The sequence below is a fragment of the Tachyglossus aculeatus genome, chromosome 4, assembly GCF_015852505.1.
Source record: "Tachyglossus aculeatus isolate mTacAcu1 chromosome 4, mTacAcu1.pri, whole genome shotgun sequence".
NCBI lineage: Eukaryota > Metazoa > Chordata > Mammalia > Monotremata > Tachyglossidae > Tachyglossus > Tachyglossus aculeatus.
In genome coordinates, this window is record NC_052069.1 from 135,983,649 (window position 1) to 136,127,827 (window position 144,179).

Here is a 144,179-nt window from a genome sequence, read left to right on the forward strand (position 1 = left end):
CTGGGGCGGGTAAGGTCCGCGGGCCAATGGGCGGGCTCGGGGGCTTGGCCAATGAGCTGGGGCGGGGTTGGCCCGCGGGCCAATGGGTGGGCTCGGGGGCGTGGACCATTGAGCTGGGGAGGGGCGGGTCCGCGGGCCAATGGGCGGGCTGGGGGGCGTGGACCAATGAGCTGGGGCGGGGTCGGCCCGCGGGCCAATGGGCGGGCTCGGGGGCGCGGACCAATGCTTTGGGGCGGGCCCGGGGGTGGGCCAATGGGCTGTGGCGGGGCGGGGGGCGTGCCCGAGTCTGGACCAATGGGCTGGGGTGGGTGCGGGTCCGCGGGCCAATAGGAGGTCGCCCTTCCGTCCGTCCGTCCGCCCGCCCGCCCGCCCGTCTGCTCGCCCGCTCGGCTCAGAGATGGTCCTGGGCCTCCTCCTCCTGGCGCTGCCCGCCCTGCTCGGGACGCACGACAGGCTGGCCCAAGGTGAGACCGAATCCCCACACCGCTGGGGGACACACCCGCAGACGGATCCGGAGAGACAGAGACAGACAGCGGAGATGGGGGAGAGATCCGGAGACTGGAGAGAGATCCGGAGACAGAGACAGACAGAGAGACCGGGGGAGACACCCCGATGGAGACGGACGCGGAGACTGGGGGGAGACACCCAGAGAGGGAGAGACAGAGACGGGGGCAGAGGCACAGCGGAGATGGGGGAGACATCCGGAGGGGGGGAGAGAGAGAGACAGTGGTGATGGGGAGACACCCCGATGGAGACAGAGACTGGGGGAGACACCCCGAGACAGAGAGACTGGGGGAGAAGTGTGACAGTGGAGATTGGGGAGAGAAACAGAGACTGAAGAGAGACAAAGACTGGGAGAGACACCCCGATGGAGACAGAGACGGAGACTGGGGGAGACACCCAGAGAGGGACAGAGACAGAGACTGGGGGAGAGATCCAGAGGGGGAGAGACAGACAGAGACTGGGGGAGACACCCCGATGGAGACAGGCACAGAGACTGAGGGAGAGACAGACGGAGCCGGGGGAGAGATCCCGAGAGATCCCGAGACAGAGACACTGGGGGCGAGAGAGAGACAGTGGAGATGGGGGAGAGACCCAGAGACTGGAGAGAGATCCGGAGACGGGGACAGAGACTGGGGGATACGCCCAGAGACAGAGACTGGGGGAGAGACACGGTGGAGTTGGGGGAGACATGCAGAGGGGGAGAGACAGACAGAGACTGGGGGAGAGAGAAACAGTGGAGATGGGGGAGAGACCCGGAGACAGAGACAGAGAGGCTGGGGGAGAGAGAGACCGTGGAGATCGGGGGGAGATCCAGAGGAGAGAGACAGTGGAGATGGGGGAGAGATCCAGAGGGAGAGAGACAGAGACTGGGGGAGACCCCAATGGACACAGAGACTGGGCGAGAGACCCAGAAAGGGACAGAGACAGAGACTGGGGGAGAGACACGGTGGAGATGGGGGAGAGACCCAGAGGGGGAGAGACAGAGACTGGGGGAGAGATCCCGAGACAGAGAGACTGGGGGAGAGAGAGAGACAGTGGAGATGGGGGAGAGAGACAGAGACAGAGAGACTGGGGGAGACACCCCGATGGAGAGACCCAGAGAGACCCAGAGACTGAGGGAGAGAGAGATTTCAAGAGATACAGAGACTCGGGGAGAGATAGAGATTGCCAGAGGCCCAGAGATTGCGAGACCCACAGAGACTGGGGGAGAGACCCAGGCTGCAGGCGAGAGACATAAATTGAGAGTGTGACCTAGATGGTGACATTCATTCAATCGTATTTACCGAGCGCTTACTGTGTGCAGAGCAATGTACTAAGCGCTTGGGAAGTACAAGTCGGCATATAGAGACAGTCCCTACCCAACAGTGGGCTCACAGAGATGCAGAGACTGAGAGGGAGAAGCAGAGATCGAGGGAATGACCCAGATGGAGAGATACAGAGCCTGGGGGAGACACCCAAGGTGTGAGAGACACACAGAGACCGGAGCGGAGGGGAGACCCAAGGCGTGAGAGACACACAGAGATCAGAGGAGAGACCCGGGTTGTGAGAGATGCCGAGACTGGAGGAGAGACCCAGGCCGTGAGAGGCGCAGAGACAGGAGGAGAGACACAGGCCGGGAGAGACAGAGACTGGAGGAGAGACCCAGAGTGTGAGAGAGATGCAGAGACTGGAGGAGCGATGCAGAGATGCTCAATAAATACGATTGAATGAATGAATGAGAGATGCAGAGACTGAAGGAGAGACACAGGCTGTGAGAGATGCAGAGACTGGAGGAGAGACACAGGGTGTGAGAGAGACACAGAGACTGGAGGAGAGACCCAGGCTGTTAGAGAGACACAGAGACTGGAGGAGAGGCACAGGTTGTGAGAGATGCAGAGACTGGAGGAGAGACACAGGGTGTGAGAGAGATGCAGAGACTGGAGGAGAGACACAGGTTTGTGAGAGAGACACAGAGACTGGAGGAGAGACCCAGGGCATGAGAGATGCAGAGACTGGAGGAGAGACCCAGGCCGTGAGAGAGATGCAGAGACTGGAGGAGAGACCCAAAGACTGGAGGAGAGACCCAGGGCGTGAGAGACACAGAGACTGGGAGAGACACAGGTTGTGAGACAGACACAGAGATTGGAGGAGAGATGCAGGTTGTGAGAGACACAGAGACTGGAGGAGAGATGCAGGTTGTGAGAGACACAGAGACTGGAGGAGACACAAAGAGACTGGAGGAGAGCCCCAGGCCGTGAGAGGAAAGACACAGAGACTGGAAGAGACAGGTTGTGAGAGATGCAGAGACTGAAGAAGAGACACGGGTTGTGAGAGATGCAGAGACTGGAGGAGAGACCCAGGGTGTGAGAGAGACGCAGAGACTGGAGGAGAGACCCAGGCCGGGAGAGAGATGCAGAGGCCGTGAGTTAGAGATGTGGGGGGTATTTTCTCTCTTCAGGGCTCATGATGATGATGAGGAGGAGGAGGAGGAGGAGGAGGAAAAAGCGCTCAGTAAATACAACCGACTGGACGGGATGCCCGTGTCCTCTCCACGGTTCCCGGCAGGCCCCCCCGAGGGGTAACCTGCCCCCCCAAATCTGGAGAGAGACCTGCATCCTCCCTCCCCTGGATGCGGACAGCGGGGCTCAGTGGCAAGAGCCCGGGCTTGGGACTCACAGGTTGTGGGTTCTAATGCCGCCTCCGCCGCTCGGCAGCTGGGTGACTTTGGGCGAGTCGCTTCACTTCCCTGGGCCTCAGTTACCGCATCTGTCAAATGGGGATGAAGACTGCGAGCCCCCCCCCCCCCTCCGTGGGACAACCCGATCACCTTGTAACCTCCCCGGTGCTTAGAACCGTGCTTTGCACATAGTAGGCGCTTAATAAATGCCATTATGATGATGATGATTAAGTGACGGGGGCGTCTGCCAGCCCGGGATCTGAGATTTGGCTTTTTGTTCTTCTTCTTCCTCCTCTTCCTCCCTCTTATCCCGGCCCCCTTCCCTGCCAGGCCTGCGGATCCATGAATATTTGTACTTCCAAGTGCTGAGCCCCGGAGACATCCGCTACATCTTCAGCGCCACTCCGGCCAGGGATTTCGGGGGTGTCTTTGTGAGTCGGGGTTGGCGGGGGCGTGCGGGATTCGGGACCGGCGTGGCTCAGTGAAAAGAGCCCGGGCTTTGGAGTCAGAGGTCACGGGTTCAAATCCCCACTCCGCCACTTGTCAGCTGGGTGACCTTGGCCGAGTCACTTCACTCCTCTGGGCCTCAGTTCCCTCATCTGTCAAATGGGGATGAAGACTGTGAGCCCCCTGGAGGACAACCTGATCGCCTTGTAACCTCCCTGGTGCTTAGAATAGTGCTTGGCACATAGTAATCGCCTAATAAATGCCATCATCATCATCATCATCATCATCATTATTATTATTATCATCCCCAGCATCACTGGCCCTTCGTCCATTCAGTAGAACAGTGCTTTGCACATAGTAAGCGCTGAATAAATGCCGTCATTATTATTATTATTATCCCCAGCATCACTGGCCCTTCATTCGTTCGGTAGAACAGTGCTTTGCACATAGTAAGCACTTAATAAATGCCATTATTATTATTATCCCCAGCATCACTGGCCCTTCGTCCATTCAGTGGAACAGTGTTTTGCACATAGTAAGCACTTAATAAATGCCACCATTATTATTATTATTATTGTTCCTATTATTATCCCCAGCATCACTGGCCCTTCGTCCATTAGGTAGAACAGTGCTTTGCACATAGTAAGCGCTTAATAAATGACATCATCATCATCATTATTATTATCATTATTATTATTATTATCCCCAGCATCACTGGCCCTTTGTCCATTCGGTAGAACAGTGCTTTGCACATAGTAAGCGCTTAATAAATGCCATCACCATCATCATTATTATTATGATTATTATTATTATCCCCAGCATCACTGGCCCTTCGTCCATTCAGTGGAACAGTGCTTTGCACATAGTAAGCACTTAATAAATGCCATTATTATTATTGTTATTATTATTATCCCCAGCATCACTGGCCCTTCATCCATTCGGTAGAACAGTGCTTTGCAAATAGTAAGCGCTTAATAAATGCCATCATCATCATCATCATCATTATTATTATTATTATCCCAAGTCTACCCCAGCGCATAGTACAGTGCCCGGCACATAGTACGCACTTATCAAATACCCTAATCTACCCCAGCGCATAGTACAGTGCCCAGCACATAGTAAGTGCTTATCAAATCATCATTATTATTATTATTATTATCCCAAGTCTACCCCAGCGCATAGTACAGTGCCCGGCACATAGTACGCACTTATCAAATACCCTAATCTACCCCAGCGCATAGTACAGTGCCCAGCACATAGTAAGTGCTTATCAAATACCATAATCTACCCCAGCGCATAGTACAGTGCCCAGCACGTAGTGAACATTTAACAAATATAATAATCTACCCCAGCACATAGTACAGTGCCCGGCACATAGTAAGTGCTTATCAAATACCATAATCTACCCCAGCGCATAGTACAGTGCCCGGCACATAGTGAACACTTAAATATAATAATCTACCCCAGCACATAGTACAGTGCCTGGCACATAGTAAGCACTTAACAAATATAATAACCTACCCCAGCATTTAGTACAGTGTCCGGGACATTGTAAGCACTTAACAAATATAATAACCTACCCCAGCACCTAGTACAGTGTCTGGCACATAGTAAGTGCTTATCAAATATCATAATTTACCCCAGCATTTAGCACAGTGCCCGGCACATAGTAAGCACTTATCAAATACCATAATCTACCCCAGCACATAGTACGGTGCCCGGCACATAGTAAGCACTTAACAAATATAATAACCTACCCTAGCACTTAGTACAGTGTCCGGCACATAGTAAGCGCTTATCAAATACCATAATTTACCCCAGTGCATAGCACAGTTCCCGGCTTATAGTAAGCACTTATCAAATACCATAATCTACCCCAGCACGTAGTACGGTGCCCGGCACACGGGGAGCACTTAACAAATATAATAATCTACCCCAACACTTAGTACAGTGCCCGGCATATAGTGAGTGCTTATCAAGTATCATAATCTACCTCAGCGCATAGTACAGTGCCCGGCACAGAGTAAGCGCTTATCAAACACCATAATTTACCCCAGCGCATAGCACAGTGCCCGGCACATAGTAAGCACTTATCAAATACCATAATCTACCCCAGCGCATAGTACAGTGCCTGGCACATAGTAAGCACTTAACAAATATCATAATTATAATCTACCCCAGCGCTTAGTACAGTGCCCGGCCCATAGCAAGCGCTTCACAAACACCAGAACTATACTTATCGCCTGTCCCCAGCGCTTAGCACAAAGTAAGCGCTTCCCAAATGCCACCCTGGTCATTATCCATTCATTCATTCCATCGTGTGCAGAGCACTGTACTGAGCGCTTGGGAGGTCCAAGTCGGCGACATCTAGAGACGGGCCCGAGCCGGTGGCGGGCTCCCGGTCTAGGAGGGGGAGACGGACGACCGAATGAAGCGTATTAACAAAATAAAGTGAATGGACTAAATGTGGACGGATAAAATAAATAAAATAATTATGATTATTCCTCCCCTGCCCGCCCGCCGCAGAATACCCGCTATGAGCAGATCTACTTGGTGCCCGCCGACCCGCCCGAGGCCTGCGGGGAGCTCAGCAACGGCGTCTTCATCCAGGACCAGATCGCGCTGGTGGAGCGGGGGTGAGCGCCGGGGGTCGAGGGTCAGGGGTCAGGGGTCATTCGTTCATTCAGCCGTATTTATTGAGCGCTTACTGTGTGCAGAGCGCTGTACTAAGCGCTTGGGAAGTCCAAGTGGGCAGCATCAAGAGACGGGCCCTACCCGACAGCGGGCTCACAGTCGAGAAGGGGGAAACGGACGGCAAAACAAAACACATTCACAAAATAAAATAAATAGAATAGTAAATATGTACAAGTAAAATAGTCATTCATTCAATCGTTCATTCATTCAATCGTATTTATTGAGTGCAGAGCACCGTCTCTAGATGTTGCCGACTTGGACTTCCCAAGCGCTTAGTACAGTGCTCTGCACACAGTAAGCGCTCAATAAATACAACTGAATGAATGAATGAATTTATTATATTTTGTTAATATGTTTTGTTTTGTTGTCGGTCTCCCCCTTCTCGTCTGTGAGCCCACTGTTGGGTAGGGACCTTCTCTAGATGTTGTTGACTTGGACTTCCCAAGTGCTCAGTACAGTGCCCTGCACACAGTAAACACTCAATAAATACGATTGAATGAACAAATGAATTTACTGTGTTTTGTTTTGTCGTCCGTCTCCCCCTTCTCGACTGTGAGCCCACTGTTGGGTAGGGACCGTCTCTATATGTTGCCAACTTGGACTTCCCAAGCGCTCAGTACAGTGCTCTGCACACAGTAAGCGCTCAATAAATACGGTTGAATGAATGAATGAATAACAGATAATCAGGTTGTCCCCCATGGGGCTCCCGATCTTCATCCCCATTTTCAAGATGAGGTCACTGAGGCCCAGAGAAGTGAAGTGACTTATCCAGGGTCACACAGCAGACCAGTGGCAGAGCCAGGATTAGAACCCGCAACCTCTGACTCCCAAGCCCGGACTCCACTAAGCCACGCTGCTTCTATTACCTCGGCACTTAGTACAGTGCTTGGGCACATAGTAGGTGCTTAACAAGTACTACCCCGGCACTTAGAACAGTGCTTGGGCACATAGTAGGCGCTTAACAAATAGAATCATTATTATTATTATTACCCCGGCACTTAGAACAGTGCTTGGGCACATAGTAAGCACTTAACAAATACTATCATTATTATTATTACCCTGGCATTTAGAACAGTGCTTGGGCACAAAGTGAGCACTTAACAAATACTATTATTATTATTATTATTACCCTGGCGCTTCGAACAGTGCTGGGTACAAAGTAAGCGCTTAATAAATACTATCATTACTATTATTACCCCGATGCTCAGAACAGTGCTTGGGCACATAGGAAGCGCTTAACAAATACTATCATTATTACTATTACCACGGCGCTTAGAACAGTGCTTGGGCACATAGTAAGTGCTTAACAAATACTATCATTATTATTATTAGCCCGGCGCTTAGAACAGTGCTGGGTACAAAGTAAGCACTTAACAAATACTATCATTATTACTATTACGCCGGTTCTTAAAACAGTGCTTAGGCACATAATAAGCGCTTAACAAATACTATTTTATTATTATCACAATGCTTAGAACAGTGCTTGGGAACAAAGTAAGCACTTAACAAATACTATCATTATTATTATTACCCCGGCGCTTAGAACAGAGCTGGGTACAAAGTAAGCACTTAACAAATACTATCATTATTATTATTATTACGCCAGTGCTTAGAACAGTGCTTGGGCACATAATAAGCACTTAACAAATACTATTTTTTTTATTATTATCACAGTGCTTAGAACAGTGCTTGGGCACAAAGTAAGCGCTTAACAAATACTATCATTATTATCATTACCCCGGCACTTAGAACCGTGCTTGGGCACATAGTAAGCACTTAACAAATACTATCATTATTATTATTACCCCAGCGCTTCGAACAGTGCTGGGTACAAAGTAAGCACTTAACAAATACTATCATTACTATTATTACCCTGGTGCTTAGAACAGTGCTTGGGCACATAGGAAGCGCTTAACAAATACTATCATTCTTATTATTATTATTACGCCGGTGCTTAGAGCAGTGCTTGGGCACATAGGAAGCGCTTAACAAATACTATCATTATTATTATTATTATTATTATTGTTATTACCACGGTGCTTAGAACAGTGCTTGGGCATTATTATTATTATTATTATTATTATTACCACAGTGCTTAGAACAGTGCTTGGGCACATAGTAAGCGCTTAACAAATACTATCATTATTATCATTACCCCGCAAATACTATCATTATTATTATTATTATTATTACCCCGGCGCTTAGAACAGTGCTTGGGCACATAGTAAGCGCTTAACAAATACTATCATGACTATTATTAACCCGGCGCTTAGAACAGTGCTGGGTACAAAGTAAGCACTTAACAAACACTATCATTATTATTATTTACGCCGGTGCTTAGAACAGTGCTTGGGCACTTAACAAATAATAAGCACTTAACAAATACTATCATTATTATTATTACCCTGGCACTTAGTACAGTGCTTGGACACATAGTAAGCACTTAACAAACACTATCATTATTATTATTTACGCCGGTGCTTAGAACAGTGCTTGGGCACTTAACAAATAATAAGCACTTAACAAATACTATCATTATTATTATTACCCTGGCACTTAGTACAGTGCTTGGACACATAGTAAGCACTTAACAAATACTATCATTATTATCATTACTCTAGCCTTAGTACAGTGCTGGGCACAAAGGAAGCGCTTAACAAATACTATCATTATTATTATTACCCTGGCACTTAGTACAGTGCTTGGGCACACAGGAAGCGCTTAACAAATACCATCATTATTATTATTACTCCGGCCTTAGTACAGTGCTGGGCACAAAGGAAACGCTTAACAAATACCATCATTATTATCATCCTGGCGCTCAGTACGGTGCTTGGGTACATAGTGGCGCTCAACAGATACTATCATTATTATTACCCCGGCCTTAGTACAGTATTGGGCACATAGTAAGCGCTTAACAACTACTATCATTATCGTTATAATCCCGGCGCTTAGTACAGTGCTGGGCACCAAGTAGGTGCTTCCCACGTACAGTTATTGCTCCTAAGGAAGGGGGAGCGGAGGGGGCAATGTCCCCAGCCTCCCGTCCCCCTCCTCTTTCTCTCTCTCTGTCTCCCCCGCCCCCCGCCCGGCACTGTAGAGGATGCTCCTTCCTCCTGAAGACCCGGGTGGTGCAGGAACACGGCGGCCGGGCTGTGATAATCGCCGACAACGCTTACGACAACGACAGCTTCTACGTGGAGATGATCCAGGACAGCTCCCGCCGCACCGCTGACATCCCGGCCCTGTTCCTCCTGGGGAGAGACGGGTAGGCGCCGCCCCCGCGCCCCCTCGAACTCGCTTCCCAACCCAGCCGGAAAGACTCACCTGCGGGCAGGCCACTCCTCTACCCGGTTGGTGGTTTTTCCTATAGTGTAGACCCCCCCACCCAGCGACGAGGGGCCGATTCCGGCGTCCCGGCGGGTGGCCGGCATCTTCCGTAGCTCGGAAGCAGGCACCTAAAAGCAGCGTGGCCCAGTGGAAAGAGCCCGGGCTTTGGAGTCGGAGGTCATGGGTTCAAATCCCGGCTCCGCCACTTGTCAGCTGGGTGACTTTGGACAAGTCACTTCACTTCCCTGGCCTCAGTTCCCTCATCTGGAAAATGGGGATGAAAACCGTGAGCCCTGCTGTGGGACAACCTGATCACTTTGTAACCACCCCAGCGCTTAGAACGCTGCTTTGCACCTAGTAAGCGCTTAATAAACGCCATCATCATTATTATTCTATTGAAGTGAGATGGGGGTCTCCAGTTACCCGAGCTGGCCGGTTCGGTTGTCCTAGCCGTCGAGGGGTGGCGGCCCCTTTCAGTCATCCATTCATTGAATCGTATTTGAGCGCTTACTGTGTGCAGAGCACCGTACTAAGCGCTTGGGAAGTACAAGTTGGCCCCTCCGACAGGTACATGATCCGCCGCTCCCTGGAGCGCCACGGCCTGCCGTGGGCCGTCATCTCCATCCCCGTCAACGTGACCAGCATCCCCGCCTACGAACGACTTCAGCCGCCCTGGACCTTCTGGTAGCCGGCAGGCACGTTGGCATCCGCCTGTGCTGTGCGACGCCTGGTACATCCCACCCTGGCCGGCGTGGAGCCCCCCGCGACCTTCCCGAAGTGACCGGGGGGCTTCGGGCCCACCACCATCTGGCTCCTTGGCCGTAGGGGAGGCCCACCCCTCTTCCCGCCCTCCCGCCTGGCGAGGGTCTCCGCCACCTGGGTCCTCTCAAGACGGCTTCTTTCCTGGGACCGAGGCCCTCGGGCGGGAAGACGGCATCGGGAATTCCCGGCTTCGTGAGGGGAGGACGGAAGGCCGTCGGTGGAGTTGCCCTCTTTCTCTAGGCCCATCCTACTCCGGAGACGTGTCTTCCAGCCCGTTGCGGCTTCGGGCAAGGGGCCGGACCCCAAATTCTCAGTCTTCCCCAAAGCCCCGACTCCGGGGGTTCATGCCGGGCACTGTCTCGACGCCTCCCGAGCAGGGATTTGGGTAATAAAGCGGAGTTCGGCGACGGGGTGGCGTTGGCCTCTTGTGTGGATTCAGGGGTCTGCCCTCCCTCCTTCCCCTCTCCTTGGGAGCCTCTGCTACGAGAGGGAGAGGCGAGTGGAGGCCCACCCGTTCCGCTCGTAGCCCGGGTGGCGAGTGACCAGTCCAGACTCCTTGCCCAGGCCGGGCGGCAGAGAGGCTGGAGACTCTGGTTGACCGCGCTTCCTGATTTTTCCCAAGAAGACCATCAGGATCCGCCGCCGGAGCCATCGCAGGTGGACGGCGGGGCGTTCTGGGAGAGGCACGACCTCGGAGACGACTCCAGGGCCTGCCTCCCTCCTGCCCTCAAGCAGAGAAGCAGCGTGGCCTAACGGTTAGAGCCCGGGCTGGAAAACCTGCTGTGTGACCTTGGACAAGTCGCTTCAATCAATCAATCGTATTTATTGAGCGCTTACTGTGTGCAGAGCACTGTACTAAGCGCTTGGGAAGTACAAGTCGGGCCTCATCTGTAAAGTGGGGATTGAGCCCAAGCCCCGTGTGGGACAGGGACCGTGCCCAGCTCGATTTGCTCGTCTCCATCGCAGCACTTAGAATGGTGCCTGGCACATAGGAAGCGCTCAATAAATACCACCGTTATTACTATTTGGGAGGGGCATCTGCAGACCCTGCCCCTCAGTTGGGGGGCCGGAGGGTGGGGTGCCCCTTGCCCTGGGGCGAGCAGTCTGACAGGTCGAGAAGAGGAGCAAAAGTATCGCGGCCTAGTGGAAATAATGACAGCATTTGTTAAGTGCTTACTATGGGCGAAGCACTATTCTAAGCGCTGGGGTGGGGGGATAATAATAATAATAATGATGATGATGATGGCATTTGTTAAGCGCTTAACTATGTGCAAAGCACTGTTCTAAGCACTGGGGGGGATACAGTGTGATCAGTTTGTCCCACGTGGGGCTCACAGTCTTAATCCCCATTTTTACAGATGAGGGAACTGAGGCTCAGAGAAGTTAACTGACTTGCCCAAGGTCACACAGCAGACTTGTGGTGGAGTCAGGATTCGAACCCAGGACCTTTGACTCCAAAGCGCGGGCTCTTTCCACTGAGCCACACTGCTTCTCAAGTTGATGAGGTTGTCCCACGTGGACATTTTACAGGTGAGGTGAGCGAGGCTCAGAGAAGTGAGGCGACTTGCCCGAGGTCACACGGCAGACACGTGGCGGACCTGGGTTCGAATGCCAGCTCCGCCACGTGACCGCGGACGAGTCACTTCTCCGTGCCTCAGTCACTTCATCGGCTGAATCCGGGTCCCAGCGCCAGCCCTCCGTCTCCTTCCCGTCCGCCCCTCGCGCCGTCTTCCGCGCCCCCAGACTCACCGGGAAAGGAGGCGTCGGCTTCCTTCTCCCGCACCGTCCCACTTCTCCCGTCCCTTTCCTTCCCTTCTTCCTCAGCCTGTATCATCCGCCTCTCCGGACCCTAGTAACGGTCATCTACCACCCTCCGGGTCCCAGCGCCAACTTCCTGAACCGTTCCGACCCCTTCCTCGCATCCCTTCCCCATGCCCGCTTTGATCCTCGGTACCCACCGAGATGCTCCCGGTGACCCTTCCGCTGCCCGCCTTCTATCACTCCTCAATAATAACAATGGTATTTGTTAAGCACTTACTACGTGCAAAGCACCGGGGGAGATGCGAGGTGATGAGGTTGTCCCACGCGGGGGCTCACAGTCTTCATCCCCATTTTCCAGATGAGGGAACTGAGGCCCAGAGAAGTCACACGGCTGACAAGTGGCAGAGCCGGGATTTGAACCCATGACCTCTGACGCCAAAGCCTGCGCTCTTTCCACTGGGCCCCGCCGCTTCTCTAAGCCCTCAACCCCGCCAACCTCCTGCGCCACCCCACCTCGCCCACTCACCAACATGGGCACCCGCGCGATCTCATCCCCTCTAACCACTGCACAATCGCTACCCTCATCAACTCCGAAATCCCTTGCCTCCTGTCCCACACGGCTCCTAAATCCGTGCCGTTCCCCGACAGAGACGCCCGACCTCCGGCCCCCCATCCGGTTTTCACGCCCCGCTGGGCCTCCACCCCCAAACTACCCACCCTCAATGACCAGACGGACGGTCCCAACGCCACCCGCTCTACCAAACTCGACTCACTCGCCCCTCCATCCCTTCGGCCATCTCGTACCCACAGCCCCAGATCGCCCGCGCAGTCTGCCTCCTTTGCTCGTACGAGGCCAACTGTCCGCTTCAAGCGTGCTTCAACCGTTCCTCTACCCTTACTGACCCCCATGCCCATCGTCCTCACCATTTGTCCCTCCTCACGCCCCCCAACCTCCCCTCTCCCTTGCCCCCAGTGTGCTGGCCACCTACTGCGGTAAGAAAATGGACACCATCGGGTGTGCGCTCCCTAAAATCTCCCCTGCCTCTCCTCAATCCCTTCCCTTCCTCCCATCCTTCCCGGCAGAATCTCTAGAAATCCGCCCCCTCCACCTGGGCATCTCACCCCATTCCTTCACCCCTTATCAAAACTGGCCCCTTCCCTTCTTCCCGACATCTTCAACCGTTGGCTTCTTTTCTGCTGCTTTCAAACACGCCCATGTCTCCCCTATCCTAAAAAAAAATCCCTCCCCACACCTCACGGATCGCTCCAGTGATCGCCCCATCTCCCTTCCTCTCCGAGCCGTCTCCACCCGCCATCTCGGATTCCTCTCCAACTCTCTCCTTGCCCCCCTCCCACCTGGCTCCAGTCCTCTTCACTCCCAGAATGATTCCCAAATCTCCCCCTCCATCCCTGCTCTCTCTCCCTCTCTCCAGCCTTCAAGACATCTCCACTTGAATGTCCTCTGTCACCTCCTGTCCAAACCAGAGCTCCTCGCCTTCCCACACAAACCCCGTCCCGCCCCCGACTTTCCCATCACCGTAGACGGTCCCGTCCCACGAGCCCGTAACCTTGGCGTTATCCCCGACTCCTCTCTGTCATTCATTCGTTCCACTGTATTCATGGAACACTACCGTGTGCAGGGCACTGTACTAAGCGCTCGGACGGTACGGTTCGGCAACAGAGGCGATCCCTACCCAACAATGGGCTCGACCCGTCACCGAATCCTGTAGGTCCCACCTTCACCACGCCGCTACTAAAATCCTCCATTTCCTCTCCATCATTCATCCATTCAGTCGTATTTATTGAGCGCTTACTGTGTGCAGCATCCAAACCGCTACCACGTTAATACAATCACTCATCCTCTCCCGCCTGGATGAGTGCATCGGCCTCCTTGCCGGCCTCCCGGCCATTTCCCGCTCCAGCCCAGACTTCACTCTGCTGCCGGGATCATTTTTCCACAAAAACGTTCAGGACAGGTCACCCCGCTCCTCAAAAAACTCCATCCATCCACCCCGGCATCAAACAAAAACTCCTCCCCACTGGCTTTAAAGCGGTCCATCACCTCTCCTTTCTCCGGCCCACATGCTTTCCTCCTCTTAACGCCGACCTTCTCGCTGGCCTTTGATCTCGTCTATTTTGTGGCCGACCTCTCATTCATTCAATCGTATTTATTGAGCGCTTACTGTGTGCGGAGCACTGGACTAAGCGCTTGGGAAGTCCAAGTTGGCAACATAGAGAGACGGTCCCTACCCAACAGTGGGCTCATTCATTCATTCATTCATTCAATCGTATTTATTGAGCCCTTACTGTGTGCAGAGCACTGTACTAAGCGCTTGGGAAGTCCAAGTGGGCAACCTCTTGCCGGGAACGCCCTCCCCTCCTCAAATCCCACAGAAAATTCCTCTTCCCCCCTTCAAGGCCCCATCTCCTCCAAGAGGCTTTCCCAGACTAAGCCCCCCATTTCCTCACCTCCCACCCCCTTTCATTCATTCATTCAATCGTATTTATCAATTAATCAACCAATCAGTTGTATTTACTGAGTGCCTACTGTGTGCACAGCACTATACTAAGCGCTTGGGAAGTCCAAGTTGGCAACTATAGAGACGATCCCTACCCAACAGTGGGCTCACAGTCTAGAAGGGGGAACCCGATTTGCTTGTAATGATAATAATAATGTTGGTATTTATTAAGCGCTTACTATGCCAAGCACTGTTCTAAGCGCTGTGGAGGTTACAAGGTGATCAGGTTGTCCCATGGTACAGCGCTTGGCACATAGTAAGCGCTTAACGAATATAATAATAATGATGGTATTTGTTAAGCGTTTACTATATGCAAAGCACTGTTCTAAGTGCTGGGGGCATGCAACATGATCAGGTTGTCCCACGTGGGGCTCGCAGTCTTAATCCCATTTTACAGATGAGAGAACTGAGGCACAGAGAAGTGACTCGCCCAAAGTCCCACAGCTGACAACCGGCGGAGCTGGGATTCAAACCCGCGGCTTCTGACTCCAAAGCCCGGGCTCTTTCCACTGAGCCACGCTGCTTCTCTCAACGAATGCCATCGTGATTTCTTCCTCTAGACTGCGGGCTCGTTGTGGGCGGGGACTGTCACTTTTTATTGCTGTACGGCCCTTTCCCCGGCACTTAGTACAGTGCTCTGCATGCAGAAAGCGCCCAACTTGCACTTCCCAAGCACTTAGTACAGTGCTCTGCACACAGTAAGCGCTCAATAAATATGACTGAATGACCACTGGCGTAGTTCAGTTGTTTAGAAACAACGACGCCACCCCGTCCCTACCTCAAAGGGCAAGGAGAAGCAGCGAGGCCTAGTAGGGCCCGGGCTTGGGAGTCCGAAGGACCTGGGTTCTAATCCCGCTCCGCCACTCATCTGCTGTGTGCCCCTGGGCAAGTCACTTCACCTCTCTGGGCCTGTTACCTGTAAAACGGAGATGATAGTGGTATTTGTTAAGCACTTACTACATGCAAAGCACTGTTCTAAACGCTGGGGGGGATACAAGGTGAGAGTGAGAGCCCCACGTGGGACACGGACTGCGTCCGACTCCATTTGCTCCAACGCTTCTTACCTTGCCCAGACCACAGTAAGCGCTCAACAGATACCGTCGACAGAATTATTCTCTGCCCCCCTCTTGTCTGCCGTGTGACCTTGGGCAAGTCACTTCACTTCTCTGGGCCTCAGTTCCCTCATCTGTAAAATGGGGATTGAGGCTGTGGGTCCCAGGTGGGACAGGGACCTGATCATCTCGTTCATTCATTCATTCTTATTGAGCGCTTACTGTGTGCAGAGCACTGTACTAAGTGCTTGGGAAGTCCAAGTTGGCAACATCTAGAGACGGTCCCTACCCAACAGTGGGCTCACGGTCTAGAAGGGGGAGACAGACAACGAAACATATTAGCAAAATAAAATAGAGTAGACGCTTAAGAAACACCAGAATTATTACCAATAGTGGTAGTAATAATAATAATCATGGTATGTGTTAAGCACTACGCGCCGAACGCCGCTCTCAAGCACTGGTTAAGATAATTGGGTTGTCTAGGTCGTAAATCCCCGTTTTACAGAGGGGGAAACTGAGGCTCGGAGAGGTGAAGTGACTTCATTCAATAGTGTTTATTGAGTGCTTACTGTGTGCAGAGCACTGTACTAAGCGCTTGGGAAGTACAAGTTGGCAAGGTCACCCAGCAGACATGGGGCGGAGCCGGGATTGGAACCCACGTCCTCAGACTCCCGAGTTCTGTGGCTGTGAGCCCACTGTTGGGTAGGGACCGTCTCTCTACGTTGCCAACTTGTACTTCCCAAGCGCTTAGTACAGTGCTCTGCACACAGTAAGTGCTCAATAAATATGATTGAATGAATGTGTTGGGTAGGGACTGTCTCTATATGTTGCCAACTTGTACTTCCCAAGCGCTTAGTACAGTGCTCTGCACACAGTAAGTGCTCAATAAATATGATTGAATGAATGTGCTGGGTAAGGACCGTCTCTGCTGCCAACTTGGACTTCTCAAGCGCTTAGTCCAGTGCTCTGCACACAGTAAGCGCTCAATAAATATGATTGATTGATTGATTGATTGATCTCGTCACTAGGCCGCCTTGCTTCCATGCCTGGCGCGTAGAAAGTGCTTAATAAATAGTGTAAAAAAAAACCGCCAACGCAGCCCCGTCCTTCCTTGGGGACAAAGTCAATCTCCGGGAAAACGTTCCTGTGCCCACGGATGCTTTATTGAGGATGCTTGGGCGGGCAGACAGCTTCACTCGTGGGGGCGGGAGGAGACGGGCAGCAGAGACGGGGTTCGGGAATATTGGCTTCGGGGTGGGGAGGGAGAGGATGGGGGCTGAAGGAACGGGTGGCTGGGCTACCTTTGGTCCCTGGGGCCGGGCAAACGGGCAACTGTTGGCTGCCGGGAAAGTGTCCGACCGGGGATGGGCCTGAAGTGCCCGATGCCCGCCCCGCGCTCCGGCCGAGGTCTCGAGGGGAAGACCTCGGCAGGCCGGAGAGGCTTGGATGCTCCCCCGTATACTCTCCCTGCCCGGGACGTTGGCACGCGACTAGGCGTGGTGCCCACCCTCGGCCCGGCCGGGATGCCGTGGGATCATCGGCGCCTCGCGGGCGGGCATCTCGTCTATCGACCCTGTGGTTCTTGCCCCCCTCTCCCCTCCCTTTCTTTCGTTCAGAGGGGACAGCCCGGGCCCGCCCCCGAACTCTGTGCCCGCAGGATGGTGTCCGTGGGAAGCTAGAGACGGGCGGGGTTGGGCTGTCCGGCCGCTTTCTGAGGTCCCACCGCCCCACACCGTGGCGTCGCCCCCCGTGCCCCAAACCGGGCCTCGGGGAGGGACCCCCGCCTCAAACGTCGGTCATCTCGTCCTCCAGCTCCGTGCCCCCCTGCCCCTCCAGCTCCTCCTCCTCCTCCTCGTCGTCCTCCTCCTCCTCTTCCTCGGAGGTCACGCTGGGCTCCTCCGCCTCCGCCACGCATTTGGGGCACGAGCAGACGAAGAGGTAGTTTTCCCTGGGGGAGCGGGGCGGAGTGGGCAGGGGGGCGGAGATCCCGGCCCCTTCCCCCCCTGCCCGGCCCCCTCTCCTGGGGCGGACGCCCCCTTACCGGAGGATCTTGTGGCGGCTGTGGCGGCTCCGACCGCGTTGGCAGCAGTCTAAGTAGCTGATGCAGATTTCCTGGGGGGCACAGGGGCGATCGATCCCGCTTACTTCCCGGGAAGCCCTCCTCCCCACCCCCGTGGCCACCAGCCCGGGCCCGGGAGACGGAAGGTCAGGGGTTCTCATCCCAGCTCCGCCGTGTGACGTTTTTATTATTATTTATTAATTTATTCGTATTTATTGAGGACTTACTGCGTGCAGAGCACTGTACTAAGCGCTTGGGGAGTACAAGCTGGCAACATAGAGAGATGGTCCCTACCCAACAGCGGGCTCGCAGTCGAGGCCTCGGCTCCCCCCCATCCGTAAAATGGGGATTGGGATTGCGAGCCCCAAGGGGGACAGGAGATGGCGTCATTCATTCATTCACTCATTCATTCAATCGTATTTATTGAGTGCTTACTGTGTGCAGAGCACTGTACTAAGCGCTCGGGAAGTACAAGCTGGCAACATATAGAGACGGTCCCTACTCAACAGCGGGCTCACTGTCGAGGCCTCGGCTCCCCCCAATCCATAAAACGGGGATTGGGATTGCGAGCCCCAACAGGGACGGGAGACGGCATCATTCAATCGTATTTATTGAGCGCTTACTGCGTGCAGAGCACTGTATTAAGCGCTTGGGGAGTACAAGCTGGCAACGTAGAGAGACGGTCCTTACCCAACAGCAGGCTCACAGTCTAGGCCTCGGCTACCCCCCAAATCTGTAAATCGGGGATTGGGATTGCGAGCCCCAAGGGGGACGGGAGACGGTGTCATTCATTCATTCATTCAGTTGTATTTATTGAGCGCTTACTGTGTGCAGAGCACTGTACTAAGCGCTTGGGGAGTCCAAGCTGGCAACATATAGAGACGGTCCCTACCCAACAGCGGGCTCACAGTCAAGGCCTGGGCTCCCCCCAATCTGTAAAACGGGGATTGGGATTGCGAGCCCCAAGGGGGATGGGAGACGGCGTCATTCATTCATTCATTCATTCATTCAATCGTATTTATTGAGCGCTTACTGCATGCAGAGCACTGTACTAAGCGCTTGGGAAGTAAGAGACGGTCCCTACCCAACAGTGGGCTCACAGTTGAGGCCTTGGCTCCCCCCAATCCGTAAAACGGGGATTGGGATTGAGAGCCTCAAGGGGGACAGGAGATGGCGTCATTCATTCATTCATTCATTCAATCGTATTTATTGAGCACTTACTGCGTGCAGAGCACTGTACTAAGTGCTTGGGAAGTACAAGCTGGCAACATATACAGACGGTCTTACCCAACAGCGGGCTCACAGTCGAGGCCTCGGCTCCTTCCCATCCGTAAAACAGGGATTGGGATTGCGAGCCCCACGGGGGACGGGAGACGGCCTCATTCAATCGTATTTATTGAGCGCTAATTGCGTGCAGAGCACTGTACTAAGCACTTGGAAAGTCCAAGCTGGCAACATATAGAGATGGTCCCTACCCAACAGCAGGCTCACAGTCGAGGCCTCGGCTTCCCCGCAGTACGTAAAACGGGGATTGGGATTGCGAGCCCCACGGGGGACGGGAGACGGCGTCCAGCCCGATCTGTGGGTATTCACCCCAGCGGCTGGTACGGAGCCTGGCACGTAATAAGCGTTTAACCAACACCCCGATTACTACTTGAGAGAAGCGGCGTAGCTCAGTGGAAAGGAGCCCGGGCTTGGGAGTCAGAGGTCATGGGTTCTAATCCCAGTTCCGCCACTAATCAGCTGGGTGACTTTGGGCAAGTCACTTCACTTCTCTGAGACAGCGTGGCTCAGTGGAAAGAGCCCGGGTCATGGGTTCAAATCCCAGCTCCGCCAACTGTCAGCTGTGTGACTCTGGGCAAGTCACTTCACTTCTCTGGGCCTCAGTGACCTCATCTGGAAAATGGGGATTAAAGTTGTGAGCCCCCCGTGGGACAACTTGATCACCCTGTAACCTCCCCAGCGTTTAGAACAGCGCTTAAGTACTATTATTATTATTATTATTATTATTATTATTGTTATTATTATTCTCTAAGCCTCAGTTACCTCATCTGGAAAATGGGGATGAAGTCTGTGAGCCCCGCATGGGAAGATGTGATTACCTTGTGTCTCCCCAGGTGCTTAGAACGGTGCTCGGCACATAGTAAGCGCTTAATCGATACCAAAATAATGATAATTATTATTATTACAATAATAATTATAATTGGGAGTCACAAGGTTTGCTGCCATTTGTCTGCTGCGCAGCGTTAGGGCACGAGCCTGGGAGTCACAAGGTTTGCTGCCATTTGTCTGCTGCATGGGGTTAGGGCAGGGGCCTGGGAGTCACAAGGTTTGCTGCCATTTGTCTGCTGCATAGGGTTAGGGCACGGGCCTGGGAGTCACAAGGTTTGCTGCCATTTGTCTGCTGCATGGGGTTAGGGCACGGGCCTGGGAGTCACAAGGTTTGCTGCCATTTGTCTGCTGCATGGGGTTAGGGCACGGGCCTGGGAGTCACAAGGTTTGCTGCCATTTGTCTGCTGCATGGGGTTAGGGCACGGGCCTGGGAGTCACAAGGTTTGCTGCCATTTGTCTGCTGAATAGGGTTAGGGCACGGGCCTGGGAGTCACAAGGTTTGCTGCCATTTGTCTGCTGCATAGGGTAAGGGCACAGGCCTGGGAGTCCCAAGGTTTGCTGCCATTTCCCCTTTTAGACTGTGAGCCCACTGTTGGGTAGGGACTGTCTCTATATGTTGCCAACTTGTACTTCGGAAGCGCTTAGTACAGTGCTCTGCACACAGTAAGCGCTCAATGAATACGATTGATAATGAAGCCATCTGTCTGCTGCATGGGGTTAGGGCAGGGGCCTGGGAGTCACAAGGTTTGCTGCCGTTTCTCTGCTGCATAGGGTTAGGGCACGGGCCTGGGAGTCCCAAGGTTTGCTGCCATTTCCCCTTTTAGACTGTGAGCCCACTGTTAGGTAGGGACTGTCTCTATATGTCGCCAACTTGTACTTCCCAAGAGCTTAGTACAGTGCTCTGCACACAGTAAGCGCTCAACAAATACGATTGACAATGATGCCATTTGTCCGCTGCATGGGGTTAGGGCACGGGCCTGGGAGTCACAAGGTTTGCTGCCATTTGTCTGCTGCACAGGGTTAGGGCACGGGCCTGGGAGTCACAAGGTTTGCTGCCGTTTGTCTGCTGCATAGGGTTAGGGCACGGACCTGGGAGTCCCAAGGTTTGCTGCCATTTCCCCTTTTAGACTGTGAGCCCACTGCTGGGTAGGGACTGTCTCTATATGTTGCCAACTTGTACTTCCCAAGCGCTTAGTACAGTGCTCTGCACACAGTAAGCACTCAATGAATACGATTGATAATGATGCCATTTGTCTGCTGCATAGGTTTAGGGCAGGGGCCTGGGAGTCACAAGGTTTGCTGCCGTTTGTCTGCTGCATAGGGTTAGGGCACAGGCCTGGGAGTCACAAGGTTTGCTGCCATTTCCCCTTTTAGACTGTGAGCCCACTGTTGGGTAAGGACTGTCTCTATATATTGCCAACTTGTACTTTACAAGCGCTTAGTACAGTGCTCTGCACAGTAAGCTCTCAATAAATATGATTGATAATGATGCCATTTGTCTGCTGCATGGGGTTAGGGCACGGGACTGGGAGTCACAAGGTGTGCTGCCATTTGTCTGCTGCACTGGGTAAGGGCACGGGCCTGGGAGTCACAAGGTTTGCTGCCATTTGTCTGCTGCATAGGGATAGGGCACGGGCCTGGGAGTCCCAAGGTTTGCTGCCATTTCCCCTTTTAGACTGCGAGCCCACTGTGGGGTAGGGACTGTCTCTATATGTTGCCAACTTGTACTTCCCAAGCGCTTAGTACAGTGCTCTGCACACAGTAAGCGCTCAATAAATATGATTGATAATGACTCCATTTGTCTGCTGCATGGGGTTACGGCAGGGGCCTGGGAGTCACAAGGTTTGCTGCCATTTGTCTGCTGCACAGGGTTAGGGAACAGGCCTGGGAGTCCCAAGGTTTGCTGCCATTTCCCATTTTAGACTGTGAGCCCACTGTTGGGTAGGGACTGTCTCTATATGTTGCCAACTTGTACTTTTTAAGTGCTTAGTACAGTGCTCTGCACACAGTAAGCGCTCAATACGATTGATAATGATGCCATTTGTCTGCTGCATGTGGTTAGGGCACGGGCCTGGGAGTCACAAGGTTTGCTGCCATTTCCCCTTTTAGACTGTGAGCCCACTGTTGGGTAGGGACTGTCTCTACATGTTGCCAACTTGTACTCTCCAAGCGCTTAGTACAGTGCTCTGCACACAGTAAGCGCTCAAGAAATACGATTGATAATGATGCCATTTGTCTGCTGCATGGGGTTAGGGCACAGGCCTGGGAGTCACAAGGTTTGCTGCCATTTGTCTGCTGCATAGGGTTAGGGCAGGGGCCTGGGAGTCACAAGCTTTGCTGCCGTTTGTCTGCTGCATAGGATTAGGGCACGGGCCTGGGAGTCACAAGGTTTGCTGCCATTTCCCCTTTTAGACTGTGAGCCCACTGTTGGGTAGGGACTGTCTCTATATGTTGCCAACTTGTACTTCCCAAGCGCTTAGTACAGTGCTCTGCACAGTAAGCGCTCAATAAATATGATTGATAATGATGCCATTTGTCTGCTCAAGGGCTTAGGGCACGGGCCTGGGAGTCACAAGGTTTGCTGCCATTTGTCTGCTGCATAGGGTTAGGGCACGGGCCTGGGAGTCACAAGGTTTGCTGTCGTTTGTCTGCTGCATAGGGTTAGGGTACGGGCCTGGGAGTCGCAAGGTTTGCTGCCATTTCCTCTTTTAGATTGTGAGCCCACTGTTGGGTAGGGACTGTCCCTATATGTTGGCAACTTATACTTCCCAAGTGCTTAGTACAGTGCTCTGCACACAGTAAGCACTCAATAAATACGATTGATAATGATGCCATTTGTCTGCTGAATGGGGTTAGGGCACGGGCCTGGGAGTCACAAGGTTTGCTGCCATTTGTCTGCTGCATAGGGTTAGGGCACGGGCATGGGAGTCACAAGGTTTGCTGCCATTTGTCTGCTGCATAGGGTTAGGGCACGGGCCTGGGAGTCACAAGGTTTGCTGCCATTTGTCTACTGCATAGGGATAGGGCACGGGCCTGGGAGTCCCAAGGTTTCCTGCCATTTCCCCTTTTAGACTGTGAGCCCACTGTGGGGTAGGGACTGTCTCTATATGTTGCCAACTTGTACTTTCCAAGCGCTTACTACAGTGCTCTGCACACAGTAAGCGCTCAATAAATACGATTGATAATGATGCCATTTGTCTGCTGCATGGGGTTAGGGCACGGGCCTGGGAGTCACAAGGTTTGCTGCCATTTCCCCTTTCAGACTGTGAGCCCGCTGTTGGGTAGGGACTGTCTCTATATGTTGCCAACTTGTACTTCCCAAGCACTTAGTACAGTGCTCTGCACACAGTAAGCGCTCAATAAATACGATTGATAATGATGCCATTTGTCTGCTGCATGGGGTTAGGGCACGGGCCTGGGAGTCACAAGGTTTGCTGCCATTTGTCTGCTGCATGGGATTAGGGTAGGGGCCTGGGAGTCACAAGGTTTGCTGCCATTTCGCCTTTTAGACTATGAGCCCACTGTTGGGTAGGGACTGTCTCTATATGTTGCCAACTTGTACTTTCCAAGCGCTTAGTACAGTGCTCTGCAGACAGTAAGTGCTCAATAAATACGATTGATAATGATTCCATTTGTCTGCTGCATGGGGTTAGGGCAGGGGCCTGGGAGTCACAAGGTTTGCTGCCATTTGTCTGCTGCATAGGGTTAGGGCAGGGGCCTGGGAGTCACAAGGTTTGCTGCCATTTCCCGTTTTAGACTGTGAGCCCACTGTTGGGTAGGGACTGTCTCTATATGTTGCCAACTTGTACTTTCCAAGCGCTTAGTACAGTGCTCTGCACACAGTAAGTGCTCAGTAAATACAATTGATTGATAATACGACTGAATGAATAAATGAATGAACCACCAAGCTTCTTCCGGGACCGCCAAGTCTCCCGAGCGCTTAGTGCAGTGTTCTGCACACAGTAAGCTCTCAATAAATACGATTGGATGAATGAATGAATGAACCACCAAGCTTCTTCCGGGACCGCCCAGTCTCCCGAGCGCTTAGTCCAGTGCTCTGCACACAGTAAGCGCTCAATAAATACGATTGGATGAATGAATGAATGAACTACCAAGCTTCTTCCGCGACCGCTGAGTCTCCTGAGCGCTTAGTCCAGTGCTCTGCACACAGTAAGCGCTCAATAAATACCATTGAATGAAATGAATGAACCACCAAGCTTCTTTCGGGACCGCCGAGTCTCCAAGCGCTTAGTTCAGTGCTCTGCGCACAGTAAGCGCTCAATAAACACGACTGAATGAATGAATGAACGAACCACCAAGCGTCTTCCGGGACCGCCGAATCTCACGAGCGCTTAGTCCAGTGCTCTGCACACAGTAAGTGCTCAATAAATACAATTGGATGAATGAATGAATGACCACCCCCCGACATCCACACGGACGGGGGCTTTGTGTCCACTCCGTCTCCCCTCCTAGGTCGGGGGGCTCCCCGATGAATAATACTAATTGTTAAGCGCTTACTAGGTCGGGGGGCTCCCCGATGAATAATACTAATCGTTAAGCGCTTACTAGGTCGGAGGGCTCCCCGATGAATAATACTAATCGTTAAGCGCTTACTAGGTCGGGGGGCTCCCCGACGAATATTACTAATTGTTAAGCTCTTACTACGTCGGGGGGCTCCCCGACGAATAATACTAATTGTTAAGCGCTTACTAGGTCGGAGGGCTCCCCGACGAATAATACTAATCGTTAAGCGCTTACTAGGTCGGGGGGCTCCCTGATGAATAATACTAATTGTTAAGCGCTTACTACGTACCGGGCGCCGTACTAAGCGCACCCACCTAAATCGGACGGGACACAGTCCCAGTCCGCCCAGGGCTCACGGACACAACCCCCGTTTTACAGATGAGGCAACCGAGGTACAGAGAATCGAGCTGCCCCAGCAGACAGGTGGCGGAGTGGCGGAATTAGAACCCGTGACCTTCTGACTCCGCAAATCCGGCCTCGTGACCGCCATCTCGCTCACCTCTCCCGCCTCGATGTCCTCCACCGCGGTCAAGTGCAGGAGAGAGTTGTTGTCCGGGAAGGAGGCCTCCGCATTGGGGATGCAGCTGTGGTTACCTGGGAGGGGAGAGTAGACAGTGTGTGTGATAAATATAATAATAATAATAATAATGGCATTTATTAAGCGTTTACTACGTGCAAAGCACTGTTCTAAGCACCGGGGAGGTTACAAGGTGATCAGGTTGGCCCGCGGGGGGCTCAGAGTCTTCATCCCCATTTTACAGATGAGGGAACTGAGGCCCAGAGAAGTGAAGTGACTTGCCCAAGGTCACACAGCTGACAAGTGGCGGAGGCAGGAGTAGAACCCATAATAATAATAATAATAATGGCATTTATTAAGCGCCTACTACGTGCAAAGCACTGTTCTAAACGCTGGGGAGGTTAAAAGGTGATCAGATTGTCCCACGGGGGCCTCACACTCTTCATCCCCATTTTCCAGATGAGGGAACTGAGGCCCAGAGAAGTGAAGTGACTTGCCCAAAGTCACACAGCTGACAAGTGGCAGAGTTGGGATACAAGGCGATGAGGTTGTCCCACGGGGGGCTCACACTCTTCATCCCCATTTTCCAGATGAGGGAACTGAGGCCCAGAGAAGTGAAGTGACTTTCCCAAAGTCACATAGCTGGGCAATTGGCAGAGCCGGGATTTGAACCCATGACCTCGGACTCCAAAGCCCGGGCTTCTTCCGCTGAGCCACGCTGGGATGTGCCGAATGGGGGGGAAGGGGACGGGGCCCCCTGCCCCCAGCCCGCTACTCACAGCAGCTCTGGAGCATGTACAGACCCGACCCCTCGCAGTTCAGAAACTCGCCCGTCTCTGCAACACAACGGGGAAATCATCAAAAGAATCATGATGGTATTTGTGAAGTGCTTACTATGTGCGCGGCGGGGGGAGGGGGGGATACAAGCAAATTGGGTTGGACACAGTCTCCATCCCCATTTCATTCATTCAATTGTATTTATTGAGCGCTCACTGTGTGCACAGCACTGGACTAAGCGTTTGGGAAGTACAAGTCGGCGACATATGGAGGCGGTCCCTACCCAACACTGAGGCCCAGAGAAGTGTTTCCTCATCCACCCCCGCCATCACCTCCTTCCCCTCCCCACAGCACCTGTATATATATATATATTTATATATATATATATATATATATATATATATATATATATATATATACACACACACACACACACATATATATAGAATAAATATGTGCAAGTAAAATAGAGTAATAAATAATAGAGTAATAAATATGTACAGACATAAAAATATATATGTTTGTACATATTTATTACTCTATTTTACTTGTACATATTTATTCTATTTTATTTTGTTAATAATAATAATGATGGGATTTCTTAAGCGCTTACTATGTGCAAAGCACTGTTCTAAGCGCTGGGGAGGTTACAAGGTGATCTGCTTGTCCCACAGGGGGGGCTCACAGTTTTCATCCCCATTTTACAGATGAGGGAACTGAGGCCCAGAGAAGTGAAGTGACTTGCCCAAAGTCACACAGCTGACAATTGGTGGAACCGGGATTTGAACCCATGACCTCTGTGTATATATGTTTGTACATATTTAGTTTATTTGTACATATTTATTCTATTTATTTTATTTTGTTAATATGTTTTGTTTTGTTGTCTGTCTCCCCAATCTAGACTGTGAGCCCGCTGTTGGGTAGGGACCGTCTCCGTATGTTGCCGACTTGTACTTCCCAAGTGCTTAGTACAGTGCTCTGCACACAGTAAGCGCTCAATAAATACAACTGAATGAATGAATGTTTTGTTTTGTTGTCTGTCTCCCCCTTCTTGACTGTGAGCCCACTGTTGGGTAGGGACCGTCTCTAGATGTTGCCAACTTGGACTTCCCAAGCGCTTAGTCCAGTGCTCTGCACACAGTCAGCGCTCAATAAATACGATTGAATGAATGAATGAATATCCATTACTCTATTTATTTATTTTGCTTGTACATATTTATTCTGTTTATTTTATTTGGTTAATAGTTGTTTTGTGCTCTGTCTCCCCCTTCTAGCCTGTGAGCCCGCTGTTGGGTCAGGACCGTCTATATGTTGCCAAGTGCTTCGTCCAGTGCTCTGCACACGGTCAGCACTCAATAAATACGATTGAATGAATGAATGAATATTCATTACTCTATTTATTTATTTTACTTGTACATATTTATTCTGTTTATTTTATTTGGTTAATAGTTGTTTTGTTGTCTGTCTCCCCCTTCTAGCCTGTGAGCCCGCTGTTGGGTCGGGACCGTCTCTAGATGTTGCCAAGCGCTTAGTCCAGTGCTCTGCACACAGTCAGCGCTCAATTAATACGACTGAATGACTAAATACGACTGACTGAACGACTGGACGAAGAGGGACTCGCCCAAGGTCACCCCGCAGAGCCGCGATTAGAACCCACGCCCTTCTGACTCCGAGGCCCACACGGGGCCCACGGACTCCGTCCCCGTTTGCCGGGCGAGGCCTCGGGACGCTCACTGTGTGCAGAGCGCTGCGCCGGCCGGGGCGGCCCCCCCCAGCGTCTCTCCGCCCCTCACCTCTCTCGATGTCCTTGTAGAGCTGGTCGATGAAAGCGTCCAGCTGCTGCCGGTCCTGGGCTTGCAGCTCCAGAGCGTCGCAGCCTTGAACCCACTGACTCAGGGAGCTGCAGGATAATAATTCTTTCAATCGTACTGATTGAGCGCTTACTGTGTGCGCAGCACTGGACTAAGCGCTTGGGAAGTCCCAGTCGGCAACAGATAGAGACGGTCCCTCCCCAACGGCGGGCTCATAGTCGAGAAGGGGGAGACAGAGAACAAAACAAATTAACAACATAATTAGAATATGCACAAATAAACAAAATAATTAGAATAAACATGCACAAAATAAATAAATAAATAGAATAATAAATAAATAATTAAAGTAAATATGTGCAAATAAAATAGAGTAATAAATACGTACAAACATATAGACAGGTGCTGTGGGTGGTATTTGTTAGGCGCCTACTGTGTGCCAAGCACTGTTCTAAACACTGGGGGACATACAAGGTCCTCCGGTTCACTCATTCATTCAATAAAATCGTATTTATTGAGCGCTAACTGTGTGCAGAGCACTGTACTAAGCGCTTGGGAAGTACAAGTTGGTAACATCTAGAGACGGTCCCCACCCAACGGCGGGCTCACAGTCGAGAAGGGGGAGACAGAGAACAAAACAAATTAACAAAATAATTAGAATAAATATGTACAAAATAAATAAATAGAGTAATAAATAAATAATTAGAATAAATATGTACAAATAAAATAAATAGAGTAATAAATACGTACAAACATATATACATATATACAGGTGCCATGGGTGGTATTTGTTAGGTGCCTACTGTGTGCCAAGCACTGTTCTAAACGCTGGGGAAGATACAAGGTCCTCCGGTTCATTCATTCATTCATTCAATCAATCGTATTTATTGAGCGCTTACTGTGTGCAGAGCACTGTACTAAGCGCTTGGGAAGTACAAGTTGGCAACATGTAGAGACGGTCCCTACCCAACGGTGAGCTCACAGTCGAGAAGGGGGAGATAGAGAACAAAACAAATTAACAAAATAATTAGAATAAATATGTACAAATAAAATAGAATAATAAATAAATAAATAGAATAAATATCTACAAATAAAATAGAGTAATAAATATGCACAAACATATATACATATATACAGGTGCTGTGGGTGGTATTTGTTAGGCGCCTACTGTGTGCCAAGCACTGTTCTAAGCGCTGAGGGAGATACAAGGTCCTCTGGTTCATTCGTTCATTCATTCAATCGTATTTATTGAGCGCTGACTGTGTGCAGAGCACTGTACTGAGCGCTTGGGAAGTCCAAGTTGGCAACATAGAGAGACGGTCCCTACCCAACAGCAGGCTCACAGTTGAGAAGGGGGAGACAGACAACAAAACAAATTAACAAAGTAAAATAATTAGAGTAAATATGTACAAATAAAATAGAGTAATAAATACGTACAAACAAATATACAGGTGCTGTGGGTGGTATTTGTTAGGCGCCTACTGTGTGCCAAGCACCGTTCTAAGCGCTGGGGGAGATACAAGGTCCTCCGGTTGCCCCCCATGGGGCTGGAAGTCTTCATCTCCAGTTTCCAGATGAGGCCCAGAGAAGTGACTTCCAATAGTAATAATAAGAATAATGGCATTCATTAAGCGCTTACTATGTGCAAAGCACTGTTCTATGCGCTGGGGAGGTTACAAGGTGATCAGGTTGTCCCACGGGGGGCTCACGGTCTTCACCCCCATTAGACAGATGAGGGAACTGAGGCCCAGAGAAGTTAAGTGACTTGCCCAAAGTCACATAGCTGACAATTGGCGGAGCTGGGATTTGAACCCATGACCTCCGATTCCGAAGCCGGGCTCTTACAGCTGAGCGACGCTGCTGCTCAGAAATCGGGGCGCAGGGACGTTACCGGGGGAGACGAGGGCGTGCCCACGTTCCCATCCCCGCCCCGGGAAGGGAGGCCGCCTCCGGCTTGGCCCCCCCTCGTCTGACCTGGATCCCTCCTGCTGGACTTCGGGCCCGTCGCCCTCGCTCACCTCGTCCCGATTCCTTGCCCGTTGGTGCCCACCAGGGCGAACAGAGAGCGAAATCCGTCGGGGGTGAACCACTGCAGCAGGGGACAAGGGAGAAAAGCGGGGAGGACCCCCCCCTCAGTCCCGTCCGCACGGCCCTCTGCCTCACCCTATTTATTGGGCGCTTCCCGGGTGCGGGGTGCTAGACTGAACGCTTGGGAGAAGCCCCCCCGCATCACGTCCATATGTGTCACTTGTTTATTTAGATTGCCGCCTGCCTCCCCCTCCTCAATAGACTGCAAGCTTGGTGTGGGCAGGGAATCATCATCATCATCATCATCAATTGTATTTATTGAGCGCTTACTGTGTGCAGAGCACTGTACTAAGCGCTTGGGAAGTACAAGTTGGCAACATCTAAAGACAGTCCCTACCCAACAGCCGGCTCACAGTCTAGAAGGGGGAGACGGGGAACAAAACAAAACATATTAACAAAATGAAATAGAATAGATATGTACAAGTAAAATAGAGTAAAAAATACGTACAAATATATACATATATAGTATATATACTATATACTCTGCTCTGCATGCATATATACAGTGCTCTGCACGCAGTAAGCGCTCAGTAATTACGATGGAACAAATGAGAGCCCAGAGGAACGATATACTGGACACATTCCCCGCCCACGGTGAGCTTACGGTTTAGAGGGGGAGATGGATGGTAATATTCATTCATTCAATCGTATTTATTGAGTGCTTACTGTGTGAAGAGCACTGTACTGAGCGCTTGGGAAGTCCAAGATGGCAACATATGGAAACGGTCCCTACCCAACAGTGGGCTCACGGTCAAGAAGGGGGCAGACAACAAAACAAAACATGTGGACAGGTGTCAAAACCATCAGAAGAAATAAACTGAGTCCCCTCCCCCACGCCTTACCTCCTTCCCCTCCCCACAGCACCTGGATATATGGATATACATATTTATTACTCTATTTATGTATTTATTTTACTTGTCCATATTTATTCTATTTATTTTATTTTGTTACTATGTTTTGTTTTGTTGTCTGTCTCCCCCTTCTAGACTGTGAGCCCGCTGCTGGGTAGGGCCCATCTCTAGATGTTGCCAACTTGGACTTCCCAAGCGCTTAGTACAGTGCTCTGCACACAGTAAGTGCTCAATATATGTTTGTACAGATTTAGTACTTTAATTTGGACATATTTATTGAATTTATTTTATTTTGTTAGTATGTCTTGTTTTACTGTCTGTCTCCCCCTTCTAGACCGTGAGCCCGCTGCTGGGTAGGGACCGTCTCTAGATGTTGCCAACTTGGACTTCCCAAGCGCTTACTACAGTGCTCTGTACACAGTAAGCGCTCGATATACGTTTGTACAGATTTAGTACTCTATTTTATTTGTACACATTTATTCAATTTATTTTGTTAGTATGTCTTGTTTTGCTGTCCATCTCCCCCTTCTAGACTGTGAGCCCGCTGTTGGGTAGGGACCATCTCTAGATGTTGCCAACTTGGACTCCCCAAGCGCTTACTACAGTGCTCTGCACACAGTAAGTGCTCAATATATGTTTGTACAGATTTAGTACTCTAATTTATTTGTACATATTTATTCAATTTATTTTATTTTGTTAGTATGTCTTGTTTTGCTGTCTGTCTCCCCCTTCTAGACTGTGAGCCCACTGCTGGGTAGGGACCGTCTCTAGATGTTGCCAACTTGGACTTCCCAAGCACTTAGTCTAGTGCTCTGCACACAGTAAGCGCTCAATATATGTTTGTACAGATTTAGTACTCTATTTTATTTGTACATATTTATTCAATTTATTTTATTTTGTTAGTATGTCTTGTTTTGCTGTCTGTCTCCCTCTTCTGGACTGTGAGCCCGTTGTTGGGTAGGGACCGTTTCTATATGTTGCCAACTTGGACTTCCCAAGCTCTTAGTACAGTGCTCTGCACACAGTCAGCGCTCAATATATGTTAGTACAGATGTAATACTCTATTTATTTTATTTGTACATATTTATTCTATTTATTTTATTTTGTTAATATGTTATGTTTTGTTTTGTTGTCCACCTCCCCCTTCTAGACTGTGAGCCTGCTGCTGGGTAGGGCCCGTCTCTAGATGTTGCCAACTTGGACTTCCCAAGCGCTTATTACAGTGCTCTGCACACAGTAAGCGCTCAATATATGTTTGTACAGATTTAGTACTCTATTTATTATATTTGTACATACTTTTTCAATTTATTTTGTTAGTATGTCTTCTTTTGCTGCCTGCCTCCCCCTTCTAGACTGTGAGCCCGCTGCTGGGTAGGGCCTGTCTCTAGATGTTGCCAACTTGGACATCCCAAGCACTTAGTACAGTGCTCTGCACACAGTAAGTGCTCAATATATGTTTGTACAGATTTAGTACTCTACTGTATTTGTACATATTTATTCAATTTATTTTGTTAGGATGTCTTGTTTTGCTGTCCGTCTCCCCCTTCTAGACCGTGAGTCCGCTGTTGGGTAGGGACCATCTCTAGATGTTGCCAACTTGGACTTCCCAAGCGCTTACTACAGTGCTCTGCACACAGTAAGTGCTCAATATATGTTTGTACAGATTTAGTACTCTATTTTATTTGTACATATTTATTCAATTTATTTTATTTTGTTAGTATGTCCTGTTTTGCTGTCCGTCTCCCCCTTCTAGACCGTGAGCCCGCTGTTGGGTAGGGCATGTCTCTAGATGTTGCCAACTTGGACTTCCCAAGCGCTCACTACAGTGCTTTGCACACAGTAAGTGCTCAATATATGTTTGTACAGATTTAGTACTCTATTTTATTTGTACATATTTATTCAATTTATTTTATTTTGTTAGTATGTCCTGTTTTGCTGTCTGTCTCCCCCCTCCAGACCGTGAGCCCGCTGTTGGGTAGGGACCGTCTCTAGATGTTGCCAACTTGGACTTCCCAAGCACTTACTACAGTGCTCTGCACACAGTAAGTGCTCAATATATGTATGTACAGATTTAGTACTCTATTTTATTTGTACATATTTATTCAATTTATTTTGTTAGTATGTCTTGTTTTGCTGTCTGTCTCCCCCTTCTAGACCGTAAGCCCGCTGTTGGGTAGGGCCCATCTCTAGATGTTGCCAACTTGGACTTCCCAAGCACTTAGTCCAGTGCTCTGCACAGTAAGCGCTCAATAAATATGATTGAATGAGTGAATGAATGAATGAATGATGAATATCAAGTGCGTCCCGCCCCGCCCCCAGCCCCCGGAAACGGTCCCAGCCCCCCGAAACCGGCCAGGGTAGAGATGCGGGGGCGATGGGGCGACTCACCCTGCTGAGCTGTTCCTCGTACAGGGCCTCAGTGAAAAGCCGGCGCAGAAGCTCCAGTTGCCCCTGGGACAGCAGAGAGTAAGAACGAGAACGTTATCTGCTAAGCGCTTACTCCGTGGCTCGGTGGAAAGAGCCCAGGCTTGGGAGTCCGAGGTCCTGGGTTCAAATCCCGGCTCCACCAACTGTCAGCTCTGTGACTGTGGGCAAGCCGCTTAACTTCTCTGTGCCTCAGTTCCCTCATCTGGAAAATGGGGATGAAGACTGTGAGCCCCATGTGGGACAACCTGATCACCTTATATCCCCCCATTCATTCATTCATTCAATTGTATTTACTGAGCGCTTACTGTGTGCAGAGCACTGTACTAAGTGCTTGGGAAGTCCAAGTTGGCAACATCTAGAGACGGTCCCTACCCAACAGCGGGCTCACAGTCTAGAAGGGGGAGACAGACAACAAAACAAAACATAGTAACAAAATAAATAAATAGAATAAATATGTACAAGTAAAATAAATAGAGTAATAAATACGTACAAACATATTTACATATATACAGGTGCTGCGGGGAAGGGAAAGAAGTAAGAGCTTAGAACAGTGCTTGGCACATAATAACAATAATAATAATAATAATGGCATTTGTTAAGTGCTTACTATGCGCGAAGCACTGTTCTAAGTGCTTGGCACTTGGTTAAGCACATAATAAGTGCTTAACCAATACCAATATTATTATGATGATGATTATTATTATCAATAATAATAAGCGAGACAGGGCCTGTGACCCACGTGGCTCTACCCTAGAGCTTAAAACAGTGTTTGACCCATAGTGAGCGCTTAACAAATACCACATATATACATATATATGTATATAATAATACTGATAGCATTCATTAAGCACTTAATATGTGCATAGCACTGTATATATTGTGTATGTATGTATGTATGTATATATATATGTGTATATGTACATATATATACTTCAGTTCCCTCATCTGTAAAATGGGGATGAAGACTGTGAGTCCCGCGTGGGACAACGTGATCATCTTGTATCCGCCCCCCTCCAGTGCTTAGAACAGTGCTTGGCACATAGTAAGTGCTTAACAAATGCCATCATCATTTTCATCATTGTTATTATATAATATTATAGGTACATATGTATATGTGGAAGACCCATTCCCATGGCACATCTGCCAAGCTAGATCTCTTCCTCCCTTCAAAGCCCTACTGAGCTCACCTCCTCCAGGAGGCCTTTCCAGACTGAGCCCCCCCTTTCCTCTCCTCCTCCTCTCCGTTGCCATCCTCCCCACCTTACCTCCTTCCCCTCCCCACAGCACCTGTATATATGTTTGTATGGATTTATTACTCTATTTATTTATTTTACTTGTACATATTTATTCTACTTATTTTATTTTGTTATTATGTCTTGTTTTGTTGTCCATCTCCCCTTTCTAGATTGTGAGCCTGCTGTTGGGTAGGGACCGTCTCTATCTGTTGCCAACTTGGACTTCCCAAGCGCTTAGTACAGTGCTCTGCACACAGTAAGCGCTCAATAAATATGGGTGAATGAATGAATGTGTGCATGTATATATATTATTATATGTCTAGGTGTATACGTACATATGTGTGTGTATATATATTTATATACACACACGCAGATATACATATGTATACATACATATAATAATATATAATAATATAATAATAATAATATAATATTATTATATGTATATAATATATATTATATAATATAATAATATATATTATATATAGACTGTGAGCCTGTTGTTGGGTAGGGACCATCTCTATATGCTGCCAACTTGTACTCCCCGAGCGTTTAGTATAGTGCTCTGCACACATTAAGTGCTCAATAAATACGATTGAATGAATGAATACACACATATACATACATATAATACACACACGTATACACACATATATTATTTTTATCATTATATAGTATATTATATATCAATGCATTATATCGTATAATGCAATTATATACAAAATATATAATTATAACATATGATAATGCATAGTTACATGATATATTAATGTACTATATGTATTATAGTATATATTATAGCATATAATTATATATGATATATTAATATATTATATTGTGTATTATATATTATATGTATATGTGTGTGTATGCATATACATATATATACATTCATACACACATATATGTATGTGTGTGTGTATGTATATATATATATATATATATATGTATGTGTGTGTAGACAGATAGATAGATAGATAGATAGATAGATAGATAGATAGATAAGATGATAGATAGATAGACCATGAGCCCACTGTTGGTTAGGGACCGTCCCTATATGTTGCCAACTTGTGCTTCCCAAGTGCTTAGCACAGTGCTCTGCACACAGTAAGCGCTCAATACAATTGAATGAATGAATAAAAAAGGGAAAACATGGTGGTAGGGCCCACTTGCCCTCACCTTGAACTTGTCACCCAGGAGTTTATGCACGATCTCCTCCTCTTCGTTGGCCGTCTTGCTGCAGAACTGGGAGAAGAGTCTGATCCAGCGCTCCTTGTCCTTGGCCTAGAGGGAGGGAAAGGGGTGAGCCGGGAAAACCACGCTGTGATAGACGGCTACCGCAGGTTCGGTGACCACCCGCCTACCGGGCCCACGGGTTCGGACTTGGGAAACGCCAACCATCCTTCGCCCCATCCGCCCGCCGGCCTGGCTGTGCCGGTTTCCATCCTGCCCCCTCTCTCCGCGGGCGTCTCCCCTTCCGCGGCCTGGGGCGGGGGGAAACCGAGGCCCGGCTCCGCCCCGTGTCTGCTTGGGCAGAGTCACTTCCCTTCTCGGTTCCCTCATCTGGAAAACGGGGAGAGGAATCGGGTTCGCTTCCATCTGCCCCGGCGCTTAGAACGCATAGTGAGCGCTTGACAAGTGCTGTCGTCATTATTATTAATAATAATAATAATAACGATGAATCGCCTCTGCACTGGTCGATCGGGTTCGCTTCCATCTACCCCAGTGCTTAGAACGCATAGTGAGCGCTTGACAAATGTAGTCATCATTAATAATAATAATAATGATGGATCGCCGCTGTACTGGTCGATCAGGTTCACTTCCATCTACTCCAGCGCTTAGAACGCATAGTGAGTGCTTGACAAATGCTGTCATCATCATCATCATTATTATTATTATTATTATTATTATTATTATTATTATTATTATTAATAATAATAATAATAATAATAACTATGGATCACCTTTGCACTGGGCGATCGGGTTCGCTTCCATCTACCCCAGCGCTTAGAATGCGTAGTGAGTGCTTGACAAGTGCTGTCGTCATTATTAATAATAATAATAATAGTAACGATGGATCACCTCTGCACTGGTCGATCGGGTTTGCTTCCATCTACCCCAGTGCTTAGAATGCGTAGTAAGCGCTTGACAAATGCTGTCATCATTATTATTAATAATAATAATAATGATGGATCGCCTCTGCACTGGTTGATCGGGTTCGCTTCCATCTACCCCAGCGCTTAGAACGCATAGTGAGAGCTTGACAAGTGCTGTCATCATTATTATTATTATTAATAATAATAATAATAATAAATTGCTTCTGCTGTGGTCGATCGGGTTCGCTTCCATCTACCCCAGCGCTTAGAATGCGTAGTGAGCTTTTGACAAATGCTGTCATCATTATTAATAATAACAATAATAATAACGATGGATCGCCTCTGCACTGGTCGATTGGGCTCGCTTCCATCTACCCCAGCATTTAGAACGCGTAGTGAGTGCTTGATAAATGCTGTCATTATTATTATTATTATTATATTAATAATAATAATAATAATAATAATAATGATAATAATAATAATAATAATGGATCGCCTCTGCACTGGTCCATCGGGTTTGCTTCTATCTACCCAGCGCTTAGAATGCATAGTGAGCGCTTGACAAATGCTGCCATCATTAATAATAATAATTATAATAATAATAATAACGATGGATCACCTCTGCACTGGTCGATCATTGGGCGCTCACCTGTTTGACGGTGGCCACCATCCTGGCCATCAGCATGATGCTGGCCGTCTCCGGGGGGTAGTGGATATTCCTGGTAGGAAGACAAATGCGGAGACGGGAGATTTGTTCCCCGCCCCTCTGTTGGTCCATCTCAAGACTTCAGTAGCCCGGGCCTGGGAGCCAGAAGGTCTTGGGTTCTAATCCTGGCTCTGCCCCTTCTCTGCTGGGGGACCTCAGGCCAGTCACTTTGCTTCTCTGGGCCTCAGTTTCCCCATCTCTGGGGGGAGACTGTGAGACACACGGGGGACGGGGACCGCGTCCAACCCTGTTTGCTTCGATCCACCCCAGTGCTCAGTACTGTGCCTGGCACAGAGTGAGCGCTTAACAAATACCATCATCATTATTATTATTATTCATTCATTCATTCATTCAATCGTATTTATTGAGCGCTTCCTGTGTGCACAGCACTGTACTAAGCGCTTGGGAAATACAAGTCGGCAACATATAGAGACGGTCCCTACCCAACAACGGGCTCACAGTCATCTAGAATTATTATTATTATTGGGATGGGGAGAGAGAATAAATAGAGTAATAAATCTGTACAAATATATATACAGGTGCTGTGGGGAGGGGAAGGAGGTGGGGAGGGGGAGAAGGGGGACAAGAAGGGGGGGGCTCAGTGTGGGAAGGCCTCCTGGAGGACGTGAGCTCTCAGTAGGGCCTTGAAGGGAGGAAGAGAGCTAGCTTGGCGGATGTGCGGAGGGAGGGAATTCCGGGCCAGGGGGAGGACGTGGGCCGGGGTTCAACGGCAGGACGGGCGAGAATGAGGCCCGGTGAGGAGGTGAGCAGCGGCAGAGGAGCTGAGGGTGAGGGCTGGGCTGGAGAAGGAAAGAAGGGAGGTGAGGTAGGAGGGGGCAACGTGACTCAGTGCTTTAGGGGTTTCTGTTTAATGCAGCTGGACGGGAAACTATTGGAGGTTCTTGAAAAGTGGAGAAGCGCAGATTGAACGGTTTTGTAGAAAAACGATCTGGGCAGCAGAGTGCGTGGGCAGAAACAGGAGGCAGGGAGGCCAGAAAGGAGGTTGATGCAGTAATCAAGGCAGTGTAGGATAAGTGCTTGGATCAGTGGGGCTGCAGTTTGAATGGAGAGGAAGGAGTGTCAGGATCCTCACTAAGTTTCCAGTTTCTCCCCTCTCCAGATGATACATCACTCTGCTGCCCAGATGATTTTTCTAAAACCGACTGGCCACTTCTCAAAAACTTCCATTGGTTTGGGGGCATTCCTTTCGATAACAAGTAGAAACTCCTGACCATTGGCTTTAAAGCACTCAATCAGCTTTCTTTTCTTTTCTCCTTTCCTTCCCTCCCTCTCTCTCTCTCTCCCATCCACTCCATTCTCCCACTACACCCCAATTGGCAGTCTTCACTCTTCTCAAGCTAACCTACTCTAAGTGCCTTACTCATGTATCTCCTGCTGCACACTTCTTGCCCAGGCCTTCCCTGAAGCAAAGGACTTTGTCCCCTGTCAGTCAATAGTATATATTGGGCACTTACTGTATGCAAAGCACTGTACTAAGCACTTGAGAGAGTACAATATAACAATAGACAAATTCCCTGCCCACAGTGAGCTTCATGTCTGAAAAATGACAACTCTCACCAGCTTAAAAAGCCCTTCTGAAATCACATTTCCCTACTCAAGCCTTCTCTGTAAGCTCACCTGGACTGTAAACTTGTTCTGAGCAGGGAGCATATCTGCTAATTCTGTTGAACTGTACTCTCCCAAGTACTTAGTACAGTGCTGTGCATATAGTAAGTGCTCAATAAATAGCATTGATTGATTGATTAATCTTTACTATCCTCATATTACATTACCAAATTTTACTAAACTCTTCTATGCCACTGGCGTATTTAAATTCCCACAACCCCCAAAGCATTTCCTTACACAACTTGTACAATCATCAGTAACTACTCAGCGCTTATTGTGAGCAGAGCACTGTACTAAGCGCTTGAGAGAGTACAATCTTAAACATTCTACTTTATCTGCCATGTAACTGTCTGTTGCACCAGCTAGTCTAAAAACCCCTTGGGGAGCAGGGATTGTAATTTCTAAATCTTTTTGCTCTCCCAAGCACTTAGTAGACTGCTCTGCACATAGTAGTGATTCAACTGATAGTATTTTTATGGTATTTGTTCAGCTCTTACTATGTGCCAGGCATATCGTACTGATTAGTTGGCTGATTTGAGCAAAGGGAGAATGGGCTAAGGTCAATCACTCAACAATAAGAGATATTTATTGAGCACTTACTGTGTGCACAGCACTGAACTAAGCACTTTCAAAGTTTCAATATAACAGTTATCAGGAACGTGCCCTGCCCACAGGGAGCTTACTATCTATCTAGAGAGGCGCTTACTATTTTATTAGCCAGGGCTGTCCCGGGCTGCCAGGGCAAATTTCAGGAAGGGGTCTTACTTATCCAGCAAAATAAAAATTAAGAAAAGGACTGGAACTGATAAATTCTAATAGTTAAAAGAACCTCAGTTATTTCTGTTTTGAAGTCCATAAGCCAGAGATTAATTTATCTCTCCAATTCCATTGCACCCTCCACTGTCAGCAGGCACAGAGGCATGCAGGTGCTAACGTTTATCTTTTGTTTCTCAATTCAGTCCCTTTCCATTTTAGATCCCTGGATCGTCTTCTAGGCTCCGTCTACATCCACTCTTTTGGAGAACTCATTCACTTCCACGGCTTCAACTACCATCTCTGTGTAGATGATTCCCAAATCTACATCTCCATTCCTGACCTCTTTCTTTCTGCAGCCTCACATTTCCTCCTGCCTCTGTAGGACATCTCTACATGGATATTCCATCAATGCATCAAACTTAAACAGAGCTCCTCATTTTCCCACCATAACCCTCTCCTCCCCTTGACTTTCCCAGCACTGTAGACAGCACCTCCAAACTCCCTGTCTCATAAGCCCATAACCTTGGCATTATCCTGGACTCACCTCTATCATTCAACCCACACATTCAACCTTCACATCACCACTAAAATCCCACCCTTTTCTCTCCATCCAAACCGATACGTTAATCCAAGACCTTTTCCTATCCCACCCTGATTACTGCATCAACTTTCTTGCTGATCTCCCTGCCTCCTTTCTCTCCTTACTCCAATCCATACTTCATTCCATTGCCTGGATCATTTTTCTACACAAAAGGTTCAGTCCCTGTTTCCACACTCCTCAAGGACCTCCAGTGATTCACCCACCCAGCTTTGCACCAAACAGAAACCCTTTACCATGGAGTTTAAAAAGCACAATCGCCTTGCACCTCCTACTTTATCGCTGATTTCCTACTACACCTTCTAGACTGTAAGCCCGTTGGTTGGTTGGGATTGTCTCTGTTGCTGAACTGTACTTTCCAAGCACCTAGTAAAGTGCTCGGAACACAGTAAGCACTCAATAAATACGACTGAATGGATGAATCCCAGACCCCATGATTCACTTCTCTAATGGTAACCTACTCACTGTAGCATGATCTTGTCTCTATCTCCCCACCAGCACCTTAGCCACATCCTGTCTGTGGCCTGGAATTGCCCTCCCTCTTCATATCCGACAGACAATCACTATTCCCACCTTCAAAGCATTACTGAACGCACATCTTCTCCAAAAGGCCTTCCCCAACTAAGCCCTCGTCTCTTCTTCATCCCACTCCCTTCTGGGTCCCCCTTCGACTTGGATCTGTATTCTTTAGTCAACCATTCCCCCAGCCCCAAGGTACTTATGTACACCTACCCTTCATTTACTCATCTGTATTCAGTGTCTCTCTCCCCGTCGAGACTGTCAGCTGGTTCTGGGCAGGGAACTTGTCCACCAACTTTAAGGTGTACTCTCCAAAGCGCCTGGTACAGTGCTCCGCACACAGAAGGCACTCACTCAGTAGGATTGATCCCTCAACTAGTCAAAAGGCAGACCCACTGTAGCCTTGCTCTCTTTCTCCCAAGTCCCACCTCCCATTCTTCACCACTGGTTAGATTACAGTAGGTGCTGGCTACGACAGCTCTGAAGATTTCTGAAAATTTCACCTTGCTTTGATCAAGAAACCCTTCTCTTCATTTCCTTTCTCTTCTGTGTACACTGACACTTTGGGGAAACTGCACGGCCAGGACCAATTTCACTTCATCTCATCGTGTAGTAGATCAGGTACAGGCCTGGGAGTCACAAAGCCATGGGTTCAAATCCTGACTCTGCTGGGTGACCATGGATACGTTATTGAACTGCTCTGTGCCTCAGTTACCTCATCTGTAAAAAGAGGGGATGAAGAATTGAGCCCACTGTGGGACAGGGACTGTGTCCGACTGTATTAACTTCTTCCTACCCCAGTGCTTAGAATGGGGCTTGGCACGTAGTAAGTGCTTAACAAGTACCATAACTCTTATTATGTGATTCTACCTCAACTGCCGGTATTTTGGAGGTGAGGATGCAGACGAATACACACACACACACACACACACACACACACACACACACACGCACACACGCACGAACCCCACCCCACCCCACCGACCCCAAAGGTAGCAGCATTACTGACTTACGAAGCCAAGTTTGCCCCAGTCAACAGCAATGGCAGTCGCCCATGGGGAATTTTTTTATGTGTGCTTTTATGATACGCTCACTATGTGCCAGACGCTGTGCTAAGCGCTGGGGTGGATACAAGCTAATCAGGTTGGACACAGTCCCTGTCCCCCACGGGGCTCACCGTCTTCATCCCCATTTCCCGGAGGAGAGAACTGAGGCCCAGAGAAGTGAAGTGACTCGTCTGAGGTCACCCAGCAGTCAAGGGTTGGAATCGGGATTGGAACCCAGGTCTTTCTGACTCCCAGGCCCGGGCTCTAATAATAATGATGGTATTTGTTAAATGCCTACTATGTGCCAAGCACTGTTCTAAGCACTGGGGTAGATACAAAGTAATCAGGTTGTCTCAAGTGGGGCTCACAGTCTTAATCCTCATTTTAACGGATGAGGTAACTGAGGAGCAGGGAAGTGAAATGACTTGCCCGAAGCCACACAGCTGACAAGTGGAGGAGTCGGGATAACAACCCACGACCTCTGATTCCCAAACCCATGTTTGTTCCACTGAGCCACGGGCTCTAGCCACTGGGCAGCGCTGCTTTTGACAGACGGGACACCCCCCCCACCCCCCCGCCCCCCCCCACCCCCGAGGGCCGCAGTGATCACAGCCGGGGCCGCAGCGCCGGCCCTGAGGTCGGGGGCCTCAGTAGCCACCACAGTCTTCCCTGTCAAGGTCGGCAGGCCCCATCAGGCTTCCCGCTGGGCCTGTCCACCTTGTGGAATGTTGTTCTTTCCCAAGCGCTTAGTGCAGTGCCTTGCAAACAGTAGGTGGTCAAGAGTACTCTTGACTGATTCCCATCCAGATGGCAAAGTTCCAGACAAATCAGCTGGAGCAACACAAAATCTACAGGAAAATGAATTCAAAGCTAAATCCAAGAGGCGTAATCAAAGTAAAGCATGGACCACTTAAAAAGAACCCTGCCTGTCCCATGAAGACCTAACCGGAAGAGAAATACTGCTGCAGACGTGGGTAAAAAAAATAAAAATAAAAATCAATAGCTATTTGAAAGCTAATTTCTAGAGAGAATAAACATCTAAACGACAACATGATTTCATTATTCATGAGAATTTCTTCAAGCAACAGCTTGCGTAGACAGTGGAGAAGCAGCTTGGCCTAGTGGCTAGAGCCCGGGCCTGGGAGTCAGGAGGACCTGGGTTCTAATCCCAGCTCCGCCTCTTGTCTGCTGTGTGACCTTGGGCAAGTCGCTTCGCTTCTCTGGGCCTCAGTTCCCGCATCTGTTAAATGGGGATTAAGACTGTGAACCCCACGCGGGACAGAGACTGCGTCCAACCTGATTATCTTCCAGCTACCCTAGGGCTTTGAACAGTGCTCGACACATAGTCAATGCTTGACAAAGACCACCGTCATCATCGAAACAAAGTGAGACGTAAGTCCGATATGACGAAAGAGAACGTGGGCCACAATTCCACCTCATTTTTCCAGCTGGTCAGCGGGAAATGAACCGCTGTGGCCTCATGAAGACAGAGGACCCCGTAGCTGCCTTCTCTCCCACACTCAGAGCGACCTTCAGGCGCTAAGCAAGTAGAACCGTCACCTCAGAAAGTTCCCGCAGACAGGCCCCGGGGCACCTTTTACAGCGATGGCACCGCCCGGCACTACTTAAGGATGGCGACCACCGGGTCCTAATCCAAGACGGTGGCCTACTAGCCCTATTTGAAGATGGCGGCAGGACGGAAAGCCCCCATTTGTGAGGAGTAAGTCGGGGTCCCAGAGCCAAGCTACATCAGATGATCGGTTGAAGGGGGGCTAAAGGGGGTGAGAGGGCGGTTAATAATAATGAGAATAATAATGATGGTATTTGTTAAGCGCTTACTATGTGCAAAACACTGTTCTAAGCACTGGGGTTGATACAAGGCAATGAATGAGGTTGTCCCACATGGGGCTCACAGTCTAAGTCCCCATTTTTCAGATGAGGTAACTGAGGCAGCACTCAATAAATACGATTGAATGAATGAATGAATGAATGAATGAATGAAGTGACTTGCCCTAAATCACACAGCTGATAAGTGGCAGAACCAGGATTAGAACCCATGACCTCTGACTCCCAAGCCCTGGCTCTTTCCATAGAGAAGCAGCGTGGCTCAGTGGAAAGAGCCCAGGCTTTGGGGTCAGAGGTCATGGGTTCGAATCCCCGTTCTGCCAACTCTCACCCGTGTGACTTTGGGCAGGTCACTTCACTTCTCTGTGCCTCAGTTCCCTCATCTGTAAAATGGGAATGCAGTCTGTGAGCCCCACGTGGGACAACCTGATCACCTTGTAACCTCCCCGGTGCTTAGAGCAGTGCTTTGCATATAGTAAGCAGTTAATAAATGCCATTATTATTATTACTGAGCCACACTCTGCACTCTGTTTCTCAACAATCAATCAATCAATCAATCATATTTATTGAGCGCTTACTGTGTGCAGAGCACTGTACAACTGCGAAGCCCGCGTCCTACCTCTGGCCTGGAATGCCCTCCCTCCACATATCCACCAAACTAGCTGTCTTAATCCCTTCAAAGCCCTCCTGAGAGCTCACCATCTCCAGGAGGCCTTCCCAGACTGAGCCACCTCCTTTCCTCTGCTCCTCCTCCCCATTGCCCCCTCCCCACAGCACTTGTGTATATTTGTAGGTATTTATTACTCTATTTTATTCATGATTGTGCATACATCTATAATTCTATTTATTCTGAAGGTATTGACACCTGTCTACTTGTTTTGTTTTGTTGTCTTTATCCCCCTTCTAGACCGTGAGCCTGTTGCTGCTTCTCATACTCAGGAGCTACAGTAGACTGTACGCTCCTCCACTCTTCCTCAGGAAGCGCTCAATAAGTACGACTGAATGAAGAATGGGGTTTACGGGCACTTAGTACAGTTCTCTGCACACAGGAAGTGCTCAATAAGTACTACTGAATGAAGAATGGGGTTTACGGGCACATAGTACAGTGCTCTGCATACGGGAAGCGCTCAATAAGTACAACAATGAAGAATGGGGTTTACAGGCGCTTAGCACAGTGTTCTGCACAAAGGAAGCGCTCAATTACTACGACTGAATGAAGAATGGGGTTTACGGGCGCTTGGTACAGTGGCTACATTTTCATGCCTCCTAAAGACGATTTCTGACTTTGTCATTGGCAGACATTGACTTAAAACGTTTGTCTGTGGGGTGTGATGAAACCAATCCAATAATCTGCTTTTAATGCCCAACTCCTCCTCTAAACTCCTTGAAGGCAGGGGTCACATCTACCAACTCTGTTGTAGTATACCCTCCCAAGCGTTCTGTACAGGGCTCTGCACAAAGCAAGCAAGCGCTCAGTACATACCAGAGATCAATCGATAACCATCGATAGATAAGCAGTATGGCATAGGGGTAGAGCACGGGCCTCGGAGTCAGTAGGTTTGCTGCCATTTGCCTGCTATACAGGGATAGAGCAAGGGCCTGGGACTCAGAAGCTTTGCTGCTACTTGTCTGCTGCATAGGGATAGAGCACGGGGCCTGGGAGTCAGGTAGCCATCTAGTCTCGGCTTGCTACCGCTTCAGCAGAACCCTTTAATTTTTGCCTCCTGACAGCTTCTGCTTAGTTACTCGGTTTTATGAAGAATAATTGGATCTGGCACCTGCATTATTGGGGAACACCCAGCTCCTCAATTTTACTCACTTTTTGCCCGCTACAAATCCGCCATACACCCCCTGGCCTGGAATGCCCCCCCCTCCCCCCCAACATCCGCCAAGCTACCTCTCTTCCTCCCTTCAAGGCCCTACTGAGAGTTCACGGCCTCCAGGGGGCCTTCCCAGACTGAGCCCCCTCCTTCCTCTCCCCCTCATCCCCCCTGCCTTACATCCTTCCCTTCCCCACAGCACCTGTATATATGTATATATGTTTGTACGTATTTATTACTCTATTTATTTATTTATTTATTTATTTATTTATTTATTTTTCTTGTGCATATCTATTCTATTTATTTTATTTTGTTAATATGTTTTCTTTTGTTCTCTGTCAGCCCCTTCTAAACTGTTAGCCCACTGTTAGGTAGGGACCGTCTCTAAGTGTTGCCAACTTGTACTTCCCAAGCGCTGAGTACAGTGCTCTGCACACAGTAAGCGCTCAATAAATACGATTGATTGCTCTGCACACAGGAAGCGCTCAATAAAAGTAGGACTGAATGAAGAATAGGGTTTACGGGTGCTTAGTACAGTGCTCTGCACAAAGTTAGCGCTCAATAAGAACGACTGAATGAAGAATGGGGTTTACGGGTGCTTAGTACAGTGGCTACATCTTCACGCCTCCTAAAGATGGTTTTTACTTTGTCATTGGCAGGCATTTACTTAAAACGTTTGTCTGTGGGGTGTGATGAAACCAATCCAATAATCTGCTGTTAACGCCCAACTCCTCCTCTAAACTCCTTGTGGGCAGGGGTCACATCTACCAACTCTGTTGCAGTGTACCCTCCGGAGCGTTTTGTACGGGGCTCTCCACAAAACAAGCGAGCGCTCAGTACATACCAGCGATCAATCGATAACCATCGATAGATAAGCAGTATGGCATAGGGACAGGGCACGGGCCTGGGAGTCAGAAGGTTTGCTGCCACTGGCCTACCGCATAGGGATAGAGCACGGGCCTGGGAGTCAGAAGCTTTGCTGCCATTTGTCTGCTGCACAGGGATAGAGCACGGGCCTGGGAGTCAGGTAGCCATCTAGTCTTGGCTTGCTACCGCTTCAGCAGAACCCTTTAATTTTTGCCTCATGACGGCTTCTGCTTAGTTACTCGGTTTTATGAAGAAAAATGGGATCTGGCACCTGCAGTATTGGGGAACATCCAGCTCCTCAATTTTACTCACTTTTGGCCCACTACACATCCGCCATACACCCCCTGGCCTGGAAGGCCAACCCCCCCGACATCCGCCAAGCTAGCTCTCTTCCTCCCTTCAAGGCCCTACTGAGAGCTCACCTCCTCCAGGAGGCCTTCCCAGACTGAGTCCCCTCCTTCCTCTCCCCCTTCTCCCCCTCTCCATCCCTCCCGCCTTACCTCCATCCCTTCCCCACAGCACCTGTATATATGTATATATGTTTGTACGGATTTATTACTCTATTTATTTATTTTTCTAGTACATATCTGTTCTATTTATTTTATTTGCTTAATATCTTTTCTTTTGTTCTCTGTCACCCCCTTCGAGACTGTGAGCCCACTGTTGGGTAGGGACCGTCTCTAGGTGTTGCCAACTTGTACTTCCCAAGCGCTTAGTACAGTGCTGTGCACACAGTAAGCGCTCAATAAATACGACTGATTGATTGATTGCTCTGCACACAGGAAGCGCTCAATAAAAGTACGACTGAATAAGGAATGGGGTTTATGGGTGCTTAGTACAGTGCTCTGCACAAAGGAAGCGCTCAGTACGTACGACTGAATGAAGAATGGGGTTTACGGGCGCTTAGTACAGTGGCTCCATCTTCACGCCTCCTAAAGGTGATTTCTTACTTTGTCATTGGCAGGCATTTACTTAAAACGTTTGTCTGTGGGGTGCGATGAAACCAATCCAATAATCTGCTTTTAACGCCTAACTCCTCCTCTAAACTCCTTGTGGGCAGCGGTCACATCTACCAACTCTGTTGTAGTATACCCTCCCGAGCGTTTTGTACGGGGCTCTCCACAAAGCAAGAGAGCGCTCAGTACATAACAGAGATCAATCGATAAACATCAATAGATAAGCAGTATAGCATAGGGGTAGAGCACAGGCCTGGGAGTCAGTAGGTTTGCTGCCATTTGCCTGCTATACAGGGATAGAGCAAGGGCCTGGGAGTCAGAAGCTTTGCTGCTACTTGTCTGCTGCATAGGGATAGAGCATGGGGCCTGGGAGTCAGGTAGCCATCTAGTCTCGGCTTGCTACCGCTTCAGCAGAACCCTTTAATTTTTGCCTCCTGACAGCTTCTGCTTAGTTACTCGGTTTTATGAAGAATAATTGGATCTGGCACCTGCATTATTGGGGAACACCCAGCTTCTCAACTTTACTCACTTTTTGCCCGCTACAAATCCGCCATACACCCCCTGGCCTGGATTGCCCCCCCCCTTCCCCCCCACATCCGCCAAGCTACCTCTCTTCCTCCCTTCAAGGCCCTACTGAGAGCTCACCGCCTCCAGGAGGCCTTCCCAGACGGAGCCCCCTCCTTCCTCTCCCCTCCTCCCCCTCTCCAACCCTCCCGCCTTACCTGCTTCCCTTCCCCACAGCACCTGTATATATGTTTGTACATATTTATTACTCTATTTATTTATTTATTTTTCTTGTACATATCTATTCTATTTATTTTATTTTGTTAATATGTTTTCTTTTGTTCTCTCTCACCCCCTTCTAGACTGTGAGCCCACTGTTGGGTAGGGACCGTCTCTAGGTGTTGCCAACTTGTACTTCCCAAGCGTTTAGTACAGTGCTCTGCACACAGTAAGCGCTCAATAAATACGATTGATTGACTGCTCTGCACACAGGAAGCGCTCAATAAGTACGACTGAATGAAGCATGGGGTTTATGGGTGCTTAGTACAGTGCTCTGCACAAAGGAAGCGCTCAATAAGTACGACTGAATGAAGAATGGGGTTTACGGGCGCTTAGTACAGTGGCTACATCTTCACGCCTCCTAAAGGTGATTTCTTACTTTGCCAATGGCAGGCATTTACTTAAAACGTTTGTCTGTGGGGTGTGATGAAACTAATCCAATAATCTGCTTTTAACGCCCAACTCCTCCTCTAAACTCCTTGTGGGCAGGGGTCACATCTACCAACTCTGTTGTAGTGTACCCTCCCGAGCGTTTTATACGGGGCTCTCCACAAAGCAAGCGAGCGCTCAGTACATACCAGAGATCAATCGATAACCACCCCTAGATAAGCAGTATGGCATAGGGATAGAGCACGGGCCTGGGAGTCACAAGGTTTGCTGCCATTTGTCTGCTGCATAGGGATAGAGCACGGGCCTGGGAGTCACAAGGTTTGCTGCCACTTGTCTGCTGCATAGGGATAGAGCACGGGCCTGGGAGTCAGGTAGCCATCTAGTCTCGGCTTGCTACCGCTTCAGCAGAACCCTTTAATTTTTGCCTCATAATAATAATAATAATAATAATAATAGTGATGGCATTTGTTAAGCGCTTACTATGTGCAGAGCACTGTTCTAAGCGCTGGGGGGAGATACAAGGTGATCAAGTTGTCCCACGTGGGGCTCACAGTCGTAATCCCCATTTTACAGATGAGGGAACTGAGGCCCAGAGAAGTGAAGTGACATGATGGCTTCTGCTTAGTTACTCGGTTTGATGAAGAAAAATTGGATCTGGCACCTGCAGTATTGGGGAACATCCAGCTCCTCAATTTTACTCACTTTTGGCCTGCTACACATCCGCCATACACCCCCTGGGACCCCCCCCCCCCAGACATCTGCCAAGCTAGCTCTCTTCCTCCCTTCAAGGCCCTACTGAGAGCTCACCTCCTCCAGGAGGCCTTCCCAAACAGAGCCCCCTCCTTCCTCTCCCCCTCCTCCTCCTCGCCATCCCTCCCGCCTTACCTCCTTCCCTTCCCCACAGCACCTGTATATATGTATATATGTTTGTACGGGTTTATTACTCTATTTATTTATTTATTTTTCTTGTACATATCTATTCTATTTATTTTGTTTTGTTTTGTTCTCTGTCACCCCCTTCTAGACTGTGAGCCCACTGTTGGGTAGGGACCGTCTCTAGGTGTTGCCAACTTGTACTTCTCAAGCTCTTAGTACAGTGCTCTGCACACAGTAAGCGCTTAATACAATTGATTGATTGATTGCTCTGCACACAGGAAGCGCTCAATAAAAGTAGGACTGAATGAAGACTAGGGTTTACGGGCACTTAGTACAGTGCTCTGCACACAGGAAGTGCTCAATAAAAGTATGACTGAATGAAGAATGGGGCTTACGGGCGCTTAGTACAGTGGCTACAACTTCACGCCTCCCAAAGATGATTTCTTACTTTGTCAATGGCAGGCATTTACTTAAAACGTTTGTCTGTGGGGTGTGATGAAACCAATCCAATAATCTGCTTTTAACACCCAACTCCTCCTCTAAACTCCTTGTGGGCAGGGGTCACATCTACCAACTCTTTTGTAGTGTACCCTCCGGAGCGTTTTGTACGGGGCTCTCCACAAAACAAGCGAGCGCCTCAGTACATACCAGCGATCAATCGATAACCATCGATAGATAAGCAGTATGGCATAGGGACAGGGCACGGGCCTGGGAGTCAGAAGGTTTGCTGCCATTTGTCTACTGCATAGGGATAGAGCACGGGCCTGGGAGTCAGGTAGCCATCTAGTCTCGGCTTGCTACCGCTTCAGCAGAACCCTTTAATTTTTGCCTCATGATGGCTTCTGCTTAGTTACTCGGTTTTATGAAGAAAAATTGGATCTCACACCTGCAGTATTGGGGAACACCCAGCTCCTCAATTTTACTCGCTTTTGGCCTGCTACACATCCGCCATACATCCCCTGGCCTGGAATGCCCCACGCCACCCCGCATCCGCCAAGTTAACTCTCTTCCTCCCTTCAAGGCCCTACTGAGAACTCACCTCCTCCAGGAGGCCTTCCCAGACTGAGCCCGCTCCTTCCTCTCCCCCTTCTCCCCCTCTCCATCCCTCCCGCCTTACCTCCTTCCCTTCCCCACAGCACCTGTATGTATGTATATATGTTTGTACGTATTTATTATTCTATTTATTTATTTATTTTTCTTGTACATATCTATTGTATTTATTTTATTTTGTTAATATGTTTTGTTTTGTTCTCTGTCACCCCCTTCTAGACTGTGAGCCCACTGTTGGGTAGGGACCGTCTCTATGTGTTGCCAACTTGTACTTCCGAAGCGCTTAGTACAGTGCTCTGCACCCATGCTTCACTTCTCTAATGGTAACCTACCCACCGTAGCGTGATCTTGTCTATATCTCCCCACCAGCACCTTAGCCACATCCTGTCTGTGGCCTGGAATTGCCCTCCCTCTTCATATCCGACAGACAATCACTCTTCCCACCTTCAAAGCATTACTGAACGCACATCTTCTCCAAGAGGCCTTCCCCAACTAAGCCCTCATCTCTTCTTCATCCCACTCCCTTCTGTGTCCCCCTTCGACTTGGATCTGTATCCTTTAGTCAACCATTCCCCCAGCCCCCAGGCACTTATGTACACCTACCCTTCATTTACTCATCTGTATTCAGTGTCTCCCCCCGCCTCGAGACTGTCAGCTGGTTCTGGGCAGGGAACTTGTCCACCAACTTTATGGTGTAGTCTCCTAAGCGCCTAGTACAGTGCTCCACACACAGTAAGCACTCACTCAATAGGACTGATCCCTCAACTAGTCAAAAGGCAGACCCACTGTAGCCTTGCTCTCTTTCTCCCAAGTCCCACCTCCCATTCTTCACCACTGGTTAGATTACAGTAGGGCCTGGCTACGACAACTCTGAAGATTTCTGAAAATTTCACCTTGCTTTGACCAAGAAACCCTTCTCTTCATCCCCTTTCTCTTCTGTGTACACCGACACTTTGGGGAAACTGTACGGCCAGGACCAATTTCATTTCATCTCATGGTGTAGTGGATCGGGTACAGGCCTGGGAGTCACAAAGCCATGGGTTCTAATCCTGATTCTACCACTCATCTGCTGGGTGACCATGGACACGTTATTTAACTGCTCTGTGCCTCAGTTACCTCATCTGTAAAAAATGGGGATGAAGAATTGAGCCCACTGTGGGACAGGGACTGTGTTCGACTGTATTAAATTGTTCCTACCCCAGTGACCACAGTGGCAGAACCACTGAGAGGCAGCCATCAGCCAAATGGTCCCCTGGAAGAGGGTTTTCCACTTGTTCCCAGATGAGGAACTGAGGCCCAGAGAGCTAAAGCGACTTGCCCGAGGTCACACAGAAGGCCAGAGATGGAACTGGGAGTACAACCTGGAGTCATGCCCTAACTTGCAGTCCCATGTTCTTTCTACTCATCTTGTCTTAAGTTGTCGATTCATGTTCCACCCATAGCGACATCACGGATACATCTCTCCCACAACACCCCACCTCCATCTACAATCATTCTGATAGTGTATCCCTAGAGTTTTGTTGGTAAAAATACGGAGGTGATTTCCTCAAAAATCTCCAGTGGCTACCAATCACCCTACGCATCAGGCAAAAAGTCCTCACTCTCGGCTTCAAGGCTCTCCATCACCTTGCCCCCTCCTACCTCACCTCCCTTCTGCCCTTCTACAGCCCAGCCCGCACCCTCCGCTCCTTGGCCGCTAGCCTCCTCACTGTGTCACTGTGCCTCGTTCTCGCCTGTCCCGCCGTCGACCCCAGGCCCACGTCCTCCCCCTGGCCTGGAATGCCTTCCCCCCACACACCCGCCAGGCTAGCTCTCTTACTCCCTTCAAAGCCCTACTGAGAGCTCACCTCCTCCAGGAGGCCTTCCCAGATTGAGCCCCCTCCTTCCTCTCCCCCTTCTCCCCCTCCCCATCCCCCCGCCTTACCTTCTTCCCCTCCCCACAGCACCTATATATATGTATATATGTTTGTACATATTTATTACTCTATTGATTTATTTTACTTGTACATATTTATTCTATTTATTTTATTTCGTTAATACGTTTTGTTTTGTTGTCTGTCTCCCCCTCCTAGACTGCGAACCCGCTATTGGGTAGGGACCGTCTCTATATGTTGCCAACTTGTACTTTCCAAGCGCTTAGTACAGTGCTCTGCACACAGTAAGCGCTCAATACATACGATTGAATGAATGCTTAGAATGGGGCTTGGCACGTAGTTAGTGCTTAACAAGTACCATAACTCTTATTAGGTGATTCTACCTCAACTGCCGGTATTTTGGAGGAGAGGATGCAGACGAACAAACACACACACACACGCACACACCCCACCACACCACTTTTGGCCCGCTACACAACCGCCATACACCCCCTGGCCTGGAAGGCCAACCCCCCCGACATCCACCAAGCTAGCTCTCTTCCTCCCTTCAAGGCCCTACTGAGAGCTCACCTCCTCCAGGAGGCCTTCCCAGACTGAGCCACTTCCTTCCTCTCAACCTCCTCCCCCTCTCCATCCCTCCCGCCTTCCCTGCTTCCTTTCCCCACAGCACCTGTATACATGTATATACGTTTGTACGTATTTATTACTCTATTTCTTTATTTATTTTTCTTGTACATATCTATTCTGTTGATTTTATTTTGTTAATGTGTTTTGTTTTGTTCTCTGTCACCCCTTTCTAGACTGTGAGCCCACTGTTGGGTAGGGACCGTCTCTAGGTGTTGCCAACTTGTACTTCCCAAGCGCTTAGTACAGTGCTCTGCACACAGTAAGCACTCAATAAATACGATTGATTGATTGATTGCTCTGCACACAGGAAGCGCTCAATAAAAGTAGGACTGAATGAAGAATAGGGTTTACGGGTGCTTAGAACAGTGCTCTGCACACAGGAAGCGCTCAATAAGTATGACAATGAAGAATGGGGTTTACGGGCGCTTAGTACAGTGGCTACATCTTCACGCCTCCTAAAGATGATTTCTTACTTTGTCATTGGCAGGCATTTACTTAAAACGTTTGTCTGTGGGGTGTGATGAAACCAATCCAATAATCTGCTTTTAACGCCCAACTCCTCCTCTAAACTCCTTGTGGGGAGGGGTCACATCTACCAACTCTGTTGTAGTGTACCCTCCGGAGCGTTTTGTACAGGGCTCTCCATAACACAAGCGAGCGCTCAGTACATACCAGCAATCAATCGATAACCATCGATAGATAAGCAGTATGGCATAGGGACAGGGCACGGGCCTGGGAGTCAGAAGGTTTGCTGCCATTGGCCTACCGCATAGGGATAGAGCATGGGCCTGGGAGTCAGAAGCTTTGCTGCCATTTGTCTGCTGCATAGGGATAGAGCACGGGCCTGGGAGTCAGGTAGCCATCTAGTCTTGGCTTGCTACCACTTCAGCAGAACCCTTTAATTTTTGCCTCCTGACGGCTTCTGCTTAGTTACTCGGTTTTAAGAAGAAAAATGGGATCTGGCACCTGCAGTATTGGGGAACACCCAGCTCCTCAATTTTACTCTCTTTCTTTTGGCCAGCTACACATCCGCCATACACCCCCTGGCCTGGAAGGCCAACCTCCCCGACATCCACCAAGCTAGCTCTCTTCCTCCCTTCAAGGCCCTACTGAGAGCTCACCTCCTCCAGGAGGCCTTCCCAGACTGAGCCCCCTCCTTCCTCTCCCCCTCCTCCCCCTCTTCAGCCCTCCCGCCTTACCTCCATCCCTTCCCCACAGCACCTGTATATATGTATATATGTTTGTACGGATTTATTACTCTATTTATTTATTTATTTTTCTAGTACATATCTGTTCTATTTATTTTATTTGCTTAATATGTTTTCTTTTGTTCTCTGTCACCCCCTTCTACACTGTGAGCCCACTGTTGGGTAGGGACCGTCTCTAGGTGTTGCCAACTTGTACTTCCCAAGTGCTGAGCACAGTGCTCTGCACACAGTAAGCGCTCAATAAATACGATTGATTGACTGATTGCTCTGCACACAGGAAGCGCTCAATAAAAGTACGACTGAATAAGGAATGGGGTTTATGGGCGCTTAGTACAGTGCTCTGCACAAAGGAAGCGCTCAATACGTACGACTGAATGAAGAATTGGGTTTATGGGCGCTTAGTACAGTGGCTACATCTTCATGTCTCCTAAAGATGATTTCTTACTTTGTCATTGGCAGGCATTTACTTAAAACGTTTGTCTGTGGGATGCGATGAAACCAATCCAATACTCTGCTTTTAACGCCCAACTCCTCCTCTAAACTCCTTGTGGGCAGCGGTCACATCTACCAACTCTGTTGTAGTATACCCTCCCGAGCGTTTTGTACGGGGCTCTCCACAAAGCAAGAGAGCGCTCAGTACATAACAGAGATCAATCGATAAACATCAATAGATAAGCAGTATGGCATAGGGGTAGAGCACGGGCCTGGGAGTCAGTAGGTTTGCTGCCATTTGCCTGCTATACAGGGATAGAGCAAGGGCCTGGGAGTCAGAAGCTTTGCTGCTACTTGTCTGCTGCATAGGGATAGAGCATGGGGCCTGGGAGTCAGGTAGCCATCTAGTCTCGGCTTGCTACCGCTTCAGCAGAACCCTTTAATTTTTGCCTCCTGACGGCTTCTGCTTAGTTACTCGGTTTTATGAAGAATAATTGGATCTGGCACCTGCATTACTGGAGAACACCCAGCTCCTCAATTTTACTCACTTTTTCCCCGCTACAAATCCGCCATACACCCCCGGCCTGGAATGCCCCTCTCTTCCCCCCAACATCCGCCAAGCTAGCTCTCTTCCTCCCTTCAAGGCCCTACTGAGAGCTCACCTCCTCCAGGAGGCCTTCCCAGACTGAGTCCCCTCCTTCCTCTCCCCCTCCTCCTCCTCTCCATCCCTCCCGCCTTACCTCCTTCCCTTCCCCACAGCACCTGTATATATGTATATATGTTTGTACGGATTTATTACTCTATTTATTTTTCTTGTACATATCTATTCTATTTATTTTATTTGGTTAATATGTTTTCTTTTGTTCTCTGTCACCCCCTTCGAGACTGTGAGCCCACTGTTGGGTAGGGACAGTCTCTAGGTGCTGCCAACTTGTACTTCCCAAGCACTTAGTACAGTGTTCTGCACACAGTAAGCGCTCAATAAATACGATGGATTGACATTGCTCTGCACACAGGAAGCGCTCAATAAGTACGACTGAATGAAGCATGGGGTTTCTGGGCGCTTAGTACAGTGCTCTGCACAAAGGAAGCGCTCAGTAAGTACAACTGAATGAAGAATGGGGTTTATGGGCGCTTAGTACAGTGGCTCCATCTTCACGCCTCCTAAAGGTGATTTCTTACTTTGTCATTGGCAGGCATTTACTTAAAACGTTTGTCTGTGGGGTGCGATGAAACCAATCCAATAATCTGCTTTTAATGCCCAACTCCTCCTCTAAACTCCTTGTGGGCAGCGGTCACATCTACCAACTCTGTTGTAGTATACTCTCCCGAGCGTTTTGTACGGGGCTCTCCACAAAGCAAGAGAGCGCTCAGTACATAACAGAGATCAATCGATAAACATCGATAGATAAGCAGTATGGCATAGGGGTAGAGCACGGGCCTCGGAGTCAGTAGGTTTGCTGCCATTTGCCTGCTATACAGGGATAGAGCAAGGGCCTGGGACTCAGAAGCTTTGCTGCTACTTGTCTGCTGCATAGGGATAGAGCACGGGGCCTGGGAGTCAGGTAGCCATCTAGTCTCGGCTTGCTACCGCTTCAGCAGAACCCTTTAATTTTTGCCTCCTGACGGCTTCTGCTTAGTTACTCGGTTTTATGAAGAATAATTGGATCTGGCACCTGCATTATTGGGGAACACCCAGCTCCTCAATTTTACTTACTTTTTGCCCGCTACAAATCCGCCATACACCCCCTGGCCTGGATTGCCCCCCCTTCCCCCCCACATCCGCCAAGCTACCTCTCTTCCTCCCTTCAAGGCCCTACTGAGAGCTCACCGCCTCCAGGAGGCCTTCCCAGACGGAGCCCCCTCCTTCCTCTCCCCTCCTCCCCCTCTCCAACCCTCCCGCCTTACCTGCTTCCCTTCCCCACAGCACCTGTATATATGTTTGTACATATTTATTACTCTATTTATTTATTTATTTTTCTTGTACACATCTATTCTATTTATTTTATTTTGTTAATATGTTTTCTTTTGTTCTCTGTCACCCCCTTCGAGACTGTGAGCCCACTGTTGGGTAGGGACCGTCTCTGGGTGTTGCCAACTTGTACTTCCCAAGCGTTTAGTACAGTGCTCTGCACACAGTAAGCGCTCAATAAATACGATTGATTGATTGACTGCTCTGCACACAGGAAGCACTCAATAAGTACGACTGAATGAAGCATGGGGTTTATGGGTGCTTAGTACAGTGCTCTACACAAAGGAAGCGCTCAATAAGTACGACTGAATGAAGAATGGGGTTTACGGGCGCTTAGTACAGTGGCTACATCTTCACGCCTCCTAAAGGTGATTTCTTACTTTGCCAATGGCAGGCATTTACTTAAAACGTTTGTCTGTGGGGTGTGATGAAACTAATCCAATAATCTGCTTTTAACGCCCAACTCCTCCTCTAAACTCCTTGTGGGCAGGGGTCACATCTACCAACTCTGTTGTAGTGTACCCTCCCGAGCGTTTTATACGGGGCTCTCCACAAAGCAAGCGAGCGCTCAGTACATACCAGAGCTCAATCGATAACCATCAATAGATAAGCAGTATGGCATAAGGATAGGGCACGGGCCTGGGAGTCAGAAGGTTTGCTGCCATTTGTCTACTGCATAGGGATAGAGCACGGGCCTGGGAGTCAGAAGGTTTGCTGCCATTTGTCCGCTGCATAGGGATAGTGCACGGGCCTGGGAGTCAGGTAGCCATCTAGTCTCGGCTTGCTACCGCTTCAGCAGAACCCTTTAATTTTTGCCTCATGATGGCTTCTGCTTAGTTACTCGGTTTTATGAAGAAAAATTGGATCTCACACCTGCAGTATTGGGGAACATCCAGCTCCTCAATTTTACTCGCTTTTGGCCCGCTACACATCCGCCATACACCCCCTGGCCTGGAATGCCCCCCGACCCCCGCACATCGGCCAAGCTAGCTCTCTTCCTCCCTTCTAGGCTCTACTGAGAGCTCACCTCCTCCAGGAGGCCTTCCCAGACTGAACCCCCTCCTTCCTCCCCCCCCCACCATCCCTCCTGCCTTACCTCCTTTCCTTCCCCACAGTACCTGTATATATGCATATATGTTTCTACGTATTTATTACTCCATTTATTTTACTTGTACATATCTAGTCTATTTATTTTATTTTGTTAATATGTTGCATTTTGTTCTCTGTCACCCCCTTCTAGACTGTGAGCCCACTGTAGGGTGGGGACCGTCTCTAGGTGTTGCCAACTTGTACTTCCCAAGCGCTTAGTACAGCGTTTCACTTCTCTAATGGTAACCTACTCACCGTAGCGTGATCTTGTCTATATCTCCCCACCAGCACCTTAGCCACATCCTGTCTGTGGCCTGGAATTGCCCTCCCTCTTCATATCCGACAGACAATCACTCTTCCCACCTTCAAAGCATTACTGAACGCACATCTTCTCCAAGGGGCCTTCCCCAACTAAGCCCTCATCTCTTCTTCATCCCACTCCCTTCTGTGTCCCCCTTCGACTTGGATCTGTATCCTTTAGTCAACCATTCCCCCAGCCCCCAGGCACTTATGTACACCTACCCTTCATTTACTCATCTGTATTCAATGTCTCTCTCCCCCTAGAGACTGTCAGCTGGTTCTGGGCAGGGAACTTGTCCACCAACTTTATGGTGTACTCTCCTAAGCGCCTAGTACAGTGCTCCGCACACAATAAGCACTCATTCAATAGGATTGATCCCTCAACTAGACAGAAGGCAGACACACTGTAGCCTTGCTCTCTTTCTCCCAAGTCCCACCTCCCATTCTTCACCACTGGTTAGATTACAGTAGGTGCTGGCTACCACAACTCTGAAGATTTCTGAAAATTTCACCTTGCTTTGATCAAGAAACCCTTCTCTTCATCCCCTTTCTCTTCTGTGTACACCAACACTTTGGGGAAACTGCACGGCCAGGACCAATTTCATTTCATCTCATGGTGTAGTAGATCGGGTACAGGCCTGGGAGTCACAAAGCCATGGGTTCTAATCCTGACTCTACCGCTCATCTGCTGGGTGACCATGGATATGTTATTGAACTGCTCTGTGCCTCAGTTACCTCATCTGTAAAAAGTGGGGATGAAGAATGGAGCCCACTGTGGGACAGTGACTCTGTCCGACTGTATTAACTTCTTCCTACCCCAGTGCTTAGAATGGGGCTTGGCACGTAGTAAGTGCTTAACAAGTACCATAACCCTTATTATGTGATTCTACCTCAACTGCCGGTATTTTGGAGGTGAGGATGCACGAACACACACACACACACACACACACACACACACACACACACGCACCCGCACGAACCCCCTCATCCCCACCCCCCCACCCCGAAGGTAGCAGCATTACTGACTTAAGAAACCAAGTTTGCCCCAGTGAACAGCAATGGCAGTTGCCCATGGGGAATTTTTTTATGTGTGCTTTTACGATACGCTCACCATGTGCCAGACACTGTGCTAAGCGCTGGGGTGGATACAAGCTAATCAGGTTGGACACAGTCCCTGTCCCCCACGGGGCTCACCGTCTTCATCCCCATTTCCCAGAGGAGAGAACCGAGGCCCAGAGAAGTGAAGTGACTCGTCCGAGGTCACCCAGAAGTCAAGGGTTGGAATCGGGATTGGAACCCAGGTCTTCCTGACTCCCAGGTCCGGGCTCTAATAATAATGATGGTATTTGTTAAGTGCCTACTATGTGCCAAGCACTGTTCTAAGCACTGGGGTAGATACAAAGTAATCAGGTTGTCTCAAGTGGGGCTCACAGTCTTAATCCTCATTTTAACAGATGAGGTAACTGAGGCGCAGGGAAGTGAAATGACTTGCCCGAAGTCACACAGCTGACAAGTGGAGGAGTCGGGATTACAACCCACGACCTCTGATTCCCAAGCCCATGCTCGTTCCACTAAGCCATGGGCTCCAGCCACTGGGCCGCGCTGCTTTTGACGGACGGGACCCCCCCCCACGACGGCCGCGGTGATCACAGCCCTTAGGGCGGGGGCCTCAGTAGCCACCACAGTCTTCCCTATCAGGGTCGGCGGGCCCCTTCAGGCTTCCCGCTGGGCCTGTCCACCTTGCGGAATGTTGTTCTTTCCCAAGCGCTTAGTGCAGTGCCTTGCAAACAGTAGGTGGTCAAGAGTACTCTTGACTGATTCCCATCCAGATGGCAAAGTTCCAGACAAATCAGCTGGAGCAACACAAAATCTACAGGACAATGGATTCAAAAGCTAAATCCAAGAGGCGTAATCAAAGTAAAGCATGGACCGCTTAAAAAGAACCCTGCCTGTCCCATGAAGACCTAACCGGAAGAGAAATACTGCTGCAGACGTGGGTAAAAAAAAATAATAATAATCAACAGCTATTTGAAAGCCAATTTCTAGAGAGAATAAACATGTAAACGAGAAAATGATTTCATTATTCATGAGAATTTCTTCAAGCAACAGCTTGCGTAGACAGTGGAGAAGCAGCTTGGCCTAGTGGCTAGAGCCCGGGCCTGGGAGTCAGGAGGACCTGGGTTCTAATCGAGCTCCGCCTCTTGTCTGCTGTGTGACCTTGGGCAAGTCGCTTCGCTTCTCTGGGCCTCAGTTCCCGCATCTGTTAAATGGGGATTAAGACTGTGAACCCCACGCGGGACAGAGACTGCGTCCAACCTGATTATCTTCCAGCTACCCTAGGGCTTTGAACAGTGCTTGACACATAGTCAATGCTTGACAAAGACCACCGTCATCATCGAAACAAAGTGAGACGTAAGTCCGATATGACGAAAGAGAACATGGGCCACAATTCCACCTCATTTTTCCAGCTGGTCAGCGGGAAATGAACCGCTGTGGCCTCATGAAGACAGAGGACCCCGTAGCTGCCTTCTCTCCGACACTCAGAGCGACCTTCAGGCGCTAAGCAAGTAGAACCGTCACCTCAGAAAGTTCCCGCAGACAGGCCCCGGGGCACCTTTTACAGCGATGGCACCGCCCGGCACTACTTAAGGATGGCGACCACCGGGTTCTAATCCAAGACGGTGGCCTACTAGCCCTATTTGAAGATGGCAGCAGGACGGAAAGCCCCCATTTGTGAGGAGTAAGTCGGGGTCCCAGAGCCAAGCTACATCAGATGGTCGGTTGAAGGGGGGCTAAAGGGGGTGGGAGGGCGGTTAATAATAATGAGAATAATAATGATGGTATTTGTTAAGCGCTTACTATGTGCAAAACACTGTTCTAAACACTGGGGTTGATACAAGGCAATGAATGAGGTTGTCCCACGTGGGGCTCACAGTCTAAGTCCCCATTTTTCAGATGAGGTAACTGAGGCAGCACTCAATAAATACGATTGAATGAATGAATAAATGAATGAATGACTTGACTTGCCCTAAATCACACAGCTGATAAGTGGCAGAACCAAGATTAGAACCCACGACCTCTGACTCCCAAGCCCGGGCTCTTTCCATAGAGAAGTAGCGTGGCTCAGTGGAAAGAGCCCGGGCTTTGGGGTCAGAGGTCATGGGTTTGAATCCCTGTTCTGCCAACTCTCACCCGTGTGACTTTGGGCAGGTCACTTCACTTCTCTGTGCCTCAGTTCCCTCATCTGTAAAATGGGGATGCAGTCTGTGAGCCCCACGTGGGACAACCTGATCACCTTGTAACCTCCCCGGCGCTTCGAACAGTGCTTTGCATATAGTAAGCACTTAATAAATGCCATTATTATTATTACTGAGCCACACACTGCACTCTGTTTCTCAACAATCAATCAATCAATCAATCGTATTTACTGAGCGCTTACTGTGTGCAGAGCACTGTACAACCGTGAGGCCCATGTCCTACCTCTGGCTGGAATGCCCTCCCTCCACATATCCGCCAAACTAGCTCTCTTCCTCCCTTCAAAGCCCTCCTGAGAGCTCACCTCCTCCAGGAGGCCTTCCCAGACTGAGCCCCCCCTTTCCTCTGCTCCTCCTCCCCTCCCCATCGCCCCCTCCTCACAGCACTTGTGTATATTTGTATGTATTTATTACTCTATTTTATTGATGATTGTGCATATATCTATAATTCTATTTATTCTGAAGGTATTGACACCTGTCTACTTGTTTTGTTTTGTTGTCTTTATACCCCTTCTAGAACGTGAGCCCGTTGCTGCTTCTCATACTCAGGAGCTACAGTAGACCGTACGCTCCTCCACTCTTCCACAGGAAGCGCTCAATAAGTACAATTGAATGAAGAATAGGGTTTACGGGCACTTAGTACAGTGCTCTGCACACGGGAAGTGCTCAATAAATACGACTGAATGAAGAATGGGGTTTACGGGCACTTAGTACAGTGCTCTGCACATGGGAAGTGCTCAATAAGTACGACTGAATGAAGAATGAGGTTTATGGGCACTTAGTACAGTGCACTGCGCAAAGGAAGTGCTCAATAAGTACGACTGAATGAAGAATAGGGTTTACGGGCCCTTAGTACAGTGGCTACATCTTCACGTCTCCTAAAGATGATTTCTTACTTTGTCATTGGCAGGCATTGACTTAAAACGTTTGTCTGTGGGGTGTGATGAAACCAATCCAATAATCTGCTGTTAACGCCCAACTCCTCCTCTAAACTCCTTGTGGGCAGGGGTCACATCTACCAACTCTGTTGTAGTGTACCCTCCCAAACGTTTTGTACGGGGCTCTCCACAAAGCAAGCGAGCGCTCAGTACATAGCAGAGATCAATCGATAACCATCGATAGATAAGCAGTATGGCATAGGGAGAGAGCACGGGCCTGGGAGTCAGAAGGTTTGCTGCCGCGCGGGACAACCTGACGAGCCGGCGTCTATCTCAGCGCTTGGCACAGAGTCAGCGCTTACCACAGTCAATCGCGATTATCATTCCGTTTTACCTCCAGGCCTCCTGCAACTTGTTGAGCGGGTGGTTGGGATCCAGGTGAGACGGGCCCATACAGAGCGCCTGGTGGTACTGTTCGGCCGCCGCCCGCCGGCAATCGGAGCTGCAATATGCCACCTGCCAACGGACAGTGGGGTGAGCGGAGGGCCAGTGGGGGCGTCCACCAAACCCCCCCCCGCCCCCGGGCGCCCGTGCCCATATCAGTCATTTATCGGTCTTGCCGTACGCCTCCCCCTCCTCTTGACTGCGAGCTCCTGGTGGGCAGGGGATGTGGCTGGTTATTCCCGTTTTGTCCTCTCCCAAGCGCTCCGTACAGTGCTCTACATCCAGTAAGCACTGAATAAATAGGACTGAATGAATACTGAGGAGGAGGTACGGGCGAGTGAGGGGCAGGGAGCACCCTGGGTTCATTCATTCATTCATTCAATTGCATTTACTGAGAGGTTACTGTGTGCAGGGCACTGTAATAAGCGCTTGGGAAGTCCAAGTCGGCAACATATAGAGATGGTCATTCATTCATTTAATCGTATTTATTGAGCGCTTACTGTGTGCAGAGCACTGGACTAAGCGCTTGGGAAGTCCAAGTCGGCAACATTTAGAGACGGTCATTCATTCATTCAATCGTATTTATTGAGCGCTTACTGTGTGCAGAGCACTGGACTAAGCGCTTGGGAAGTCCAAGTCGGCAACATATAGAGACGGTCATTCATTCATTCAATCGTATTTATTGAGCGCTTACTGTGTGCAGAGCACTGTACTGAGCGCTTGGGAAGTCCAAGTCAGCAACATATAGAGATGGTCATTCATTCATTCAATCGTATTTATTAATCAATCCATCAATCAATCATATTTATTGAGCGCTTACTGTGTGCAGAGCACTGTACTAAGCGCTTGGGAAGTACAAGTCAGCAACACACAGAAACAGTCCCTACCCAACAGCGGGCTCACAGTCTAGAAGGGGGAGACAGAGAACAAAACCAAACATTGAGCACTTACTGTGTGCAGAGCACTGTACTAGCGCTTGGGAAGTCCAAGTCAGCAACATATAGAGACGGTCATTCATTCATTCAATCGTATTTATTGAGTGCTTACTGTGTGCAGAGCACTGTACTAAGAGCTTGGGAAGTCCAAGTTGGCAACATCTAGAGATGGTCCCTACCCAACAGTGGGCTCACAGTCCAGAAGGGGGGGACAGACAACAAAACAAAACATATTAACAAAATAAAATAAATAGAATAAATATGTGCAAATAAAATAAATAGAGTAATAAATCCGTACAAACATACATACATATATACAGGTGCTGTGGGGAGGGGAAGGAGGTAAGGCAGGGGGATCATCATCATCATCAATCGTATTTATTGAGCGCTTACTATGTGCAGAGCACTGTACCAAGCGCTTGGGAAGTACAAATGGAGAAGGGGGATGTGGCTGGTTATTCCCGTTTTGTCCTCTCCCAAGCGCTCAGTACAGTGCTCTGCATCCAGTAAGCGCTGAATAAATAGGACTGAATAAATACTGAGGAGGAAGCAGGGGGGAGTGAGGGGCGGGGAGAGCCCTGGGTTCATTCCACTGAGCAATCAATGGAATTTATTGAGCACCTACTACGTGCAGAGCGCTGTTCTAAGCGCTTAGGAGAGTCCCATCCGGCAGAATTGGCCGATACGTTCCCCGCCCACGATAATAATAATAATAATGGCATTTATTAAGCGCTTACTATGTGCAGAGCACTGTTCTAAGCACTGGGGAGGTTACAAGGTGATCGGGTTGTCCCACGGAGGGCTCACAGTCTTCATCCCCATTTTACAGATGAGGGAACCGAGGCCCATGAGCTGGCGATCTGGATTCATTCAGCGGTATTTACTGAGTGCTTACTTTGGGTATGGACTGTCTCTCTAGGTTGCCAACCTGTACTTCCCAAGCGCTTAGGACAGTGCTCTGCACACAGTAAGCGCTCCATAAATACGACTGAATGAATGAATGAGCGGAGAGCCCTGTCCTAAAGGCTTGGGACGGTCCAATCAGACAGAATTGGCAGACATGGTCCCCGTCCGTGACGAGCCAATGGTCTACATTCGTCCACCCGTGCGCCCCGAGAGCTTCCTCCGTGCCAAGCACTGTACTAACCGCCCGCTGAACGCCGCCCCTCCCTCCCCGCCGTCCTTTAGGAGCCCCCAGCTTAACTCCAGGGCCACCACTCGGTCGGTTTTTGCACCCGGAAAGTGCTCAGCAGGCACGACCGCCGATCTCAGCGCTGGCAGGGTGGGGGAACTGAGGCAGCGCCCTCCCGGGACTTACCTGGCAGGAGGGGCAGGTCTGGTGGAGGTCCTGGCGGATGGTACATTGCTCGGGGTGAGGGAGGGTCCGGCAGGGGTTACCCGACAGGCGCTGGGCGTTCTCCTCCGCCGTCTCCAAGGACTTGAGGCAGTGATCGCACGCTGATAACGATCGACAATTAATCACCGTGGGGTTCATTCGGCGCTTGCTACGTGCCGGGCACTGTGCTAAGCACTGTGGGGGGGGGGGGGGGGGAAGACAGGCCGATCGTGTTGGACACGGCCCCCGTCCCCCGTGGGGCTCACTCTTAATCCCCATTTTCCAGATGAGGGAACCGAGGCCCGGAGAATAGTGACGGCAGTGGTCGCTGTTACTTGGTACCAGGCACTGTACAAAGCGCCGGGGCGGGAACGCGTCACCGGGTTGGACCCGGTCCCCGTCCCAGGCGGGGCTCACCGTCTTCATCCCCGTTTTACAGATGAGGGAACTGAGGCCTGGAGAAGTGACCTGACTTGCTCAAGCTCCCGCGGCAGACGGGGGTGGGATTAGAACCCACGCCCGTACTCTAAATAAATAATTTTATTTATTTATATTGATGCCGTCTACTTGTTTCATTTTGTTTTGTGGTCTGTCTCCCCCCCTTCTAGACCGTGAGCCCGTTGTGGGGTGGGGACCGTCTCTACCTGCTGCCGAACTGGACTTCCCAAGCGCTTAGTACAGCGTTCTGCACGCAGGAAGCGCTCAATAAATACGATGGGATGAAGGAACGAGCTTGCGGTCTAGACACGAATGTACCTACGTAAAGAGGGAAACGACCGAGGAATACAGGCGGGCTGTGGGGATGGGAGGGAGGAGGAAGGGAGCAAGTCAGGGCGACTGAGAATAATAATAATAACTGTGGCGGTTGTTAAGCGCTTACTACGTGCCAGGCACAGTACTGAGTGCCGAGGGAGATACAGGGTGATCGGGTTGTCCCCCGTGGGGCTCACGGTCTCCATCCCCGTTTTCCAGACGGGGGAACTGAGGCCCAGAGAAGCGAAGTGACTTGCCCAGGGTCACCCGGCCAACAAGGGAGAAGCGGCGTGGCTCGGTGGAGGGAGCCCGGGCTTGGGAGTCTGCGGTCACGGGTTCAAATCCCGGCTCCACCGACTGTCGGCTGGGCGACTTTGGGCCAGTCACTTCTCTGGACCTCCGTTCCCTCCTCTGGGAAATGGGGATGAAGACCGGGAGCCCCCCGTGGGGCAAACTCATCACCTTGTATCCCCTTCCCAGCGCTTAGAACAGTGCTTCGCACCTAGTAAGCGCTTAATAAATGCTGTTATTATTATTATTATTATCATTATTATTAAGGGAGCAGGGTGGCAGGCGGACACCCCCGAGGGGGGGAGAATGGGAGAGGCGCTGAACGCTCACCAGACTGAGCCCCCTCCTTCCTCTCCCTCTCTTTCCCCTCCCCACAGCACCTGTATATATACAAAAACATACATAAATATATATTTATATTTATAAATACATTAAAAGATATTAATTTATATTACTTTATATTGCATATTTGATAATTTGCAATATGTTATAGTTTATGTATTATTGATATCGATAATTAATAGCAATATAACTGAAAACCCTAACATTAAATTGACATATTTTATATTATATATTGATGATGCTATTGATATTAGATGTATATATTTTATGATATTTTATATTATATATTGGTATATTATTATATATTAAAATATATGGGGATTAAGACTGTGAGCGCCATGGCCAACCTGATCACCTCATAACCTCCCCAGCGCTTAGAACAGTGCTTTGCACATAGTCAGCGCTTAATAAATTCATTCATTCATTCAACCGTATTTACTGAGTGCTTACTGTGTGCGGAGCACTGTACTAAGCGCTTGGGAAATCCAAGTTGGCAACAGATAGAGACAGTCCCTACCCAACAGTGGGCTCATTAATTAATTCATTCATTTATTCAATCGTATTTATTGAGCGCTTACTGTGTGCAGAGCACTGGACTAAGTGCTTGGAAAGTCCAAGTTGGTAACAGATAGAGATGGTCCCTACCCAACAGTGGGCTCATTCATTCATTCATTCATTCAATCATATTTATTGAGCGCCTACTGTGTGCAGAGAACTGTACTAAGCGCTTGGGAAGTCCAAGTTGGCAACATATAGAAACGGTCCCTACCCAACAGTGGGCTCATAGTCTAGAAGAATAAATGCTAATAAATAAATAAATAGATAGATGGATAGAATTTATTATATATGATAAAATAAATAGATAGCATTTATTATGTATGATAATATATCGCATATATTATATTATATATGATGTATATTTATTATATATAAGTGCTATCATCATCATATAGATGTATATGTGCATATATAAATATATGTATGTGTGTGTACATGTGTTTGTACATATTTATTACTATATTTATTTATTTCTTTTACTTGTCCATACTTATTCTATTTCTTTTATTTGTTGAATAAGTCTTGTTTTGTCGTCTGTCTCCCCCACCGAGACCGCGAGCCCGTTGTTGGGCAGGGCCCGTCTCTCCATGCTGCCGACTTGGACTTCCCAAGCGCTTAGCCCAGCGCTCTGCACACAGTAAGCGCTCAATCAATCAATCAATCCATCGCATTTATGGTAATCAATAAATACGACGGAATGCTCACCTCGGTAACGGTACTGGGCGTTCCAGAGGAACTGAGATGCCACCAAGGGATGCTCCCGGAAGATGGTCTGCCCCTTGGGCACCGGCCGCCTGGCAAAGAGCCCCTTCCCCTGTAGTGAGAGACGGCGGGGCCGCGTTAGGCTGCTCTTAAAATAACACTCATTCGGCTCAAGATATTCATCCTCGCGCTATCTGTTAAGCGCTTCCTACATAGCAGGCGCCGTACTGAGCGCCGAGGTGGAGATGGATGGACGCGGTCCCCGTCGCCACTTACCTAGCGTATTCTTTGGGTGCTTACTGCTCCTTGGTACTTATTTTATTTTTTTTGAATGTTTAGTGCAAAGAGTGGCTTGGGAGCCAGAAGTCGTGGGTTCAAATCCTGCCTCTGCCAACGGGGTGAATTTGGACTTCACTTCTCCGGGCCTCAGTGACCTCATCTGGACAATGGGGATTAAAACCGTGAGCCCCCCGTGGGCCAACCTGATCACCTTGTAACCTTCCCAGCGCTTAGAACAGTGCTTGGCAGATAGTAACGGCTTAACAAAAATGCCATTATTATTACTAGAACAGTGCTTTGCACATAGTAAGCGCTTAATAAATGCCGTCATTATTATTACTATTATTATTTTCCACTGAGGCATAGAGAAGTAGAGGGGCTTGCCCCAGGTCACATGGCGGATGAGGCATCTCCCCCCACTTCTAGACTGTGAGCCCGTGGTGGGGTAGGGATGGTCTCTATCTCATCAATCTCTCTATTTCTATCTGTTGCCGAATTGGACTTTCCGAGCGCTTAGTACAGGGTTCTGCACACAGTCAGCGCTCAATAAATACGATGGAATGAATAACCTATGTCCATATCTATCATTTATTTCTTTCTATTAATGTCTGTCTCCCCTCCACTCTAGACTGTGAGCTCGCTGTGGGCGGGGAATGTGTCTGTTGACTGTTCTAACGTACTCTCCCAAGCGCTTAGTACACTGCTCTGCACCCAGTAATAATAATAATAATAATAATGATGCTGGTATTTGTTAAGCGCTTACTATGTGCCAAGCACTGTTCTAAGCACTGGGGTAGATATAATAATAATAATAACAATAATAATGGCATTTATTAAGCACTTACTATGTGCAAAGCACTGTTCTAAGCGCTGGGAAGGTTACAAGGTGATCAGATTGTCCCACAGGGGGCTCACAGTCTTCATCCCCATTTGACAGATAAGGGAACTGAGGCCCAGAGAAGTGAAGTGACTGGCCCAAAGTCACACAGCTGACAAATGGCGGAGCCGGGATTTGAACCCACGACCTCTGACTTCAAAGTCCGGGCTCCTTCCACTGAGCCACGCTGCTTCTAAGGTAATCAGGTTGTCCCACGTGGGGCTCACAGTCTTCATCCCATTTTACAGATGAGGGAACTGAGGCACAGAAAAGTGAAGTGACTTGCCCAAAGTCACATAGCTGACAAGTGGCAGAGCCAGGATTTGAACCCACGACCTATGACTCCAAAGCCGGGCTCTTTCCACTGAGCCACGCTGCTTCTCAATCTTCACAGTCTTCATCCCCATTGGACAGATGAGGGAACTGAGGCCCAGAGAAGTGAAGTGACTTGCCCAAAGTCACCCAGCTGACAAGTGGCGGAGCCAGGATTTGAACCCACGACCTCTGGCTCCCAAGCCCGGGCTCATTCCACTAAGTACTCGAAAAAATAAATAAGTACTAAGTAACAGTAAGCACTCAAAAAATACGACTGAACACACTAGGTAAACGGCGGAGCTGGGAGTCTACCCGCTGGGCCACACGGCTTCCCCTCATTCGTTGGTTCGATCGTATTTACCGAGCGCCTACTGTGTGCAGAGCACCGTACTAAGTGCTTGGGAAGTCCAACTGGGCAATAAAGAGGGCCAATCCCCGACCACCACGGGCTCACGGTCAAGACGGTCACGGTCACTCCCCCTTCTAGGCCGTAAGCCCGCTGTTGGGTAGGGACCGTCTCCCTAGGTTGCCGACTTGGACTTCCCAAGCGCTCAGCACAGTGCTCTGCACACAGTAAGTGCTCAATAAATGCAACTGAATGAATGAAGAGGGGAGACTGGACGGTCCCAGATGCAGTACCCACCTGTGAAGACTGGCTCCGGGGGGTGGAAATGAGGCCCTAAAGTCAACCAGGCCCCTGGTTGCTAATAATAAATGATATTTGTTAGGCGCTTACTATGTGCCAAGCACTGTTCTAAGCGCTGGGGGGATACAAGGTCATCAGGTTGTCCCTGCAGACCCCCAGAGAAGGGGCCTGGGGGGGCTTGGGGCCCGCTGAGGACACTGCCCCCGGCCTCAGCGCCCAACGCACAAGTGGACAACCTTGGGGGGGGGGGGGGGGCAGGCACACAACTACCGCTGGGGAGCGGAACTGTTATCATCATGGCATCCATTAAGCGCTTAATATGTGCCAGGCACTGTACTAAATGCTGGGGTGGATACAAGCAAACTGGGGTTGGCCCCAATCCCTGTCCCACGTGGTGCTCCCGGCCTCCTTCCCCATGTTACAGATGAGGAAACTGAGGCCCAGAGAAGGGAAGTGACTTGCCCAAGGCCACACGGCAGACAAGTGGCCCTTTTTCCCCTGCCCTAACCTCGTCCCCGCCACACAGCACTTGTGTAGATTTATAAATATTTATTACTCTATTTGATTTGTACATTTACTACTACTTGCATATATAAGTACATATTACTTTATTTTATTTGTAAATACTTACTACCACTTGCATATATTTGTACAGATTTATTACTCTATTTTATTTGTACAGATTTACTACTACTTGCATATATTTGTACAGATTTACTACTACTTGCATATATTTGTACAGATTTATTACTCTATTTTATTTGTACAGATTTACTACTACTTGCATATATTTGTACAGATTTATTACTCTATTTTATTTGTACAGATTTACTACTACTTGCATATATCTGCACAGATTTATTACTCAATTTTATTTGTACAGATTTACTACTACTTGCATATCTGTACAGCTTTATTACTCTATTTTATTTGTACAGATTTACTACTACTTGCATATAACTGTACAGATTTATTACTGTATTTTATTTGTACAGATTTACTACTACTTGCATACAACTACAGATTTATTACTGTACTTTATTTGTACAGATTTACTACTACTTGTATATATTTGTACAGATTTATTACTCTATTTTATTTGTACAGATTTACTACTACTTGCATACATTTGTACAGATTTATTACTCTATTTTATTTGTACAGATTTACTACTACTTGCATATATTTGTACAGATTTATTACTTAATTTTATTTGTACAGATTTACTACTACTTGCATATATTTGTACAGATTTATTACTCTATTTTATTTGTACAGATTTACTTCTACTTGCATGTATTTGTACAGATTTATTACTCTTATTTGTACAGATTTACTACTACTTGAATATATTTGTACAGATTTATTACTCTATTTTGTTTGTACATATTTACTACTACTTGCATATATCTGTACAGATTTATTACTCTATTTTATTTGTACAGATTTACTACTACTTGTATATATCTGTACAGATTTATTACTCTGTTTTATTTGTACAGATTTACTACTACTTGCATATATCTGTACGGATTTATTACTTTATTTTGTTTGTACAGATTTACTACTACTTGCGTATATCTGTACAGATTTATTACTCTATTTTGTTTGTACAGATTTACTACTACTTGCATATATTTGTACAGATTTATTACTCTATTTTATTTGTTCATATTTACTACTACTTGCATATATTTGTACAGATTTATTACTCTGTTTTATTTGTACAGATTTACTACTACTACTTGAATATATCTGTACAGATTTATTACTCTGATTTGTACAGATTTACTACTACTTGCATATATCTGTACAGATTTATTACTCTATTTGATTTGCACTGATTTACTACTACTTGCATATATTTGTATAGATTTACTCTATTTTATTTGTACAGATTTACTACTACTTGTATATATTTGTACAGATTTATTACTCTATTTTATTTGTACAGATTTACTACTACTTGCATACATTTGTACAGATTTATTACTCTATTTTATTTGTACAGACTTACTACTTGCATATATTTGTACAGATTACTCTATTTTATTTGTACAGATTTACTACTACTTGCATACATTTGTACAGATTTATTACTCTATTTTATTTGTACAGATTTGTACAATTTGTACTCTACTTATTTTATTAATGATGTGCATGTAGCAATAATTCATTTATTCTGACGGTTTTGACACCTGTCTCCATGTCTTGTTTTGTTGTCTGTCTCCCCCTTCTAGACTGTGAGCCCGCTGGTGAGTAGGGACCATTTATGTTGCCGACTTGTACTTCCCAGGCGCTTAGTACAGTGCTCTGCACACACAGTCAGCGCTCAATAAATACAATTGAATAAATGACTGAATGAATGAAAGTGGCAAAGCCGGGATTAGAACATCTCCTCTAGCCTTGTGGGCAGGGAATGTTTCTGTTTATTGCTGTACTGGACTCTCCCAAACACTCAGCACAGTGCTCTGCACATAGTAAGCACCCAATCAATACGATTGAATGAATGACTGAATGAATGAAAGTGGCGAAGCCGGGATTAGAACTCTCCTCTAGCCTTGTGGGCAGGGAATGTGTCTGTTTATTACTGTATTGGACTCTCCCAAACGCTCAGCACAGTGCTCTGCACATAGTAAGCGCCCAATCAATACAATTGACTGATTTGGGGCTCCCTGAAGCAGGTTCAGGATGGAGCCTCTAGACTGTCAGCACAGTGTGAGCAGGGAATGTTGCTATTTATTGCTCTATTGGACTCTCCCCAGTGCTCAGTACAGTGCTCCGCACACAGCCGGCGCTCAATAAGGAGGACTGAATGGATGAATGACAGACCGACCGATCACACCCAGGAATGAGGAAATTGGGGGGACGAGAGAAGGAGCAGGGGGAATCATTTGCACTTCCCTGGGCCTCAGTGACCTATCTGGAAAATGGGGATGAAGACTATGAGCCCCACGGGGGACAACCTCATCACCTTGTTATCTCCCCCAGCGCTTAGAACAGTTCTTGGCACGTAGTAAGCGCTTACGAGATACCATCATTATTATCATTATCTCATCTGGAAAATGGGGACGAAGACCGTGAGCCCCATGAGGGACAACCTGATTTCCTTCTATCTCCCCCGGCGCTTAGAACAGTGTTTGGCACGTAGTAAGTGCTTAGGAGATACCACCATTATTATTATCATTATCTCATCTGGAAAATGGGGACGAAGACCGTGAGCCCCACAGGGGACAACCTGATTTCCTACTATCTCCCCCGGCACTTAGAACAGTGCTTGGCACGTAGTAAGCGCTTAAGACATACCATCATTATTATTATCATTACCTCATCTGGAAAATGGGGATGAAGACTGTGAGCCCCACGGGGGACACCCTGATTTCCTTCTATCTCCCCCGGCGCTTAAAACGGTGCTTGGCACGTAGTAAGCGCTTAGGAGATACCATCATTATTATTATCATTATCTCATCTGGAAAATGGGGATGAAGACTGTGAGCCCCACGGGGGACAACCTCATCACCTTGTATCTCCCCCAGCGCTTAGAACAGTGCTTGGCACGTAGTAAGCGCTTAAGAGATACCATCATTATTATTATCATTATCTCATCTGGAAAATGGGGATGAAGACTGTGAGCACCACAGGGGACAACCTGATTTCCTTCTATCTGCCCCGGCGCTTAGAACAGTGCTTGGCACGTAGTAAGCGCTTAAGACATACCATCATTATTATTATCATTACCTCATCTGGAAAATGGGGATGAAGACTGTGAGCCCCACGGGGGACACCCTGATTTCCTTGTATCCCCCACCCCTGTGCTTAGAACAGTGCTTGGCATATAGTAAGCGCTTAAGAAATACCATCATTATTATTATTGTTATTATTCAGGCTTCATTTATTCATTCAGTTGTACTTGTTGAGCACTTACGGTGTGCACTGTACTGAGCGCTGGGGAAGAGTCCACTACAACAATAAACAGACCCATTCCCTGCCCACAACGAGCTGACAGTCTAGAGAAGCAGCGCGGCTCAGTGGAAAGAGCCCGGGCTTGGGTGTCGGAAGCCGTGGGTTCGAATCCCGGCTCCGCCACTTGTCAGCTGTGGGGCAAGTCACTTCACTTCTCTGGGCCTCAGTTCCCTCATCTGGAAAATGGGGATGGAGACTGGGAGCCCCACGTGGGACAACCTGATCCCCTTGTATCTGCCCCAGCACACAGAACAGTGCTTCGCCCATGGTAAGCGCAACAAATACCATCATTATTACTATTATTATTATCATTATTAACTTCTCTGTGTCTCGGTTCCCTCATCTGTAAGATGGGGACTAAGACTGTGAGCCCCACGGGGAACAACCTGATCACCTTGTAAACTCCCTAGCGCTTAGAACAGTGCTTGGCACATAGTAGGTGCTTAATGAATAGCAACATTATTATTATCTTCTCTAGGCCTCAGTTCCCTCACCTGTAAAATGGGGATGAAGACTGTGAGCCCCCCCGGGGGACAACCTGATCACCTTGTAACCTCCCCAGCGCTTAGAACAGTGCTTCGCACATAGTAAACGCTTAACAAATTCAATCATTATTTTTATTATAATTGGGGGGGAGGCAGACAATAATAGTAATCAACAAATGAGAGATACGGACATGCACAAAGCAGCCACTTAACTATCATTATTATTATTATTGGGAGGGGAAACAGACAATAATCACCCATTATTATATTATTACTATTGGGGGGAGGCAGACAATAATAGAAAACAATAAATGAGATATGAACATGCACAAAGCAGGCGTTTAACACCCATTATCATTATGATCATTATTATTATTAGAGGAGGGGAGGCAGACGATAATAGAAATCAATAAATGAGAGATATGGACATGCACAAAGCAGGCATTTAACAACCATTATCATTATTATTATCATTATCATTGCGGGGAAGGCAGACAATAATAGAAATCAATAAATGAGAGATGTGGACATGCACAAAGCAGGCATTTAACACCCATTATCATTATTATCATCATTATTATTTGGGGGGGGAGGCAGACAATAATATTGAAATCAACAAATGAGAGATGTGCACATGCACAAAGCAGCCATTTAACACCCATTATCATCATTATTATTGTTATTATTAGAGAGGGAGAGGTAGACAATAATAGAAATCAATAAATTGGAGATGTGGACATGCACAAAGCCGGCATTTCACACCCTTTATCATTATTATTATCTTTACTATTGTGGGGGGGGAGGGCAGACAATAATAGAAATCACTAAATGAGAACTGTGGACAAGCACAAACAGGCGTTTAAAACCCATTATCATCATTATTATGATTATTATTAGAGGAGGGGAGGCAGACAATAATAGAAATCAATGAATGAGAGATGTGGACATGCACAAAGCAGGCGTTTAACACCCATTATTATTATTATTATTATTATTATCATCGTTATTATTTGGGGGGAGGCAGACAATAATAGAAATCAATAAATGAGAGATGTGGACATGCACAAAGCAGGCGTTAAACACCCATTATCATTATTATCACTAGAGGAGGGGAGGCAGACAATAATAGCAATCAACAAATGAGAGATAGGGACATGCACAAAGCAGCCGTTTAACACACATTATCGTTATTATTATTAGAAAATGAGGGATGGGGACATCCACAAAGCAGGCATTTCACACCCATTATCATTATTATTATCATTATTATTGCGGGGGGGAAGAAAACAATAATAGAAATCAATAAACAAGAGATGTGGACATGCACAGAGAAGGCGTTTAACATCCATTATCATTATTATTATTATTGCAGAGGGGAGGCAGACAATAATAGGAATCAATAAATGAGAGATGTGGACATGCACAAAGCAGGCGTTTAACACCCATTATCATTATTATTATGAGAGGGGGGAGGCAGACAATAAAAGAAATCAATAAATGAGAAATGTGGACATGCACAAAACAGGCATTTCACACCCATTATCATTATTATTATCATTAATATGGGGGGAGGCAGACAATAATAGAAATCAATAAATGAGAGACGTGGACATGCATAAAGCAGGTGTTTATCACCCGTTATCATTATTATTATCATTATTTTTGGGGGGAGGCAGACAATAATAGAAATCAATAAATGAGAGATGTGGACATGCACAAAGCAGGCATTTATCACCCATTATCATTATTATTATCATTATTATTGGGGGGGGAGGCAGACAATAATAGAAATCAACAAATGAAAGATGTGAACATCCACAAAGCAGGCGTTTGACACCCATTATCATTATTATTATTAGAGAGGAGGAGACAGACAATAATAGAAATCAATAAATGAGAAATGTGGACATGCACAAAGCTGGCATTTAACACCCATTATCAGTACAATTATTATTATAAGAAGAGGGGAGGCAGACAATAATAGAAATCGGTAAATGAGAGATATGCACAAAACAGGCGTTTAATATCCATTATCATTATTGTTGGGGGGGAGGCAGACAATAATAGAAATCAATAAATGAGAGATGTGGACATAAGCAAAGCAGGCGTTTAACACCCATTATCATCATTATTATTACTAGAGAGGGGGAGGCAGACAGTAATAGAAATCAATAAATGAGAGATGTGGACATGCACAAAGCAGGCATTTAACACCCATTATCATCATCATCATTATTATTATTATTATTAGAGAGGGGGAGGCAGACAGTAACAGAAATCAATAAATGAGAGATGTGGACATGCACAAAGCAGGCGTTTAACACCCATTATCATTATTATTATTAGAAAGGGGGAGGCAGACAATAATAGAAATCACTAAATGAGAGATGTGGACGTCCACAAAGCAGGCGTTTATCACCCATTATCATTATTATTATCATTATTATTAGAGGGGTGGAGGCAGACAATAATAGAAATCAATAAATGAGATATGTGGACATGCACAAAGCTGGCATTTAACACCTATTATCCTTATTATTATTATTATTAGAGGAGAGGAGGCAGACAATAATAGAAATCGAAATGAGATATATGGACATCCACAAAGTAGGCGTTTATCATCCATTATCATTATTATTACCATTATTATTAGAAGGGGAAAGGCAGACAATAATTGAAATCCATGAATGAGAGATGTGGACATGCACAAAGCAGACGTTTCACACCCATTATCATTATTATTATTAGAGAGGGGGAGGCAGACAATAATAGAAATAAATAAATGAGAAATGTGGACATGCACAAAGCAGGCGTTTATCACCCATTATCATTATTATTACCATTATTATTAGAGGGGGTGAGGCAGACAATAATAGAAATCAATGAATGAGAGATGTGGACATGCACAAGGCAGGCGTTTCGCACCCATTATCATTATTATTATTAGAGAGGGGGAGGCAGACAATAATTGAAATCAATAAATGAGAAATGTGGACATGCACAAAGCAGGCATTTATCACCCATTATCATCATTATTAACGTTATTATTGGGGGGGAGGCAAACAATAATAGAAATCAATGAATGAGAAATGTGGACATGCACAAAGCAGGTGTTTAACACCCATTAACATTATTATTATTAGAGAGGGGTAGGCAGACAGTAACAGAAATCAACAAATGAGAGATGTGGACATGCACAAAGCAAGCGTTTATCGCCCATTATCATTATTATCATCATTATTATTGCCGGGGGGAGGCAGACAATAATAGAAATCAACAAATGAGAGATGTGGACGTGCACAAAGCAGACGTTTCACACCCATTATCATTATTATTATTAGAGAGGGGGAGGCAGACAATAATAGAAATAAATAAATGAGAAATGTGGACATGCACAAAGCAGGCGTTTATCACCCATTATCATTATTATTACCATTATTATTAGAGGGGGTGAGGCAGACAATAATAGAAATCAATGAATGAGAGATGTGGACATGCACAAGGCAGGCGTTTCGCACCCATTATCATTATTATCATTAGAGAGGGGGAGGCAGACAATAATTGAAATCAATAAATGAGAAATGTGGACATGCACAAAGCAGGCATTTATCACCCATTATCATCATTATTAACGTTATTATTGGGGGGGAGGCAAACAATAATAGAAATCAATGAATGAGAAATGTGGACATGCACAAAGCAGGTGTTTAACACCCATTAACATTATTATTATTAGAGAGGGGTAGGCAGACAGTAACAGAAATCAACAAATGAGAGATGTGGACATGCACAAAGCAAGCGTTTATCGCCCATTATCATTATTATCATCATTATTATTGCCGGGGGGAGACAGACAATAATAGAAATCAACAAATGAGAGATGTGGACGTGCACAAAGCAGGCGTTTAACACCCATTATTATCATTATTATTAGAGGAGGGGAGGCAGACAATAATAGAAATCACTAAATGAGGGATGTGGACATGCACAAAGCAGGCGTTTAACACCCATTATCATTATTATTATCATTATTATTAGAGGAGGGGAGGCAGAAAATAATAGAAATCAATGAATGAGAGATGTGGACATGCACAAAGCAGGCGTTTCACACCCATTATTATTATTGGAGGGGAGGAGGAAGACAATAATAGAAATCAATAAATAAGCGATGTGGACATGCACAACGCAGGCGTTTAACACCCATTATCATCATCATCATCATCATCATTATTATTATTGGAGAGAGGGAGGCAGACAACAATAGAAATCAATAAATGAAAGATGTGGACATGCACAAAACAGGCATTTCACACCCATTTTCATTATTATCATCATTATTATTAGAGGGAGGGAGGCAAACAGTAATAGAAAGCAACAAATGAGAGATGTGGACATGCACAAAGCAGACGTCTAACACCCATTATCATTATTATTATTAGAGAGGAGAGGCATACAATAATAGCAATCAATAAATCAGAGCTGTGAACACGCACAAAGCAGGCATTTATCACCCGTTATCGTTATTATTATCATTATTATCAGAGGAGGGGAGGCAGACAATAATAGAAATTAATAAATGAAAGATTTGGCATTTAACACCCATTATCATTATTACTGTTAGAGAGGGGGAAGCAGACAATAACAGAAATCAATGAAAGAGAGATGTGGACATGCACAAAGAAGGCATTTCACACCCATTATCGTTATTATTATTACTGGGGGGGAGGCAGACAGTAATAGAAATCAACGAATGAGAGATGTGGACATCCACAAAGCAGGCGTTTATCACCCATTATCACTATTATTATTGTTATTATCACTACAATTAGAGAGAGGGAGGCAGTTTATTACCCATTATCACTTTTATTAGTGTTATTATCATTACAATTAGAGAGGGGGAAGCAGTTTATCACCCATTATCACAACTGTTATCGTTATTATCATTATAATTAGAAAGGGGGAGGCAGTTTATCACCCATTATCACTATTATTATTGTTATTATCGTTATAATTAGAGAGGGGGAGGCAGTTTATCACCCATTATCACTATTATTATTGTTACTATCACTATAATTAGAGAGGGGGAGGCAGACAGTGATAGAAATCAGTAGATGAGAGATGTGGCCATGCGCAAAGCAGGCGTTTATCACCCATTATGAATGAAAATATAATGAATATAGGATATTAGCGTAATTATGAATACGATAACAATAATCATAATGATAATAACAATAAAAAGAATGCCGCTGAGAGCGGTGACCTTGTCGGCGCTGACGAAGCGGACGTCCACGGCTTCCCGAGCAGGGCCCTCGCACCACCAGAACGCGTCGCCCGTGGACGCCGCCATCCCGTCTGACCTCTGACCCCCCCCACCCCGCCGCAAGCCGGCCGGTCTCGCGAGATCTCGTCCACTTCCAGCCCCGGCCACGCCCACCCCTCGTTCCCCCCCCGCTTCCAATCTAGGCCACGCCCCCTCCGACCGCCGACTCAGCGCCACTGCGCATGCGCGGGCCCGGCGCCCGCGCCCACGGCGGGAAACCCCGCCCCCTACCGGCCCCCGTAATAATGATACTTCTATTATATGATTATTAATACACTTTATATGTATCGTTTACAACCTTAATTAACTGATATTTATTGTACCCTTAATATTACTCATTATAATTTCGTATGATTATACGATATATATGATTATATATAATATATTATATGTATTACATTATATATGAGATTATATGATTATACTAATATATATTACATGCATTATATATGATTATATGATTACATATGATTATTAATATGTTTTATTTATAACAATGATGCGGATGGCATGATTATTAATATATTTTATTATATGTTTATTATTTATGCTAATGGTGGCGTTTGTTGAGCGCTTACTATGTGCAGAGCACTGTTCTAAGCGCTGAGATTAGATTCCAAGCGATTGACTGAATATTAATATATATTTATATTATAAATATAAGTTTATTATGTAAATATGTCATATATTATAGTCATTCATTCATTCAATCGTATTTATTGAGCACTTACCGTGTGCAGGGCACTGTACTAAGCACTTAGGAAGTACAAGTTGGCAACACATAGAGACGGTCCCTACCCAACAGTGGGCTCACAGTCTAGAAGACTGTATATATAATATCCTATATATTCATATATTGCATATAATATGCTATATATTAACGTATTATATATTTATATGTTGTGTATCAATATATTATTTCTTATTATAATATAATTGCATGTATGTATTAATATATGTGAATGTTAATGTATAAAATATATTAAAATATTAATAAAATGTTAATGAGTGTTTCATATTGATATATGAATATTGATAATGTGTATTATCGCATTATAATAAATTAGTGGATAATATATGCTATATGCTAATTATTACTATGTGATAATTCTATAAGATAAATAATATGTGAAATTTTAATAAATGAATATTAATGAAATGTATTAATATTGAAGTATTGTATATTGATATGTTATATATTGATATAGAGAAGGTCCCTACCCAACAGCGGGCTCACAGTCTAGAAGACTGTATATGCAATAATATATTAATATGTCATATACAATATTTAACATAATATGATTCTTATAATTATATGTAATAACCATATATGATAATATATTGCATTGCATATTAATATAATATATTAATATATATCGTGCATGTTGCATTGGTATGGTGTGATTATTATAATTATATGTAATAATTATATATGATAATGTATTGTATTATATATTATATATGATGGTGTATTATTATGATCTGGATAATTTGTATTCTTAATTATTCTTAATTATAATAATAATAAATTACAATACATTTATATTTATTCATATTCTCAATTATTGTTCTTATATGATTGTTAATGTTCTATTTTATTTTTATTGTGTATTTATGTATGTATGGTCTTAATTAATTCTTAATTTATATTTATTTGTATTCTTAACTATAATAATTATGATTGTTAATAGTTTATTTTTACTATTTATATTTATTCCTATTCTAAGTTAATTCTTAATTTACATTCATTTATAATAATAATAATGATGACATTTATTCATTCATTCATTCAATCATATTTATTGAGCGCTTACTGTGTGCAGCGCACTGTACTAAGTGCTTGGGAAGTACAGGTTGGCAACATATAGAGACGAGCCCTACCCAACAATGGGCTCACAGTCTTAAGCGCTTACTATGTGCAAAGCACTGTTCTAAGCGCCGGGGATAATAGTAATAATGATGGCATTTGTTAAGCACTTACTATGTGCAAAGCACTGTTCTAAGTGCCGGGGAGGTTACAAGGTGATGAAGTTGTCCCACGGGGGGCTCACAGTCTTCATCCCCATTTTACAGATGAGGGAACTGAGGCCCAGAGAAGTGAAGTGACTTGCCCGAAGCCACCCAGCTGACAAGCGGCGGAGCCAGGATTCGAACCCAGGACCACTGACTCCCAAGCCCGCCCTCTTTCCGCTAAGCCACGCGCTTCCCAAGCACTGTACTAAGCGCTGAGGGAAGACTGAGCCCACCGTTGGGTAGGGACCGCCTATGTTGCCAACCTGTACTTCCCAAGCGCTTAGTACAGCGCTCCGCACACAGTAAGCACTCAATAAATACGATTGAATGAATGAATGCAGGACAATCGGGTTGGACAATCTTCATCCCCATCTTCCAGATGAGGGGACTGAGGCCCAGAGACGTGAAGTGACTTGTCCAAGGTCACGCAGCAGACATGAGACAGAGCCAGTCAAGTGTATTTATTGAGCGCTTACTGTGCGCAGAACACTGCCCTAATTCAGTCATTCAATCGTGTTTACTGAGCACTTACTGTGTGCAGAGCACTGTACTAAGCGCTTGGGAAGTCCAAGTTGGCAACATAGAGAGACAGTTCCTACCCAACAGTGGGCTCACAGTCTATTAAGCACTCACTATGTGCAAAGCACTGTTTTAAGCGCCTCGGAGAAGAGCCTAGAACAATACAGACACACTCCCTGCCCACAGTGAGCTTCCGGTCTGCAAACTAGAACCCAGATCCTTCTGACTCCCTGCCCGGGCTCTATCTACTAGACGACCCTTCCTCTCTCCCCCTGTGTGTGCCCGCCCTGAGACTGACGACGGGGATATTTATTTATATTATATTAATATATTAAAAATAATCATAAATAAAATCTGGCTACGTGGCTCAGTGGGAAGAGCCCGGGCTCGGGAGTCAGAGGTCGTGGGTTCGAATCCCCGCTCTGCCGCTTGTCAGCTGGGTGACTTTGGGCAACTATGTTGCCCAACTATGTGACTATGTTGCCAACTTGTACTTCCCAAGCGCTTAGTACAGTGCTCTGCACATAGTTAGCGCTCAATAAATACGATTGATTGAAGTCACTTCACTTCTCTGGGCCTCAGTTACCTCATCTGGAAAATGGGGATGAAGACTGTGAGCCCCCCCTTGGGACAACCTGATCACCTTGTATCCCCCCAGCCCTTAGAACAGTGCTTGGCACATAGTAAGCGCTTAACAAATACCATTATTATTATTATGATGATTGACTTCTCTGTACCTCAGTTACCTTATCTGGAAAATGGGGATTAAGACTGTGAGCCCCACGTGGGACAACCTGATCACCTTGTACCCAGCGCTCAGAACAGTGCTTGGCACATAGTAAGCACTTAACAAATACCATTATTATTATTATTATTATTATCATTATTAACTTCTCTGTACCTCAGTTCCCTCATCTGGAAAATGGGGATTAAGACTGTGAGCCCCACCTGGGACAACCTGATCACTTTGTATCTCCCCCAGCGCTTAGAACAGTGCCGGGCACATAGTGAGCGCTTAACAAATACCATTATTACTATTATTATCATTAACATCTCTGAACCTCAGTTCCCTCATCTGTAAAATGGGGATTAAGACTGTGAGCCCCACCTGGGACAACCTGATCACCTTGTATCTCCCCCAGCGCTTAGAACAGTGCCGGGCACATAGTAAGCGCTTAAATACCAAAATTATTATTATTATTAACTTCTCTGTACCTCAGTGACCTCATCTGGAAAATGGGGATTAAGACTGTGAGCCCCACCTGGGACAACCTGATCACTTTGTATCTCCCCCAGCGCTTAGAACAGTGCTTTGCACATAGTAAGTGCTTAATAAATACCATTATTATTATTAACTTCTCTGGGCCTCGGCTCCCTCATCTGAAAATGGGGGTGAAGACTGTGAGCCCCATGTGGGACAGCCTGATCACCTTGTATCCCCCCAGAGCTTAAAACAGTGCTTTGCACATAGTAAGTGCTTAATACCATTATTATTATTATTAATAATGAAAGGAAAATCCCCACACCACTGAAAATAACTGCAAATAAATTAACGATGCCTCCATCTCTTGATAAATAGCCTGGTAGGGGGCATCCTGAGGATGGGCAAAGGCAATCAAGGAGCCCCCCAATTCCCAGGGACCCCCATTTTCTCCCCCTCATTCATTCATTCATTCAATCGTATTTATTGAGCGCTTACCATGTGCAGAGCACTGGACTAAGCGCTTGGGACATCCAACTTGGCAACATATAGAGACGGTCCCTACCCAACAGTGGGCTCACGTGCTGGATGCCCAAGGCACAGAGAAGTTAAGTGACTTAGGGCAGTGCTGGGCCCATAGTAAGCGCTTGACAAATACCATTATTATTAATATTATTAATAATGAAAGAAAATCCCCAGCAGATCACCGAAAATAGAGCTTTATTGTAATACCTATCGCAGCAAATAAATTAACGATGCTTCCATCTCTTGATAAATAGCCTCCTGGTAGGGGGCATCCTGAGGCTAGGCAAAGGCAATCAAGGAGCCCCCCATCTCTTCCCTAATGAGCCCCCCAATTCCCAGGGACCCCCATTTTCTCCCCCTCGCCCCCCCACATACAGTGACGTCCATCACCTGAGCTCCGGCGCAGCAGCTGGGGGGATTGTGTGAGCACCAGTCGGGACCTCCCGGGGCCTCCGTAGGGGAGGCCCTGCTCTCCTTCACCTGGATTTTCCAGGGGTGTCCCCCCAGCCTGTCCACGTACGGACGGACGCCCAAGGCTGGTCTCCCCCGTCCCCCAGGTCAGATGGGAGGCCAAACGAGCGGGACAAGCTTAGGCAGGCGGGCGTCCATCCTCGGATTTTCCCGGCGGCCCCCGGGCCCGTCCCCTGATTCCCGAGGGACTAAATCCAAGGGATCGGGGCTGGAATTTGGGCCCCGTCCGATTAATTTCCAGTCGTGAAACCCACTGGGGAGCTCCAGGCGTCTGGCGTGTGCACAACGACACTGTACGGGCCGCCCATTCCGCTCCAAAGCCCTCCTGAAGGCCCGTCTCCTCCGAGAAGCCTTCCTTGACTAAGCCCCCCTTTCCTGCGTCGCCCTGCCTCTCCCCCCACGGTGCTTATAATGGTAACGGCATTTATGAAGCGCTTACTATGTGCCGAGCACTGTTCTAAGCGCTGGGGAGGCTACAAGGTGATCAGGTTGTCCCACGGGGGGCTCACAATCTTCATCCCCGTTTTCCAGATGAGGAAACTGAGAGAAGTGAAGTGACTCTCCCAATGTCACACGGGGCGGAGGTGGGATTTGAACCCATGACCTCTAACGCCCAAGCCCGGGCTCTTTCCACTGAGCCACGCTGTGTGTCTGTATCCATCATCTATTTATTGATACTAACGTCCTGTCCCCCCCCGATTCATTCAATCATATTTATTGAGCGCCGACAGTGTGCAGAGCACTGTACTGAGCGCTTGGGAAGTACAAATTGTCAACATAGAGGGACGGTCCCTACCCGACGACGGGCTGTAGGTTGTGAGCTCGTTGTGGGTGGGGAATGAGTCTGTTTATTATTGTATCGCCCTTTCCCAAACGCTGAGCACAGTGCTCCGCACACAGTAAGCGCTCAATAAATAGGACTGACTCACGTGTTCTTTAAAGCGTCCTTCAGAGCGGACAGCAGAGAACACCGTCCCTGGAAGCAGTCGGGCTGTGTGACCGTGGCCGAGTCACTTTCCCCTCTCTAGGCCTCAGTTCCCTCATCTGTAAAATGGGGGTGAAGACCGTGAGCCCCACGTGGGACAACCTGATGACCCTGCATCTCCCCCAGCACTTAGCACAGTGCCTGGCACCTGGTAAGCGCCTAACAACGCAGCTTAGCGAAAAGAGCCCAGGCTTGGGAGTCAGAGGTCGTGGGTTCGAATCCTGGCTCCGCCACTTGTCAGCTGGGTGACTCTGGGCAAGTCACTTCACTTCTCTGGGCCTCAGTTACCTCATCTGTAAAATGGGGATGAAGACTGTGAGCCCCCCGTGGGACAACCTGATCACCTTGTAACCTCCCCAGCGCATAGAACAAGGCTTGGCACGTAGTAAGCGCTTAATAAACGCCACCATTATTATTAACAACATGGCTCGGCGGAAAGAGCCCGGGCTTGGGAGCCGGAGGTTGTGGGTTCGAAACCCAGCTCCGCTGCCTGTCAGCTGGGTGACCCTGGGCAAGTCACTTCACTTCTCTGGGCCTCAGTTCCCTCATCTGGGAAATGGGGATGAAGACCGGGAGCCCCACGGGGAACCACCCGATCGCCTGGTATTCCCACCCAGCACTCACAACAGTGCTTGGAACATAGTAAACGCTGGACAAATACCAATATTATGGAGAAGCAGCATGGCTCAGTGGAAAGAGCCCGGGCTTGGGAGTCAGAGGTTGTGGGTTCGAATCCCGGCTCCGCCGCTCGTGTGACCCTGGGCGAGTCGCTTCTCTGGGCCTCAGTTCCCTCATCTGGAAAATGGGGATGAAGGCCGGGAGCCCCACAGGGGACCACCCAATCGCCTGGTATCCCCCCCCCCCCCCCCCCCCCCAAGAGCTCAGAACAGTGCTTGGCACATAGTGAGCGCTTCCCAGACGCCACCATTAGGATTATCATTAACAATCTGGATCTGGAGTCGGGGCGGGGAGCCGTTGTGAGCCCGCTGTTGGGTAGGGACCGCCTCTATACGTTGCCGACTTGGACTTCCCAAGCGCTCAGTACAGTGCTCTGCACACGGTAGGCGCTCAGTAAATACGACTGAACGAATGAGGGGCGGGCCTGGGACACGGGGAGCCCGGTCGAGGTGGATGGGGTAGGCGCCACCGCGGGCGGCGGAGGAGGAGGAGGAGGAGGCGGCGGCCGGGTCCCGCTCAGTTGTCGCCGTCCATGGCGTTGTCTTGGTAGCCCGGGTCACCCTCGTCGGACGAGCGCGGGGACGGGGGCGGCCTCTTGGCCGCCTTCTGCTCCTGCCCCTGTTTCCGCCACTTGATCCTCCGGTTCTGGAACCAGACTTTCACCTGCGGGGACACCCAAAAAGTAACCACAATAACGATGATGCCATTTATTGAGCGCTTACTATGTGCACAGCACCACTCTAAGCGCCGGGGGGAGGCTGCAAGGTTGTCCCCCAGGGACATCATCCCCATTTGACAGACGAGGGAACTGAGGTCCAGAGAAGTGAAATGGCGGGGCCAGGATTTGAACCTGTGACCTAGGCGCCGTGCGGGGCGCCGGGACGGAGTATTTATTAAGCACTGCTGACTCTGGGCGGAGCGCTGTACGACGCGCTTGGGCGACTAGCCATACATTCAATCATATTTATTGAGCGCTGACTGTGTGCAGAGCACTGTACTAAGCGCTCGGGCGAATATCCATACATTCAATCGTATTTATTGAGAGTGCATAGCACTGTACTAAATGCTCAGGAGAGTATGCATGCATTCATTCAATCATATTTATAGAGCGCTGACTGTGTGCAGAACACTGTACTAAGCACTCGGAAGAATAGCCATACATTCAGTCATATTTATTGAATGCTGACTGTGTGCAGAACACTGTACTAAGCGCTCGGGCGAATATCCATACATTCAATTGTATTTATTGAGAGTGCATAGCAATGTCCTAAACAATTGGGAGAGTATCCGTGCATTCATTCAATTGTATTCATTGAGCGCTGACTGTGTGCAGAACACTGTACTAAGTGCTCAGGAGAATATCCATACATTCAATTGTATTTATTGAGCGTGCATAGCACTGTACTAAATGCTTGGGAGAGTATCCGTGCATTCATTCAATTGTATTTATTGAGCGCTGACTGTGTGCAGAACACTGTACTAAGCACTCAGGAGAATATCCATATATTCAATCGTATTTATTGAGTGCTGACTGTGTACAGAGAACTGTGCTAAGCGCTCGGGAGAGCATCTATTCATTCAATCATATTTATTGAGCGCTGACTGCGTGCAGAGCGCTGGACTCAGTTCCCTCATCTGTAAAATGGGGATGAAGACAGTGAGCCCCAGTGGGACAACCTGATCACCTTGTATCCTCCCCAGCGCTTAGTACAGCGCCCGGCACATCGTAAGCAGTCTTCATCCCCATTCAGTGCTTAGAACAGTGCTTTGCACATAGTAAGAACTTAATAAATGCCATCATTATTATTATTTTACAGACAAGGTGAGGCAAAGAGCATAATAATAATAATAATAATGGTATTTGTTAGGCGCTTACTATTCATTCTATTGTATTTATTGAGCGCTTACTGTGTGCAGAGCACTGTACTAAGTGCTTGGGAAGTACAAGTTGGATTACTATGTGCCGAGCACTGTTCTAAGCGCTGGGGGAGATACAGGGTCATCAGGTTGTCCCACGTGGGGCTCAAAGTCTTCACCCCCATTTTACAGATGAGGCAACTGAGGCACAGAGCATAAAAGTAATGATGGTATTTGTTAGGCGCTTACTATGTGCCGAGCACTGTTCTAAGCGCTGGGGGAGATACAAAGTCATCAGGTTGTCCCACGTGGGGCTCCCAGGCTTCATCCCCATTTTACAGATGAGGCAGCTGAGGCCCGGAGAAGCAAAGCGACTTGCCCAAAGCTGACAGGTGACGGAGCCGGGATGAGAAGCAGCGTGGCTCAGCGGAAAGAGCCCACGGTTCGGAGTCCGAGGTCGCGGGTTCAAATCCCAGCTCCGCCCCTTGTCAGCTGTGTGACTTTTGGCAAGTCACTTCACTTCTCTGTGCCTCAGTCACCTCATCTGGAAAATGGGGATGAAGACTGTGAGCCCCCCATGGGACAACCTGATAGCCTTGTAACCTCCCCGGCGCTTAGAACAGTGCATTGCACATAGTAAGCGCTTAATAAGTGCTTAAGCTGCTTGAGAAGCAGCATGGCTCAGTGGCAAGACCCCAGGCTTTGGAGTCAGAGGTCATGGGTTCAAATCCCGGCTCCGCCAACTGTCTGCTGTGTGACTTTGGGCAAGTCACTTCACTGCTCTGGGCCTCAGTTCCCTTATCTGGAAAATGGGGATTAAGACTGTGAGCCCCCTGTAGGACAACCTGATCACCTTGTAACCTTCCCAGCGCTTAGAACAGTGCTTTGCACATAATAAGCGCTTAATAAATGCCGTCATTATTATTATTATTATTACGAGAACCCATGCCCTCTGCCTCCCAAGCCACCGAGCCACGCCGCATCTCTGTTCGCTCGTATCCCCCTCCAGCGCTTAGTACAGCGCCCGGCACATAGTAAGCGCTTAACGGAGACCATCATTATTATTTGCAGGGACGGCGGGGGGAACGATGGCATCCGGGGAGCATTCACGCATTCGTTCAGCCGTACTTATGGGGCGCTCACTCTGTACTGAGCACCCGGGAAGTAGAGCGGCCTCACCTGCACCTCGGAGAGCTTGAGGCTGGTGGCCAGCTGGACGCGTTCGGTTCCCACCAGATACTGCTGCTTGATAAACTCCTCCTCCAGCCTCTCCAGCTGCCTGGCGCTGAACACCGTCCGGACCCGCTTCGCTTTCTCCGGCGCCTTGGTCTGCCACGGCGGCGAGCCCGGAAACCCAGCCGGCTCCAGCCCTGGGGGGAAACCGAGTCACGAGACACCCCGCCGCCGACTTCGCTCATCCGATGGTATCTACTGAGTGCTTTCTGAGGGCGGAGCGCTAGGAAAGCACAGCTCGGCTGGAGATAGGGACGATCCCTCCCCATCACGTGGTCGAGGCGCCCAACGGTGGGCGCTTCCAGCGGGCAGAGCCCGGGCTGGGGTGGAGGGTCACGGGTTCCGATCCCGGCCCCGCCACCGATCTGCCGGGTGACCTTGGGCCAGTCCCTTCCCTTCTCTGGGCCTCAGTGCCCTCATCTGGAAAATGGGGGTGAAGGCAGTGAGCCCCACATGGGGCAGGGACTGTGGCCAACCCCGTAATAATGATGGCATCTATTAATAATGATAATAATAATGATGGCATTTATTAAGCGCTTACTATGTGCCAAGCACCGTTCTAAGCGCTGGGGAGGTTACAAGGTGATCAGGTTGTCCCTCGTGGGGCTCACAGTCTTCATCCCCATTTTACAGATGAGGGAACTGAGGCACAGAGAAGTTAGGTGACTGACTCCGCTGACAACTGTCGGAGCCAGGACTTGAACCCATGACCTCTGACTCCAAAGCCCGGGCTCTTTCCACTGAGCCACGCTGCTTCTTCCCACCCCAGCGCTTAGTAATAATAATAATGGTATTTGTTAAGCGCTTACTATGTGCCAAGCACCGTTCTAAGCGCTGGGGAGGTTACAAGGTGATCAGGTTGTCCCACGGTGGGGGGGGGGGGGGGGGGTCATAATAATAATAATAATGGTATTTATTAAGTGCATACTATGTGCAGAGCACTGTTCTAGGCACTGGGGAGGTTACAAGGTGATCAGGTTGTCCCTCGTGGGGCTCACAGTCTTCATCCCCATTTTACAGATGAGGGAACTGAGGCACAGAGAAGTTGGGTGACTGACTCCGCTGACAACTGGCGGAGCCGGGATTTGAACCCATGACTTCTGACTCCAAAGCCCGGGCTCTTTCCCCTTGTCCCCACCCTAGCGCTTAGTAATAATAATAATAATTTCTAGACTGTGAGCCTGCTGTTGGGTAGGGACCATCTCTATATGTTGCCAACTTGGACTTCCAGCGCTCAATAAATACGACTGAAGGAATAATAATATTGATGATATTTGTTAAGCGCTTACTATGTGCCAAGCACTGTTCTAAGCACTGGGGGAGATACAAGGTGATCAGGTTGTCCCACGTGGGGCTCACAGTCTTAATCCCCATTTTACAGATGAGGGAACTGAGGCACAGAAGTGGTGATGATGATGATGATGATGGCATCTGTTAAGCGCTTACTATGTGCCACGCACTGTTCCAAACGCTGGGGGAGATACAAGGTCATCTGGTTGTCCCACATGGGGCTCCCAGTCTTAATTCCCCTTTGACAGATGAGGAAACTGAGGCACAGAGATGTGATGATGATAATGACACTTGTTAAGCACTTACTATGTGCCGAGCACTGTTCTAAGCGCAGGGGGAGATACAAAGTGATCAGGTTGTCCCACATGGGACTCCCAGTCTTAATCCCCATTTTCCAGATGAGGGAACTGAGGCCCAGAGAAGTGAAGTGACTAGCCCAAGGTCACACAGCGGACAAGTGGCGGAGCCGGGATTAGAACCCACGACCTCTGACTCCCAAGCCCGGGCTCTTAATTATTATACTCCGTATTAAATGTTATATGTATTATATCTGTATATCCTCTAGCTTGTTGTGGGCAAGGAATGTGTCTGTTAGACTGTCCTCTCCCAAGTGCTTAGTACAGTGCTTTGCACACAGTTAGCGTTCAATAAATACGATTGAATGAATGACTGAATATCTGTAATTTATTTATTTCTATTAATGTCCGTGTCCCCCTTTAGACTGTCAACTCATTGTGGGCAGGGACTCTATCTGTTTATTGTTCTATTGTCCTCTCCCAAGTGCTTAGTACAGTGCTCTGCACACAGTTAGCGCTCAATAAATATGATTGAATGAATGAGAGAATATTCTGTAATGTATTTATTTCTATTAATGTCCGTGTCCCCCTTTAGACTGTCAACTCATTGTGGGCAGGGACTGTTTATTGTTCTACTGTCCTCTCCCAAGTGCTTAGTACAGTGCTCTGCACACAGTTAGTGCTCAATAAATACGATTGAATGATATTGTCCTCTCCCAAGTGCTTAGTACAGTGCTCTGCACACAGTTAGTGCTCAATACATATGATTGAATGAATGAGTGAATATTCTGTAATTTATTTATTTCTATTAATATCTGTATCCCCCTTTAGACTGTCAGCTCATTGTGGTAAGGGACTCTATTTGTTTATTGTTCTATTTTCCTCTCCCAAGCGTTTAGTAACAGTGCTTTGCACACAGTTAGAGCTCAATAAGTATGATTGAATGAATGAATATTCTGTAATTTATTTATTTCTATTAATGTCCGTATCCCCCTTTAGACTGTCAGCTCATTGTGGGCAGGGACTTTGTTTATTGTTCTATTGTCCTCTCCCAAGCATTTAGTACAGTGCTCTGCACACAGTCAGAAGCACCCAGAGAATCAGCACAGAGTAGCAGACGGGGCCTGGGAACCAGGTCACGGGTTCTAATCCTGCCTCCGCCCCTTGTCTGCTGTGCGACCATGGGCAAGTCACGTCACTTCTCTGGGCCTTGGTTACCTCGCCTGGAAAATGGGGATCGAGATTCTGCACCGCACGTGTCCACCCGATTTGCTTCTATCCATCCCAGCGCTTAGTACAGTGCCTGGCACATACTAGGTGCATACCAAATGCCTTAATTATTATTGCTCAATAAATATGATTTAATTAATGGGCGAACCTGTGAGGGTGGGGTGGGCCTGCTCCCCCCTTCTAGACCGTGAGCCCGTTGTTGGGGAGGGACCGTCTCTATCTGCTGCTGAATTGCACTTTCTGAGTGCTTCGTACAGTGCTATGCACACAGTAAGCGCTCAATAGATACGACTGAATGAATCAGTCAATCAAGCTGTCAAAATCCCACCCCTGAAAAAAATCTCCAGTCCAACCCTTTTTCCAGGTGAGAGCGAAGCAGTGGAAAAGAGTCCGGAGACCTGGGTTCCAATCCTGCTCTGTGGTACGTCTGCTGTGTGATTTGGGGCACTTCTCTGGGCCTCAGTTTACCCATCTGTAAAACAGGGATTAAATAATAAGAATAATGATGGCATTTGTTAAGCGCTTACTATGTGCAAAGCACTGTTCTAAGCGCTGGGGAGGTAACAAGGTGAACAGGTTGTCCCACGGGGAGCTCACAGTCTTAATTTCCATTTTCCAGAGGAGGGAACTGAGGCCCAGAGAAGTGAAGTGACTTGCCCAAAGTCACACAGCTGACAATTGGTGGAGTCAGGATTAGAACCCATGACCTCTAACTCCAAAGCCCGGGCTCTTTCCACTGAGCTACGAGGTCTGTTCTCTCTTCCCTCCCCCTTAGACTGTGAGCGGACTGTGGGCAGGGAATGTCCCCGTTCATTGTTGTGTTTTCCCAAGCCTTTCCCAGTGCTTAGAACAGCACTCGGCACATAGTAAGCGCTTAATATAATCGGTATTATTATTAGCACAGTGCTCTGCGCACAGTAAGCGCTTGATTAAATACGGTTGAAAGACTGTGAGCTCGTTGTCGGGTAGGGACCATCTCTATCTGTTGCCAAGTTGGACTTCCCAAGCGCTTAGTACAGTGCTCTGCACACAGTAAGCGCTCAATAAATACGACTGAATGAAGGAATAAACGAATGAATGAGTCCAACAGGACAGATCAGACCGTGAAAGATCTGATTATCGTATATAATAATAATAATAATAATGATGATGGTATTTGTTAGGCGCTTACTATGTGCAAAGCACTGTTCTAAGCGCTGGCACTGTTCTGCTTAGCGAGGTGCTTGTCGCATAGAATGCACTTAATACAACTAATTATTAAGGTTCACTTTCCGGCCTATAAAAATAATAACGATGGCATTTGTTAAGCGCTTACTATGTGCAAAGCACTGAATGTGGTGCCAACTTGTATTTCCCAAGCGCTTTGTACAGTGCTCTGCACACAGTAAGCATTCAATAAATATGATTGAATTCATTGGCAACATTAATTCAACGAATGAATGAATTCAGGCAGTGTACTAAGCGCTGGGGTAGATATAAGATAATTGGGTGGGACCCAACTCATGTCCCACATGGGGCTCACGGTCTTTATCCCCATTTTACAGATGACTGTGAGCCCACTGTTGGGTAGGGACCTGTCTCTATATGTTGCCAACTTGTACTTCCCAGGCGCTTAGTACAGTGCTCTGCACACAGTAAGCACTCAATAAATACGATTGAATGAATGAAAGAATGAATGAATGAATGAGCCCACTGTTGGGTAGGGACCGTCTCTATCTGTTGCCAACTTGGACTTCCCAAGCGCTTAGTACAGTGCTCTGCACACAGTAAGTGCTCAATAAATACGATTGAATGAATGAATGAATGAATGAATGAATGAGCCCGCTGTTGGGTAGGGACCGTCCCTATATGTTGCCAACTTGTACTTCCCAAGCGCTTAGTACAGGACTCTGCACACAGTAAACGCTCAATAAATACGATTGAATGAATGAATGAATGAATGAGCCCACTGTTGGGTAGAGACTGCCTATGTTGCCAATTTGTACTTCCCAAGCGCTTAGTACAGTGCTGTGCACATAGTAAGCGCTGAAGAAATACGATTGAATGAATGAATGAATGAATGAGCCCACTGTTGGGTAGGGACCGTCTCTCTGTTGCCAACTTGTACTTCCCACGCGCTTAGTACAGTGCTCTGCACACAGTAAGCGCTCAATAAATACGATTGAATGAATGAATGAATGAGCCCACTGTTGGGTAGAGACTGCCTATGTTGCCAATTTGTACTTCCCAAGCGCTTAGTACAGTGCTCTGCACACAGTAAGCACTCAATAAATACGATTGAATGAATGAATGAATGAATGAGGGAACTGAGGCACGAAGAAGTGATGTGACTCGACCAAGATCACCCGGCAGGGGCTCAGAGAAGCAGCGTGGCTCAGTGGAAAGAGCACGGGCTTGGGAGTCAGAGGTCATGGGTTCGAATCCCGCCTCTGCCGCTTGTCAGCTGGGTGACTTTGGGCAAGTCACGTCTCTGGGCCTCAGTTCCCTCATCTGGAAAATGGGGATGAAGACCGTGAGCCCCACGGGAGACAATGTGATCACTTTGTATCCACCCCAGCGTTTAGAACAGTGCTTCGCACATAGTAGGCGCTTAACAAATGCCATTATAACGGCGTTTAGAACAGTGCTTCACACATAGTAAGCGCTTAACAAATCAGCGCTTAGAACAGTGCTCGGCACATAGTAAGCGCCTAACAAATACCATCATTACTATTATTATGCTGTGAGCTCACTGTTGGGTAGGGACTGTCTCTATATGTTGCCAACTTGTACTTCCCAAGCGCTTAGTACAGTGCTCTGCACACAGTAAGCGCTCAATAAATACGATTGATTGATTGATTAACAAATCAGTGCTTAGAACAGTGCTCGGCACATAGTAAGCACCTAACAAATACTATCATTACTATTATTATGCTCTGTGCCTCAGTTCCCTCATCTGTAAAATGGGGGTGAAGACTTTGAGCCCCACGTGGGACAACCTGATCACCTTGTATCCACCCCAGCGTTTAGAACAGTGCTTCGCACATAGTAAGCGCATAACAAATGCCAGTATAACAGCGCTTAGAACAGTGCTTCGCACATCGTAAGTGCTTAAATCAGCGCTTAGAACAGTGCTGGCACATAGTAAGCACCTAACAAATACCATCATTACTATTATTATGTTCTGTGCCTCAGTTGCCTCATCTGTAAAATGGGGGTGAAGACTTTGAGCCCCACGTGGGACAACCTGATCACCTTGTATCCACCCCAGCGTTTAGAGGGCTTCGCACATAGTAAGCGCTTAACAAATGCCATTATAATGGCGCTTAGAACAGTGCTTCGCACATTGTAAGCGCTTAACAAATACCAACATTATTCTTATTATTCTCTGGACCTCAGTTCCCTCATCTGGAAAATGGGGATGAAGACTGTGAGCCCCCCGGGGGACAACCTGATCAACTTGTATCTCCTCCAGTGCTTAGAAGAGTGCTTGGCATATAGTAAGCGCTTAACAAATATCATTATTATTATTATTATTATTACCTCATCTGTAAAATGGGGATGAAGCCTGTAAGCCCCACGTGGGACAACCTGATCACCTTGTATCCACCCCAGCGCTTAGAACAGGGCTTGGCATGTAGTAGGCACTTAACAAATATCATCATTATTATTCTCTGGGCCTCAGTGACCTCATCTGGAAAATGGGGATGGAGACTGTGGGACAACCTGATGACCCTGTATCTCCCCCAGCGCCTAGAACAGTACTTGGCACATAGTAAGCGCTTAACAAATGCCATCATTATTATTATTACTTCATCTGCAAATGGGGATGAAGACTGTGGGCCCCACATGGGACAAGCTGATGACCCTGTATCGCCCCCCCCCCCAGCGCTTAGAGCAGTGCTTGGCACATAATAAGCGCTTAACAAATACCATCATCATTATTATTACTATTATTATTACCTCATCTGTAAAATGGGGATGAAGCCTGGGAACCCCCCGTGGGACAACCTGATAACCTTGTATCCACCCCAGCGCTTAGGCCAGGGCTTGGCACATAGTAAGCACTTAACAAATACCATCATTATTGTTCTCTGGGCCTCAGTGACCTCATCTGGAAAATGGGGATTAAGACTGTGAGCCCCAACTGATCTCCTTGTATCTCCCCCGCGCTTAGAACAGTGCGTGGCACATAGTAAGCGCTTCCCAAATACCAACATTATCATTATTATTCTCTGGGCCTCAGTTCCCTCGCTTAGAATGGGGCTTGGCACATAGTAGGCACTTAACAAATACCATCATTATTATTCTCTGGGCCTCAGTGACCTCGTCTGGAAAATGGGATGGAGACTGTGAGCCCCACCTGATCTCCTTGTATCTCCCCCCGCGCTTAGAACAGTGCATGGCACATGATAAGCACTTACCAAATACCAACATTATCATTATTATTCTCTGGACCTCAGTTCCCTCATCTGTAAAATGGGGATGAAGACTGGGAACCCCAGGGGGACAACCTGATCACCTTGTATTCCCCCCCCCCCCCCCACCCACCCAGCGCTTAGAACAGTGCTTGGCACATAGTAAGCGCTTACCAAATACCAACATTATTATTATTCTCTGGGCCTCAGTGACCTCATCTGGAAAATGGGGATGAAGACTCTGAACCCCAACTGATCGCCTTGTATCTCCCCCGCGCTTAGAACAGTGCGTGGCACATGGTAAGTGCTTACCAAATACCAACATTATCATTATTATTCTCTGGGCCTCAGTTCCCTCGGTTAGAATAGGGCTTAGCACATAGTAAGCACTTAACAAATACCATCATATTATTCTCTGGGCCTCAGTTCCCTCATCTGGAAAATGGGGATGAAGACTGGGAGCCCCACGGGGGACAACCTGATGACCCTGTAACCACCCCAGCGCTTGGCACATAGTAAACGCTTAACAAATTCATTTCATTCATTCATTCAATCGTATTTATTGAGCGCTTACTGTGTGCAGAGCACTGAACTAAAACAAATCCCATTATAACCTGATGTCCCTGTAACCACCCCAGCGCTTGGCACATAGTAAGCGCTTAACAAACCATTATAACCTGATGACCCTGTAACCACCTCAGCGCTTGGCACATAGTAAGCGTTTAACAAACCCCATTATTATTACTGTTGTTGCGCACAGAGAAGCAGTGTGGTTCAGTGGAAAGAGCACGAGCTGGGGAGTCAGAGGTCGTGGGTTCTAATCCCGGCTCCGCCACTTGTCTGCTGTGTGACCTTGGGCAAGTCACTTCACTTCTCTGGGCCTCAGTTCCCTCATCTGGAAAATGGGGATGAAGACTGGGAGCCCCACGTGGCACAACCCGATCACCTCATATCTCCCCCAGCGCTTAGAACAGTGCCTGGCACATAGTAAGCGCTTAACAAATACCAACATTATTATTATCATTATTGCGTGGCTCAGTGGAAAGAGCCCGGACTTTGGAGTCAGAGGCCATGGGTTCAAATCCCAGCTCCGCCACTTTTCATTCATTCATTCAATCAATCGTATTTATTGAGCGCTTACTGTGTGCAGAGCACTGCATTAAGCACTTGGGAAATACAAGTTGGCCACACTTGTCCGCTGGGTGACTTTGGGCAAGTCACTTAACTTCTCTGTTCATTCATTCATTCATTCAATCGTATTTATTGAGCGCTTACTGTGTGCAAAGCACTGTACTAAGTGCTTGGAAAGTACAATTCAGCAAAAGAGACAATCCCTGCCCACAACAGGCTCACAGTCTAGAAGGTGGGAGACAGGCAACAAAACAAGTAAACAAGGCAATAAAACAAGTAAACTCTGTGCCTCAGTTTCCTCATCTGGAAAATGGGGGTGAAGACTGTGAGCCCCCCGTAGGGCAACCTGATCAGCTTGTAACCTCCCCGGCGCTTAGAACAGTGCTTGGCACAGAGTAAGCGCTCAACAAATCTAGCCCACTGTTGGGTAGGGACCGTCTCTATATGTTGCCAACTTGGACTTCCCAAGCGCTTAGTACAGTGCTCTGCACACAGTCAGCGCTCAATAAATACGATTGAATGAATTGAATGAATAAACAAATGCCATTATTATTGTTGTTATAGAGAGCGCTTAACAGATTCCGTTATTATCATCATAAGTTGGGCCCAGTCCCTGTCCCACGTGGGGGGAAGGGAAACGACTCGACCAAGGTGACCCAGTCCAGGGCTGACTAAGCGCTTAGTACAGTGCTCTGCACACAGTAAGCGCTCAATAAATACGATTGATTGATTGACTATAGACTGTAGTCTTCTAGACCGTGAGCCCACTGTTGGGTAGGGACCGTCTCTCTGTGTTGCCACCTTGTACTTCCCAAGCGCCTAATACAGTGCTCTGCACACAGTAGGCGCTCACTAAATACGACTGATTGACTGACTCTAGCCACAGGGGGGCTTACCTCCAGAGGGGCAGGCGAGGCCCAGAGGGCAGGCCGGGGGTCCAGCTGGAGGAGGAGGGCTGAAGTAGAGGCCCAGGTGGCCAGGCAGGACGTCCAGCGAGTAGCCCAGGGGCCAGGAGGGGGCCAGGGGAGGGGGCCAAACAGTCGGTGGCGCGGGGGGCTCGGGCTGGGCCAGGATGGACTCGATGTGGAAGGAGGGCAGCTTGCGGGGAGGCATCCTGGAGGAGGACCAAACTTGGCTAAGGCCGGGAATTGGAGCCCTGCTTAAGCCGGGGGGCTTTATACTGAGCGCCCCTCCCCACCTATTCATATGCAAAGGCCACCCGGCCCAGCCCGGCCCAGCCCAAATTGGGGCAGGTTTGCAGGAAAAGGGGGAGGCAGGAGACCCTCCCTCTCTTCCAGACCTGGAATCAGAATAATGGGTATTTATTAAGCCGGTTGCCTCCCTTTATTGCTGTATTCTGCTCTCCCCAGCGCTTAGTACAGTGCCCTGCACGCAGTAATCGCTCACTAAATAGGATGGAATGAATGAATGAATTGGAGGTTTGCCAGAGAGCCTCCCTCTCTTCCAGGGCTGGAATCAGAATAATGGGTATTTATTAAGCCGGTTGCCTCCCTTTATTGCCGTATTCTGCTCTCCCCAGCGCTTAGAACAGTGCTCTGCACGCAGTACACTCACTAAATAGGATGGAATGAATGAATAAATGGGAGGTTTGCCAGAGACCCACCCTCTCTGCCAGGGCTGGAATCAGAATAATGGGTATTTATTAAGCCGGTTGCCTCCCTTTATTGCCGTATTCTGCTCTCCCCAGCGCTTAGTACAGTGCTCTGCACGCAGTAAACGCTCACTAAATAGGATGGAATGAATAAATGAGAGGTTTGCCAGAGATCCTCCCTCTCTTCCAGGCCTGGAATAATAATAATAATAATAATAATAATAATAATAATAATAATAATAATGCCATTTATTAAGCGCTTACTGTGTGCAAAGCACTTTTCTAAGCGCTGAATCATAATAATAGGTATTTATTAAGCCTGTTGCCTCCCTATATTGCCGTATTCTGCTCTCCCCAGCGCTTAGTACAGTGCTCTGCATGCAGTAAGTGCTCACTAAATAGAATGGAATGAATGAATAAATGGGAGGTTTGCAAGAGACATTCCCTCTCTTCCAGGTCTGGAGTCATAATAATAGGTATTTATTAAGCCTGTTGCCTCCCTTTATTGCTGTATTCTGCTCTCCCCAGTGCTTAGTACAGTGCTCTGCACCCAGTAAGCACTGCAGAAATATGATGGAATGCATGAATGAACGTATGAAGCGCTCACTCTAGGCCGAGCCCTGTCCTGATAGCACATAGTAAGCGCTTAACAAATGCCATTATTATTATTATTATTATAATGATGGTGTTGGTTAGGTGCTTACTCTGTGCCAAGCACTGGTCTAAGCGCTGGGGGGGATACGGGGTCAGCAGGTTGTCCCACGGGGCTCACAGGCTTCATTCCATCTCCACCACTGGTCTGCTGTGTGACCCTGGATAAGTCACTTCACTTCTCTGGGCCTCAGTTCCCTCATCTGCAAAATGGGGGTGAAGACTGTGAGCCCCACGTGGGACAACCTGATCACCTTGTATCCCCCCCAGCGCTTAGAACAGTGCTCGGCACATAGTAAGCGCTTAACAAAAGCCATTACTATTATTATTATTATTACCTCATCTATAAAATGGGGTTGAAGACTGTGAGCCCCACGTGGGACAACCTGATCACCTTGTATCCTCCCCAGTGCTTAGAACAGTGCTCGGCACATAGTAAGCGCTTAACAAATAATATTATTATTATTCTCTGGGCCTCAGTTCTCTCCTCTTTCAAATGGGTTTGAAGACTGCGAGCCCTACGTGGGACAACCTGATCGCTTGGTATCTACCCCAGCGCTTAGAACAGTGCTTGGCACATAGTAAGCGCATAGCAAATACCATCATTATTATCATTCATCCTCAGTTGACAGCTGAGGCCCAGAGAAGTGAAGTGACTCACCCAAGGTCACCCAGCAGACAGGTGGCAGAACCGGGATTAGAACCCAGGACCTCTGACTCACAAGCCCGGGCTCTTCCCACTGAGCCATGCTGCTTCTCAGCGCAGTAACAGCTGTTTGACTTTGGGCAAGTCACTTCACTTCTCTGTGCCTCAATTCCCTCAACTGTAAAATGGGGATTAAGACTGTGAGCCCCCACCCCACCCCCGTGGGACAACCTGATCACCTAGTAACCTCCCCAGTGCTTAGAACAGTGCTTTGTGCATAGTAAGCACTTAATAAATGCCATCATTGTTATTATTATTAAGCAGCGTGGCTCAGTGGAAAGAGCACAGGCTTTGGAGTCAGAGGTTATGGGTTCTAATCCCGCCTCTGCCACGTGTCTGCTGGGTGACCTTGGGCAAGTCACTTCACTTCTCTGGGCCTCAGTTCCCTCATCTGTAAAATGGGGATGAAGACTGTGGGCCCCCCCATGGGACAACCTGATCATTCATTCATTCATTCAATAGTATTTATTGAGCCCTTACTGCGTGCAGAGCACTGTACTAAGCGCTTGGGAAGTACAAGTTGGCAACATACATCAATCAATCGCATTTATTGAGCGCTTACTGTGTGCAGAGCACTGTACTGAGCGCTTGGGAAGTACAAGTTGGCAACATATATCAATCAATCATATTTATTGAGCACTTACTGTGTGCAGAGCGCTGTACTAAGCGCTTGGGAAGTCCAAGTTGGCAACATATGGAGATGGTCCCTACCCAACAGTGGGACATGATCACCTTGTAACCTCCCCAGCGCTTAGAACAATGCTTTGCACATAGTAAGCGCTTAATAAATATTATTTTTTTAAAAAAAAGCGGTGCTCAGCGTATAGTAAGCGCTTAGCAAATACCATCATTATTATTATTTCTCAGTCAAGCCAGGAGGAGGGAGATGGAGAACAGGGGGATGGGGTGGGGGCTTCTGGTTTCTTAAAACAGACCCACCTGCCTTCCAAGGGAAGGGGGTCCCCAGGGATTGGGGGGTGTGAGGGGGGTCCCCAGATGTGCAGGACACTGTATTAAACACTTCAAAAGGGGCCTTTTGTGGTGGTGGGGAGGTGGGCTTTGGGGAAGGGGGAGGATTTTACAACTCCTAACCCCACCAGGCCCTTGTTGGACGCCTGGGAAATTTCACACCTTCCCAGCATCGACCCTCCCCCAGCCCCCTTCCCCCCCCAACTCCCAACCCTTCCCTAAGGAATCCTGGAATTCCCAGAGTTGGATCACAGTGGGGGTGGTGCTGTAATAATAATCATAATAATGATGGTATTTGTTAAGCGCTTACTATGTAATAATAATGATAATAATGGCATTTATTAAGTGCTTACTATGTGCAAAGCACTGTTCTAAGTGCCGGGGAGGTTACAAGGTGATCAGGTTGTCCCATGGGGGGCTCACAGTCCTAATCCCCATTTTCCAGATGAGGTAACTGAGGCCCAGAGAAGTGAAGTGACTTGCCCAAAGTCACACAGCTGACAAGTGGCGGAGCCGGGATTTGAACCCATGACCTCTGACTCCAAAGCCCGGGCTCTTTCCACTGACCCACGCTGCTTCCCTAATATGTGCACTGTTCTAAGCGCTGGGGGAGATACAAGGTGATCAGGTTGTCCCTCGTGAGGCTCGCAGCCTTCGTCCCCATTTTACAGAGGCGGTCACTGAGGCACAGAGAATAATAATACTTCCCAAGCGCTTAGTACAGTGCTCTGCACACACTAAGCGCTCAATAAATATGATTGAATGAATAAATGAATAATAATAATAATCGTATTTGTTAAGCACTTACTATATGCCAAGCACTGTTCTAAGCAGTGAGGTAGATACAAGGTCATCAGGTTGTCCCACGGGGAAGGGGGGGCTCACAGTCTTCATCTCCATTTGAAAGAGGAGGAAACTGAGGCCCAGAGAATAATAATAGTAATGATGGTATTTGTTAAGCGCTCACTATGTGCCGAGCACTGTTCTAAGCGCTGGGGGAGATAAAAGGAAATCAGGTTGTCCCTCTTGGGGCTCACAGTCTTAATCTCCATTTTGCAGATGAGGGAACTGAGGCCCAGAGAAGTGAAGTGACTTGCCCAAGATCACACAGCAGGCAAGTTTAAATAATAATAATAATGATGATGATGGTATTTGTTAAGCGCTTACTATGTGCCAAGCACTGTTCTAAGCGCTGGGGGAGATAAAAGGAAATCAGGTTATCCCACGTGGGGCTCACAGTCTTAATCCCCATTTTCCAGATGAGGGAACTGAGGCCCAGAGAAGGGAAGTGACTTGCCCAAGGTCACACAGCAGACACGTGGCGGAGCCGGGAAGAAGACTGTGAGCCCCAAGTGGGACAACCTGATTACGTTGTAACCTCCCCAGCGCTTAGGACAGCGCTTTGCACACAGTAGGTGCTTAACAACTGCCATCATTATTATTATTATTATTATTCCAGGCCCGAGCTCTATCCCCTAAGCCACTTGTTCTCACCCCAGCGCCTAGTACAGTGCCCAACGCCTGAGAGAAGCAGCGTGGCTCAATGGAAAGAGCCCGGGCTTTGGAGTCAGAGGTCGTGGGTTCAAATTCCGGCTCCGCCAACGATCAGCTCTGTGACTTTGGGCAAGTCACTTCACTTCTCTGTACCTCAATTCCCTAATCTGTAAAATGGGGATGAAGACTGTGAGCCCCCCGGGGGACAACCTGATCACCTTGTAACCTCCCCAGCGCCTAGAACAGTGCTTTGCACATAGTAAGCGCTTAATAAATGCCATTATTATTATTATTATTATGACCCCCCCGGGGGACAACCTGATCACCTTGTAACCTCCCCAGTGCCTAGAACAGTGCTCTGCACATAGTAAGTGATTAATAAATGCCATTATTATTATTATTATTATTATGACCCCCCGTGGGACAACCTGATCACCTTGTAACCTCCCCAGCACCCAGAACAGTGTTCTTCACATAGTAAGCGATTAATAAATGCTATTATTATTATTATTATTATGAGCCCCCCCGGGGGACAACCTTGTAACCTCCCCAGCGCTTGGAACAGTGCTCTGCACATAGTAAGCGCTTAATAAATGTCATTATTATTATTATTATTATGACCCCCCGTGGGACAACCTGATCACCTTGTAACCTCCCCAGCGCCTAGAACAGTGCTCTGCACATCCATCGTAAGCGCTTAATAAATGCTATTATTATTATGAGCCCCCCGGGGGACAACCTGATCACCTTGTAACCTCCCCAGCGTTTAGAACAGTGCTCTGCACATAGTAAGCGCTTAATAAATGTCATTATTATTATTATTATTATTATTATTATGACCCCCCGTGGGACAACCTGATCACCTTGTAACCTCCCCAGCGCTTAGAACAGTGCTCTGCACATCGTAAGCACTTAATAAATGCTATTATTATTATGAGCCCCCAAGGGAACAACCTGATCACCTTGTAACCTCTCCAGCGCCTAGAACAGTGCTTTGCACAGAGTAAGCGCTTGACAAATGCCATCATTATTTATTATTTATTTATTAGTAGTACAGAGCCTGGCACGTAGTAAGCGCTTAACAAGTACCAGGACAGTCATTACTATTATTTGGAAATCAAGTCCTCCGCCTTTCCGCCTCGAGGGTCCCGCGACCCCTTCCCCAGTGCCCCCAGCCTGCCCTCCCTGGAGGTGTTGAAGGGTTGGGAGGTGTAAATTGGGCAATCATCACTCTGTTTTATCACCACAAACCGGGAAGCTGGGGGGTTGTCACCTGCATGCCTGCATCCACTCATTCCCTCCTACTTATTGAGCGCTTGCTGTGTGCAGAGCACTGGACTAAGCGCTTGGGAGAGCACACTACAGCAATAATTGGTGACTCTCCCTGTCAGCCAGGAGCTCACAGTCTAGGGGTAGAGGGGAGGCAAATTCATTCACTCACTCATTCATTTAATCGTACTTATTGAGCGCTTGCTGTGTGCAGAGCACTGGACTACGCGCTTGGGACTAAGCGACGGGCCCTTCCTAACAACGGGCTCACAGTCTAGAGATCAAAACAAGTTTATGGAAATAAATAAAATGATAGATCTGGACCTAAGTTCTGGGGGGTCTGAGAGAGGGGCATGTTATTCATTCATTCAATCGTATTTATTGAGCGCTTACTGTATGCAGAGCACTGTACTAAGCGCTTGGGAAGTACAAGTAGAGACGGGCCCTACCCAACAACGGGCTCACAGTCTAGATATCAGTTCAAGTAGATGGAAATAAATAAAATGATAGATCTGTACCTAAGTTTTGGGGGGCTGAGAGAGGGGAATAATATTCATTCTTTCAGTCAGTCGTATTGAGCGCTTACTGGGTGCAGAGCACTGTACTAAGCGCTTGGGAAGTACAAGTGGAGACGGGCCCTACCCAGCAATGGGCTCACAGTCTAGATATCAGAACAAGTAGATGGAAATAAATAAAATGATAGATCTGGACCTAAGTTCTGGGGGGCTGAGAGAGGGGAATAATATTCATTCATTCAATCATATTTATTGAGCGCTTACAGTGTGCAGAGCACGGTACTAAGCACTTGGGAAGTATAAGTTGGCAACATATAGAGACGGTCCCAACCCAACAATGGGCTCACAGTCTAGAATAATAATAATAATAATAATGGTATTTGTTAAGCACTTACTATGTGCCAAGCACTGTCCTAAGAGCTGTTGTGGGTTCTAATCCCTGCTCAGCCGCTTGTCAGCTATGTGACCTTGGACAAGTCAACTTCTCTGGGCCTCAGTTCCCTCATCTGTAAACTGGGGATGAAGACTGAGAGCCCCTCGTCGGACAACCTGATCACCTTGTATCCCCCCAGCGCTTAGAACAGTGCTTTGGACATAGTAAGTGCTTAATTAATGCCATTATTATTATTATTATCATTATTAGCTGTGTGACTTTGGGCAAGTCACTTCACTTCTCTGGGCCTCAATTCCCTCTTCTGGAAAATGGGGGTGAAGACTGTGAGCCCGACGGGGGACAACCTGATTACCTTATATCCCCCCAGCGCTTAGAACAGTGCTTTACACACAGTAAGCACTGAATAAATGCCATTATTATTATCATTATCAGCTGTGTGACTTTGGGCAAGTCACTTCACTTCTCTGGGACTCAGTTCCCTCATCTGGAAAATGGGGATGAAGACTGTGAACCCCCCGTCGGACAACCTGATCACCTTGTATCCCCCCAGTGCTTAGAACAGTGCTTTGGACATAGTAAGCGCTTAATCAATGCCATTATTATTATTATTATTATCATTATCAGCTGTGTGACTTTGGGCAAGTCACTTCACTTCTCTGGGCCTCAGTTCCCTCATCTGGAAAATGGGGATGAAGACTGTGAGCCCCAAGGGGGACAACCTGACCACCTTGTATCCCCCCAGCGCTTAGAACAGTAAGCTTTACACATAGTAAGCACTGAATAAATGCCATTATTATTATCATTATCAGCTCTGTGTGACTTTGGGCAAATCACTTCACTTCTCTGGGCCTCAATTCCCTCTTCTGGAAAATGGGGGTGAAGACTGTGAGCCCCACGGGGGGCAACCTGAGTACCTTGTATCCCCCCAGCTCTTAGAACATGCTTTACACATAGTAACCGCTGAATAAATGCCATTATTATTATTATTATTATTATTATTATCAGCTGTGTGACTTTGGGCAAGTCACTTCACTTCTCTGGGCCTCAGTTCCCTCTTCTGGAAAATGGGAATGAAGACTGTGAGCCCCGCGGGGGACAACCTGATCCCCCAGCGCTTAGAAGAGTGCTTTGCGCGTAGTAAGCGCTTAATTAATGCCATTATTATTATAAGCCCACTGGCAAATTTCTCCCCCTTCTCCAGGGGAAGGGGGCCAGAGAAAGCCACCAGCTGCAGCTGCTTAGCAACTGCTAATGAGGCTTTTAACTCCCGGGCCTCATTTCCCCAAATTAACCTGTCCCTTACCCCTTGAGCCCTGATTGACAGTCTCAATGGGCTCAGGTGACTCATACGTTGCCGTCTTGTACTTCCCAAGTGCTTAGTACAGTGCTCTGCATACGGTAAGCGCTCAGTAAATACGATTGAATGAATGAATGAATCTAGGGGGGAAAAAAAACAACCGTTCTGTAGCACACAAAGCATTAATTCTGATTTTCGATTCATTCATTCATTCATTCATTCAATCGTATTTATTGAGTGCTTACTGTGTGCAGAGCACTGTACTAAGCAGTCACTTAGAACCCATTTACCCACATCCCATTATTGAGCACTTACCGTGTGCCGAGCACTGTACTAAGCAGCGTGGCTCAATGGAAAGAGCATGGGCTTTGGAGTCAGAGGTCATGGATTCAAATCCCAGCTCTGCCAATTGTCAGCTGTATGACTTTGGGCAAGTCACTTAACTTCTCTGGGCCTCAGTTCCCTCATCTGTAAAAAAATGAGGATTAAGACTGTGAGCCCCCCGTGGGACAACCTGATCACCTTGTAACCTTCCCAGTGCTTAGAACAGTGCTTTGCACATAGTAAGCACTTAACAAATGCCAATATTATTATTATTACTAAGCGCTTGGGAGAGTCTGCTACGACAACAGACAGACCCATTCCCACCACCTTACCAATCAATCAATCATATTTATTGAGCGCTTACTGTGTGCAGAGCACTGTACTAAGCACTTGGGAAGTACAAGTTGGCAGTAACGGGCCACTCCCCTCTCATTCATTCATTCATTCATATTTATTGAGTGCTTACTGTGTGCAGTTGGCAACATATAGAGATGGTCCCTACCCAACAGCAGGCTCACAGTCTAGAAGGGGGAGACAGAGAACAAAACAAAACATATTAACAAAATAAAATAATTAGAATAAATATGTACAAATAAAATAAATAAATAAATAAATAGAGTAATAAATACGTACAAACATATATACATATATCTCCGGACCACATGTCTGCTGTGTGACTTTGGACAAGTCACTTAACTTCTCTGGTTCTCAGTTCCCTCATCTGGAAAATGGGGATGAAGACTGTGAGCCCCTTGTGTGACTGGGACTGTGTCCAACCCACTTAGCCAATGCTTAGAATAGTGCCTGGCACACAGTATGTTCTTAAATACCAGCGCTTAGTAAATAAATAAATAATAATGATGATGGCATTTGTTAAGCGCTTACTATGTGCAGAGCACTGTTTTAAGTGCTGGTATAGTTCTAATACAGTAGTACAGTGCTGTGTAGAACAGTGCTCTGCACACAGTAAGTGCTCAAACTACAAATAATAGTTATTATGGTACTTGTTAAGCGCTTACTGTGTGCCAAGCACTGTTCTAAGCTCTAGGGTGGATTCAAGGTAATAATAATAATAATAATGTTGGTATTTGTTAAGCGCTTACTATGTTCCAAGCACTGTTCTAAGCGCTGGGGGGATACAAGGTAATCAAGGTTGTCCCACGTAGGGCTCACAATCTTAATACCCATTTTACAGATGAGGAAACTGAGGCCCTGAGAAATGAAGTGACTTGTCCAAAGTCACACAGCTGACAATTGGCAAAGCTGGGATTTGAACCCACGACCTCTTACTCCAAAGCCCGGGCTCGTAACCAGGTCGGACACAGTCCCTGTCCCACGCGGGGCTCACACTCAATCACCAATTTTTACAGATGAGGAAACTGAGGCCCAGAGAAGTGAAGTGACTTGCCCAAGGTCACACACAGAGGAGCGGTGGAGACAGGATTAGAACCCAGGTCCTTTGGACTCTGAGGCCCGTGCTACCTTTTTCTCTGTCCCTCCTGAATCCCCACTTCAGAGAAGCAGTGTGGCTTAGCCGAAGGAGCCCAGGCTGGGGGGTCAGAGGTCGTGGGTTCTAATTCTGATTCTGCCACTTGTCAGCTGGGTGACTTTGGGCAAGTCGCTCCACTTCTCTGGGCCTCAGTTCCCTCATCTGTAAAATGGGGGTTAAGACCGTGAGCCCCACGTGGGGCAACCTGATTACGTTTTGTTTTGTTGTCTGTCTCCACCTTCTAGACTGTGAGCCCACTGTTGGGTAGGGACCGTCTCTATATGTTGCCAACTTGTACTTCCCAAGGGCTTAGTACAGTACTCTGCACACAGTAAGCGCTCAATAAATACAATTGAATGAATGAATGAATTACCTTGTATCTACCCCCGCGCTTAGAACAGTGCTTTGGCACATAGTAAGCGCTTAACAAACACCATCAATTGTATTTATTGAGCACTTACTGTGTGCAGAGCACTGTACTAAGCGCTTGGGAGAGCCCAATCTAACAATAAGCAGATGCAGCCCAGGCCCACAATGAGTTTACAGTCTTCACCTCACCACCCTGAACCAGGGCCCCCTATTTCTAGACGACGGTGAGCCCGCTGTTGGGTCGGGACCGTCTCTATATGTTGCCAACTTGTCCTTCCCAAGCGCTTAGTACAGTGCTCTGCACACAGTAAGCACTCAATAAATACGATTGAATGAATGAATGAATCCGATTGATTGATTGATCTCATCTCCCCCTCTCATCCCCATGCATTCAATCATATTTATTGAGCGGTTACTGTGTGCAGAGCACTGTGCTAAGCGCTTAGCACTGTACTGTACTCCCCACAGCTCTGGTTGGGAGGGGGCAGAGGGATGGTGCCCAGTCTGTTCCTGGGGGCGAGGGTCCCCATGTCCCCATGACCCGTCAGCCCAGCCTGATTCTTTCCAGGGGTAAGATTTTTCATCCAGAGCAGATCCAAGCTGTCACCAAAATTATTAAGTCAAATTATTAGACTGTGAGCCCACTGTTGGGTAGGGACTGTCTCTATATGTTGCCAACTTGTACTTCCCAAGCGCTTAGTACAGTGCTCTGCACACAGTAAGCGCTCAATAAATATGATTGATTGATTGATTGATTGATTGATTGATTAGGTCAGAGCAGCATTGGTGAAGCAGAGAGAGCCCAGGCCTGGGAGACAGAAGGTTATGGGTTCAAATCCCTCTTCCATCACTTGTCTGCTGTGTGACTTCTCTGGGCCTCAGTTTCCTCATCTAATCATAATAATAATCCATTCATTCATTCAATCGTGTTTATTGAGCGCTTACTGTGTGCAGAGCACTGTACTAAGCACTTGGGAAGTCAATCAATCAATCAATCGTATTTATTGAGCACTTACTGTGTGCAGAGCACTGTACTAAGCGCTTGGGAACTCCAAGTTGGCAACAGATAGAGATGGTCCCTACCCAACTGTGGGCTCACAGTCTAGAAGGGGGAGACAGAGAACAAAACAAAACATATTAACAAAATAAAATAAATAGAATAAACATGTACAAATAGAGTATTAAATATGTACAAACATATATACAAATATATACATACATACATATACACATACATATACATACACTGTGAGCCCACTGTTGGATAGGGACTGTCCCACTGTTGGGTAGGGACTGTCTCTATATGTTGCCAACTTGTACTTTTCAAGCGCTTAGTACAGTGCTCTGCACACAGTAAGCACTCAATAAATACGATTGATTGATTGATACATAAATATATATACAAATATATATGCAAATACCAGCGCTTAATACAGTGCTCTGCACATAGGAGCAGTGCTCTGCTCCAAAAACACAACTGAAGGAATGAAATAGCAGAATTATTATACCAGTGCTCTGCACACAGGAAGCGCTCAATAAATACGATTGAATGGATTATTAAGGAGGATGGGGGCTCATCACAGCTTGGGGCGGGGGATCCCGGGGGCTGGAATCCCTCTTAATCTCAGCCCATCCTTTAATGATCCCACTCTCCTGGCTTTGTCTTCCCCTAATTTGGATGCTGATGTCGCCAGGAAAACACACAACAGCCTCCTTCAACCCCCTGGCTAGTCTTTCCCTCCCCCCACCCTCTGGCCAACAGTGGAGGAAGGGTCGTCTCCCAAATCGTCTCCTTTTAGGCCTCAAGTTTGGGGCTGGAGTTACTAGGCTCATCTCTTCTATTTGATTTTTGTTTCCCCCCCCCATCTTTCATCACCTCTCTCCCTCACCCAGATCTCTCTCCACTCCCTCAATCAATCAATAGTATTTATAATAATAATAATAATAATAATGGCATTTATTAAGCGCTTACTATGTGCAAAGCACTGTTCTAAGCACTGGGGAGGTTACAAGGTGATCAGGTTGTCCCACGGGGGGCTCACAGTCTTAATACACATTTTACAGACGAGGTAACTGAGGCCCAGAGAAGTTAAGTGACTTGCCCAAAGTCACACAGCTGACAAGTGGTGGAGCTAGGATTTGAACCCATGACCTCTGACTCCAAAGCCCGGGCTCTTTCCACTGAGCCACGCTGCTTCCCAGCCTCTTAGCATTTGAGCACTTAAGAGGGCCAAGCATCGTACTAAGCACTTGGGGGAGTGCAAGAGAGTTAAAAGATGGGATCCCGGCCCTCCAGGAGTTTAGGATCTGGTTGAGGAGATAAACATAATCAATCAATCATAGTTATTGAGCCCTTACTGTGTGCAGGGCACTGTACTAAGCGCTTGGGAAGTCCAAGTTGGCAACACATAGAGACGGTCCCTACCCAACAATGGGCTCACAGTCTAGAATCAATCAATCAATCAATCGTATTTATTGAGCGCTCACTGTGTGCAGAGCACTGTACTAAGCGCTTGGGAAGTACAAGTCAGCAACACATAGAGATGGTCCCTACCCAACAGTGGGTTCACAGTCTAGAATCAATCAATCGTATTTATTGAGCGCTTACTGTGTGCAGAGCACTGTACTAAGCGCTTGGGAAGTACAAGTTGGCAACACATAGAGATGGTCCCTACCCAACAATGGGCTCACAGTCTAGAAGAGGGAGACAGAGAACCAAACAAAACATATTAACAAAATAAAATAAATAGAATAGATATGTACAAGTAAAACAAATAAATAATCAATCAATCTTATTGAGTGCTTACTGTGTGCAGAGCGCTGTACTAAGCACTTGGGAAGTACAAGTTGGCAACACATAGAGACGGTCCCTACCCAACAGTGGGCTCACAGTCTAGAAGGGGGAGACAGAGAACAAAACAAAACATATTAACAGAATAAAATAAATAGAATAGATATGTACAAGTAAAATAAATAAACGAATAGAGTAATAAATATGTACAAACATATATACATATATACAGGTGTGCAGAGCACTGTACTAAGCGCTTGGGACGTACAAGTTGGCAATATATAGAGGCAGTCCCTACCCAGCAGTGGGCTCACAGTCTAGAAGGGGGAGACAGAGAACAAAACAAAACGTATTAACAGAATAAAATAAATAGAATAGATATGTACAAGTAAAATAAATAAATAAATAAATAGAGTAATAAATATGTACAAACATATATACAGGTGCTGTGGGGAAGGGAAGGAGGTAAGACAGAGGAGGTAGAAGGGGGAGACAGAACAAAACAAAACATATTAACAAAATAAAATAAATAGAATAGATATGTACAAGTAAAGTAAATCAATAAATAGAGTAATAAATCCATACAAACATATATACATATATACAGGTGCTGTGGGGAAGGGAAGGAGGTAAGGAGGAGGTAAACATAAGGTAGAGGAAAGCAGTGGAGTGTCAAGATATCTTGAAATCGGGGAAGAGGGATACCCAAGTGGCTAAGTGATGCTCATAATAATAATAATGGCATTTGTTAAGTGCTTACTATGTGCAAAGCACTGTTCTAAGCGTTGCGTTTAGTTTGGGTGAATTTGAACCCAGAGACAAGGCTGGGGAGGGGGGCAATGGATGGCCAAACTAGGGGGTCAAAGATGAAAGGGCGAGGGACAAACAGCACCTGTGTCCACTCTACAAGATCCTCAATGGTTGGGGAAGGATCCAGAAGTGAGTGGTAAACTGAGGTTTATCACTTCAGTCTAAACTTCACGCTGCTGCCTGGATCGTCTTTGTGCAGAAATGCTCTGGGCATCAATCAATCAATCGCTCATATTTATTGAGCGCTTACTGTGTGCAGAGCACTGTACTAAGCACTTGGGAAGTACAAGTTGGCAACATATAGAGACAGTCCCTACCCAACAGTGGGCTCGCAGTCTAGAAGGGGGAGACAGAGAACAAAACCAAACATATTAACAAAAAAAAAAATAGAGTAATAAATATGTACAAACATATATGTACAAACGTATATACAGGTGCCGTTGGGAAGAAGTGAGTGGTAAACTGAGGTTTGCCACTTCAGTCTATACTTCACGCTGCTGCCCGGATCATCTCTGTGCAGAAACGCTCTGGGCATGTCACTCCCCTCCTCAAAAATCTCCAGTGGCTGCCTGTCTACTTACAAATCAAGCAAAAACTCCTCACTCTCGGCTTCAAGGCTGTCCATCACCTCACTCCATTTTACCTCACCTCCCTTCTCTCCTTCTCCAGTCCAGCCCGCACCCTCCGCTCCTCTGCCACCGCTAACCTCTTCACTATGCCTCGTTCTCGCCCGTCCCGCCGTCGACCCCCAGCCCACATCCTTCTCCTCGCCTGGAATTCCCTCCCTCTGCTCATCCGCCAAGCTAGGTCTCTTCCTCCCTTCAAAGCCCTACTGAAAGCTCACCTCCTCCAAGAAGCCTTCCCAGACTGAGCCCCCTCCTTCCTCTCCCCCTCTCCATCCCCCCTGCCCTACCTCCTTCCCCTCCCCACAGCCCCTGTATATATCTTTGTACAGATTTATTACACTATTTTACTTGTGCATATTTACTGTTCGATTTATTTTGTAAATGATATGCATCTAGCTTTAATTCCATTTGTTCTGATGACTTGACACCTGTCCACATGTTTGGTTTTGTTGTCTGTCTCCCCCTTCTAGGCCGTGAGCCCGCTGTTGGGTAGGAACCGTCCCTATATGTTGCCAACTTGGACTTCCCAAGCGCTTAGTACGGTGCTGTGCACACTGTAAGCGCTCAAATAAATACGATTGAATGAATGAATGAGGTGGGAGGCTTGGATACTGCTTGAATGATAATAATGATAACAATATCTGTTAAGCGCTTACTACGCGCCAGTTAATCGGGTTAGACACAGTCCCTGTCCCCCACGGGGCTTACAGTCTCCACCCTCATTTTACAGATGAGGGAACTGAGGCACAGAGAAGTGAAGTGACTTGCCCAAGGTCTCACAGCATACAAGTGGCAGGGCCAGGATTAGAACTCATGACCTTCCGACTCCCAGGCCTGTGCTCTATCCATTAGGCTACAATGCGTCTCTTCCCCTTTCCTCTACCCTCCCCTTCCTTTAACTTCCACTTGGGCAAGTGAAGTGCCTGGTCCAAGGTCACACAGAAAAGTGGCAAGTAGCTAGAACAGTGCTTTGAACATAGTAAGCGCTTAATAAATGCCATTATTATTATTATTATTATTGTTAGCAGTGTGGTGCTAGGGGCTGGGGTGGAGAGAAGCACATGGGTGGGACACAGTCCCTGTCGCATGTGGGGCTCACAGTCTCCATCCCCATTTTACAGATGAGGGAACTGAGGCCCAGAGAAGTGAAGTGACTTGTCCAAGGTCACCCGGCAGACAAGTGTGATGCAAATCTGAGGCCTAAATAAACACCTAGGTTTAATCTGCATTGCTCTACCACCCAAAGGGGGTCTCCTAATCTAGATTATTTAGGGAAGGGGGCTATAATTTACTCCTATTTAGCACCAATTACAGCCAGTGCCCCTGGGGGCCTCTATTTGGGGAGGGGTTAATGGGTTAGGGGTACAGCATACGTGACCCCTCGGTGACCCCTGGATGACCCCTGCCCCTGGGCAAAACGCCCCAGGACATCTCCTCTTTTCAGTTTTTTCAATCGTATTTACTAAGCGCTTACTGTGTGCAAAGCACTGAACTAAGCACTTGGGAGAGGACACCAGAACAATAAACAGACGCATTCCCTGCCCACAAGGAGCTGACAGTCTGTTCATTCATTCCTTCAATCACATTTATTGAGCGCTTACTGTGTGCAGAGCACTGTACTAAGAGCTTGGGAAGTCCAAGTTGGCAACATATAGAGATGGTCCCTACCCAACAGTGGGCTCACAGTCTAGAGCTGTGGAGACAGACTTGAATAGAAATAAATTAATGATAGATATGGACATAAGTGGTGTGGGGCTGGGAGGGGGGAATGAATAAAGGGGGGAAGTCAGGACGACCGACGCAGAAGGGAGTGGGAGAAGAGGAAAGGAGGGTTTAGTCAGGGAAGGCTTCTTGGAGGAGATAATAATAATAATAATTATGGTATTTGTTAAGCACTTACTATGTGCCAAGCACTGTTCTCAGCGATGGGGTAATAATAATAATAATAATAATGGTATTTATTAAGCACTTACTATGTGCAAAGCACTGTTCTAAGCGCTGAGGAGGATACAAGATGATCAGGTTGTCCCACATGGGGCTCACAGTCTTAATCCCCATTTTACAGATGAGGTGACAGAGGCACAGAGAAGTGAAGTGATTTGCCCAAAGTCACACAGCTGACAATTGGCAGAGCCGGGATTCAAACTCATGACCTCTGACTCCAAAGCCCGGGCTCCCTCCACTGAGCCATGTCGCTTCTTACAGGTTAATCAGATTGCCCTATGTGGGGCTCACAGTCTTAATCCCCATTTTATAGATGAGGTAACTGAGGCACAGAGAAGTTAAGTGACTTGCCCACAGTCACACAGCTAAGTGGTGGAAGCGGGATTAGAACCCACGACCCCAGGCTCCCAAGAAAGCGCTCTTGCCACTAAGCCCTCCTGCTTCTCAATGGGCCTTCAATATTTATATTCATGCTATTGATGCCTGTTTACTTGTTTTGATGTCCATCTCCCCCCTTCTAGGCTGTGAGCCCTTCGAGGGCAGGGATTGTGCCTCCCTGTTGCCAAATTTTACTTCCCAAGCGTTTAGGAGCTTATGAAAAGCAGCGTGGACCAGTGGAAATAATAATAATAATAATAACAACAATAATACTGATGGTATTTATTAAACGCTTACTATGTGCAAGCACTGTTCTAAACGCTGGGAAAGAGCCCAGGCTTTGGAGTCAGAGGTCATGGGCTCAAATCCCGGCTCTGCCAATTGTCAGCTGTGTGACTTTGGGCAAGTCACTTCACTTCTCTGTGCCTCAGTACCCTCATCTGTTAAATGAGGATGAAGACTGTGAGCCCCACCGTGGGACAACCTGATCACCTTGTAAACTCCCCAGCGCTTACAACGGTGCTTTGCACATAGTAAGCGCTTAATAAATGCCATTATTATTATTATTATGGGGATGAAGACTGTGAGCCCCCCCATAGGACAACCTGATTACCTTGTAACCTCCCCAACGCTTAGAACAGTGCTTTCCACATAGTAAGCGCTTAATAAATTCCAATATTTATGGTATTTATTACCATAAATACGCCCTACTCTCCCCCTTCTAGACTGTGAGCCCACTGTTGGGTAGGGACCATCTCTATGTGTTGCCAACTTGTACTTCTCAAGCGCTTGTTACAGTGCTCTGCACACAGTAAGCGCTCAATAAATACGATTGATTGATTGATAGTAAGCGCTTAATAAATGCCATAATTATTATTATTATTATGGGGATGAAGACTGTGAGCCCCCCATGGGCCAACCTGATCACCTTGTAACCTCCCCAGCGCTTAGAATGATGCTTTGCACATAGTAAGTGCTTAATAAATGCTATCATCATTATCATTATTATTATTAGGACAGTGCTCTGCATGCAGTAAGCGCTCAATAAATACAACTGAATGAATGAATGAGAAGAGGAATCCGGAAAGGGGGATTTGGAGAGGGAGAGGGGCGTCTCTTCAAACAGAAGAATTCACTTCTTCTGGGCTGGTGGGCAGAGGGGAGGTGGTGTGATATGGTGTGATGTGCGTCCCCTGCCTCCCCGTCAATAGGACATCCCACTGAAGTTATAATAATAATAATAATAACAACATTTGTTAAGCGCTTACTGTGCACAAAGCACTGTGCTAAGCGCTGTGGGGGATACAAGGTGATCAGGTTGTCCCACGTGGGGCTGACAGTCTTCATCCCCATTTTCCAGATGCGGTCACTGAGGCACAGAGAAGCGAAGTGACTTGCCCAAAGTCACCCAGCTGACAAGTGGCAGAGCAGGATTAGAACCCACGACCTCTAGCTTTATAATAATGGTGGTATTTGTGAAGCGCTTATTATGTGCTAAGGACTGTTCTAAGCTCAGGGGTAGATACAAGGTAATCAGGTTGTCCCACGGGGCTCACAGTCTTCATCCCCTCCCCACAGCACCTGCATATATGTATATATGTTTGTATGTATTTATTACTCTATTTATTTATTTATTTTATTTGTACATATTTATTCCATTTATTTTATCTTGTTACTATGTTTTGTTTTGTTGTCTGTCTCCCCCTCTTCCTGTCCCTCTCGTGCCCCTCTCCATCCCCCTCATCTTACCTCCTTCCCTTCCCCACAGCACCTGTATATATGTATATATGTTTGGACATATTTATTACTCTATTTATTTTACTTGTACATATCTATTCCATTTATTTTATTTTGTTAGTATGTTTGGCTTTGTTCTCTGTCTCCCCCTTTTAGACTGTGAGCCCACTGTTGGGTAGGGATCGTCTCTAGGTGTTGCCAACTTGTACTTCCCAAGCACTTAGAACAGTGCTCTGCACACTGTAAGCGCTCAATAAATACGACTGAATGAAGGAATCATTATTATTATTCAGTCCATCACCAAATCCTGTCAGTCCCACCCAAGCTCTTAGTACAGTGCTCTGCACACAGTAAGCGCTGAATAAATACAGTTGATTGATTGAATGATTTATCGGCCTCCTTGCCAACCTCCCGTCTCGCCCCACTCCAGTCCAGACTTCACTCTGCTGCTCAGGTCATTTTAGACTTCTAGACTGTGAGCCCGCTGTTGGGTAGGGACCGTCTCTATATGTTGCCAATTTGGACTTCCCAAGCACTTAGAACAGTGATCTGCACACAGTAAGCGCTCAATAAATACGACTGAATGAAGGAATCATTATTATTATTCAATCCATCACCAAATCCTGTCAGTCCCACCTTCTCAACATCACTAGAATCCGCCCTTTCCTCTCCCATCCTGCCTGGATGAGTGCATCGGCCTCCTTGCCGACCTCCCATCTCGCCCCACTGCAGTCCACACTTCATTCTGCTGCTCGGATCATTTTTCTACAAAAACGTTCAGGATGCGTAACCCCCCTCCTCAAAAAACTCCAGGGGTGGCCCATCCACCTCGGCATCAAACAAAAACTCCTCACCACTGGCTTTAAAGCAGTCTACCACCTCGCCCCCTCCTACCTCACCTCTCTTTTCTCCTACGACCCAGGGCGAAGGCTTCACTCCTCTAGTGCCAACCTTCTCAAGCACTCAATAAAAACGACTGATTGACTGATTGATTGATTGATTCTCACTGGGCCTCCATCTCACCCGTCTGGCTGCCAACCCCTCGCCCGCATCCTGCCTCCGGCCTGGAATGCCCTCCCTCCTCAAATCCCCCAGACAATTCCTCTCCCCACCTTCAAATCAATCAATCAATCAATCGTATTTATTGAGCGCTTACTGTGTGCAGAGCGCTGTACTAAGCGCTTGGGAAGTCCAAGTTGGCAACATATAGAGATGGTCCCTACCCAACAGCGGGCTCACAGTCTAGAAGGAGGAGACAGAGAACAAAACATATTAACAAAATAAAATAAATAGAATAGATATGTACAAGTAAAATGAATAAATAAATAAATAAAGCCCCACGTGGGACAACCTGCTTACCTTGTGTTTATCTCAGAGCTTAGAACAGTGCTTGGACATAATAAGTGCTTAATAAATACCATAATTACTATGTCCATACCTGTCCATACCATACTATGTCCATACCATACCTCTCCCCCTTCTAGACTGTGAGCCCACAGTTGGGTAGGTACCGTCTCCATGTGTTGCCAACTTGTACTTCCCAAGCGCTTAGTACAGTGCTCTGCACACAGTAAGCACTTAATAAATACGATTGATTGTCAAGCAGCGTGGCTCAGTGGAAAGAGCACGGGCTTTGTCACCTTGTAACCTTGTCATATTGTAACCTCCCCAGCGCTTAGAGAAGCAGCGTGGCTCAGTGGAAAGAGCCCAGGCTTTGGAAGCAGAGGTCATGGGTTCAAATCCCGACTCCGCTACTTGTCAGCTGTGTGACTTTGGGCAAGTCATTTCACTTCTCTGGGCCTCAGTCACCTCATCTGTAAAATGGGGGTTAAGACTGTGAGCCCCCCAGGGACAACCTGAACACCTTGTAACCTCCCCAGTGCTTAGAACCAGAGAAGCAGCGTGGTTCAGTGGAAAGAGCCCGGGCTTTGGAGGCAGAGGTTATGGGTTCAAATCCCGGCTCCACTAATTGTCAGCTGAGTGACTTTGGGCAAGCCACTTCACTTCTCTGGGCCTCAGTCACCTCATCTGTAAAGACTGTGAGCCCCCCATGGGACAACCTGATCACCTTGTAACCTCCCCACCGCTTAGAACTCCCAAGCGCTTAGTACAGTGTTCTGCACACAGTAAGCGCTCAATAAATACGATTGAATGAATGAATGATTAGAACGGTGCTTTGTGCATAGCAAGTGCTTAATAAATGCCATCATCATCATTATTATTATGAGCCCACTGTTGGGTAGGGACTGTCTCTATATGTTGCCAACTTGTACTTCCCAAGCGCTTAGTACAGTGCTCTGCACACAGTAAGCACGCAATAAATACGATTGATTGATTATTTATATGTCTATAAGATCGTTGTGGGCAAGGAGTATGTTTTGTTTATTGTTGCATTGTACTCTCCCAAGCGCTTAGTACAGTGCTCTGCACGCAGTAAGCGCTCAATAAATACTACTGAATGAAAAAATGAATATGGTGGGCCCTTTTGAATATTTTTAATATATCCCTAGGGGTAGCCCCTTTCGTTTGGGCAGTTTTGCACACTACTTTCCCCTCCACCACGCTATAGGGGAGGGGGAAACCCGGGAGTCCTGGGGGCTTCTGGACACTGGGGGAGAGGCTGAGGGGGTCTGGCCATTGGGGTGGGGAGGGGGCTGCAGACCCCTGCTCCTAACGAGCTGCGAAAACTCACACCCCGGGGTCAGCCTGGCCTAGTTGCCCCCTGTAAAGCTGGGGAGGGCTCCAGGGGAGGGGGGCACCCCAGGCTCAGCACCTGCCTGTGTTTGTGTGGATGCCTGCATGTGTGCCTGCCGAGGCCCCCTCCCCACCCCGAGCCCCCCACCAGCAGGGGCTTTTCAAACACCGACATAAAAAGAGCCGCATTGCAAGCAGAATCCTCATTATTAGTTCTTAATTAGGGCGGCCAGACCCCAGATTAAAAGGATCTGGGGGCCCTTTAAAGAGGGAGGGGGTGGGGGGTGGACTTTCTCTTTTCCAAGGATCATTCAGGGGTCCGGCAGACATCCCCCGCCCCCATGGAGACCCCTTTGTCCAGCCCCATGGATGGGGGGAGGTTTACACCCCAGCATCAGAGCTTCACCTGTCCCCCTCCCTCCCCTTGCTGTAAAGGAAGACAAACACAGCCGTGTTTGAGGACAATGACACACTTGGGGGGCTACGGCGGGTCCCTTTCAAGAGCCAAACCCACGCAGACCCCCAGACTCACTGAAGCAGCGCTTAGAACAGCGCTTTGCACGTAGTAGGCGCTCAATAAATGCCGTTAAAAACAAAAAACAAACAAAAAGACTCACATGCTCTGCACCCTCAAGGCCCACACTTCACTGTAAAGTCTTTGGAGGCGGTATCAATCGCTCAATTAACGGTATTTATGGAGCACTTAGCCTGGGCAGCCTGTAAAGTCTTTGGAGGCGGTATCAATTAATCAATTAACGGTATTTATTGAGCACTTAGCCTGGGCAGCCTGGACTGGTGGATAGCGCAGGGCCCGGGAGTGAGAAGGACCTGGGTTCTGATCAATCAATCAATCAATCGTATTTATTGAGCGTTTACTGTATGCAGAGCACTGTACTAAGCGCTTGGGAAGTACACGTTGGCAACATATAGAGACAGTCCCTACCCAACAGTGGGCTCATGATGGCATTTGTTAAGCGCTTACTATGTCACTTCTCTGTGCCTCAGTTCCCTCATCTGTAAAATGGGGATCAATCAATCAATCGTATTTATTGAGCGCTTACTGTGTGCAGAGCACTGTACTAAGCGCTTGGGAAGTACAAGTTGACCAAGACTGTGAGCCCCCAGTGGGATAACCTGATCAACCTTGTAACCTCCCCTGCGCTTAGAACAATGCTTTGCACATGGTAGGCGCTTAACAAATGCCATTATATTATTATTATTATGTGCCGAGCACTGTTCTAAGCGCTGGGGAGGATACAAGGTGAGCAGGTTGTCCCCCGTGGGGCTCCCAGTCTTAATCCCCATTTTACAGATGAGGGAACTGAGGCTCAGAGAAGTGAAGTGACTCGGTCAAGGTCACACAGCCGACAAGTGGCAGAGGTGGGATTTGAACCCACGACCTCTGACTCCCAGGCCTGGACTCTCTCCACTGACCCATGCTGCTTCTCTACACCAGCTCGGCCACATGTCTACCGTGTGACCATGGGCAAGTCACTTCACTGTGTGAGCCCATTGTTGGGTTGGGACCGTCTCTATACATTGCCGACTTGTACTTCCCAAGCGCTTAGTACAGTGCTGTGCACACAGTAAGCGCTCAATAAGTACAATTGAATGAATGAATGCGTGGCTTTGCGGAAAGTGCCGGGGCTTGGGAGCCAGAGGTCATGGGTTCTAATCCTGGCTCTGCCACAGATCAGCTGGGTGACTTTGGGCAAGTCACTTCACTTCTCTGGGCCTCAGTGGCCTCGTCTGTAAAATGGGGATTAAGACTGTGAGCCCCACGTGGAACAACCCTATTACCTTGTATCTACCCCAGCGGTTAGAGCAGTGCTTGGCACAAAGTAAGCGCTTAACAAATACCATCATCATCATTATCATCGTTCTCTGGGCCTCAGTTACTTTGTAAAATGGGGATTAAGAGTGTGAGCCCATTTTGACACCTATCTACAGTGCTTTGCACATAGTAAGTGCTTAACAAATGCCATTATTATTATGTTTTGTTTATTATTATTATTATTGTTATTATGTTTTGTTTTGTTGTCCGTCTCCCCCTTCTAAACTGTGAGCCCACTGTTGGGTAGGGACCGTCTCTATATTCATTCAATCGTATTTATTGAGTGCTTACTGTGGGCAGAGCATTGTACTAAGTGCTTGACTGTACTAAACGCTTGCCTGTACTAAGCGCTTGACTGTACTATTGTTGCCAACTTGTAATTCCCAAGCACTTAGTACAGTGATCTGCACACAGTAAGCGCTCAATAAATACCATTGAATGAATTAATGAATGAACAAATACCACCATTATTATTATTATCATTATTCACTCTCCTAAGTGCTTGGGCCCCTCTCAGGTTGGCACCTGGAGTGGCACGGGCTTTGGTGTCAGAGGTCATGGGTTCAAATCCCAGCTCTGCCAACTGTCAGCTGTGTGACTTTGGACAACTCACTTCACTTCTCCATACCTCAGTTCCCTCATCTGTAAAATGGGGATTAAAACTGTGAGCCCACCCGTGGGACAACCTGATCACCTTGTAACCTCCCCAGCGCTTAGAACAGCGCTCTGCACATAGTAAGCGCTTAACAAATACCATCATTCATTCATTCAATCGTAGATATTGAGCGCTTACTGTGTGCAGTGCACTGGACTAATATCATCATTATTACCCGGAGTGTTTCCAGTCCTCCAGCAGCAGAGGCCTACCCATTCCATTCATTCATTCAATCGTATTTATTGAGCGCTTACTGTGTGCAGAGCACTGTACTAAGCGCTTGGGAAGTACAAGTTGGCAATATGTAGAGACAGTCCCTACCCAAAAGCAGGCTCACAGTCTAGTTTCTCCGGGCCTCACTTCCCTCATCTGTAAAATGGGGAATAAGACTGTGAGCCCTCTGTGAGACAACTTGATTTGCTTGTATCCACCCCAGCGCTTAGTACAGTGCCTGGCACATAATGAGTGCTTAACAAATACCCTAATAACAGTAATAATATTTTTATTATTATCACAACAGGATTGGCAGACCTACCCATCTGTGGATTTGGGGGACAAATGACAGCCACAGGGCTCCCTCAAAGGCTCAGTGGAAAGAGCCCAGGCTTTGGAGTCAGAGGTCATGGGTTCAAATTCCGGCTCTGCCAACTGTCGGCTGTGTGACTTGGGGCAAGTCACTTCACTTCTCTGTGCCTCAGTTCCCTCATCTGGAAAATGGGGATTAAGACTGTGAGCCCCACGTGGGACAACCTGATCACCTTGTAACCTCCCCAGCGCTTAGAACAGTGCTTTGCACATAGTAAGCACTTAACAAATACCATTATTATTATTATTATTTTGCCCCCCTGGATGCTGTTCTGCCACAGGACATTCCCTTGTGTTAGAGAGAGTTCTGTGTTGCAGGTTCAGGAGATCTATGTGGGAGCTGGATTATGTTCACTGATGGGCTACAGATCGGCAGAAGGGGAGTTGATGGGGACCATCTCTATATGTTGCCAACTTGTACTTCCCAAGCGCTTAGTACAGTGCTCAGCACACAGTAAGCACTCAATAAATATGATTGAATGAATGAATAACAATAATAATAATTATTATGGTATTTGTTCAGCGCTTACTATGGGCCAAGCACTGTTCTAAGCGCTGGTGTAGATACCAGGTAATCGGGCTGTCCCACGTGGGGCTTACAGTCTTTAAGAGAAGCAGCGTGGCTCAGTGGAAAGAGCCCGGGCTTGGGAGTCAGAGGTCATGGGTTCAAATTCCGGCTCTGCCAATTGTTAGCTGTGTGACTTTGGGCTAGTCACTTTACTTCTCTGGGCCTCAGTTCCCTCATCTGTAAAATGGGGATTTAGACTGTGCCCCCGCCCCCCCCCTTGGGACAACCTGATCACCTTATATCCCCTCAGCGCTTAGTACAGTGCTTTGCATATAATAAGCACTTAACAATGCCATTATTATTATTATTATTATTATTATTATTAATCCCCATTTTTCAGAAAAGGTAACTGAGGCCCAGAGAAGTGAAGTGGCTTGCCCAAGGTCACCCAGCAGACAAATGGCAGAGCCGGGATTAGAACCCACGTCCTTAATAGGGTTTATTAAGCACTTAATCTCTCCTATGAATCAATGCTTTATTGTGGCAGGAGAGTTTGCATACGCTGATGAAGTTTAGAGCTGTGCCATAAAGGGTGCCCGTAATGGAAAGGTCTAAGCCGAAGCGACAGAAAAAGTCTGGGCAGCAGCGGTGGGCAAAGAGTCAAAGGCCAACAAGTGATCAAAAAGTTGATCAAAGACAAGCGATTAGTATGGTGCTCTGCACACAGTAAGCGCTCAATAAATATGATTGAATGAATGAAAGAACGGCGGAGACTCAAGTTTTTACTGCGTGGAAGAAGGCATTGGTAAATTACTGTCTTTACTGAGAAAACTCTGTGGCTACACGTACCGGAATGATTTTAAGACAGAAGGTGGAATGATCCGAAGAGGCTTTGTCCGTGGAGTCGCTATGGGTTGGAAACGACTCGACAGCATTTGAAGAAGAAGCGTTTACTAAGTGCTAGGCGCAGCACTAAGCGCTGGGGCGGATACAAGCTAACCGGGTAGGGCCCAGTCCCTGTCCCGCGTGGGTCTGGCGCTCTGAGTCCCCATTTTACAGATGAGAAAACTGAGATCTAGAGAAGCAAATCGACTTGCCCCAGGCCACACGGCAGGCATGTGGCGGAGCAGGGATTAGAGCCCAGATCTTTCCGACTCTCAGGTCCGTGTTTAGGGGAGACCTCGGGCAGGTTAGATTCCTGGAAGATTGGCATCGCCACACTGAAGAAGTAGGTGGACTTGATTTGCATCCTTTAGTCGCCCTTTCTTCAACCCCACAGCACTAACGTTTACCTTGTAACCTCCGCAGTGCTTAGAACAGTGCTTTGCACATAGTAAGTGCTTAATAAATGCCATTATTATTATGATGCAATAATGATGGTATTTGCATTTCTTTACTGCTATTTGTCACATCTGTTATCTATTTATGTATTCATATTAATGTCTGTCTCAGCCAGTCAGTCAATCGTATTTATTGAGCGCTTACTATGTGTGGAGGACTGTACTAAGCACTTGGGAGGGTATACTATAACAACATAACAGATACGTTCTCTGCCCGCATCAAGGTTACAGTCTAGAGGGAAAGAGAGACATTAATATAAAGAAACTGACAGATGTGGACGTACATGGTACCTTGTAACCTCCCCAGTGCTTAGAACAGTGCTTTGCACATAGTAAGTGCTTAATAAATGCCATTATTATTACGATGTAATAATGATGGTATTTGTATTTGTTACTGCTATTTCTTACATCTGTTATCTATTTCTGTATTCATACTAATGTCTGCCTCAGCCAGTCTGTCAATCGTATTTATTGAGCACTTACTATGTGTGGAGGACTGTACTAAGCACTTGGGAGAATACACTATAACAACGTAACAGATACGTTCTCTGCCCGTACCAAGGTTACAGTCTAGAGGGGAAGAGAGACATTAATATAAAGAAAATGAGACATGTGGACGTACATGGTACCTTGTAACCTACCCAGTAAAGAGGACCGCTTTACAGCCAACGGTGAGGAATTTCTGTGTGATACAGAGGTGGGTGGGCGACCACTGGAGTTTTGTGAGGAGAGGGGTGACACGTCCTGAATGTTTCTGTAGAAAAATGATGCCGGCAGCAGAGTGAAGTACAGACTGGAGTTGGGAGAGTCAGGAGGCCGAGAGGTCAGCAAGTAGGCTGATGCAGTAATCAAGGCGGGAGAGGATGAGAAATTATATTAATGCGGTAGCGGTTTGGACGGAGAGGAAAGGGAGGATTTTAGCGAGGTTGTGAAAGTCGAACCGACGGGATTTAGCGATGGATGGAAGATGTGGGTTGAATGAGAGTGAGGAGTCAATAATAATAATAATAATGGCATTTATTAAGCGCTTACTATGTGCAAAGCACTGTTCGAAGCGCTGGGGGGATACAAGGTGATCAGGCTGTCCCACGCAGGGCTCACAGTCTTAATCCCCATTTTACAGATGAGTAACTGAGGCTCAGAGAAATTAAGTGACTTGCCCAAGGTCACACAGCAGACATATGACGGAGCCGGGATTCGAACCCATGACCTCTGACTTCAAAGCCCAGGCTCTTTCCAGTGAGCCATGCTGCTTCTCTAACATATAACGCCCAGGTTAGGGGATGTGAGACGGGAAGGATGGTGGGGCCGTCTACAGTGATGGGGAGGTCAGGGTTTGGGTGGGAAGAGAAGGAGCTCTGTTTTGGACATGTTAAGTGCGAGGTGACAGCGGGAAATCCAAGTAGAGATGTCGCTCTGGACTGCAAGCTCACTGTGGGCAAGGAACGTGTCTACCGATTCTGTTTTATTGTACTCTCCCCCAAGAGCTTAGTACAGCACTCGGCATCCCGTAAGCGCTCAACAACACGATTGATTGCAAAGATGTGGTTTCTGTCCTACAGTCAGTCCACTAATCGTATTTACTGAGTGCTTACTGTGTGCAGAGCACTGTACTAAGCGCTTGGGAGATAACATAACGGACACAGTCCTCCAAGGTCCCTAAGTTCACCAGCCCTTAGCGGGGCCGGGAAAAGAGGAAATGGAAGCAGCAGGCCCGCTCACCCTACCTTCTCCTGTATATATGTATATATGCTTGTACATATTTATTACTCTATTTATTTTACTTGTACATATCTATTCATTTATTTTATTTTGTTAGTATGTTTGGTTTTGTTCTCTGTCTCCCCCTTTTAGACTGCGAGCCCACTGTTGGGTAGGGACTGTATATGTTGCCAACTTGTACTTCCCAAGCGCTTAGTACAGTGCTCTGCACACAGTAAATGCTCAATATGATTGATTAATTGATTGATTCTCCTGGTCCTCTGCCTCTGGGGCAGACCCACCCGGAACATTTCGGGGGTCTCCTTGCCTCGGTGTGCTTGCCCCGTGTGGGATTGGGCTGAGGGAAAGGGGGACGCTTGGCTCTAGGGTGGAGGAAGGCCCGGGTGGCCGGAGAGCTGGAGGGAAGAGGAGGTTTCTGGGAGGTGACTCCTTGAAAGACCCCCCTTGGGAGCTGTAATTGGGCCTCTGCAGGGGGTCTGTGTGAAAGTATCAGTCCTGTGGGAAAACCCCCTTCCTGTGGGGGAGAAGGGCTGGGTGCAGACCCCTCCCCTCTTCCCTTGGTGAAGCAGTGTGGCCTACTGGATAGAGCTTGGAGCCTGAGAGTCAGAAGGACCTGGGTTCTAATCCCAGCCCCGCCTCTTGGGACCTGGAGCCAGTCACTTCTCTGGGCCTCAGTTCCCTCATCGGTCAATCAATCAATCAATCGTATTTATTGAGCGCTTACTTTGTGCAGAGCACTGTACTAAGCGCTTGGAAAGTACAAGTTGGCAACATATAGAGACAGTCCCTACCCAACAGTGGGCTCACAGTCTAATCAAATGGGGATGGAGACTGTGAGCCCCACGGGGGACAGGGACATAAGGGGGAGGGAAATCCACTGGAATCACTGCTAGATAATACTAATTAGGGTGATGATAATAATGGCATTCATTAAGCGCTTACTATGTGCAAAGCACTGTTCTAAGCACTGGGGAGGTTACAAGGTGATCAGGTGGTCCCACTTGGGGCTCACAGTCTTAATCCCCATTTTACAGATGAGGGAACTGAGGCACAGAGAAGTTAAGTAACTTGCCCAAAGTCACACAGCTGACAATTGGTGGTGTCAGAATTCAAACCCATGACTTCTGACTCCAAAGCCCGGGCTCTTTCCACTGAGCCACACTGCTTCTCTTCTCTAGACTGTGAGCTCACTGTGGGCAAGGAATGTGTCTATTTATTGTTCTATTGTCATCTCCCAAGCACTTAGCACAGTGCTCTGCTCATGGAAAGTGCTCAATACATAAGATCGAATGAATGAACAAATGCTGCTTCCCTGCTAGATTTTTAGGAGCTGAGGCCAAAGGACAATGAGCTGTCATTAGAGCTCATTGAGCCACGAGAAGCAGCGTGGCTCAGTGGAAAGAGCTCGGGCTTTGGAGTCAGAGGTCATGGGTTCAAATCCCAGCTCCACCAGTTGTCAGCTGGGTGGCTTTGGTCAAGTCACTTAGCTTCTCTGTGCCTCAGTTATCTCATCTGTAAAATGGGGATTAAAACTGTGAGCCCCCCGTGGGACAACCTGCTCACCTTGTAACCTCCCCAGCGCTTAGAACAGTGCTTTGTACATAGTAAGCACTTAATAAATATCATTATTATTATTATTATTATTAGAGAAGCAGCATGGCCAGGCGGATAGAGCACAGGACTGGGAGTCAGAAAGCCATGGGTTCTACTCCCGGGTCTGCCACTTGTTTGCTATGTGACCTTTCATTCATTCATTCATTCAATAGTATTGATTGAGCGCTTACTGTGTGCAGAGCACTGTACTAAGCGCTTGGGGAAGTACAAGTTGGCAACATATAGAGACGGTCCCTACCCAACAGCAAAAGTCATCTCACCTCTCTGTGCCTCAGTTCCCTCATCTGGAAGACGGGGATGAAGACTGCTAGACCCACCTGGGACAGGGGCCATGTCCAATCCGATTAGCTTGGATCTACCCCAGTGCTTACCACAGTGCTGGGCACATAGTAAGCATCTAACAGATACCATTATTATTATAATACCTCCCCAGCACTTAGAACAGTGCTTTGCACATAGTAAGCGCTTACTAAATGCCACTATTATTATTATTATCATGATTATTAAGACCACTGCCCACCCTGGCATTGCTCGGGCACACAGTGGAGGGCGGCGGCGGGGGGTGGGGGGGGCGGTTTCTGGTCCCTGTGGCGGGGGGGGGGGCGTCTCAACCCTGGGTCCTTACCCCCAGCCGGTGGTGTTTACTTAGCTGCCGCCTCCTTGTTCCTGTTAGGAAATGTAGCTGTGTGTACCCAAAGCAGGCTGTTTGCGGTTCACACTTGCAGGGAAGCTTCGCTCAGCTTCAAACGCCACCCGTGCCTCCTCTCTGCCCCCCACAAAAAATTGCGACTCCCCCCCAAATCGGTTTCCACCTGGCCCTGGGCTCGAAAGAGGCCTGCCCCTCCCCAATCCGGGGAGTCCGGCCTAAGAAGGCCTAATGGAAGTCATAATAAATATTTTTACACTGATAAAATATAAATTTATATTATATTTATAAAATATACATATTTTTATATTTTTTAAGCGCTTACTGTGTGCCAGGCACTGTGCTAAGCACCGGGGTGGGTACCGACAAATCAGGTCGGACACGGTCCCTGTCCCACGTGGGGCTCACAGACTCAATCCCCATTTTACAGACGAGGGAACTGAGGCACAGAGAAGGGAAGGGACTTGACTTTGTGGCAGATAAGTGGCTGAGGCAGGATTAGAATCCATGACCTAGGGATTCCCAGCCACCGTTCCATGCTGCATGGCCTTATGGGTAGAGCGCTGAGCATCAGGAAGACCTGAGCACTGGGCACTATTCAATCTACCCAGCGCTTAGTAAAGTACCTGTTACATAGTAAGCACCTAGAATGGCTCAGTGGATAGAGCCCGGGCCCGGGCGCCAGAAAGTCATGGGTTCTAATCCTGGCTCTGCCACTTGTCCGCTGTGTGACCACGAGCAAGTCACTTCACTCCTCTGGGCCTCAGTTACCTCATTTGGAAAATGGGATTGCAGCTGTGAGCCCCAAGTGGGACAGGGACTGTGTCCAACTTGATTTGCTTGTATCCACCCCAGAGCTTAGTACAGTACTTGGCAAATGATAAACTCTCAACAAATGCCATTGTTATTGCTCTAAAAATGCCCTCGTGTCATTTCCGATTCAAAGTGACTTTACGGATTTATCATTACTATTAAATACCACCGGCGTAATAGATAGAGCCTGGGCGTCGAAGGCCATGGGTTAATAATAATAATAATGATGGCATTTATTAAGTGCTTACTATGTACAAAGCACTGTTCTAAGCACTGGGGGAGATAGTAGGTGATCAGACTGTCCCACGGGGGGCTCACAGTCTTCATCCCCATTTTACAGATGAGGGAACTGAGGCCCAGAGAAGTGAAGTGACTTGCCCAAAGTCACACAGCTGACAAGTGGCGGAGCCGGGATTTGAACCCATGACCTTTGACTCCAAAGCCCGGGCTCTTTCCATTGAGCCACGCTGCTTCTCATCCCAGCTCCGCCACTTGTCTGCTGTGTGACCCTGGGCAAGTCGCTGACCTTCTCTGGGCCTCAGTTACCTCATCTGTAAAATGGGGATTGAGATTGTGAGCCCCATGTGGGACAGGGATTGTGTCCTACTCGATTTACTTGTATAATCATCATCATCATCATCATCATCAAGGTATTTATTAAGCTCTTACTATGTGCCAGGCACTGTTCTAAGCGCTGGGATGGATTCAAGCAAATCAGGTTGGACACAATCCCTGTCCCATGTCCATTCATTCATTCAATCGTATTTATTGAGCACTTACTGTGCGCAGAGCACTGTACTAAGCTCACGGGAAAGTCCAATAGAGCAATAAAGAGAGACGGCTCACAGCCTCGATCCCCATTTTACAGGCGAGGTAACTGAGGTCTAGAGAATTCATTCATTCATTCGATCGTATTCATTGAGCGCTTACAGTGTGCAGAGCACTGTACTAAGCGCTCGGAAAGTAAAATTCGGCAACGAAGAGAGACAATTCCCTACGGGCTCACAATCTAGAAGGGGGGAGTGAGTGAAGCGAAGTGACTGGCCCAAGGTCACACAGCAGACGAGCGGCAGGGCTGGGAATAGAACCCATGACCAAATGCTTAGAACCGTGGCACCGGATTAGCCCTTAATAAATACCATCACTCTTCTTCTGCAAATGCCGTCGTTTCCGACTTAGAGCGACTTTTGGGATTTATCGCGACTATTCGATACTATTATTATTAAAGAAGCAGCGTGGCTCAGCGGAAAGAGCCCGGGCTTTGGAGTCAGAGGTCATGGGTTCGTATCCCAGCTCCGCCAATTGTCAGCTGAGAGACCTTGGGCAAGTCACTTCACTTCTCTGGGCCTCAGTTCCCTCATCTGTAAAATGGGGATGAAGACTGTGAGCCCCACGTGGGACAACCTGATCAACTTGTAACCTCCCCAGGGCTTGGAACAATGCTTTACACATAGTAAGCGCTTAATAAATGCCATTATTATTATTATTATTAAATAGCATTTTTAAAAAGGCGGGAATTCTCCGCCTATAGTAAGTGCTTAAAAATGGCATTATTATTATTATTATTTAGCATTTTTAAAAGGTGGGAATTCTCCGCCTATGCACGATTTTCCCAGTCGCCGTGCAGTGACTCCCAGACTCCACAGGTGGAGGCCTCTGAGGGCCTGGATTTCGAGGGGCAGAATCCCTGGCTGGGGGACGGGAATCCTGGGGTGGCCTTTCGTTCATTCAGTCGTATTTACGGAGCGCTTCCTGGGTGCAGGGCACTGTACTAAGCGCTTGGGAAGTACAAGTTGGCAACGTCTTACCTCCTTTCCCTTCCCCACAGCACCTGTATATATGTATATCAATCAATCAATCGTATTTATTGAGCGCTTACTGTGTGCAGAGCACTGTACTAAGCGCTTGGGAAGTACAAGTCGGCAACATATAGAGACGGTCCCTACCCAACAGTGGGCTCACAGTCTAAAAGGGGGAGACAGACAACAAAACCACATGTACTAACAAAATAAAATAAATAGAATAGATATGTACAAGTAAAATAAATAAATGAGTAATAAATATGTACAAACATATATACATATATACAGGTGCAGTGGGGAAGGGAAGGAGGTAGGATGGGGTATATATGTTTGTACATATTACTCTATTTATTTTACTTGTACATATCTATTCTATTTATTTTATTTTGTTAGTATGTTTGTTAATATGTTCTCTGTCTCCCCCTTCTAGACTGTGAGCCCACTGTTGGGTAGGGACTGTCTCTACATGTTGCCAACTTCTACTTCCCAAGCACGTAGTACAGTGCTCTGCACACAGCAATCACTCAATAAATACGATTGATTGATTGATTGATTGATGTAGAGATGGTCCCTACCCACCAACGGGCTCACAGTCTAGCCTTCCCACCTGTCAAACTTGGTGGGGAAGAGAGGGCCATGGGGCGTGGCAGAGGGGAAGGGGTCCTGGGGGGCAATAGCCCTTTGGAAGTCATTATTAATGTGCGATAATGGGGGCAGAGGCGGGGCAGGAAGGACAGTGGGAGCTATTGTTTTGGGTCTGGGGGCGGGGAGGGGAAGTGGTGGACAATGGCCTTGTTTGTCCAGCGGAGATGCAACACTCAGGGTCTTTACGGCCCTGAGTGGTAGTAAATGCCCCTTTCTGCTCCCCTCTTCTAAGTCTCCCCATCCCCTCCCTTTTCCCGCCTCCCTCTCCTCTCTCCCTTCATTCCCACCCCTCCTCTCCTTCTCCTCTGTCCCCCTCCAAATTCTTCCCCTTATTTCCCTTCTTCTCGCCTTATCCCCACATCCCCCTCCTTTATTCCTCTCCCACTCTCCCCAAGCTGGGGGCTGGATTTAAGCCCTGGAAGACACGGGTTGGAAGAGGGGTGTTTCTGGAGAGTGGTCCATAAAAATAAATAAAATAATAATAATAATAATAATAATAATAATAATAATAATAATAATAATAATAATAATAATAATAACAATAGTAAGTATTCATTCATTCAATCGTATTTATTGAGCGCTTACTGTGTGCAAAGCACTGTACTAAGCCCTTGGGAAGTACATTCTGGCAACATATAGAGACGGAAGTATGGCATTTGTTAAGTACTTACTATGTGCCAGACACTGTACTAAGCGCTGGGGTGGATATAAGCACAAACAGATTCATTCATTCAATCGTATTTATTGAGCGCTTACTGCGTGCAGAGCACTGGACTAAGCGCTTGGGAAGTCCAAGTTGGCAACAGATAGAGACGGTCCCTACCTAACAGTGGGCTCACAGTCTAGAAGGGGGAGACAGAGAACAAAGCAAAACATATTAACAAAATAAAATAAATAGAATAAATACGTACAAATAAAATAAAATAGAGTAATAAACACATACATACATATATACAGGTGCTGTGGGGAGGGGAGGGAGGTAAGGAGGGGGGATAGAGGGGGGATGTAGCTGGTTATTCCCGTTTTGTCCTCTCCCAAGCGCTCAGTACAGTGCTCTGCATCCAGTAAGCGATGAATAAATAGGACTGAATGAATACTGAGGAGGAGGCAGGGGGGAGTGAGGGGCGGGGAGCAACCTAGGTTCGTTCATTCATTCATTCATTCAATCGTATTTATTGAGTGCTTACTGTGTGCAGATCACTGCACTAAGCGCTTGGGATGTACAAGTTGGACATAGGCCCTCTCCCACATGGGGCTCACAGTCTTAATCCCCATTTGACAGATGAGGGAACTGAGGCCCAGAGAAGTGAAGTGGCTTGCCCAAAGTCACACAGCTGACTAGTGGCAGAGCTGGGATTTGAACCCGTGACCTCTGACTCCAAAGCCCGAGCTCTGTCCACTGAGTCACGCTGCTTCTCTTAAAAAGCCGTGCCCTCTGCCAGACAGCTGGGTGCGGCCAAGGAACTTTGGGAGGATGGGAGATAGGATTTAGCAGTGGAAAGAGCCCGGGCTTTGGAGTCAGAGGTCACGGGTTCAAATCCCAGCTCCACCAATTGCCAGCTGTGTGACTTTGGGCAAGTCACTTCATTTCTCTGGGCCTCAGTGACCTCATCTGGAAAATGGGGATGAAGACTGTGAGCCCCCCGTGGGACAACCTGATCGCCTTGTAACCTCCCCGGCGCTTAGGACAGTGCTTTGCACATAGTAAGCGCTTACTAAATGCTATCGTTTTCATTATTATTATTTAGGGGGCAGTGGTCCCAGTGTAAGCGCTTAGTACAGTGCTCTGCACACAGTAAGCGCTCAATAAATACGAATGAATGAAAGGGGGCAGCTGGGCACAGGGGTGAAACCACCCTCCATCCAGGAGACCCTAAAGCCAGTTCTCAACCCCCAGAACAGAGAAGCAGCATGGCCTAGTGGCTAGAGCCCAGGCCTGAGAGTCAGAAGGTCCTGGGTTCTAATCCCAGCTCTGCCACTGTGTAACCTTGGGCAAGTCACTTCACATCTCTGGGCCTCATCTGTAAAATGGGGATTAAAGGGGGAGGGAGGTGGGAAAAGGTTCAGGGCAGAGTGTGGAGGTTGTCCTGGGTCACTGGAGGGACGGTCAGGGATGGAGAGGGGAGAGTCGAGGGTCACCCCTGACCATAAGGGCGGGGGTCCAACAGCACAGTTAATAATAATAATAATAATAATGATGGCATTTGTTAAGCGCTTACTATGTGCGAAGCACTGTTCTAAGCGCTGGGGGGGATACAAGGTGATCAGCTTGTCCCACGGGGGGCTCACAGTCTTCACCCCCATTTTACTGAAGCTCAGAGAGGTGAAGTGACTAGACCAAGGTGACCCAGCAGACAGGTGGCGGAGCAGGGATTCGAACCCATGACCCCTGACTCCCAAGCCCGGGCTCTTCCCACTGAGCCACAGTTCCTCCCAGCAACCACCAAGGTGCCACTGTCAGAGACGGAGCCTGGGCTGGGCGGACCGCAGGACTCAGCAGGAAGAGGACTTGGGAAGGGCATCATTTATTCCTTCGTTCGATCGTATTTACACAGTTACTACGTGCGGAGCAATGTACTGAGCACCTGGGAGGGGACAATACAAGAAACAGGCACATTCCTTGCCCACGAGCTGAACGTCTAGAGCGGGGGAGACAGACATTAATAGAAATAAATGATGGACATAAGCACTGTGGGGCTGGAAGGGGGGAAGAACAAAGAGAGCAAGTCAGTGTGATGTAGAAGGGAGGGCGAGAAGAGGAAAGGCTTAATCAGGGAAGGCTTCTTGGAGGAGTTGGGGCTTTAGAAGGGCTTTGAAATGGGGAAAGTGCGATTGGTGGAGCCCACTGTTGGGGAGGGACCTTCTCTAGATGTTGCCAACTTGTACTTCCCAAGTGCTTAGTACAGTGCTCTGCACACAGTAACTGCTCAATAAATACGATTGATTGATTGACTGATTTGAGGAGGGAGGGCATTCCAGGCCAGAGGCAGGACATGGGCTGGGGGTCGGCGGTGAGATGGGCGAGATGGAGGCCCAGGGAGAAGGTTGGCACCAGAGGAGCGGAGGGTGCGGGCTGGGATGGAGAAGGAGAGAAGGGAGGTGGGGTGGGGGGGGGGGGGGGTGAGGTGATGGAGAGCTTTAAATCAATCAATCAATCATATTTATTGAACACTTACTGTGTGCAGACGACTGTACCAAGCGCTAGGGAAGTCCAAGTTGGCAACATATAGAGACGGTCCCTACCCAACAGTGGGCTCACAGTCTAGAAGGGGGAGACGGAGAACGAAACAAAACATATTAACAAAATAAAATGAATAGAATAGATATGGACAAGTAAAATAAATAGAGTAATAAATACGTGCAAACATATATACAGGTGCTGTGGGGAAGGGAAGGAGGTAAGGAGAGGGGTTTAAAGCCAATGGTGAGGAGTTTCTGTGTGATACAGAGGTGGATGGGGTTTTTTGAGGAGGGGGGATAACGTATCCTAAGTGTTTTTGTAGAAAAACGATGCAGGCATTCATTCATTCAGTCGTATTTATTGAGCGCTTACTGTGTGCAGAGCACTGTACTAAGCACTTGGGAAGTACAGCAGAGTGAAGTAGGGCCTGGAGTGGGGAGAGACGGGAGGCTGGGAGAGTAGCAAGGAGGCTGATGCAGAAATCCAGGAGGGAGAGGAGGACTGATTGTATTTACGCGGTAGCAAGGGTACTTCCCAAGCGCTTAGTACAGTGCTCTGCACAAAGTAAGCGCTCAATAAATACGATTGATTGATTGATTGATTGATGGAGAGGAAAGGGCGGGTTTTAGCAATGTCGTGAAGATGGGCCTGACTGGATTGAGTGATGGTTTCAGTCAATCAATTGTATTTATTGAGCGCTTACTGTGTGCAGAGCACTGTACTAAGCGCTTGGGAAGTACAAGTTGGCAACATACAGAGACGGTCCCTACCCAACAGTAGGCTCACAGTCTAGAAGATGGTTTGAATATGTGGGTTGAATAAGAGAAGCAGCGTGGCTTAGTGGAAAAAGCCCGGGCTTGGGAGTCAGAGGTTGTGGGTTCTAATTCCGGTTCTGCCACTTAATAATAATAATAATAATCATGGCATTTATTAAGCGCTTACTATGTGCAAAGCACTGTTCTAAGCGCTGGGGAGGTTACAAGGTGATCAGGTTGCCCCACGGGGGGCTCACAGTCTTCATCCCCATTTTCCAGATGAGGTCACTGAGGCCCAGAGAAGCTAAGTGACTTGCCCAAAGTCACCCAGCTGACAAGTGGCTGAGCGTGATTTGAACCCATGACCTCTGACTCTAAAGCCCGGGCTCTTTCCACTGAGCTACTCTGCTTCTCAGCTGTGTGACCTTCGACAAGAGACTTCACTTCTCGGGGCCTCAGTTACCGCAACTGTAAAATGGGGAGGAGGACTGTGAGCCCCTCGTGGGACAACCTGATTACCTTGTATCCTTATTTTATTTGTACATATTCACTATATTTATTTTATTAATGATGTGCAGATAGCTATGATTCTATTTATTCTGATGGTTTTGACACCTACTTGGTTTTTTTTTTGTTGTCTGTCTCCCCCTTCTAGACTGTGAACCCGTTGTCAGATAGGGACCATCTCTATCTGTTGCCGACTTGTACTTCCCAAGCGCTTAGTACAGTGCTCTGCACACAGGAAGTGCTCAAAAAGTACGATTAAATACCCCTGTGCTTTGAACAGTGCCTGGAACATAGTAAGCGCTTAACAAACACCAACATTATAAGCGCTTCGTACCGTGCTCTGCACACAGTAAGTGCTCAATAAATACGATTGAATACCCCAGTGCTTTGAACAGTGCCTGGCACATAGTAAGTGCTCAACAAACATCAACATTATAAGCCCTTAGTGTCGTGCTCTGCACACAGTAAGCGCTCAATATATATGATTGAATAACCCAGTGCTTGCAACAGTGCCTGGTACATAGTAAGCGCTTAACAAACACTGACATTATAAGCGCTTAGTATAGTGCTCTGCACACAGTAAGCACTCCATAAATATGATTGAAGAACCCAGTGCTTTGAACAGTGCCTGGCACATAGTAAGCGCTTAACAAACATCAACATTATAAGCCCTTAGTGCAGTGCTCTGCACACAGTAAGTGCTCAGGAAATACGATTGAATAGCCCAGTGCTTTGAACAGTGCCTGTCACATAGTAAGCACTTAAACATCAACATTATTGAATAACCCAGTGCTTTGAGCAGTGCCTGGCACATAGTAAGCACTTAACAAACGCCGACATTATGAGCGCTTCGTACGGTGCTCTGCACACAGTAAGAGCTCAATAAATACGAATGAATAACCCAGTGCTTTGAACAGTGCCTGGCACATAGTAAGTGCTTAACAAACACCAACATTATAAGCGCTTTGTACAGTGCTCTGCACACAGTAAGCGCTCAATAAATACGATTGAATAACCCAGTGCTTGGAACAGTGCCTGGCACATAGTAAGCACTTAACAAACATCAACATTATAAGCCCTTAGTGCAGTGCTCTGCACACAGTAAGCGCTCAATAAATACGATTGAATAACCCAGTGCTTTGAACAGTGCCTGGCACATAGTAAGCTCTTAACAAACACCGCCATTATAGTAAAGTGCTCTGCACAAAGTAAGCGCTCAATAAATACGATTGAATAACCCAGTGCTTTGAACAGTGCCTGGAACATAGTAAGCGCTTAATAAACACCGACATTATAAGCGCTTAGTACAGTGCTCTGCACACAGTAAGCACTCAATAAATACGATTGAATGAATGAATGAGAGAGTGGAGTCTAGGATAACGCCAAGGTTAGGCCATGTTCCCAGGCAGCAGGACTCGGGGCTCGGTTGGATGTGGTCCTGGGCAAAGACAGGGGGGTCGGGGTAGATGGGGGGGTTGCAGGGGTCAGGGGTCAGGGGTCAGTTGAAGAGGGATGGAGAGCAGGGAAGAGGTGGTAGAGGGAACGGTTCCATCCGTGAACACACGGGGGCGTCCCAAGGCAGGCAAAACATCGCTCTGCTAAACCAACCGTCCCCAGTGTGGGAATAATAATAATAATAATAATAATAATAATAATAATAATATTTATTAAGCGCTTACTATGTGCAAAGCACCATTCTAAGCACTGGGGCGGTTACAAGGTGATCAGGTGGTCCCACGGGGGGCTCAATCAATCAATCGTATTTATTGAGCGCTTACTGTTTGCAGAGCACCGTACTAAGCGCTTGGGAAGTACTAGTTGGCAACATATAGAGACAGTCTTCACCCCCATTTTCCAGAGGAGGTCGGTGAGGACCAGAGATTAATAATAATAATAATGATGGTATTTATTAAGTGCTTACTATGTGCAAAGCACTGTTCTAAGCGCTGGGGCGGTTACAAGGTGATCAGGTTGTCCCACGGGGGGGCTCACCGTCTTCATCCCCGTTTTCCAGAGGAGGTCAGTGAGGCCCAGAGAATACTAATAATGATGGCATTTATTAAGCACTTACTATGTGCAAAGCACTGTTCTAAGCGCTGGGGCGGTTACAAGGTGATCAGGTTGCCCCACGTGAGGCTCACAGTCTTAATCCCTATTTTACAGATGAGGTAACTGAGGCACAGAGAAGTGAAGTGACTTGCCCAAAGTCACAGAGCTGACAATTGGCGGAGCCGGGGCTTGAACCCATGACCTCTGACTCCAAAGCCCGGGCTCTTTCCACGGAGCCACACTGTACTAATAATAATTGTGGTATTTGTTAAGCACTCACTGTGTGCCGGGCACTGTACTAAGCGCTGGGGTGGATACAAGCAAATCAGGTTGGACGTGGTCCCCGTCCCAAGTGGGGCTCTCAGTCCCCATCCCCATTTTCCAAATAGGGAACTGAGGCCTAGAGAAGTGAAGTGACTTGGCCAAGGTCACCCAGCAGTCAAGTGGCGGAGGCGGGATGGATGTGGGTGCATGTGTGATCATACAATTCATTCAGTTGGATTTACTGAGCGCTGACTGTGTGCAGAGCACTGGACTAAGCGCTTGGGAGAGGGCAATAGAACAAGAGGCAGACACGTTCCCTGTCCTTGTGTGGCGGGGTGTGTGTGTCTGTGTGTGCCTGTGTCCTTGTGTGTCAGGGTGTGTGTGTATGTGTAACTGTGTTCTGGTGTGTGTATGTGTGTGTGTGTGTGTGACTGACTGTCCTTGTGTGTCAGGACGTGTGAGAGTATCTGTGTCGTGTGTGTGTGTGTGTGTGTGTGTGTGTGTGTAACTGTGTCCTTGTGTGTCAAGGGGTGTGTGTGTGAGTGTGTAACTGTGTCCTTGTGTGTCAAGGGGTGTGTGTGTGTGTCTGTCAGTGCCCATATCTCTGTGTGTCAAGGTGTGTGTATATGACTGTCCTTGTGTGTCGGGGTGTGTGGGTGTGTGTGTGTCAGTGCCCATGTCTGTGGGTGTCAAGGATGTGTGTGTGTGTGTGTGTCTGTGTGTGTCTGTGTGTGTTTGTGTATAGAGGTGAGCGGGTGCCCATGTCCTTGTGTGTCGGGGAAAGGGTTTGGTGGTGGTGGGGGGGGGGGGGGGGTTGAGAGTGTGCACATGCCATGTACCCCCAGCCCCTGACCAGATGTAGTGCCCCCCAGGGCTGGAACTTCGCGGGGAGGGGGGTCCCCGATGGGCGGCCCCAGAGCCCCAGACTCTGGGGTCCAGGCGCAGGGGTGACGGTGGAGCCTCTCCCCTCCCCTCCACCCTCCACCCTTTGAAATTCTGCAGTCCAGATACGAGGTGGGCGTCCAGATGGGGAGGGGTCCCTGGGCAGACAGGGGGCAGGGGATTGACTCGCTTGTTTGTCCACCAGGCTCCCGGGGGGCCGCTAATCCCCCATACAGTTGCAAGTTGGCTCGTACCGGCCTGGACCCCCCTCCCTCTGCCCCCAATTCCAACACTCCCCCCCACCCAGCCCTGACCTCAGCCCCCCATCCCCCTGGGAGGGGGGTGGATGAACCAGGGAAGGAGCCTTGCGGAGGGGGTCTTGAGGAGGGGGTCTGGGGAAGTGGTCTTGGGGAGGAGGCCTTGGAAAGGGGGTCCTGGTGAGGGGGCCTTGGAGAGGGGGGTTTTGGGGTGGGGGTCTGGAGAGGGGGTCTTGGGGAGGAGGCCTATGGAGAGGGGCCTTGGGGAGTGGGCCTTGGGGAGGAGGCCTACGGAGAGGGGGTCCTGGGAAGGGGGCCTTGGAGAGGGGGTCTTGGGGCGGAGGCCTATGGAGAGGGGCCTTGGGGAGGGGGCCTTGGAGAGGGGGTTTTGGGGAGGGGGCCTTGGGGAGGAGGCCTACGGAGAGGGGGTCCTGGAGAGGGGGCCTTGGGGAGAAGGCCTATGGAGAGGGGCCTTAGGGAGCAGGGCCTTGGAGAGGAGGTTTGGGGGGAGTGGGCCTTGGAAAGGGGATCTTGGGGAGTGGGTCTTGGGAAGGAGGCCTTGGGGAAGGGGTCTTGGGGAGGAGGCCTTGGAGAGGGGGCCTTGGGAGGGATCATTGGGGAGGGGTCCCAGGGTGCGCTACTAAGCCGCTCAAACCGGATTTAGTGGGAGGCTGCGTCCTTCGACGGGCTAATCCCCGGGCTCTCGGCGATTGATCACCTCGCCGCGCCCCGCGATTGATCGGCTGGTGGGGAGGCTAATAACGCAAACATCGCTCTGCTCTGGGGGTGAGGGCTGGGGGGCTGTCTCCTGCTGCTGCCGCCCTCCCCCACTCTCCCCTCCATGCCTCCGGAGACCCCCCCACGCCCCCATCCACCCCCATCCATCCCTCCAGCATCCCCTTCCCCACGTTCCCCACATTCATTCATTCCGTCGTATTTCTTGAGCCCTTACTGTGTGCAGAGTGCTGCACTAAGCGCTTAGGAGAGTAAGGCACAACAATAAACAGTGACATTCCCTGCCCCCATCCACCACTCGGAGCTCCTCTTCCCTGCACCCCCGTCTACTCCATCTCCCCTTTTCCCAGCACCCCCTTTCCCATGCCCACACTTGGGTGCCTCCCCTTCTGACACCCCCGTCCATCCCTGCTGCTCCCCCTGCTCCGAACCAAAGGACGTCTGCCAACGGAAGGGAGTCTGCGTTGACCCTAGCGGGAAACGGGGGGTTGTTGCCCCTCGAGGGGTTGAACGGGCAGCTTTTTTGAGGGGTGAGCGGGGGGCACTCCAACTGGGGTTTGCCTGGCCGGAGGCCACAGAGTTAGTCCGGGATTCGAACTCGGACCTCTGGGTCCCCTTGAGCCAGGGAAGGTGGGGAGCAGGGGCCGGTGAAGACCAGGCCGTTCAGCTCCGTGTCACGGGGAGCAAATCCAGCACAGAAAAACCCACGACTGCCCCCCGGCCCCCTCCCATCCCCAGTCCGTATTTTTAGGTCACCTCTTGGGGGGCCAGGGGAACCACCCGGGTTCTGGGATCTGTGAATCCCGGATTCCCCACAAAGATGGGGGAACGCAATAATAGTAATTGTGGTGTCTGTTAAGCGACGGATACAAGCAAATCAGGTTGGACACAGTCCCTGCCCCTCTTGATGCTCCTAATCTTAACCCCCATTTTACAGATGGGGCAACTGAGGCCCAGAGAAATGACTTGCCCAAGGCCACACAGCAGACAAGGGGTAGAGCTGGGGTTAGGACTCACGACCTTCCCACTCCCAGGCCCGGACTCTACATGCTACGCCAACATCTGGGACAGCGTCCAGCCTCGCTCTCCCTAGGTTGACGGCGCTCAATAAGCAGGACAGAAGCAGGAGAGAGTGGACGTTAGTAGGACGGATGGAGGTTAGACTCCGGAGGATAGGGTGGACGGGGGTGGACAGGTCTGGGGCCCGCCCAAACTTCGCCCCCCAGCCTGAGCCGAGGGAGAGGGGAGACCGGAAGACGTGGGTCGGGGTGGGGGGAGACGGTCTCTCTTTCTCCCTCTGAGAAAACAAAGAACAGAAACCTTTTCTTCCCATTTCCCTTCCCGAGATTGTCGATAAACAGACCCGTCCCCGTTATCCACTGATAACGCCCGCATTTCACTGGCGGGGTTGGAAATGCCATTTCGACGCCGAGCGGAGCGGGCGATCCGGGCGGACGGGTGGCTTCGATGGGAAACACTCCTCCCCGCCCCGCGTGCCCCTCAGCTAACAACGACGCACCGCGAAGCAAAATCATATTTTAGTCAAAACAGGCCTCACCGCTCCCAGCTACCTTTAAATTAGCATTTTGAGGGCACAAATGCAGACAATTTGAGATAATGAGGCCTGATTATTCAATCCAATGAATGTTAACTAGGCCGCGAGGGGGAGGCCTTATCTCTCTGCCTTCGATTTATGTTTTTTTAAATCTGTTCACATTTGAACTCTTCATTTGTTTCCATTCCCGCTCCTCCGCCGTCTCCTCCGTGGCGGCTCTGCCCGGACACGGGGGGGAAATGAAATGACTTGGGCCAGCGGCGGGAAGGGATGGGAGGAGGGGGACGCTTGGCTTCCCTTAACTCCGTCAGGTAGGCACCTGTCCCCCTCTCTGGTGGGAACCCCGGCCCCCTCCCTCCCTCCTGATCCCCCCAAAAAGTCATCTGGGCCAATCCCCCACCTCCAGGCAGTGATGGGCAGAAAATGTGTCTGTTTGCCGTTCTATTCTCCTCTCCCAAGTGCTTAGTACAGTGCTCTGCGCACCGTGACTGCTCAATAAACGCGACTGAATGAATGGATGAATGACACCTAGTCCCCCAGCAGAACTGGAGGGTGTCCATTTTTACTTTTATTTCTTTTAATGGTTAAGGAAGCAACGTGGCTCAATGGAAAGAGCGCTAGCTTGGGAGTCAGAGGTTGTGGGTTCTAATCCCGGGTCTGCCACTTGCCAGCAGTGTGACCTTGTACAAGACACTTCTCTGTGCCTCAGTTACCTCATCTGTAAAATGGGGATGAGGACTGTGAGCCCCATGTGGGACAACCTGATTACCTGGTATTTCCCCCAGAGCTTAGAACAGTGCTTGGCACATAATAAGTGCTCACCTGTCTATATGTTTGTACATATTTATTACTCTATTTTACTTGTACATATTTATTCTATTTATTTTATTTTGTTAATATGTTTTGTTTTGTTCTCTGTCTCCCCCTTCTAGACTGTGAACCCCCTGATGGGTAGGGACCATCTCTATATGTTGCCAACTAGTACTTCCCAAGCGCTTAGTACAGTGCTCTGCACACAGTAAGCATTCAATAAATACGATTGAGTGAATGAATGAATGAACAAATACCATTATTATTATTATTATTATTATTAAGGGCTTGTTAATAGTTTGGTTCTTTTAATGGTTGTTAATAGTTTGGTTCTTTTAATGGTTTTAAGTGCTTACTATGTGCCAAGAAGTGTACTGAGCACCGGGGTAGATTCAAGCTAATCAGGTTGGACACTGTCCCTGTTCCACATGGGGCTCATAGTCTTAATCCCCATTTTACGGATGAGGTAATTGAGGCACAGAGAAATGAAGTGACTTTCCCAAGGTCACACAGCAGACAGACGGCAGGGCAGGGGTTTAATGGCATTTGTTAAGTGCTTACTATGTGTCAGGAACTGTACTAAGCTCTGGGATAGATAGGGGAGCCCTTCTAGACTGTGAGCCCATTGTTGGGTAGGGATTGTCTCTATCTGTTGCCGAATTGTACTTTCCAAGCGCTTAGTCCGGTGCTCTGCACACAGGAAGCACTCAATAAATCTGATTGAATGAATGAATCAGATCACCTTCTAGACCATAAATTCGTTCCAGGCAGTGAGCGTGTCTGCTAATTCTGTTGTATCGCCCTCTCCCAAGTGTTTAGTACAGCGCTCTGCAAATAGTAAGTGCTCAATAAATACCATTGATAGATTGACCAGGATGGGCACAGCCCCTGTCCCACCGAGGGCTCACGGTCTTAATCCCTATTTGACAGAGGAGGGCCCTGAGGGCCAGAGAAGTGAAGTGATTTACCCAAGGTCACGCAGCAGTTGAGTGGCAGAACCGGTATTAGAACCCATGCTCTATCCATTAGGCCATGCTGCTTCTCTATGCCATGCAGTTCAGCAACGTGGCTCAGTAGGAAGAGCACGGGCTTTGGAGTGAGGGGTCATGGGTTCAAATCCAGGCTCTGCCAACTGTCAGCTGTGTGACTTTGGGCGAGTCACTTCACTTCTCTGAGCCTCAGTTACCTCATCTGGAAAATGGGGATTAAAACTGTGAGCCCCCCGGGGGGCAACATGATCACCTTGTAACCTTCCCAGTGCTTAGAACAGTACTTTGCACATAGTAAGCGCTTAACAAATACCATTATTATTATTATTATTATTATTATGCACAAACACATGGGCAGAGACATCAGATGTGCTCATGATACTGGGGGCTTATATACATACACAGTACGTGTACTCCAATGCACACACATGAATACACACACTTACATGCATGTATGAGCAGACACCCCGTCTCCCTGGACTACACTGATTTTCGCCAAAGACATCCTTTCTCTCCCAGGCGTTCAGCAATGAGACCAGCCAATGAGCAGTGTGGCCCAGTGGATAGAGCTGGGAACTGGGAGTCCAAAGGACCCGGGTTCCCGTCCCGGCTTCGCCACGTGTCTGCTTTGTGGCCTTGGACAAGTCACTTCCCTTCTCTGGGTCTCAGTTCCCTCATCTGTAAAATGGGGATGAAGGCCGCGAGCCCCATATTGGACAGGGACTGTGTCCAACCCTATTTCCTTGAACCCACCCCAGCGCTTAGTACAATGCCTGCCACATAGTAAGCTCTTAACAAACCCCATGATTATTATTATTTGGGGAAGCATCTTCTCTCACTGGCTTTGGAGTCCAGAATCAGACCTGCCACTCATTCATTCATTCAATCGTATTTATTTATCTAGACTGTGAGCCCACTGTTGGGTAGGGACCATCTTTATATGTTGCCAACTTGTACTTCCCAGGCATTTAGCACAGTGCTCTGCACACAGTAAGCGCTCAATAAATTCGATTGAATGAATGAATGAATGGAGCGCTTACTGTGTGCAGACACTGTACTAAGCGCTTGGGAGAGGATAAAACAACAATAAACGGAAACACTGCCTGTCCACAACGGAATTACGGGCCTCAAAGTCTTGAGGGCCCCTTGTGTAGATGTAATTTATTGATTGATATTCATGTTTGTCTCCCCCCACTCTA

The 144,179-nt window shown here is 47.9% G+C and overlaps 4 protein-coding genes across 4 annotated transcripts in view; 1 reads left to right on the forward strand and 3 right to left on the reverse strand.

The window, feature by feature from the left end:
• LOC119927206 (proline-rich protein 36-like) overlaps nucleotides 1–109 on the reverse strand; it is a 4,555-nt gene extending 4,446 nt beyond the window's left edge. Inside the window, exon 1 of the mRNA XM_038745731.1 lies at nucleotides 1–109. This exon is cut by the window's left edge and continues 855 nt beyond it. Within this exon, the coding sequence (XP_038601659.1) occupies nucleotides 1–109 (109 nt within the window).
• A 272-nt stretch (nucleotides 110–381) lies between these two features.
• PRADC1 (protease associated domain containing 1) lies at nucleotides 382–10,800 on the forward strand. Its single transcript, XM_038745427.1, has 5 exons — nucleotides 382–464; nucleotides 3,491–3,591; nucleotides 6,134–6,243; nucleotides 9,402–9,569; nucleotides 10,199–10,800. The coding sequence occupies exons 1-5, from the start codon at nucleotides 398–400 to the stop codon at nucleotides 10,317–10,319; spliced, it is 567 nt and encodes a 188-aa protein (XP_038601355.1). The 5' UTR covers nucleotides 382–397; the 3' UTR covers nucleotides 10,320–10,800.
• A 5,970-nt stretch (nucleotides 10,801–16,770) lies between these two features.
• SMYD5 (SMYD family member 5) lies at nucleotides 16,771–83,974 on the reverse strand. Its single transcript, XM_038745732.1, has 15 exons — nucleotides 83,921–83,974; nucleotides 83,716–83,854; nucleotides 78,878–79,113; nucleotides 67,056–67,164; nucleotides 64,389–64,528; nucleotides 62,086–62,207; nucleotides 36,869–36,938; nucleotides 35,303–35,407; nucleotides 32,850–32,912; nucleotides 29,541–29,611; nucleotides 27,508–27,614; nucleotides 25,717–25,773; nucleotides 24,920–25,014; nucleotides 17,767–17,837; nucleotides 16,771–17,673 (listed from the first exon to the last, which is right to left on the reverse strand). Exons 1-15 carry the CDS (start codon nucleotides 83,972–83,974, stop codon nucleotides 17,511–17,513), a joined length of 1,602 nt encoding a protein of 533 aa, XP_038601660.1. The 3' UTR covers nucleotides 16,771–17,510.
• Nucleotides 83,975–85,845: 1,871 nt separating this feature from the next.
• On the reverse strand, nucleotides 85,846–97,876 carry LOC119927209 (homeobox protein notochord-like). Its single transcript, XM_038745733.1, has 3 exons — nucleotides 97,660–97,876; nucleotides 88,366–88,556; nucleotides 85,846–85,992 (listed from the first exon to the last, which is right to left on the reverse strand). The coding sequence occupies exons 1-3, from the start codon at nucleotides 97,874–97,876 to the stop codon at nucleotides 85,846–85,848; spliced, it is 555 nt and encodes a 184-aa protein (XP_038601661.1).
• Between the last annotated feature and the right edge of the window lie 46,303 nt (nucleotides 97,877–144,179).

Excerpts from the sequence above, each read along its gene's own strand:
- SMYD5 (XM_038745732.1), bottom strand. The coding sequence starts at position 83,974 with ATGGGCGGCCCGTACAGTGTCGTTGTGCACACGCCAGACGCCTGGAGC. Across the intron at positions 62,208-64,388 it reads AGACCTGCCCCTCCTGCCAG|GTGGCATATTGCAGCTCCGA; the intron begins GTAAGTCCCGGG and ends GTCCGTTGGCAG. Across the intron at positions 36,939-62,085 it reads AAGTTGCAGGAGGCCTGGAG|GAATATCCACTACCCCCCGG; the intron begins GTAAAACGGAAT and ends TCTTCCTACCAG.
- LOC119927209 (XM_038745733.1), bottom strand. The coding sequence starts at position 97,876 with ATGCCTCCCCGCAAGCTGCCCTCCTTCCACATCGAGTCCATCCTGGCC. Across the intron at positions 88,557-97,659 it reads CCTCGCCTGCCCCTCTGGAG|GGCTGGAGCCGGCTGGGTTT; the intron begins GTAAGCCCCCCT and ends GTTTCCCCCCAG. Across the intron at positions 85,993-88,365 it reads TCAAGCTCTCCGAGGTGCAG|GTGAAAGTCTGGTTCCAGAA; the intron begins GTGAGGCCGCTC and ends GTGTCCCCGCAG.
- PRADC1 (XM_038745427.1), top strand. The coding sequence starts at position 398 with ATGGTCCTGGGCCTCCTCCTCCTGGCGCTGCCCGCCCTGCTCGGGACG. Across the intron at positions 465-3,490 it reads GCACGACAGGCTGGCCCAAG|GCCTGCGGATCCATGAATAT; the intron begins GTGAGACCGAAT and ends CTTCCCTGCCAG. Across the intron at positions 3,592-6,133 it reads GGGATTTCGGGGGTGTCTTT|AATACCCGCTATGAGCAGAT; the intron begins GTGAGTCGGGGT and ends CGCCCGCCGCAG.